This window comes from Brachypodium distachyon, chromosome 4, assembly GCF_000005505.3.
Source record: "Brachypodium distachyon strain Bd21 chromosome 4, Brachypodium_distachyon_v3.0, whole genome shotgun sequence".
Lineage (NCBI taxonomy): Eukaryota > Viridiplantae > Streptophyta > Magnoliopsida > Poales > Poaceae > Brachypodium > Brachypodium distachyon.
The window spans coordinates 34,873,045-34,987,281 of NC_016134.3; the positions used below are offsets into that span (position 1 = coordinate 34,873,045).

General features: G+C 46.6%; 11 protein-coding genes and 1 long non-coding RNA gene across 13 annotated transcripts; 6 read left to right on the forward strand and 6 right to left on the reverse strand.

Moving 5' to 3' along the window:
- Positions 1-124: 124 nt before the first annotated feature.
- Positions 125-4,266, forward strand: LOC100822485 (DEAD-box ATP-dependent RNA helicase 22). Its single transcript, XM_003578021.4, has 7 exons — positions 125-481; positions 1,186-1,473; positions 1,775-1,897; positions 2,280-2,707; positions 2,880-3,201; positions 3,531-3,683; positions 3,790-4,266. Exons 1-7 carry the CDS (start codon positions 173-175, stop codon positions 3,874-3,876), a joined length of 1,710 nt encoding a protein of 569 aa, XP_003578069.1. The 5' UTR covers positions 125-172; the 3' UTR covers positions 3,877-4,266.
- A 16,691-nt stretch (positions 4,267-20,957) lies between these two features.
- On the reverse strand, positions 20,958-22,082 carry LOC104585092. Its single transcript, XM_010241055.1, has one exon. It carries the CDS (start codon positions 22,080-22,082, stop codon positions 20,958-20,960), a length of 1,125 nt encoding a protein of 374 aa, XP_010239357.1.
- A 9,526-nt stretch (positions 22,083-31,608) lies between these two features.
- LOC100839128 (zinc finger AN1 domain-containing stress-associated protein 17) lies at positions 31,609-32,560 on the reverse strand. The gene has a single exon (XM_010239839.3). It carries the CDS (start codon positions 32,419-32,421, stop codon positions 31,858-31,860), a length of 564 nt encoding a protein of 187 aa, XP_010238141.1. The 5' UTR covers positions 32,422-32,560; the 3' UTR covers positions 31,609-31,857.
- A 5,756-nt stretch (positions 32,561-38,316) lies between these two features.
- On the reverse strand, positions 38,317-40,779 carry LOC100823108 (U-box domain-containing protein 39). The gene has a single exon (XM_003578023.4). The coding sequence runs from the start codon at positions 40,475-40,477 to the stop codon at positions 38,804-38,806; it is 1,674 nt and encodes a 557-aa protein (XP_003578071.1). The 5' UTR covers positions 40,478-40,779; the 3' UTR covers positions 38,317-38,803.
- A 10,745-nt stretch (positions 40,780-51,524) lies between these two features.
- LOC112268902 lies at positions 51,525-52,682 on the forward strand. Its single transcript, XR_002960407.1, has 2 exons — positions 51,525-51,729; positions 51,983-52,682. It is a non-coding gene; the product is annotated as an uncharacterized LOC112268902 (long non-coding RNA).
- LOC100823416 (enhanced ethylene response protein 5) lies at positions 52,495-59,553 on the reverse strand. Its single transcript, XM_003578024.4, has 12 exons — positions 59,120-59,553; positions 58,947-59,040; positions 58,779-58,868; positions 55,736-55,801; positions 55,461-55,550; positions 55,297-55,353; positions 55,131-55,192; positions 54,960-55,047; positions 53,271-53,347; positions 53,091-53,165; positions 52,906-53,011; positions 52,495-52,825 (listed from the first exon to the last, which is right to left on the reverse strand). The coding sequence occupies exons 1-12, from the start codon at positions 59,416-59,418 to the stop codon at positions 52,700-52,702; spliced, it is 1,230 nt and encodes a 409-aa protein (XP_003578072.1). The 5' UTR covers positions 59,419-59,553; the 3' UTR covers positions 52,495-52,699.
- Positions 59,554-66,510: 6,957 nt separating this feature from the next.
- LOC100823715 (chromatin remodeling protein EBS) lies at positions 66,511-70,324 on the forward strand. The gene is made up of 5 exons (XM_003578025.4): positions 66,511-66,672; positions 66,765-67,107; positions 67,230-67,298; positions 68,852-68,990; positions 69,767-70,324. Exons 1-5 carry the CDS (start codon positions 66,600-66,602, stop codon positions 69,791-69,793), a joined length of 651 nt encoding a protein of 216 aa, XP_003578073.1. The 5' UTR covers positions 66,511-66,599; the 3' UTR covers positions 69,794-70,324.
- A 2,068-nt stretch (positions 70,325-72,392) lies between these two features.
- On the reverse strand, positions 72,393-79,422 carry LOC100824025 (AUGMIN subunit 5). Its single transcript, XM_003578026.4, has 10 exons — positions 78,684-79,422; positions 77,232-77,780; positions 76,791-76,932; positions 76,047-76,223; positions 75,184-75,393; positions 74,641-74,826; positions 74,386-74,545; positions 73,962-74,166; positions 73,340-73,472; positions 72,393-72,888 (listed from the first exon to the last, which is right to left on the reverse strand). Exons 1-10 carry the CDS (start codon positions 79,130-79,132, stop codon positions 72,736-72,738), a joined length of 2,364 nt encoding a protein of 787 aa, XP_003578074.1. The 5' UTR covers positions 79,133-79,422; the 3' UTR covers positions 72,393-72,735.
- Positions 79,423-85,638: 6,216 nt separating this feature from the next.
- On the forward strand, positions 85,639-87,054 carry LOC100839739 (protein ELF4-LIKE 4). Its single transcript, XM_010239840.3, has 2 exons — positions 85,639-85,926; positions 86,037-87,054. Exon 2 carries the CDS (start codon positions 86,085-86,087, stop codon positions 86,544-86,546), a length of 462 nt encoding a protein of 153 aa, XP_010238142.1. The 5' UTR covers positions 85,639-85,926; positions 86,037-86,084; the 3' UTR covers positions 86,547-87,054.
- Positions 87,055-90,577: 3,523 nt separating this feature from the next.
- On the forward strand, positions 90,578-95,987 carry LOC100824338. The gene is made up of 7 exons (XM_003578027.4): positions 90,578-91,034; positions 92,235-92,375; positions 92,465-92,830; positions 93,386-93,628; positions 94,514-94,606; positions 94,991-95,191; positions 95,454-95,987. The coding sequence occupies exons 1-7, from the start codon at positions 90,681-90,683 to the stop codon at positions 95,664-95,666; spliced, it is 1,611 nt and encodes a 536-aa protein (XP_003578075.1). The 5' UTR covers positions 90,578-90,680; the 3' UTR covers positions 95,667-95,987.
- Positions 95,988-96,831: 844 nt separating this feature from the next.
- On the reverse strand, positions 96,832-101,228 carry LOC100824641 (protein EDS1L). Of its 2 annotated transcripts, none has more exons than XM_003578028.4 (3): positions 100,758-101,228; positions 98,927-99,694; positions 96,832-97,841 (listed from the first exon to the last, which is right to left on the reverse strand). In XM_003578028.4, the coding sequence occupies exons 1-3, from the start codon at positions 101,139-101,141 to the stop codon at positions 97,125-97,127; spliced, it is 1,869 nt and encodes a 622-aa protein (XP_003578076.1). In that variant the 5' UTR covers positions 101,142-101,228; the 3' UTR covers positions 96,832-97,124. The 2 variants fall into 2 exon arrangements, with proteins under 2 accessions (XP_003578076.1, XP_024310995.1); XM_024455227.1 differs by lacking the exon at positions 100,758-101,228 and adding an exon at positions 100,267-100,465.
- Positions 101,229-106,729: 5,501 nt separating this feature from the next.
- LOC104585094 lies at positions 106,730-107,970 on the forward strand. Its single transcript, XM_024454977.1, has one exon. It carries the CDS (start codon positions 106,767-106,769, stop codon positions 107,826-107,828), a length of 1,062 nt encoding a protein of 353 aa, XP_024310745.1. The 5' UTR covers positions 106,730-106,766; the 3' UTR covers positions 107,829-107,970.
- The last annotated feature ends 6,267 nt before the right edge of the window (positions 107,971-114,237 follow it).

Genomic DNA, 114,237 nt, shown 5'->3' on the forward strand with positions numbered 1-114,237 from the left:
TGTTGTTAGTTACTGACGTGTAGACGCAGCGTCTCGATCGCACCGCAGATTAGAAAGGAAGAAAAAAGGACGGTAAAAACGCAAAATCCAATATCCTGAAGACCTACCAATACATGTCCAAAGAGTGGAACCTCTTCAAAGTCTCAAGTTATCTCAAGTGGCCAACGACACGATGGCTCTGAGCCACCTCCGCCAGGCGCCGCTCGCGCTCCGCCTCGCGAGGCTCCCGCTCTTCGCCTCCCCCTACCTAGCCACCCGCCGCGTCCTCCCCTTCGCGCCGGTGCGGCCGTGGCGTCTCCTCTCGACTGCCGCGAAGCCGCGCTCGCTCGCCACTGTCGCCGCCGCCGATGCTGACGATGCCAACGCCAGCGCCGACGGGTTCTTCGCCGAGAACAGCACGTCGTGGAAGTCTCTCGGCATCTCCGACCGTATCATTTCCGCCTTGCACGGTGCCGACCTCGCGAGGCCCTCGCTCGTCCAGGTAACGCTTACTCCACTCTGCCCGCTGCAGTGTACGTGCTCGACAAAATGCCAGAGTGCGTTTTGTGAAGAAGCCTTCGTTGTGGACATTATATACTGGGTTTGATCTAAAATTATGCCTCTACATGGTTGTGATTAGCTGTGTCTCTATAGTCTATACTGGTTACGTTTGGTATACGGGTTATGATCTAGCAGTCTGAGCTTGTCATGCTGGACCATCCTTCGATTCTCAAAGTCGAATAATCTCTCGGTCTATTGACTCTCTGATGTCCTCTCTAGTGCAGGATTTTTTTCTGTTAGTTTCTGTTAAGATTGGAGCTCCTGCATCATATTCCTAAATATCTAAGCAGTAATTAGTTAAATAAGTAGCCGATCATGAGAAAATTCAGATGGCGTACTTGCTTTTAAATTTTGTAGGATTAAAGAGCCAAGATCAGATCAGTTGCCTTTATTTGCAAAATCGCTGACATAGTCCTTATTACAAAATTACTGGCAACAATTTAGCTACTCCGTAGATGAATTTGGATTCAATATTTTCTCGATGCCTCTTTTCCTGTCAATTTGTTTGTTTGGTGCTAATGCCATAGTGCTCCTGCTGGGATAGCTGTACTGTAGAATTCCATATGTTATTTTCCTTTGCTTTTGTTAGAGCTTGGTGTTGCAACAAACGGATACTTACAGAAAATGTCAACTACTGCATTGCAGGCAGCTTGTATACCACATGTTCTCACGACGAACGATGTAATTGTTGCGGCAGAGACTGGCAGTGGCAAAACTCATGGTTACCTGATTCCACTAATTGAAAAACTGTGCTCCAAATCTTCCTCCACAGAAGATGTTGATCCTCAGAACATTGCCATGGGGACACATGACATTGTGTTGGTTCTCTGTCCCAATGTCATGTTGTGTGAGCAAGTTGTTTCCATGGCTAATTCATTGCTTGATGTATCTGGTGAACCACTTAAGCGTGCTGCTGCAGTTTGTGGGCCAAAGGTACGCTCTGTCCGCTTGTCATATACTCCGTATTTCTTAACTCGACACATCTCTCTTGTGGATAAATACAGTGTTGGCCATGTCACAATCTACAACCAAATGAAGTCTTAATACTTTGTTATTTCTGTAATGGTACTATATGGTATATTCTCCAGTTTACACTTTGGGTCTCAGGTCTCAAAATTAAACATTGGTCTTTAACTAAGTTCCTATTTTCTACAGCAATCTTAAATTAGTGAAACATATTCTGGCACAACATCTGCTTATTTTATATTTCTTGTTTTACATTGTTTCATCACAGGGTTGGCCAGCTGTTCGCCCAGATATTCTTGTAGCCACTCCAGCAGCTCTTTTGAATTATCTATTTGATTATGACCCAGAGAGGAGACGAAGGGAGATATTTTTACGTAGTGTAAAATTCATCGTAAGTACATGAGTGGGCCTATTTTGTGTGCAGAGATCTTGATATGTTTTGTTTTGCTTAATCAGCTGATTAGCTTAAACTACTTGGCAAGGCTAGGCTAGAAATCTTTTTGTCGATCCTACCTTTTACTTTTACCATAAGTTTCTGGATATACTTGGCAAGGGCAGGTTAGAATTTTTGTGCCTCCCTGTAACTTGGACAAGAAAATATCCAGAAAGGTTTCAACTCTCTAGTTAAGCTTCAGATTTCTGTTTTTTTTTTCTCATCTCATTTCCTAGATCATTTCTGTCTGGCTTTTATTTTGTCTTAAAGCAAGTGTTTAAATCATAATCTCTGATCGTGAGACTAGGTATGAGTCCTAATACTAGCTGATTTGGAATAGGTATTTGATGAGGCAGACATGCTACTCTGCGGAAGTTTTGAAAATCAGGTCATTCGTCTCATCGACATGCTGCGGTTTGATGAGAAGCTACTTTCTAGGGCGCAAGATTCTGAAAAAGAAGTACCGCTTGAAGGTTCTGATGAATATCATGAGGATTCGGGCTCTGAGAGTGCTGAATTTAGTGATGTTGATGAGGAAAATGAAGGTGGTCATATTCAAGATAGTGCAGTTGAGGTGGAGAATGCTCATGTAGAACGACGGAAGGATTGGAGGAGAGTCAGAAAAATCTATAGACGCAGCAAGCAATATGTCTTTGTTGCTGCCACCCTTCCTCAGAGTGGAAAAAAGACTGCTGGTGGTGTGCTGAAACGTATGTTTCCTAGTGCCGTGTGGGTTAGTGGTTCTTATCTTCACCGTCACAACCCCAGGTATGCACTTTCTTTTACCATAAGCTTCTGAATGTCCTGTACACATGGGGAGAATTCTCACTAGCACTGCACTTGGCAGTCGCTGTGTTTTCGCTAGTATCCCATGTTTCTTTTGTTGTCACTTCTATTTGCACCTCCCAAACATTTCATACTCAGTGCACCATGTGTGCAGATTAGAGCGGAGATGGATAGAGGTTACTGGTGACACACAAGTTGATGCTCTTCTAGATGCAGTGAAGTATGGCCTCAAGAGTGAAGTTGACCAACTGGGTCCAAATCGAACTATGGTGTTTGCAAACACTGTTGATGCTGCTAATTCGGTCTCTGACATATTGCGGCGGGTTGGCATTCCATGCATTCTGTACCACCGTGAGAGCTCCCTTGAGGAGAGGACAAACAATTTAAAATCTTTCCGGGAAAATGGTGGTGTGCTCGTTTGTACTGATGCTGCTGCTCGTGGGCTTGATGTGCCAAATGTTTCTCATGTTATTCAGGTATGATCAGATTTTACCTTCTAAAACACGTCTTCATGTCTGGTCTGCACTGCTGCTGCGTATATGTCACAATTAACCTTGAGCTTTCTGAAATTTTTCTCATAGTCTACTTCTGGTGTCAGCAAAATACATTAGAATTCTCCATAGCATCGTGCACAATTCATGCAGTCATGCAGACCTGGTATATATGTAAAATTATTCATACAGAAATGTTTATTACTGCTATGTCCTATATTTGTAAAACCTTGTTTAGTTAACCCAACCACTGTTCATTTTGTTTTTCTGTCATCTCATTAGAAGTTCTCATATGTGGCTGTCCATACCTGCAGGCAGAGTTTGCTGCTTGCGCTGTGGACTTTTTGCACAGGGTGGGTCGCACAGCCAGAGCTGGCCAATCTGGAATAGTGACTAGCCTATACACAGATGCAAATCGCGATCTTGTGAGAGCAGTTCGTCAAGCAGAGCAGTTGGCCCAACCAGTGGTAAGACTCTGTTATGTTCTGTTCATCATCCGTAATCATCATTTGGCACAGTGATAATCTTGTCATAGAAACATCCTCACAGAATGAATCCTGTTTGTTCAATCAGGAGAGAGCGTTCAGCAGAAAAAGAAGCTTTCGCAACAAGTTGAAGAAGCAAGCTCGGTTGGGTGAACCTGCAACGTTGCTGTCATGATCTTGTGACTCGTGACGATCTTTGACGTGTAGTAACAGAGAGTTACTCGTCATCTTCTCGAGCGGGTCTAGTTTTGCCATGTTCTTCCCTGCTTTTGTTAGGATCCAGAGATGTACTCCATATTATATAGGACCAAATAATATATGAGTTTCTTCAATTCTGTTTGTTCACATGCAATTCCATTTTCTCTCCCTATACCACACAGGTCTAAAGATGATATGGCTTAGGTTTTGAACACATCGGGAAGGAGTCATCGGTATTTGTGGCCACATTTCTTATGTTGGTGAAACGTGTAAATCGGCACGGCGAAAAGAGATGCTGGATTGTCTCTTCGTCGCTGTAAAAACAACACTTGTTACTACTAGAGTAGTGTCAGAATTGTATGATGCATAAGCGAGCATACCACATGGTTACATGATTCTCCCTTGCTGATCAATTTCCTAGCTACGAGATGGTTCCAATAATCCTGTTGATCAAACCGGAGGCATAAAAAATTGAGGCACATGCGAATCTTCTAGGCTTGGTCCAGGATTGCACATACTAGTAGTTCCTCGCTCCATATGATACACGTACAGCGCCTTGTCCTCGCGTGTCAGAAAATATATGCAGTCCCCCTTTGTTAGACCAACCTGACGGGCATCCAACGACGCTCCGTAACTGCGGGTGTTATCGACGAGGAACACCGTGGTATCACCGAGCATGTCCACTTTGAGCCAAGCTCCAGCCGAGAAATCCAGCCTGTGCACGGTGGTCCGAATGACATGTCGTCCAGAGTTTACCGGGTGACAGAAGTGCACCATGAACAGCTCGCCGCGGCACTCCAAGATGCTGCAATCCCAGCAGTTATACCCGATTGGCGTGGGGTGTCCCAACAGTCGGCGGGTCCGGCGAGAACTGGAGCGTGGCGATCAGAAGGATTGCGGTTGTGGAGTCGTACGCGCAGAACTTGCCGCCGAGCGTCGTGAGATCAGGCGTCAGGCTAGCGTCCTCGTGCTTAAACCACTGCAGCAGCTGGTTTCCCCGTGCGGCAGCATGGGTAGTAGATTGCTTTACCTGTGAGCTCTAGCACAAGCACGACGCAGTCCGGATCCGTGGGCTTGCGCGAGCGGACGCATCTGCTCCGTGTGCCTTTGATCAAGAAGGTTGTCCTCGTCTGGATGTAAGCTAACCCTCTCGAGGGTCGACGGGTTCCACAGGAAGGTGTCACGCGACTCGAGATGCAGCATGAGCACCCACCCTTGCGGCGTTAACCAGTCAGTAACGGTGGCCTCTGAAACCGTCGGCTCTCCTTGCCTGCAGAAACTGTCCCTTGGATATACTGTACAGGGATACGGTGCCATCAGTATGCTACGGAAAGGTTTATCACTAACGGTCGAAAAACAACATCAGTAACGGTCGGAGCCGTCGTTGCTAACTTCGTGTTACTGATGATGGATATCATCAGTAACGGTTGCTACGACTGTTACTGATGTGCCGTCATCAGTACCGGTCACTATCAGTAACGGTCGCAGTGACCGGTACTGATGTATATATACATCTCATCAGTAACGGTCACGTTGTCACATTAGTGTCGGTCGAGCGACCGACACTGATACATTTTCGGTATTTAAAAAAATAATTAAAACCACATAAAATACACAGGAAATACACAGATATATACAGCACAGCACAGATTGTATATACAGCACAACACATAAAAATACATATAAAGCCACATCACCATCACTTCACATCACATCACATCATTTAAACCATAAAAATGTATATAAAGCCGCATCATTTAAAGCATATAAAGAATACAAAAGTATCTCACTCCGCGACATTGATTATAAAGTATCAAAATTTCATAGAAGCATAATTACAAAGTATCAAAATTTCATATAAGCATAATTACAAAGTGTCAAAATTTCATATAAGCATATAAAGAATACAAATGTATCTCATTTCAAGTTAGGTCCTAATGTTGTTGGTGAACCCTAGACACCACTTGTTCCACGCGTTCGTAGAAATCCCCACTAAGCTTGATGACCTCATTGTTGATGAGATGGGGAACTCTCTTTGAATGCTATACACGACCCATTTAGGTCGGTGTCCCATTGTCATTCGGGACCGTCAGTACTCTTCCATCGCCGCGACTGACCCCTTCCACTCAGGCTTGAACATGCTGGCATTCTCCATAAGGATGTGACAGCAGTATTAGCCACAGAACACACTACCGGGCGGCTAGTACTGGCAAGGGAACCTATGCTTGTGGTGAAGCTCGTCTTTATAGCCTTTACCAGCTAGTTTTCCCTTGGTTGCCACTTTCCAAGCAGTGTTAATGAGTGATTTGATGGGTTTACAGAATCTACCTCGAACACCCTTCTTCGGAAGTAGTGAATCGAAGTAGTACACCACGGACCAAGGCAAACAAATTAGTAGTGTGACCCAATGGTCTCTGTTTTCAAAACAAACAAACTTTAGTATCTAAGGGTGTATAAGAAAGACTGAATTAGAAAAAACAGACGGTTCCATATATAAAATTGAACTTACTCCAAATTAAGGAAGAAAAGGATAAAGTCGTGGTCCGCGTATTTCTCGAGACATGCCATCAAGTATTTAGATGCAAGGGTTCTTGAGGCATCCTTTTCTGGCACAAGACCGATGTCACCGTAGTTGAACATCAAGGGGTCTAGAATGGCTACTTTTTTGACCTCCAGTCGCCGCACAGTTCTCTTATTTGGTAGACAGACCACAGCCTTAAGAGGTTGATATCAAGCTTTTGGCGGTTGAAGAGGTGGAACAGTTCGTTGAACTCCACACCAAAGGTGATATGACGTTCCTGAATGTTCCCGGTTTCTTGGTCAAAGAAGTCATAGTCTTTTGGAATTCGAACATTGATCTGTTGGGCATGCTGTTGAGAACCAGCTGATGTTTGCATGTAGAACTGATGAAGCTCTTGCATCTCTCTGGACACGGCATGCAGGGAATCTTCGGTGACCATCGGCCTTCCAGGATAGTAAATAAGCATCCAGTCAAACTCCCTAGCCACGAAATAGGATCCGTCTTCGAATCTCTGGCCTTGACGGGAGTTCTTTATGAGAATGTCAGGCCTATTGTCCTCCCAGACTCTAGTTATGTCAAGCACATAGTGCATCTCATCTTGAGTGACATTAGAGGACTCCTTGATGGTCTTGCCGCCGCGCCCCCTCTTTTTATGCCTCCTCTTATTGTCCCATGCCTTCTGCTCCTCTGCCTTGTACTTGTCATCGATCTTGCGGCCACCCATGGACTCAGCAGCACCCAAGAGAGAGAAGGTAGGAGGGACGCTTCCAGCCTGTGTCGACCCTGTGGTCTGGCTATCTTTGAGCTATGCAGGCATCGACATTGCCCGCTCTTCATCTCCGCTGGCATCGATAGGAGGAAGTATCCTAGGGGAAAGGCCGAGCGGTGAATGAGAAGTACCATTGTGGGCGGAGGGAGATGGAGTCATAGAGGACCGGCGCTGGTTGTAGAGAGATACCAAGCTCCTAGGCCACATAATGCGGTAGTTTGGACAACCGCCTAAGATATCCACGCCTTTCTCCGGAGGTAGCGGGATAGCATAATCCCGATGCTCCTCGACGACGGATTCCACCATCACACTCCCTTGTGCGTCGTTCATAAGAATGCCGTGCACCAGTGGCGGTGATTGTCTGGGCATCAGGCGGACAATGGCGCCTACAGGCTTCCCAGGCTTGTCAACGTGGATCAGACACTTCACCGGTCCCTACGCGTTAGGGCGACCGTCACTGATGCGTGGTTCATCAGTAACAGTCATATCTTAACCGACCGCCACTGATGTCTCTCGCGAGGAATGATGGTACATCAGTGGCGGTCTCCTCACGCGACCGCCACTGATGTATGGCTTGGCGGGGACGGGCAGACCCCGCTCTGTTCATCAGTAACGGTCGCAGCCGCGACCAACACTGATGTTGTTCATCGGTAACGGTCGCGCGGACCCGTTACTGATGTGCCGTTGCATATAGACCGTTTTGTAGTAGTGTCGGTGGTCGTCAAACAGAAGCAGCGGAGCAAGGCTTGGATCCAGTGGAAACTGTGAATTGGCGCTGGTGCTTCCTTCCATGTCCCGGTACTCCGGGCGGGGTCCTTCCATGTCCCAGTACTCCGGCCCCTGCCGCTACCTCAGGTAGACATTTGTCCACACTTTGTTAGCCGCACTTTGCTCAAGTGTAGTTAATTTTGATTTTTAACCGCACTTTTACCGCTTTAACTGCAGATTTTGCCAATAAAAGTGCGTCAAATACTTTTGCCAACATGAGTATATTCAACTCTTTCAAAATGCCACAAATATAAATTTGACGCACTTTAAAACTAAATTGACACATTTTGAAATGCGTCCGGTTATCTACCATGACGTAGTGCGCCCTGCCATCTTCCTGTTTCGCTTGCGCCGATTTATGCGAGCACGTACGCAGTTTGTTGGGTTTGTCCTAAGATCAATCACATGAAGACCCACACGCAGACGCGACAATCACCGGATTATTGTCAAAAACACTTATCTCGCCTTTTCTTCTTATATTTCTTCTCAACTCAAAACTCCCCGACATGATTACAAGTTACAGGGTTCGTGTGTATAAATACACAACTGACAACCCCACGTACGAACCAGTTGATCACCTATCCTAATCCCACACGAACTGCTACTGCTGACGGAAATCACCCATGGCACTTGCCATCAGCTCGTCTTGATCGCAGTCTGATCAAGACGAGCTAATGGCCTTCCTCATCGGTCACTGCGGAACACCAGTCAATGTTGTCAGGCTCAATGAGCGGCTTATGGAGTGGGAGGAGGTGGAGAGCTTGCAGGGGAGCACATTGTTTATCGGCACCATCACCACGCTGATGAAGAACACTGGCGTCAAGTGGATGCGAAACAAGGTCTTCCTCCCAAGGCTCTTGATTGGCGTGACACCGTTCGTGTCGATTGTGTTTGACGGGAAAATGAATTAGCTTTCGTTCCAAAGAGGAGATGTTCATAGAGCAGGGGGTGAACCATAGCAATTTTGGCACCAACATTATGTGGTCTTACGAATTGGGAGAGCGTGGACAGTCAAGGGAGTTTTGGGGGACAGAGAGATTAGATTCCAGTATTTGGGTTGATTTTAGTATTAGCCGACTTCACTGTTTATGTGTATACTGATAGTATATGTATCTTCATATCTCGACTTTATCGAAAAAATATGGATTGCTTCCCTCAAAATAAATAAATATGGACCGTAGAAAAAACTACAGTATGGACAGAACCAATATGTGTTCAAGTAATATTTTGGCCTAAAAAATACTACAAAGAGCCTATGCATGTCCACCTGTTAAGCCGCAAAAAAAAAGAGATGCAGTTATAACAAGGGCCTGTCTATCCCCCATGCGCCTGTTTTTTGTTTTTAAAACAGGCGCCTGGTTTGTTTGTTAAAATTAGTTGCCTGGTTTTTAGACAAAAACCAGCACTTCTTTTGTAAGCCGTGCATCAAAGATCATACGGCCAAAAGACGTCCAATTCGTTTTCCCGATCGTTTGTCTCGTAACTTTGTTGTTCTCTTTGTTCTGGGCCTTTTCTGCTACAGACTGAGTTGTACCTAATATGAGCGTTGCTAATTTTGTACGATTGAAATGTTTTGGATGGGCTGTGCCTATTATATATTGGGCTCTACCTATTGTGTCATCTCATCGTAGTTACATAACACCTATTGGCACAAAAATATCAACATTGAACATATGTATGCTCTAGTCATACTTATAACTATAACTAAAGAATTTGACTAGATATGGAGAAGACAGAGAAGACACTAGAACATATTTCCATTAAAATGCAATTGCAACCATCAGAAATTGCAATTAAATGTATTTGCATTGCAATCACTGTTGCAAAATCTGAAGGATAGAACCCAACCAAAATGCAATTGCAACCGTCACAAATTGCAATTGCATGTATTTGCATTGCAATTACTGGTGCAAAAGTAAAAATCATGAGCAATGCAATTGCAAAAACAGAAAAGTCGATATTACGCAAAAAGTGTACTGATATCCCTGTAACATTCAATTGCATTTGCACATAACTGGGGTTGCAAATAGTAAAGTTCATGCAACACGCAAAAAGTGTAATAATATCCTTGTAACATTCAATTGCATTTGCACAAAACTGGGATTGCAAATAGTAAAGTTCATGCAACTGAATTTAAAACTACTGCAATTTGAATGGAAAATTTACATTCTCCTTGTGAGACATTTCATGTTATAGCTTTCAGTAGCTACAAAAATTATAGCCACAACAAAAGTTACAGTTTGCAGATGATTTATCGACAAGGATAAAAACTCAAAGTTACAAGTCACAACCCAAAAAAAAATTCAATCGTAAAATCACACTGCAATGGTGTCTATCATAATTACAACTAACAAAACAGTCGCTTGCTAATTCATCAAAAACCAGTCAGATTTAATTTGAGCCGTAAAACAACATGGATATGGTTTTTGGCAACAAAAAGAAAGAAAACCCTAAATATGGATATGGCCATGACAAAAAAGAACCAAAACATATTGCAATTCCTTGTATTTGCATAGCAGATACTGGTGCAAAATTGCAAAAACAGAAAAGTTCAATTGCATTTGCATAGAACTGGGATTGCAATAGTAAAGTTCATGCAAGTGAATTTAAAACTGCTGCAATTTTTGAATGAAATTAAATGGAAATTACTTGTTTGCGGGTAGAAATCAACCAGCAGTAAGATAAGATTTCAGCAAAGAATTAGCAAGAGACAAGAGAGCACAAGCTTCGGGAGAAGATAAGAGAGGACAAGGTTCAAGAGATAAGCTTCGGGAAAAAGTTTCCAAAACAAAAAGTTTGGAAACTTAAAAAGTTAGAAATCAAAATTTGAAAACAAAATTAAACCGGAAGTTTGGAAAACTAAAAGAAAAAGTGAAAATGATGAAAATAAAAATAGGACAAAAAAAAAATCTTCCGAGAGTCCCTGAATGGGGTGTCTGAACCGTCCGCCAAGTTTCTCACCGGCGGAGCTCCGCCATGATTTTAGAGAGAATGAAAATCCCAACTAAAAATATTAACACTCAAGCCTAATACAGTCTCCACTAGTCTCAAATTTCTGTTTGTATCCAAAATCTCAAAATCTAAAGGATTGACTCAACATCTCATGTTCCAACCTTCGGCTTTATGGTCGGATGCTTGACATGGTCCTTTAGGTTTCTACCTGCTATAACAAAGGAGTTATCAATAGAATATTTTTGGAGCAAAAAGACAATGTCATCACATAAAATAAATTTGAAGTAATTTAAAAGGCTGTTCCAAGTTTAAACTTGTATCAGTATGTCAAGTGTCGAGTTTATGGAAAATTTGGATGAAGCAATAAAGTTGTTTGAGCATGCTGTTGAAGCTCCTCACTTTTGATGAATATGTGGAATGTTCTACAATAAGTGTTTGGCAGGGGTAGATGCTGCATCTACTAGTCTTGTATTAATGGTACTCCCTCTGATCCTAAATTCTTGACTCAAATTTGTCCAAATATTAATGTATCTTTTCTTCAAAAGCGTCATGTAATATTTCGACAACAATTTAGAATCAGAGGGAGTACTAATTACACTGTTCACAGTATTCGGATGTGGTCCAGCCTTTACTAATAGGAATATTTGATAAAACGCAAATATTTACTTTGGCAATTGTCCCAAATGGCCTAATAATTTCGCCATGTCTAAAATAGCCGATGTTACATTTTCCATTTGCTGAAATACACTGATTGTACACTTTAGCTAATCTAATCCTCTTTCGCTTGTTCTCTTCTGATCGAAGTAAGGTTTTCCGTCGAAAAAAAATCTAACTAAGGTTTATTGACCTTTTCCCTACCAAATCGATAGGCAATCGTCTTCTCCAAGTTCGGCAGACTGGTGAAGACTCATGTTTGCCCTCCTTCCCCGTGAGTAAATTCCCTAGCTGCCACCACCCACACACACACCTTAGATTTCCCCTGAGCTTCTCATGGCCTCTAATGGCTGCCACCTCGTTTCTAGTGTTAGGTTATGTTGAGAATTAGCAATGCATACTTGAGAATATTCTAGAATACTATGGATAATTAGAGAGTATTGAGAATTAGCTATGCATATTTGAGAAGATTCTAGAATACTTTGGATCATTAGAGGAGAACATATTTACAAGGATCCTTCTAGTGAATATGAGAGGATCGGTATATTCTATAAGGCTTGAGAGGTTGCTTGAAAAGAAGATATTTACCATGCATAGAAAGTCCTAGGGCCACCTTCATGAATAAGTGAGAATTCTCTAGATACTTGTAGAGTATTCTAGAGAATTGTAATAAGATGTTTGTCATCGTCTTCTACCAGTATAAATAGGGGTGTTCCCCCCCACCCCATAGGTGTGCAACCACAATCCCCACAAGTAGTGTATCACCACACCAAGAAGAAAAGAGTGAGCTACCATGGTAGGGTTATATGTTTAATAGAAGGGTAGCCATTAAAAGAAGTGTTGTACCAATATTGTGAGAGAGAATAAAGTTTTGGGTTTTCTTCTAGTGAGAGTGGTATCCCAAGTAGTGTAGGTGTGAAAAGGTCCTCAAGAGTGGGTGTTAGTGTCACAGAGAAATCTCTATAGGTTGTCATCGGGAGAACCGGGAAAATCTGGGAGGGGCAGGCGGTGAGCTGCTGCCTGTCGTTGGTCTCATGGTTTAAGAAGAATGAACAGGGAGAGGGAGAGAGATGAATGGAGGGAGGGAGAGGGGTCGGGGTGCACAAAAAGATAATACCATCTGATATGACAGAGGACGGTGGAATAAAAGACAAAGTTTTACGTTTTCAATTAAACCAGGTCTAAATGAGGAAATCAAGGTATTTTCAGCAAATGGAAAAGTAATACTATCTCCGTTTCATAATTCTTGTCTCAAATTTGCCTAAAAATGGATGTATCTATTCCTAAAAAGCGTCTAATACATGTAATATTTCGACAAGAATTATGGAACGGAGGGGGTAAGAGGTATTCTGCAAAATCAAAATACTTCTTAGTCGTTGTTTCACACTATTGTCTAGCAGGAATTCTAAGTTTTATCCTCTAGTGGATTGGGTGAAAACAATTGGTTCACCCAAAACACTTGTTTAATTAAAACACTTTGTATTTGGCACACGATGATTCGATTGAGGCCTGTGTTCAAGTGGATTTTAACTAAATGAGTGTTTTCAACCAAAGCTAGTATGACTCAATTAAACCATTTCACAAAATTATGCACCGTTAGCTTAATCAGTAGCTGGTACCGGACTAGCGAATATTCTATATGCTGATTTTTTAATTCTAACAATTGATTTAGGTTAAAGTTGGCACGCCTATGGAATGTATCAAGCAAAATGTTGTTGGTTATGACCTTATTATGTCAGAAATGGTTTTTTATCTTTAGTGAAATTTTATATAAATTTTATTATTCAGATATGTTTTTTTATCAGACAAGTGAATCTTGAGGTGAAATTTTCTAAACTATTTTGTGCCAAGTGACTACGCATCCAAAGATCCAAAAACAACAACGCTCCACGGATCTTTGATTTGAGATGTATATGGTGCAAACTTCAGCTAAACTATATCCTGAGATTCAAAAACAAACTAACAGCGAACCACGGATCCAAAAGTAGTGAACCACGTATCCAAAAGCCGCATCCCTCCCCCTCCCACACACGCGCTAGTAGATCTTGGGATGCGGAGTTAATCAACTTGGGACTCAGCGGTCCATACCTCGACTAGATAAGTTGCCGCCGGGAGGACTTGGGTGCAGGCCACCGGCCTTCATGCGCTTGCCCGCGCACGCCACGATCTCGTCGTCATGGGCCTTCGTGCTGTCCTTCTCCCGCTTGTCGGTGGCCACTCGCTCCTTGACGCTGGACGGGCAGGCCTTCACGTGTCGAGTCAACTCGACCAGCGTGGCCTTGAAGGGCTTCTTGCACTCCACGCACTTGTATGTCATCGGATTTCCCGTCGGAGCGCCAAGGGTTGGCCGAGGTGCGGGCGGCTGCAGGCGGGGAAGTTCGCGTGCGGCTGTCGGCGGGGAAGGTCGGCTGGTTGGTAGAAGAGGATATGGTTTTTACTTTTTTTAAAAGCAAATATATCTCTTGCAGATTTCGTAAACTGTCTCGAAAAATAACCATCGGTCTACCGGTTCTTGCCAGAAAAAACGACTTGAACACATATTGAATATTTGTGAAATCCGTAAAAATAAATATCACAGAACCACTGGTTTCTTACGAACCATATCGCAAAACTACACATTTTTATTTTTTTTATCACATAACCCACGTTCTTGAACAAAACTGTAACGGTAAACCCATAATCCCGCAGGGAAAATGACACCGAGGCACACATGCCGGCTTCGGAAACGAAAATTGGGTCAGCTCAATCCGGTCAGGTTTGATTTTCAGCCGGTTAGGTCCATAAGAGGCACCGCCTGACATCCCTCTTGGTGCTGCTGTCTGCAGGTCCGCGTACGCGTACACCACGCACGAGCAGGTCCCTACGCACCTCGCCGCGCGCTCCTCCACTCTCATGTTCCCGCCGTCCAGCACGAACTTGTCAGACACCTTCATCCCCGCCATGGCCAAGAAACCAATCCCGCAAGGCGACAGCGCCTTCTTCTGCCGGAACCCTGCGGAGAATCCACCACTGGTGGCCCACGTAGCTAGGCTCGAAACAATCTAGGCACCTGTACGCCGCCGCGGCGACGTAGTACCCATACGGGCGCAATAGCCGTACCCGCTGCACCTGCTCGACGGTCAGGATCCCACCGTGGCCCACACCGAGGCGCTGCTGTCGTTCTAGTCGAGGAGCTCGAAGTGGCCGAAGCTGCTGAGGACGAATCGCGTGGGCGCCGCGCCGGGGGAGACGGTGAAGGTGTTCGAAATCTCGTCCTCGGTGTTGCGGCTGCCGCTGACGTAATTGGTCGTGACGGTGTTGCCGTTCCAGACGGCGCTGCGCTAGTAGAGGCGCGTCTCGTTCCTGACTAGCAGCTGGAGGGAGGTGTTCGAGTCCACGCCGTGTCCGTCGATGGATCGATAAATGCAAGGACAACGAGATTATGGGTTTACTGCTGCAGTTTTGTCCAACAACGTGGGTTATGTGATAAAAAACTGAAAAGGTGTAATTTTGTAATATAGTTCGTCAGAAACCAAGCCTTTTGTGATATTTACTCATAAAAGAAGTTTGGATCAACCGAACTCGACCCCCGCGCCTCTATATACTCGGATCCCGAGTCTCCCATTCTCGGTACCGATATCAAGGGAGAAACAGCTGGCGTCTGGATATTTCAGCCTACGCCTCTCTACGCAGTTCTTTCCCTGCCGCTTCCCACTTGTGGATTTCGTCGCCGCCACCGCATTGTCGATGCTTGTGAGGTATTTCACTCTGCCCCGTCGTCCGCCCGCATCGCAGTCTACCTGTGTATGCTCGTTCCACTTCCGCCGTGAGTTTCCTCGAGCCAGCATGTCTATTTCCCGCCTCCCGTCATTGATACTTGCGGTCACCGTCGCCAAGCTTCGCATGGACCCGTAACTGTCGGTGAGGTATCCAGCAAAGCCTGCGTTCTTTGGATTCAAAGCTGGCGTGTCCCGTCACGCCCGACGAGGTTAAAATATGGTTGGTTTCATTATTTTCAGATTTGGAGATCTCGCGAATTAGGTTATTTTTTTCATCTTCAGAATTGGGGATCTTGGCGATTTCAGATCCAGAGTTCTTTCTTGAGCTTCTCCGTGCAACAATTTTTGGTGGACTCGTCGTTGTCGACGAGATTATTTCGCGGAGGTATGCACCTACCCGGCATATCTATTCCGTAGGTGTTTTTGAATGCGTAGGCATCGTTTCTGAATGCGTAGCCCTCTGTTTGTGAAAAATGTAGAAGCTTGCGAAGCAACCTCTCACTTGTTCACTCGCTGGAGGAACGTTGCCTGGCTTCTGGGCTTTAGTGTGTATCAAAAGATTTCTGCTTCCATGAGGTATTGCGTATGGCATTCTGGCAGATTAAACGGTCAAGTATGTTCGCATTGGAGAAGATACGAAGCTCAAGTATGTCCGACTCTTTGCCAAGGGATTGATCTGGTTATTCGGACCACGGCACTTCCGAGCATCTAATGAGGAGGACACGAAGATGCTGATGGAGAGAATGAACCAAGGGGATGGCCGGGCATCTTAGGAGCATAGATTGCATACACTAGAGGTGGAAGAATTATATTGTGGCATGGCACGAGCAGTACACCGGGCATCACCGCGATCCTACAATTGTGCTCGAGGCAGTTGCTTCCAAGGATTTCTGGAATTCGCAATGCTTCTTTGGATCGCTGGGTTCTCTAAATGACATCAATGTGTTGCAAAGATCTCATCTCTTAGCTTGGCTTGCTAAGGGAGATGCTCCGGCTTGCAATTACACCGTCAATGGTCATGACTATAACATGGGCTAACTATCTAGCCGACGACATCTATCCTTGGTCTACATTTGTGAAGACCATCCAAATTAAAACCCCGTGGGCAGAAAACAATATGTTTTCCAGGGCGCAAGTTTGCCAGAAGCACATTGAAAGAGCTCCTCGGTGTATTGCAAACTCGTTTTGCAATTGTTCGAGGTCGTTCTCGGTTTTGGGACAAGAAGTCTCTCTCAAACATCATGACAACTTGTATGATTCTGCACAACATGATCATCGACTAGCGAACTTAGGGACAAGCTAGTCAAGAATAGGATGCATAGGAATAGATGATGTTGGCTAGCTCGAGACCAAGCAGAGAGTGCCTTCAGTAGAAAATCAAATCTAGACTCATAGGTAAGTTTTCTGCACAAATAGGGCTAGCTATCTCAGACTTAATCTGATATGTACTCTGTTGTCGAGTTATATAGACAAAGCTCAGAGTACTATATGTAATGTAGGTAAAGAAAATGAAAATATCTAACATGAAGGAAGTATCAACAAAAATGCCATGTAAACCTTGTAATATCGGGCAACAAATTCTGTCCATCTAAAATGGTGAAAATAGGTATTTCAAGAAAATTAAGGAACTAAGGAAAAATCAATAAAATATGTCTCTCACTCGTAAACTTGGGGGTGGGGGGGGGGGGACAACCGGAAGAAATAACCCTAACTGCATAGGTGTAGCAAGGGCATGACTTTTCCCAAGCAAATCGTCGGCTTTGGCGGCGTGGCTTCCTCTTGGCCTTGTGGCTTATTTTGGTGGTCTCCTAGTAACGACAACATAGTCCAGTCAGCCTTCTTAAGTGTCACTCGAGCCATGTCATCATTCGTTTCTGCATTATGGCATGCTTCCTGTAGAATAGGAAGATTGGATTGCAAGCACTCAGATTGTGCTGCCGTTTGTATTCATCTCTTATATAGTACAACATGGGCCACATCATGGGACAGATCGTGTACAAGAGGGAGAGCTACGAGAGGGAAGACTCGGTCTAGACGGTTGCTATACAGGTGCTATCGCATGAAGGGAAAATACTCTAACACCCCACCGCAGTTTGTATGTCCGGAGGCTGGACACACAAGCTGGACCAAAACTCCTGGAAAGAAGCCGACGGCAAGCCCTTGGTCATGACGTCGGCGTACTGCTGTGTGGTGGGAACATGAAGGACCCGGAACTGACCCAGCGCCACCTTCTCTCGCACAAAATGGATGTCCAGCTCAATGTGCTTCGTGCACCGGTGATGCACAGGATTGGCCGCCATGTACACTGCAGAAATGTTGTCACAAAAGACCACTGTCGCCTTTGGAACAGGGACGTGAAGCTCGCCAAGAAGCTGTTGCAGCCAACAACACTCGGCCACCACATTGTCCACACCATGATACTCGGCCTCCACACTGGACCGTGACACTGTTGGCTGCCGCTTGGAAGACCAAGACACCAGAGAATCACCGAGGAAGACAGTGTAGCCTGATGTCGACCGTCGAGTGTCGGGGCAGCCTGCCCAGTCGGCGTCGGAGTAGGCGACGAGGTCCAATTTGCTAGAGCGGTGCAGCCGAAGCCCGTAGCCGGCGGTGCCGCAGATGTACTGAAGAATCCTCTTGACGACGGCGAGGTGGCAGTCCATGGGCGCATGCATGTGCAAGCAAGCCTGCTGCACGGCATAGGTAATGTCGGGTCACGTCATGGTGAGGTACTGGAGTGCACCTACAATGCTCCTGTACTCCAATGCGTCAGCGACGGGGTGCCCAGAGGAAGAAGGCAGCTTGGCACTCGTGTCGATGGGCGTGGACACCGGCTTGCAGCTGGCCATGTTCGCGCGCTCCAAAAAATTAATAGCATACTGCTGCTGTGAGAGGAGGAAGCCGCAGGCATCGCGCGTGACGTGGATGCCGAGGAAGTGGTGCAGCGTGCCGAGGTCCTTGATGGAGAATTCTCGCTGTAGTCGACCGATGAGTTGTCGAAGCAGGCCGGTAGACGATGTCGTCAGGACGATGTCGTCGACGTACAAGAGCAGGTATGCAATGCCGGCAGCGTGACGAAGAACGAACAGGGACATGTCTGACTTGGTGGACACGAACCCGATCGATCGAACGAAGCAGGCGAACCGGTTGTACCACGCCCTGGACGCCTGTTTGAGGCTGTACAATGACTTGGAGAGGAGGCAAACGTCATTGGCGCGTGCCGGATCGACGAACCCTGCAGGTTGTTGGCAATAGACACGCTCCTGTAGAAAGCCATGAAGAAAGGCATTGTTGACATCAAGTTGATGCACAGGCCAGTCCCGCGAGCAGGCAACTGTAAGCACGGTGCAAATTGTTGCAGACTTGACGACCAGCGAGAAGGTCTCGTCGAAGTCCACTCCTGGGCGCTGAGAAAAGCCACGAACAACCCAGCGCGCCTTGTACCGCTCACGCTTGCCGTCCGGCCGAAACTTGTGCCTGAACACCCATTTGCCGCTGATGATGTTGGCGCCCGGTGGCCGCGGCACCAGCGTCCATGTCTGATTGGCCATCAACGCTCGAAATTCCTCCTGCATCCCTGCTAGCCAATTGGGATCACGTAAAGCCGACCGCACAGTTTTGGGCAGAGCCGAGGGAGTGTCGGTGTTGGCTGTGAGATTGGTGTAGCGTTTGTTTGGGAGGAAGATCCCCGATTTAGCATGAGTTTGCATCGGGTGGGAGAGAGGCTGGTGGACGGGAGCTGCAGGTGGACTCGACGGGGAAGAGGCGACTGCATGAGGAGAAGAAGCTGCCGCGGTAGGATTTGGGGGTGCCGCGGCAGGAGTTGGGGGTGCCGCGGCAGGATTTGGGGGTGCCACGGCAGGAGATGGGGGTGCCACGGGAGGAGATTTGGTAGGCGCGGGATCTAAGGAAATAGAATCGGCAGGGGAATAGATGGCAGGAGCGTGATCCGAGGAAGTGGGCCCCGCCGGAGATGTAGCTGGGTTTATAAGGATAGTAGATATCGGGTAGTTCATGTCGGCGAGAAAATCAAGGGATTCTAGTTGTTGGATGACATGGCGTGATATGAGGACTCGGTTAGTGGAACGGTTGAGACACCGGTAGCCTTTGTGCTCAGGAGAATATCCAACGAACACGCAGGGAACAGAGCGGGGCGCAAGTTTGTGATCAGCGGTGGAGCTGGTATTGGGATAACAGAGGCAGCCAAAAACTCGAAGACCAGAATAGTCGGGCACGGCGCCGTATAGGAGCTGAAAGGGGGTGAGAAGCTGACGTGGTCTGCAGGGGCGTCTGTTGATTAGGAAGGTGGTGGTGGCTAAGGCCTCGGCCCAGTAGGGAGGAGGCATATGGGCTTGGAAAATAAGGGTAGGGATGGTCTCGTTGATGGTTCGAATCATCCGCTCGGCACGTCCGTTTTGGGGCAAAGTATAGGGGCAGGAAAGACGGAGGGAGATGCCGTGAGTGGAGAGAAATTCATGGACAGCGAGATTATCGAATTCCTTTCCGTTGTCGGTTTGAAGTGCCATGAGAGGAAGGCTAAATTGGGTGTTGGCAAAGGCATGGAAACACTGAATCATGGCAAGTGTGTCAGATTTGCGACGAAGTGGGAAAGTCCAGACAAAATGGCTATAATCATCGAGCATAACTAAATAATATTTGTAGCCAGATAAACTTGGTAAAGGAGAGGACCAAAGGTCACAATGTACAAGCTAAAAAGGAAACAAAGATGCTGTTTGGGAATGCTGAAAAGGTAATCGAACATTTTTGCCTAAATGACATGCATGACACGAATGAGTAGACACACTAGAACTAGACCGTATGGAGCGAAGCACGCGCGATAGGTTTGCGTGACTAGGGTGCCCAAGACGCTGGTGCAACACGTTGACGTGAACTCCGGCTTGAAGGCTGGTGGCAAGGCGTGACGGTGGTGTAAGCGGGTAGAGATCGCCGGAGGAGTCACATCGGAGGAGTTCCTGGCGGGTGCGGCGATCCTTGATAGAAAAACCAAGATCGTCAAATTCAACATTAACGGGGTTATCATGGGTAAGAGCACGTACAGAAATTAGGTTTTTGACAAGAGAAGAGCAGACAAGAACATTGTTTACATGGAGAGGCTTGGAGGTCGTAGGGAAAGTGGTCTGCCCAACCTGTTCGATCGGTAACGTAGCCCCATTGCCAACAACAATACGAGAGAAAGAACGAGACAGAGAGAGGGCTGAGACATTACCAGACGTAGATGACATATGGGACGATGCGCCGGTGTCGAAGTACCATTCTGCGCCGGCCGGATGCTGCTGCTGAACGGCCATGTTCTGGAGCGCAGTGATGAGGGCGCATTGGTCCCAGGCTTGTGGCGGTGCAGGAGCCGACGGAGACGCGTAGGACACGAGAGGCACTGGTGCAGGCCCCGACGGAGGAGCGTAGGGCATGGTGGCCGCCGACGGTGGAGCAACAAAAGCAGCACCGGCGTAGAGCGGAGGAGTAGCTAGTCGAGGGTCGACCACGCCGGCACCTGGGTAGTGCGGGCGCCACTGGAACGGCCACGCCTGGCCCATGCGCTGCCACGCCGGAGCGTGGGCGGGCGGAGGTGGAGCTGGGTTGCTGGGGGCGCTGCCATTGCTTGTCGTCTTGCCCCTCTACCGCCCCTTGTTCTTCGACTTGGACGGCGTGCTGGTGGAGGCAGTGGAGGCTACAGGAGCAGCAGGTGCTGGTGCGACGGGAGCAGTGGAGACGTGCAGCGCCGTGTGCATCGGAGCGTCGTTGTCGTCTTTGGCTGCCCGCGTCTCCTCCAGCTGAAGGAAGGAGCGGAGGCTTTGGAAAGACGGCAGTGGCACCTCACGTGTGATGATGGGGATGACATGGCGCAGCTCCTTGCGCAGGCCGCGAAGAGTGCTGTGGACGAGGTCCTTGTCGGGCACCGCCTTGCCCAGCTCACGAAGATTGCCGGCGATCGTCTTCAGACAGGAGCAGTACGCCGTGACAGACATCGCGCCCTGCCGAATGCTATGAAACTCGGAGTCAAGATACACAGCACGAGTCACCTTGTTGTCGAGGAAGAGCTCCTCGATCTTGGTCCAGACGCCGATCGTCGTGTCGCGCGGCGCCAAGATGATCGTCAGGATCTCCTCGCTGACTGTAGTGTAGAGCCAGGACACGATGGTGCAGTCGTTCTGAAGCCATGTCGCAGAGGGATGCAGTGGGGCGAGCGCGGCGTCGACGTGGTCCTCAACAGCAAACTTGCCGAAGATGTTGCGGAAGACGGTGCTCCACAATGTGTAGTTGGCGGGCTGCATGGACAGGGTGGTGGAGATATGGTGCCGGATGGTCACGTGCTGTAGGTTCTGAGGCGGAGCCGGAGAGGGTGCCGGAGAGGACGCCGGAGTGGGCACGGGAGAGGGCGCCGGCGCGACGGGCGGAGCGAAGCCAACCGGCAGAGCTACCGGCGATGCAGTGGCGTAGTCGCGGAGGAAGGCCGCGAAGAGGTCGACGAGCGCCGGTGAGTAGGCCAGAGCAAGGGGCGCCGCAGGGGCTGCCGCAGTAGTCACCACAGCGGCCGCGGCAGAGGCTGCAGCAGGGGCCGCGGGAGAGTGGCCGTCGCGGGATCGACGGTGGGCGGCGAGCATCTCAGCTAGGGCAGCGGAGGTATCCGTTGGGAACGCCGAGGCAGACGCCATGCGGGGGGACGAGAAGAGGACACCCGCGGATTGAGTGGCGAACAGGCCGCGGAGATCAGCGGCAGGTGCGCCTGGTGGTTGACCCATGGGCGAGAGCAGCGAAAGATGAAGATCGATCAGAGAGGGATCGTAGGGGTAACTGATACCATGTAGAATAGGAAGATTGGATTGCAAGCACTCAGATTGTGCTGCCGTTTGTATTCATCTCTTATATAGTACAACATGGGCCACATCGTGGGACAAATCGTGTACAAGAGGGAGAGCTATGAGAGGGGAGACTCGGTCTAGATGGTTGCTATACAGGTGCTGCCGCATGAAGGGAAAATACTCTAACACTTCCGCTTCCAAATCTATATGCAGTGGCTCAAAAAGGTCTACTATGAGCTTCTTCTTTGCCTTTGGTTTCCTACTATTCTTATAATTTGGTGACACAGAAAAGTAGAAGGATAAGGTTTTGGCAACTGGAGGTTCACCTAACTTCCCCTTCATTTACTGTCAATGTGACCTTCTTCTTTGATTTATACCGACACATCATGTTCCGCACCTTAGAATAGTTATCTGTTGGGAATATGCCCTAGAGGCAATCATGTATGATGTAATTCCCAATGTATTCATAAATATTATTGAGTTGTCCTTGTTTGAACATCTGATATGTATCATTGAATATGTGATTTGATTGTGGAACTATGTATTCATGTTGTTCATACTAAATTGTCCTTAGTCATTGAGGTTGTGCTGGACACATAACCTAGACTAATGTGAAAGTTGGCTGATGACTCGGTTCCACTTGTCATGGGCATGGTGATGTCATTCCAGCTTACACGGACTCGGCTAAAGAGTTTAGCGAGTCGGACTGACCCATATTGAGATGCAACGAGTAGGTCGTCATTTGCATGTCTCAATCAATGTAATCCTTAGACCTGAGGTTATCGCACATTCCGAGTTGTGGATCACCAACTTAGGTTCTGTCAAACGTTGTTCCGTAACAGGGCAGTTATAAAGGCAGAGTTCGGGTTGACTGAGAATCAAGCTGTGTGATGTGGATAACCAAGATGGGATTTTGCCCCTCCGACTGGAGAGATATTCTCTGGGCCCTCTCGAGTGATATGATTCGGGAAGCATGGCCATGCGCGACTTGGTTAATTGTTAACCGGGTCGATCGACTAAGAGTTAGTCGGATGAATCGTATATCACAGATCGAGAAGAGAGTTGAACTATTAAAGGGATGACGATTAATCGCCTATAGTTCGACAAGGTATATCGTGAGGCAAAAAGGGACTAAGACGTATGTCACATTGGAAGGTACGTCGTCATGACTCGATGGTACTTGGGAGTCGGCACGTTCTGCTAGGAGCCGCTACCGATTGATCGATTGTGAGTCGGACTCCAATCGTGTCCAAGTCGCCATGAGCCTGTGGGGTCACACACTTAAGAGCGGGAGCAAGTATTTGGTCGGGTTGGACCCGAACTGGAATTGGGCTGACAATGCGAGTTGGACTCGCAGGGTGGATGGGCCACAAGGCTTGGAGCCCACTTCCACTCGATATATAAGCAGGGGCGTGGGATGCCTAAAGGGCACGGTTTTTTCCACTCTCATGCGTTGAGAACCCTAGCCCGATTCAGTTCAACCGTCGCACCGGATCTAGCAGTCCGCCGCCAGAGCTCCTCCTCGCACGTGTGGATACCGGCAGAGGTGCTGTACGTTCAGCACTTCGACGATCGCGGGATTGGATCGGCTGGATCGGATCGAGGGACTGCACTGCATCAAGGCGCCGCATCAATAATCCGCAACTGCGCGTCTAGTGGTAATCCTCGTGGCCTTCTACCTCGGCTAGATCTTGGGAGTTCGCGTAGGAAAAGTTTTTTGTTTATCTCTACGCGCCCCTTCAGTGGTATCAGAGCGGTAGCTTCTGGTATTAGGCCCTTGATCGCGCATATGTGATATGCAGTAGGCATTAGATTGGATCTAGTTGCTGTTTTGGTGGTCGGTCTATGAGATAGATCGGTTTTGTACAAGGTTGATTGGATCAATCATACTCGGGGATATGGATGATCTGTTGTCCGTGATCATACTGCTAAGGTCGTGGAACGACATACCCCTACCGGTCGGTTTCCGCCATCGGGGTATACTGTGACACGTAAATCCAGTTGCGGTGATCGAAGATCAAAGAGTTTGGTCGAATCGGAACACAGATCGGATCTGGGTAAAATTGTTTTATCCGATGAAGAAATCCATGACCGGAAGCGGGACCGCCGGCTTCGCCCTGTCGTAGCGCCTTAGATGTCGTTGCGAGATTCACAACGCCGATAGATATCGTTTCTATGCATAACTTGTTTTGCAGGATGTTGTGAATGGTATGGCTTATGTGCATGTGATGTGTGTAATCCATACGTGATCTGCGTGTCACGTTTTTTGTCAGCCGGCTGGAGCCTAGGTGCTGTCATTTATTGTATAACGACCTGCGTGTCGAATTTTCCATGTAATTCCCGTTCACTAGCTAGTGTAGCTACTTGGAGAACCTGGAGGACATGCAATCCGATGTACAAGTCGGCGACATGGAGTAAGGCGGCACGTGACAAGAATTGGCACGAGTCTACTTACAAGCTTTGTGGAGATGGAGATCACCATGAAGAGAGCCATACCATTTCACATTATAATTGCTTTATTTGTGTTATTGTTATGTCTCAGTTTTACCTCTATTAGATAGTTGGTAGTTTAAATCTCTCAAAGAAGGTCTAGTCGGTCGCCCCGCCAAGTGCTGCACCATCACAAGTTGGACATTCTTGGTAGTGGGCTCATGAAATTGAGGTGCTACCAATTCTTTCCAACTAGGTGGGTTTGAGTCGGACTCTTGCAGCGGAAGCACTTGGTAAGCTAGACGAGTCCATCACAACGGTTGTGGGGCTCGGGGCGAGGAAGGTCGGGAGCCGAGGCATGTGATGCCACCCGACTAACAGGAGTCGTATGAGATGCGATTGGCAAGGTGTTGCCTACCCAGATCACTTGGCGGCTAGCGGTGATGCTAAAGCTCACTAGTCGTTTTGCTTATTTAGGATCCTGAATCACTTAGTAACCATCGGAGAGATGTTGGTTCTAGTGGGAGCATAAGTATTAAAGCGTTTAATATTCCTGCTCTTTTATGAATACATGTCTTAAGTGTTTTGCATATTTTCTGTTGTAGATCAATGGCACCTAGCAACCTTCCTCATTTGTCCACTTTTGCGTTGAGGTCGATCCTAGAGAAAGATAAACTTAATGGAACTAATTTCACCAACTGGTATCGTAATCTGAGGATAGTCCTCAAGCAAGAAAAGAAGGACCATGTTCTAGACACTCCACTCCCAGATGAGCCTGATGAAGATGCGACAGTCGCTGTCATGAATGCCCACCGTAAGGCTAGAGATGAGTCTACGGAAATTAGCTGTCTTATGCTTGCACACATGGAACCGGACTTGCAGCAGCAGTTCGAGAATGTTGAGGCCTACGATATGATCGAAAGCCTCAAAAGTATGTTCCAGGCTCAGGCAAAGACCGAGAGGTATCAAGTCTCTCAAGCTTTGCTTGGCTGTAAGCTCAAAGACGGCGATCCACTGAGTCCGCACGTGATCAAGATGACTGGTTACGTGCAGTCTTTGGATAGGCTGGGTTTTCCCATAAGCGATGAGTTCGCTACAGATATAGTTCTGAACTCTCTTCCTAGTGCATATGCTCCGTTCATCTCGAACTATCACATGCATGGTATGGATAAGAAGCTCACTGAACTACATGGGATGCTCAAGACATCAGAGGCTGACCTCAAGAAAGGCACCAGTCAAGTGTTGATGGTGCAGAATAAGGCTAAGTTCAAGAAGGGTTCTTGGACTAAGAAGAAGAAGGCTAAGTCAGGAGGCAAAACTCAGGACTCTGTCCCGAGCGCTGCCTCAGGGACTAAGCCATCTCCTGCAGCTGGATCCACTTGCTTCTATTGCAAGACGGATGGGCACTGGAAGAGGAACTGCAGCAAGTTTTTGGCTGACAAAGCCAAGAGTGGAAGTGGGACTTCTAACTCAGGTACGCTTGTTTGTAATGTTATAGACATTTATCTTGCTGATGCACCTAACAGTTCATGGGTATATGATACCGGATCAGTAATACACATCTGCAACTCGTTGTAGGGGCTGGTAAGAACTAGGAGCGTGGCAAGAGGCGAGGTTGATATTCGAGTCGGCAACAAAGCGAGAGTCGCTGCGTTGGAAGTCGGCACGATGCAACTTCATTTACCTTCAGGATTCTTAATGGAGCTGAATAATTGTTATTATGTTCCAGTGCTTAGTCGAAACATTATTTCTGCCTCATGTTTAATGAGACAAGGTTATGAGTCGAATATTAAGAATAATGGTTGTTCTTTATATTTGAAAGATATGTTTCACGGCTTTGCACCCGTCCTGGACGGGTTATTTATTTTGAATCTTGATAGTGAATCAGTCTATAACATAAATGTGAAAAGGTTAAAACCAAATGATCTGAATATGACTTACTTTTGGCACTGTCGGCTTGGTCATATAAGTTGGAAGCGCATGAAGAAGCTCCATGATGATGGACTTTTAACTTCGTTCGACTTGGAGTCGTTCGAGACATGCGAGTCATGCCTACTCGGCAAAATGACCAAGACGCCTTTTGCAAGGAGTTGTGAAAGGGCGTCTGACTTGTTGGATCTAATACATAGTGATGTATGTGGCCCAATGAGCACGACAGCCAGAGGTGGTTATGAGTACTTCATTACCTTCACTGATGATTTGAGTAGATATGGATATGTCTATTTAATGAAACACAAGTCGGAAGCCTTTGAGAAATTCAAGGAATTCCAGAGTGAGGTACAAAATCAACTCGGCAAGAAAATAAAGTTTCTACGGTCGGACCGTGGAGGCGAGTACATGAGCCATGAGTTTGATGACCATCTAAAGAGTTGTGGAATAGTTCCTCAGCTTACTCCACCGGGTACGCCGCAGAGGAACGGTGTATCAGAACGGCGGAATCGGACCTTGTTGGACATGGTACGATCAATGATGAGTCGAACAGATCTACCTTTGTCATTTTGGGGATATTGTCTAGAAACTGCAGCGTTCACACTAAACAGAGTACCATCGAAATCGGTAGAGAAGACACCGCATGAGATGTGGACTGGCAAAAGGCCGAGTTTGTCTTTTCTTAAGATTTGGGGCTGTGAAGCATTCGTCAAGCGACTTCAGTCGGACAAGCTCACGGCCAAGTCGGATAAGTGTATTTTCGTGGGGTATCCAAGGGAAACCTTAGGGTACTACTTCTACAACCGAGAAGAGGGCAAAGTGTTTGTCGCTCGGAACGGTGTCTTCCTTGAGAAAGAGTTTCTCAGTCGGGGAGTCAGTGGGAGCACAGTGCAACTCGAAGAAATTCGGGAGGAACCTGCTAGAGGCGAGTCAGCTACAGTCTTAGAGGCTGAGCCGGTCGTGGTATCTATGCCGGTAAAAGCACCAGAACCACGGAGATCTGCTAGATTGCAAAGTGCTCGTGAAGTATTACTGTTAGACAGTGATGAGCCGACAACTTATTCGGAAGCGATGGTGGGATCTGATTCTGAGTCATGGCTTGGAGCCATGAGATCTGAGTTAAAGTCCATGGATGAAAATCAAGTTTGGACCTTGGTTGATCTGCCAGACGGTGCAAGACCCGTCGAGAGCAAATGGGTCTTTAAGAAGAAAACTGACATGGATGGAAATGTTTCTGTCTATAAAGCACGGCTTGTCGCGAAGGGGTTCCGACAGGTTCAAGGAGTTGACTACGACGAGACCTTCTCGCCCGTAGCGATGCTTAAGTCGGTTCGGATCATGTTAGCTATAGCAGCCTATTTCGACTATGAGATATGGCAGATGGATGTCAAGACGGCTTTCCTCAATGGAAATTTAACTGAGGACGTGTATATGATACAGCCCGAAGGTTTTGTCGATCCGGCTAACGCTGACAAGGTATGCAAACTTCAGAAATCCATTTATGGACTGAAGCAAGCATCTCGGAGTTGGAACATTCGCTTTGATGAGGTAGTCAAATCTTTTGGCTTCATCAAGAGCGATCATGATTCTTGTTTGTACAAGAAGTTTAGTGGGAGCAAAGTAAATTTTCTAATCTTATATGTGGACGACATATTATTGATGGGAAATGATGTCTTGATGTTGCAAGAAACCAAAGAATCATTGGAAAGGAGTTTCGCAATGAAAGATTTGGGTGAGGCAACTTACATGCTGGGAATCAGGATCTATAGAGATAGATCTAGGCGGCTCATTGGATTGAGTCAAAGTACATATTTGGACAAAGTGTTGAAGAAATTCAACATGGAATCGTCTAAGAAGGGATTCTTACCGATGTCCCATGGTGTAAAGCTTAGCAAGACTCAGTGTCCTTCGACAACTGATGAGCGAAATCGGATGAGTGCGATCCCGTATGCTTCGGCAGTCGGATCCATCATGTATGCCATGATTTGTACTAGGCCTGATGTTTCCTATGCTCTAAGTGCAACAAGCAGATACCAGGCTGACCCTGGCGAAAGCCACTGGGTAGCAGTTAAAAACATCCTTAAGTACTTGAGAAGGACTAATGACATGTTCCTAGTTTATGGAGGTGAGGATGAACTCAGTGTAAAGGGTTACACGGATGCGAGTTATCTCACCGACTCAGATGATTCTCGTTCGCAATCTGGATATGTGTTCGTGATGAACGGAGGGGCTGTGAGCTGGAAGAGTTCCAAGCAAGATACTGTGTCTGCGTCTACAACAGAGGCTGAGTATATTGCTGCCTCGGAGGCAGCAAAGGAAGCCGTTTGGATCAGGAATCTCCTGATTGATCTTGGTGTGGTTCAGGGCGCGTCCAATTCATTGGACGTATATTGTGACAACAATGGTGCTATCGCACAAGCCAAGGAACCTAGACAACACCAGAAGAACAAACATATACTCATGCGTTACCACCTCATTCGCCAGTTCGTCGAACAAGGTGATATCAAGTTATGCAAGGTACACACGGATGCAAACATTGCAGATCCGTTGACAAAGGCGCTACCACAGCCTAAGCATGAGGCGCACATGAGAGGTATGGGCATTAGATGTCTAGACATATGATGTCAAGATGATTGACTCTAGTGCCAGTGGGAGACTGTTGGGAATATGCCCTAGAGGCAATCATGTATGATGTAATTCCCAATGTATTCATAAATATTATTGAGTTGTCCTTGTTTGAACATCTGATATGTATCATTGAATATGTGATTTGATTGTGGAACTATGTATTCATGTTGTTCATACTAAATTGTCCTTAGTCATTGAGGTTGTGCTGGACACATAACCTAGACTAATGTGAAAGTTGGCTGATGATTCGGTTCCACTTGTCATGGGCATGGTGATGTCATTCCAGCTTACACGGACTCGGCTAAAGAGTTTAGCGAGTCGGACTGACCCATATTGAGATGCAACGAGTAGGTCGTCATTTGCATGTCTCAATCAATGTAATCCTTAGACCTGAGGTTATCGCACATTCCGAGTTGTGGATCACCAACTTAGGTTCTGTCAAACGTTGTTCCGTAACAGGGCAGTTATAAAGGCAGAGTTCGGGTTGACTGAGAATCAAGCTGTGTGATGTGGATAACCAAGATGGGATTTTGCCCCTCCGACTGGAGAGATATTCTCTGGGCCCTCTCGAGTGATATGATTCGGGAAGCATGGCCATGCGCGACTTGGTTAATTGTTAACCGGGTCGATCGACTAAGAGTTAGTCGGATGAATCGTATATCACAGATCGAGAAGAGAGTTGAACTATTAAAGGGATGACGATTAATCGCCTATAGTTCGACAAGGTATATCGTGAGGCAAAAAGGGACTAAGACGTATGTCACATTGGAAGGTACGTCGTCATGACTCGATGGTACTTGGGAGTCGGCACGTTCTGCTAGGAGCCGCTACCGATTGATCGATTGTGAGTCGGACTCCAATCGTGTCCAAGTCGCCATGAGCCTGTGGGGTCACACACTTAAGAGCGGGAGCAAGTATTTGGTCGGGTTGGACCCGAACTGGAATTGGGCTGACAATGCGAGTTGGACTCGCAGGGTGGATGGGCCACAAGGCTTGGAGCCCACTTCCACTCGATATATAAGCAGGGGCGTGGGATGCCTAAAGGGCACGGTTTTTTCCACTCTCATGCGTTGAGAACCCTAGCCCGATTCAGTTCAACCGTCGCACCGGATCTAGCAGTCCGCCGCCGGAGCTCCTCCTCGCACGTGTGGATACCGGCAGAGGTGCTGTACGTTCAGCACTTCGACGATCGCGGGATTGGATCGGCTGGATCGGATCGAGGGACTGCACTGCATCAAGGCGCCGCATCAATAATCCGCAACTGCGCGTCTAGTGGTAATCCTCGTGGCCTTCTACCTCGGCTAGATCTTAGGAGTTCGCGTAGGAAAAGTTTTTTGTTTATCTCTACGCGCCCCTTCATTATCAACCAACAATATACCTGCCAGTCCCTTCCTTTCCTTCACATATAATACATGCAGTCATTTCAACCATATATCCACAGCTCCCCATAAGTACTACTAGATTCATATAAGTGACATCTAAATGCCCAAATCACTTTGCAAATTCTGCCTGCAAGTAAAATGCATACTCACGGTCCAAACTTCATAATCAATTATACATAATTAAACAGACCAATATTTCAGCCTAAAATACCCCAAATGTTGCAAACCCTAACCGGGATTGCTACCGCCAGATTTCATATACGGACCCTAATTTCTAAAGGGGGGAGTAGTCTTACCCGGAGCCGAAGATGGTGTTCGTCCAATGCATTGCTTGCGTCAGTGACATTTGCAGGGATTCGGCGTTCTCCGCGCCTATCGCCAATGACGGGCCTCCTTCTGATAGCCCATGAGTGCGCTTGCCTATGCCGACACCGCCATTCTATGCGACGGGACCGGATAAGGGCTGGTTGTTGTCGGGGACGACCTGGTGCCTGCCGCCGTCCTACCCATCCGCCTCCGCCGTCGCTACGGGAAAGAAGAGAGGGGAGAGAAATGGCGAGCCGTTTGGTTAGCGCAAACTGACCGACCCATATGGCTCGGTCGGAGTTGGGACAAGGGCCACGCTGGACCGCCGCGTTGGAAGACACGCTAACAGTGGGCCATACTGATCAGAAACAGGTTTAGACGCCAGCGAGCAAGGGGTTAAGCGAATCCGGTGATTTTTTGCAACTATGATACCTATGTGAAACCTTAGCCCCTAATGTGATGGTTTTCCGTAAGTTACTCTATTTTTTATATAGGTATAGATGAGCGTGTATGTTTTTTGGTGCATTCACATGGATAACAAATATCTTGTTATCCATTTCTCAATAATTTCTTGCAACTATTGTGGATTTGTTGCATTCAAAAAAAGTGTTGCATAGATGGAGCGACGTTTTTTTGCACGTTTTGACAAGTCATGGCCGGAAAAAGTATTGCGATGAAGTTGCATACGTGGAATTTTTGCTGCAGGATCGATCAGTTCGAGAAATCGAGATTTCGGGAGGGGGGCATATTTTTCAGACAATTCCTTTTTTTTTAGGGAGCCTTGGAAAACAGGGATGTTGAGTCTTCGTTTGAGTAACCAATTGCACGAAAAAAAACATTGACCACTGATCGACAACAAATCATTTGGAATGAAAAATATGATCGTTAAATTACATATCCCGGCGACCCGAGAGAGCGACCGGCCACATGCTCTGTTTTGTTCCATTTTCTGCTCGTCCATCGAAGTCGAAGAATCCCCGCAGTCCGGCAGCGGGCGCAAGGCAATCCATGGACGGCACCGGAGCCGCACAACCGAGAAGTTAGAACATCTTGAGATTCCGGATCAACGGCGGCAGCGTCCACCCGCCGTCCTTCTTCTGCGCGTCGCGGGCGCAGGCGCCGGCGCCCTTCCTCCTCGCGGCGGCGGCGGCCCCCGCGGGCGAGACGCGCGCGCAGGCGTGGTCCGCGGGGAACCGGTGCCTGAGGCACAGCTTCTGTCCGCACCCCTTGCACTCGCTGGTGTTGGAGAAGGTCAGCGTCTCCTTGCACCGCGGCGCCGGGCACCGCGGCTTGCGCTTCCTGGCCGGGTCGCAGCCGCGGCGGGACCGCGCGTGCGCCTCCAGGATCTCCGCGTCCGTCTTCTCCCTCCCGCCGCCTGCCGCGGCAGGGCGCTCGATGGCGTCGCCGCAGGCCTCGCAGACGACGACGGTGCGGCCCTGGTCGGCCGCCCGCGCGCAGCCGTGGCCCCTGTACGTGCGGTGCTCCGCGCAGAACACCTTGCCGCAGCCGTCGCAGTCGAAGGGCAGGAAGTCCAGCTGGTTGCAGTCCTCCCTGTCGCAGTGCGCGCCCAGCTCCGGGAACGCCTCCGTGCCCCGCCGCGCCATTGCCCTTCCTTGCTTGTGTTTTTCCTTTCTTCTTCTTTTGCTTGCGATTCGAAGCAAACCGATGATGCGATGCCCCAAGGCTTGTGTGTGATCGCGGTGAGGCGACGCGGCTGTAATTTTATAGCTTTGCGTGGGCCGTGGCCGTGGCCGTTGCGGACGCGGTTTGATTAGTATTCCTTTCTTACGGTGCAAGAAGAACGTGATGGCGATGGCCCGCCGCGTCGGTTTGGCCTTCTGGATTAGTCCGGTCTGATCTGGAGGCGCCTTTTCTTAGGCTTGGTCGAGACGGATTCCGGTTCGAGTTGTTTTGGGTTTGAGAAAAGTTCATTTTGAATTCTGAACTTGTAGAGGTAGTCTGAATCGAACTCTGAACTTGTAATCCCGGGTTTTCGAATCCTGAACTAATTAATCCCGCTCGATTGACCCCTTAACCCGAGATAAGACGTTTGGTTGAGTCAGGATTGCTGACATGTCACGGGATTCGCTGACTAAGCAGTGCATATATGCGACGTGTTCCTCTTCCTCTCCTTCGCTGACTAAGCGGTGCATATATGCGACGTGTTCCTCTTCCTCTCCTTCACGCCTCCGCACGCCGCCCCGAGCCGCGGCACCACTCGTGTTGCCGGCAAGGCTCACGAAGCTGTATCCGCACCTCATCGCCGGGCAGGGCGAGCTGATAGAGGGCGCCTGCTTCAGGAGCCTACTCAAGTTCCGCTGCCCCCACATTGCCCGCCAAGCTCTGCACTTGGCTCCTCCGGCGGTTCGACGCCGACTCCGGCGAGCTGGTCATCCGCTGCGGCGGCGGCGGGGCCGGCTCCCTGTCACCGCCAACATCGTGCATCGAATGCTCAGCATCCCGAAAGGCGGCCGCGAAGTCGTGTTACGGGATGGACGAGGACATCATTAGCTTTGTCTTGGACAAGTACAACGTCTCTAGTATGCCCTCCATCACGAGCCTGGAGAAGTCCATCAAACTGACGAAGCACCCGTCAGCTCCTGCTGAATAGCGAGGAAAGGGATCGATTTTAACATGCTAGCTGTTGTTGCATGGCGTTGATCGAGTACGACAGTATGTGAGCAAAATCCCGACATAATAAGCCACGTCAGAAATCCCGACTCAACCAAACACCTTATCTCGGGTTAAGGGGGTCAATCGACCGGGATTAATTAGTTCAGGGTTCGAAAACCCGGGATTAGAAGTTCAGGGTTCGATTCAGACTATCTCTACAAGTTCGGGGTTTTGTTTCGGGGAGGAAGGGTCCACGTCGGCCGTGACGTCCTGGGTGCGGTCGTTTGCGATAGAGTACTCTTTGCAATACGTGGGCAGAATTGGACCAGGTCGGGCGCGTTACCGACTAGTGGGTCCTCATGTCAGCGTGGGTATTTATTTATTTATTTTTGAAACTATGTCAGCGGGAGTTAGCCTTTTATGTACGAGAATGTACAGCACGAGAAAAATATGAAAGGTGACTCCCAAGAAGGTTTTTTGAAACATATAAGGACCATTTTGTGTTTAGAATGAAGGATAATGACCGTGTTGGCGATGGTAACCCATACAGAATCAGAATCAGAAAATACCCAACTCGTTCTTTGCTCCTTGCCTCTCTCCTTATAGAAACGTGACTATCTATCGGACATCCTAGCTGGCCACCTCTTTCTTGGAGGGCCAAATCCTGGCCGTCACTCTTTTCTTGTAGGAGGGGCAAACCTTGGTCACCACCCTCCTATATAAAGAGAGGAGGGATGCACGTGGAGAGGCACCCCAAGCCTACTGGCCGACCTATCCCCTGCGGCCCTCTCCCACCACCTCTTCTCACGCGCACCGTGTAGCCCTGCCCATGGAGATATTCACCATAGACACCATGCCGTCGCTTGCTAGATAAAGCAGGAGGAGACGACATCAAAGTGTACGTGTGGATACCGAGGAGGTGCCATCCATTCGACATTGAGATTGATCTCAAAGAAAATACGACTACACCAACCATGATCCTAAGATCATATTGTAACGCTTTGTGTTCTTCAAGGATATGAAGTCCAATATCCCCTCGTTACTAGCCTCTAGTAACCTTGTTTTCTTCCGTGCTTCTCGTATGAAATTTCTTGTTTTCCATGCTACAATGATTCGTTGAATGGAAAACAAAAAAATCCTACGAGAATTGCGGAAGAAACCAACATCATATCTACTAGATAGATGCTATTAACGAGCAGGGTTGTGGACTTCATGCACTTGAAAAACACAAAGCTTTACGATTTCACGATCGTGGTTGGAGTAGTCGTATTTTCGTGGAGATCAATCTCAATGCCGAACGGACGGCACCTCCTCGGTGTCCACATGTACAAGTTGATGTTGTCTCCTCCTTGATACATCAAGCGAGAGGGAGAGGTTGACGAGATACCAACAGCACGACGGCGTGAAAGCTACGGTGAATATCTCCACAGACAGGGCAACGCCGGCCGCGTACGTGAGAAGAGGAGCTGGGAGATGGTTGCAGCCTGCAGGGGAGAGGTTAAGTGCCGCGATTGCTGCACAATTTCATCGCAACAAATAAAACGCGGCGCAAAATCTTTTTACTTTTATTTTCTCAAGAAGTCGCAGACCTTTTCTTTACATTGCCCCCAAGTGTTACACCGGCCAGTCTTTGTCTTTCAGTTCTCCGCTCCTCGGTGAACGTTGACGTCTGAGATGAGATCTTGCATCGGAAGCAGAATCCGGTCTTCATGCACATGCTCTGGATCCGGTCCGCGGGACGTGGTATCGTATCGTGATATCGTCAACAGTGAATTCCTGGCAGGAGAACGTACCTCGGGTGACGACTGGTTGGCGTGAAACGCACGTAACATCCCCTTGCTTTTGGTCGGGATCCCTCCCGGCCCAAGGCGGCCGGCGTGCGGACGCCGGACGGGCGGCTCAACGACGGTAGCTCGGAGTGGGTAGCAAAAGTTCGCGCCGGCTCGCGACGACCTCGCTTTGCCCCGTCCGGCCGGGCTCCTACCACGCGACCCAAGCGCTCCCAAGCGGCCAAGCCAGCGACTTTCGCGTTCGCTAGCCTGCTGACCTGATACCGAACGGCTGCAACCGATTGGATGTCCAGCCAGTCCACAGAGTAAACTATCCGCAGGGCCCACGGAACCGAGCACTGTTTCCTGAGCTATTTGACCAAGTCGAAGTGTAATTAGTTAGTCTCGCTCACTATCTGTGCAGCACGTATGACCTGCACTACAACGTTAAAATTTCCACAGCAAATTAACAACATCATCGGTCGCTGAATGCGGTAGCAGTACACGTCTTGGCATCACATCACCCTCCTACGAAAAAGAATGTGTCTGTTTACCAACAACTCTTTCACGGGCTGATGGCCCTATCGCAGGCGCTTGCTTGTTAACACATTCAAGGCTTATCCAATGGAAATATATACTCACACCATTACTTGCATTCCAAACAAAGCAGTGCAATGAACGGGTCCAGCCAGCCAAACTATTCCCCGAGGAGGCCAAGCTAAGTATTACTACTCCCTCGGTCCCAATACATTAGGCACGCATACATCCCAAGATTACAGATTTAACTAGCAAAATATAAATTATCTTTCATAAAAATATATCATTAGATTCGTAATCAAATAAACTTTCTAATAATATGGTTTTACATCATATAATTTATATTTTGGTAGTTAAATTGATGATCTTGGGATACGTGCGTGTCTCATATATGTCAGATTCTAGAGTACCCAATACTCCACACGGATTAAATGGAGTATTAGGGAAGGACATACTTGACTTCTCACATTAGTAGAAAATTAAATCAAAAGAAGTTTTTTTTTCGTGAGGAATAAATCAAAAAAAGTTGTTCCTGATCCGGTGGTCCAGCCGCCTGCTCCCAGCAGGGGCCGATGGCCGCCCTGCTCCCAGCCCAGCCGCTCGCCGCCCTGCTCTCAGCACGCGACGCCTTCATCTGCTGCCTCGCCCTCGTCTCTGATTGAGCACCTGCTATTCTCCAACAGAGGATTGGAAGTCGAACAGTTTCCTTGTTTCTTGTTTGTGTCATACTCCTAGATCTCCTCCCCTAGTCCTAAATTTCAGAATCGCAAGAATATTGCAACAATCAAAGCCAAACGCGACAAAAATCAAACCATCTCGACGTGCACCGGACTACCAAGCCACCACAACAACAGTTCATTGGATCCCCACATTAGAGTGCTTCAGTGCCTGCGGTACTACCCAGTGAATTCAAGTTTAGCACCAAGTTTCAGCTCCCATTGCCTCCTCTCAACCTTCCATGTAGCATGCATCGCACAGCTGATGCAGGAGCAAGGGAAAGAAAGAGGAGACGGGGAGAGGAAAGAGAGGATAATTAATGGAGCAGTTGCAGGACCTGTGGAACCACGCGGCGAAGATGGGCACCCACGCCTCCGACGGCTGCTGCGAGTACGCCCCGGCCGATGTCCATGCCGCCTGACCGCACCAGACGCCAATGCTGCCCCCCCGTTACCTCTGTTCCCTGTGCGCCACGAGGCTACAACATGCACATGGCGATGTCTGCAGGCACGGGGGTCGTCAACGGGATTGCCCGAGGTTAGAGGGGCTGCCGCTGGCGGACAGAAGGGAATCGACGGGGAGAGAACGGCGGGAGGTGGTCTGCGGCGGCGGAGGGCGCTCGGGAGTCGGTCTGACGCGGTGTAGACGAAGGCAGTGGAGGTGGTGTGTGGCGGCGGAGAAAAGAGGATCCACGTCGGCGAAATGAATTTATGTTTGTACCTTGTTCGAGAATACTCCGGCGTAATACTCCGTGGACCCAAACAAGAGTACCAGGAAGTAGCAACTTCTCTGAACCGGTAGATCAAATGAAACTGACGGTTCTAAATAATTTCAAGATACGGTAGAAAAGCTCTCATGTAATGGGATGGAAGGAGCAGTACATTAATCCAATAATCCATCAAAGTTTGGTCAGCGTCTTATCACACAGCCTGCGTACTCTGACCTCCTCACATGGTACCAACCAGATCGACCTGAGCGTTGACAATGGAAGGACTGGCAATGGTCCGGCAGGCATAGTCTTAAATAATGTCTGCCTTTTCCTTCCCTTTTTCTATGTAAAGTTTTCTTGTTGTTGAACTTGTCGTTTGGTGGTGAACTCTAGCTACCTCCTGTTCTAGCATCAGGTTTTAGTTTTTCTTTTTCTTTTTTGAGAAAATAGCATCAGATTTTAATGAACTGTTGCGGCCGCGGGAATATATATACTTCGTATGTACTCCGTAAAAAAACTGAGGAGGAATGTCGACCGAAATTTCGATCATGACACAGATATTCAATGGATAATTAAGATCGAGCTGCGAATGGTGCTTCGATTAAAAAAAATGGCCCGTGATATCACAAGCAACGTTAAGGAATCACGCAAGTGTCTGGGTCATGAAGACCATGCAAAAGGTCAATCTCCCACGCGAGGGGTCCTACAAGGAATTGAAACGAGGAAAGGTAGACCACAGTACCACAGCCCAGGCATATGAGCGGCATGGCCTCAGGGTCGATCTCACCATTAAAAAAAGGGAGAAATTTCCATGCCCAGATCCGTCCCATTAACAAAGGGGGGTCAAATTCCATGCCAAGATGAATTGAACAGATCGCAATCACTATTGGCAGTATCGATCAAGCCGATTGATCTTGCATTCTTGCAGTGGGCAAGCTTAATTACGAGCCAGCCAAGATTCAAAACGACCCGCAAAAAAAAGATTCAAAACGAGTGATGAAACAAATAGAGATAGATGATCGCACTGCTGCTCATCGTCTTCCCTATCTTACAGAGGGGGAGCGTGCGATACATGCAACAGCTGCAGAGTATAACAATTTCGCCCATGCCACACATGGTGGCCTAGCTGAACCGCCAAGAGAAATGGATCGATCGAGAGCAGAAAGATGTTTTATTTACAGATCCGAACAAAGCACACGAGTCGTTCTTCGTAAATAACAATACATGTCATGCCTCTGCCAGTGTGCAAGTACGGAGCGAACAAAGCATGCTCTGGCCTGCAAGCAACACCCAACCAACCGCCACCACCAGCTTTGTTTTGTTGTCCGGCACACGAGCAAGCGAGCCGGCAACTACACGCGCACGTTCCGCGCAACAGCTTAGAAGCTCCAGCACGAGGATGGGTTCTCGCTCGCAGGCACAACATTTTTTGACGCCCAGATGAACTTGTCCCGAATCGCGAGCCAGCAGCTCGCTCAACTTCTTAAGTATACTTCCATCATCAATCACCGTTCCAACACGAAGGACATTAATTCTTGCGTGACACGAACGAAATCTTTGTGAACTGAACCTAAAGGAAGCGATTTTACATACAAATGGTGGGGGTCGGGGGAGAATGAGATCAGGAACGGAACAACAGATTCAGAATTCGGTGGTGTTGCCGCAGGACGAGGCCCCGAGGTCGCGCTGCCGGCGCCGGAACGACATCAGCCCGTCGGACACGATGCTGCCGCCGCAGTCGTCGCCGTCGCCGCACTCGAGGCTGCTGCCGGTCAGGTCCGCGTCCGCATCGTTGTCCAGGTCGGTCCGCATGGCGCGGAGCGTCTTCCTCGCCATTTCACGCCGGACGCCGCCGGGAGCGCCCTCGTCGGCCACACGCCGGAGCGCCTTGTCCGCGCCTGCGGCGTGCGCCAGTCCGCGGAACCGGAGGCTGCCGCGGCTCAGCGCGTAGATTGCTGCCACGCACCACTCCTCCAGCTCTGCGACGCGGGTGGTGTCGTCGGAGAGGATTCCGGCCACGGCCGCCACGGCGCCGGCGTCCATCAGCGTCGCGCGGCCCTCCGCGCAGGCGCCCACGTTGCAGATGACCATGAGAGCTAGCCTGCGGATAGGCGTAGGCTCGGCAGCGTCGGAAGCCGCGGCGAGCAGCGCTTTGGGCGCGCCAGGGAAGCGAGCGACCTTGGACTGGTTGACAGCGGCAAGGGAAAGGTAGTACAACGCCATTCCGGCGTCCCGGCGCGCGCGGGGGTGCTGGGTAGTGGAAGTAAGGAGGTCGAGGAGCGGAGGCACCGCGCCGAGCACGCCGATGGCGGCGCGGTTCTCCTCGTGCAGCGCGAGGCCGAAGAGTGCGCCGGCCGCGTTCTCGCGCGCCTCGGCAGGCACGGAGGAGCCGCCGGTGCGGAGGACTTCGACGAGCGCCGGCACAGCCCCCGCGCGGACGATGCGCACCTTGTTCGCCGGCTCGAGGGAGAGGTTCACCAGCACCGCCGTCGCGTCGACCCGCGCGGAGGCGTGCCGCGGGATGAGGAGGACGCGGCGGAGTGCTGCGAGCAGCCGCGGCGTGCAGAGCGCGCGCCGGCGCTCCGCGCTCTCCCGCGTGGCTTCCCGGAGCGCGGCCATCGCCGCGGCCACCACCCCGTCCTCGTCCGCGTCCATGACCTTGGCGACCACCTCGTTCTCCAACGGGTCGACCGCCTGGATAACAACCTTGGCAGTCTTCACGGCCACATCTTCCTCCGCGGGGGTAATCTCCGAGGACGACGTGGACGGGGATGTCGACGCAGCGGAGGCCGGCGACGAGTAGGACGAATTAGACGGGCTCGCCGCCACCGGCGGTCTCCTAGTCCGCACAGACTTCGCCTCTGCAGCAGCGGCAGCGGCAGGCGGAGGCATCGCCCGGAGCACGGCTTCCCGGGCAGCTTCTTCCGACGGAAGCGCCGGGACCGCGCGGCCGGAGCGGGCGCACCAGGTGCCGATGGCCGCCTTCAGCGCCGAGTTCGGTATCATCGCGTCAGAACCGGACCCCGTGCCGGGGGGAAAGAAGGAGAGCTCCTTGCAGGCCTGGAGGCAGGCGCGCTCGTACGTCTGCCCGGACGGCAAGATCACGGGGTCGGCCATGAGCGCGCCCAAGATCGGGCACAAGAACTCCGGCGGCGCAGCCTCCTCCTGCTGTTCCCCTTTGGGCTCCGCCTCTGATGCCGCCGCAGCTGCGGACAAGGCAGGCGAGTAGGGGGCGGGGAACGACTTGGACGACGGGGATGAAGGGGCGCTGCGTTGGAAGGGCAGCCTCCAGCGCCGGGGACGCGTCGCGCCCATGAGAAGAAGGAAGGGGGGCGGCACTATTTACTGGCGGCGGCGGGGGCGGCAGTGGTGGAGCTGGAGCGAAGCTGCTTTTGTGTCTGGGGCGGGCATTGTTTTTCCTCCTCTGTTTCTTTTCGGTTCTTTTCGGGGGTTTTGGGTGCTTTGTTTGTGGCTTGGCTGGAAGTGAGTTGTGGACTTGGTTTTATGCGCCGGGAGAGAGTGGGGAAGGGAAGGAAACCTTAGCCTGGAAGGGACCGATCGAGCGCGCTCACCCGACCCGAGCGGTTTCCGTGCGCTTCAGCTTGTTTTGCTGGGTCTTTTCTGCCCTTTATTTTGCTGGGTTTTGGCTGCGTTTCGTTGGATAGCTTGGATCTGCTCGTGTGATGTAATGGAATGGTTCGGTAGATTAGCATGCGTAGGGAACAAGGTGGCGGCTCGATAAACGCTTTACGGCCGGACGGCTGGCGTGTTCGTACGTCGTGAGTGAGCTCAGAAATCTGACGAGCCCTGAGGATTCCATCTCTCGCGAACGGTGGGTGCATGTGATTTGCGCGCTGTTTGACCCTCGTACACGTCCTTTCGGCGAATGGCTCGAACAAAGTCAAACCCCTGAATAAAACGTAGTCTTGGTGAGTAGGAGTGCATACTGGTAGAGATGTCGTCCTTGGTTTAGAAACATCTAGCTTGTCTGGAGAAGTATACGTAGTATTTGCTATTTCTGATTACAAATTTATCTTATTGCTACTTTTGTGTTGTCACCCTAGAAAGTTATGTTCAAGTCACGGATGGAGATTATGTGTCACTGTGTTGTTGACTCGACAGTGGTTTATCCTTCGACGACGTTGGAGACACTCCTCTCGTGCATGGCGGAAACCGTTCCTTTGTGGTAGTCCACTGTCCTCTTCAGTCCGACTAGCTAGGCGGTACAGTTTTTCGTGTTTTCCTTAGCGTTTAGCTTCCCGGCTTTTGAGATCGGATTAAATGGGGTACATGTCAGTCCGTGAAATGACTACCTTTCTCCACTCTTGTAAACTCTCTATTTGGATTAATATATTCAGGAAAGCAAACTCTATCCCGGTGATTACTCAAAAGAAAACATGATTCTGGATCATCCAAATTATATTGAATAAAAAATGACTTAGGAGTTTGCTTTAAAATAGACTGTGCAAACTTATATAGGCTTTGCTGTGACCCTCTGTTGTGGTTCAGTTACTCCTTTCTGGATTATAGCATATGCTTTGTAGTGCAAGAGTGTTTTGCACAAAATAGTGACATCTCGAATCATAGAATGATGAACTAGAGACCTATAGTAAACCAGTACAACGAATGGTCTCGTCAACTGGCCTCAACTTGTTTGCAAAACTATGTTCATTAGTGGAGTATAATTCTAATTCACCAAATGAAAACTATGTTCAGCATAACTCACCAAGCGCTTAGGATGCATGATAACGTAAAGTTGACGAACAACCGTGTGCACCACCCCAAAGCCTAAACATGGCCAACGTCACTGGCTCACTCGCTCGCGTGCGATCGTTTTCAGTGTACTCACCTTCACCTGCCTTCAAAACGAGAAATGAAAGGCTGGAGCATGAGCATCTCGTTGGGCGTCCTCCATCTCCATGTCGCGGAGAAGCTGACAAACTCCTCAACTCTCTCAACGGCCATCTGCCTGATCCGACACGGCGCGCGATTCCCCCGTTGCTGCCTACGTAAAAAAAGGACAAACTTTTAAGCAGAGAATTCATCACAGGACAGGAACAGCAAGAGAATTGACCTGACGTGTGAAATGGAGGGCCGAGTCAAACGGACTTGGCGCCAGCGATCAGCGTGCGTCAGGGAATCTGACGGATGCAGCGGGTGGCAGCAGTAAATAGGCGGTCAGGGTGCTGTCACCCAACCTGTTTTTTCTGTTGTCTGCTGCTATTTGATGTGTAGTACGGAGTAGTAGGAATTTGTTTGCATCTGTAGTTGGACAGGATGGAGCAGGGTAAGTTTTGTTTCGTGCCATTGGAGTGTTCCTTTGGTCAATACTCTGTTTCAGTGCGATCGGCTGCAGTCTGCAACGGGGAGATTAGTTCCTCCTTTTTTCCAGCGTGAAAGAAATTCAGTATTGCCTTTGACCTCAAGTACTTGTGCTTTTGCGACGCGAAGCATGACTCACTGAGTTTAGCATTCAGACAGTTATGATATATCCAAGCTTAAAACAGCTTCCAGCTTTGCTTTTCTGCACACAAGTTAAGAAATGAAATTCATCCCTACATGTGGCAGCATGCAACTACTGCAAGTACTGCGTCAAAGGCAAGCTCTAGGCTACCTTGTTTACCAGCCCAGTACGGAGCATTGCTAGCTCTGTCTATTAGTACCAGTTTGGTCTTATTAGTACTAGTATAGTACCTATTTAAGCGCTTAATGCCAATGTAGGTAAGGTGATCGTGAGGATTCCTTTCCCGAGTAGCCCTTGTCTCTTCTAGTCTTGTGTGTTGTGGACAGCATTGTATATCATCTTGGTGGCGCCGTTCCATATAATAGCACTTTCATTTTTGGGCTAGACAATAAAAAACACAGTGCTGCAGCTCCTAGCAACGGATGTGCTTGGTCGATCTGCCGCAACTTTAGGCCGGTATGGGAGGGCGAGCGACATGGTCTTATTCTTCCTTGCCCGGGGAGCACATGTTCCTGTTGGAGTCCATGAATTTCATGAGTTCCCTTTTAGTACAAACAAAGGCTCCGGGCTCCGCTTGTTCCTCCTTTCTGTTGAATACCCAACATCAACATGCTCTGCTTGATCCTCTGCCCAGAGAAAGAACTCATTACAGTATGAGATTTGTTGTTCAATGCATGGTGCCTTTTGCTCTAAAAAAAATGCATGGTGCCCTCAAGTTCATGCTGTGCTCTTTTTCTAAATGGAATATGTGTGCGTGCACCACGGGAACATTAGTTGCAGCAAAAAATAATACTACTACTGTAGATATCTGCACAAGTGTAGAGCTGATACAGAAGCCACATTTGGGCCATATTTGTATCAGCATCTTGAGATCGAACAGTGGACAACATCTTGCATTCCTCCCACCGTAGGATGTGCACCCGTTACCCGACGTTCTTGGCGCAAACGCAAAGGGACCCCAGGCCGATGCATGCGACTGGCGAGAATATTCCCCGTGAGCGCCACGCTCCCATGATCACAATGACTTTTAGCCTCTCTTCTTCTCGGACGCAGCGCGTGCATATTCTTAGGTGAAGGGGATCCTTCAGATTCCATTCCATCGAGCTCAAGCCACATATGATGTGTACGGTTTGTTGCTTCGATCCAGGCTACTGACCAGCAACAGCAACAGCAGGACGCATGAATCATTCCTCCGGAAGTGGTATGATTATTGCATGTGTTGAACTCGACTCCCCGATGAGGCAAAAAAAACACCCGTAATGAAAAGGCAGATGCAAAAGCAGGCCGAAAAGCAGGCGAGCCAGGTGCACGCTGACTGATATGGCTCGAAAGTGTCGGATACATATCGTTTTCCGTTTCGTATGTCCGTCACAATGTTCCGCTGTTCCACGCAACCAAGGGTTAGGCTGCTAACCGAGGAGAGAAATTTCATGACCATGTCGAGAAATTGCACACTAATGTTTCCATATCTATAAATTCTATAAAATTGAAACCCACTAAATACAATAAATTTAGCAACCTGCGCATGCAGCCTATTCACGTCATCATCTTCAACCCCACTGTCAGCGACCCAGAGGACGCTGGCCACGACACTTCGACTCATGGGCCGACTCCACGGCCCACTCGTACCCATCGTCTACCAGACCGGCTTGCAGGCCGAGAATGGTTGAGCCTGTAACTCGTAGTACTTAAGGTTGCTTGTAGTTGCGTCTCAGGTTAGGCAAGGATTGGCTGGCTAGTTCTATCTCTGTAATCGAATCTGCTGTGAGGGAGGAAGGGTGGAACAGCAGACTTCTACACCAAATTCCCCAAATTTCTTGAGTTCTAGTTGATTTCCACTTCAATTCTGTGAGTAATTCATCGAGTGCTCACAATCTGGTATCAGAGCCATCGATCTGGAGCTTCCGCGCCATCCCTACTTCACCCGTCACAAGGAGCGGAGGCGAGCGACCGCCATGGACAGTCTCTCGGCTGAAGCGCGTCACATCTTCGATTTGTTGAAGGACGGGCTCACAGAGGAGATGGATCTGAAGTTTCTTGATCAGCAGGATAACACGCTTCAGGCTGTGCGCCAGATGTTTGAGGAGAACAATGGCAAGCTCGACCGGCTTACAGCTAAGATCGATGGAGTTCGTGATGATCTTGGCATGGATCTCACGCAGATGCGGGCGGAATTGGACAAGACCCTAAAGGGCGAGTTCAGCTTCAAGCCCGCGGGATCCGGCACTCCGCGTGGGGGCGTCTCATCCTCGATTCCCTGCCTCGGCGAAGGATCGGCCGCAGGCGACAAGGGTCTAGGAACCTATGTTCCTCCCCATTCATGAGGTACGCGCGAGATCGGTTCTCCCTGTAATTTTTCCTCGCAATTCGATCCCCCTCGCGTGGATCATACTGACACTGCCATGGGATCGGTCCCGCGAGTGGAGTTGCCTCGGTTCGACGGCACCAATCCCCGGCTCTGGCAGACGCGTTGTGAAGATTACTTCCAGTTATGGGGCACTCCTTTGCACCTCTGGATTCCTTATGCCTCAGCACAATTCACCGGACCAGCTGCTCGTTGGCTCGAAGCAATTCAGAAGCGTTTTCCTCATGCTTCTTGGACAGAGTTCTGTTAGTTACTGCAGACCAGGTTTGGCCGTAACCATCACCAAGCTCTCGTCCGTCAACTTTTTCGTATTGCTCAGTTAACTTCAGTTGAAGATTACGTGGAGCGGTTCTCTGAGCGCTATGATCAGTTGTCTGTTTATGAGGATGTGCCTGATTCCTTACACTATCTCACTCGATTCATTGATGGTCTTAACCCTGCGGTTCGTGTCTCAGTTGCATTGCAGAAGTCTAAAGACTTGGAAGCAGCTTATGAATTAGCCCTGTTACGTGAAGAACTTGGCGATGGTGTGTGTTCGGTGAATACTGATGCTGTTCTCCGTCGGCCCATGCTGCTTCCATTACCACCACCACCACCGACTCCTCGTCAGAAGACGTTGGAAGAGCGCCGCCCCACCGAAGATAAGTGGTCAGCGCTGCGTGCCTACCGCAAGGCCAAGGGCCTTTGCTTTGTCTGTGGTGAGCGTTGGTCCAAGGATCACCAATGCAAACAAGCTGTCCAACTTCATTTTGTCCAGGAACTTATTGACCACATTCAGTCCACCTCTGTTGTTGCGTCTGATGATATTCAATTAGTCCATTCAGAGCAAGTTTTTGCTCTGTCAGCTGCTGCTATGGGGCATGACTCCTCTGCTCCCACATTCCAATTGACTGTTCAGTTACAACAACACACACTGGTGTCCTTGGTGGACTCTGGTAGTACTCATACCTTTCTGGATGTGTCCTATATGCCTGAACTTACTGGAATTCAATCTATTCAGCCCATTTCTGTTAAGGTTGCCGGTGGTACAGTTGTTACTTGTTCTCATCTATTACCCCATTGTTCCTGGTCTTGCAATGGTTTTGAATTTTCTAGTGATATTCGTCTGTTACCATTGGGAGCATATGATGGTATCCTAGGATTGGATTGGCTTGCTCTGCATAGTCCTATGCAAGTTAATTGGGCTCAGCGTTGGTTATCTTTCCATCGTAAGGGACAGTTGGTCACCTTGTCTGGTTGTCCACCCATTGATTTTGCTGTGACCATGGTGAACATAGCATCAATTTTACCTGTTGAAACTGATCCTGTTCCACCAGCCATGCAAGCAATTCTGAATAAACATTCTGAAGTATTTTCTACACCTGTTGGCTTGCCACCTCGACGTCAGTATGATCATACCATTCCCCTTCTACCCGGTGCTCGTCCCGTCAATATTCAACCTTACAGGGTGGCTCCTCATTTGAAGATAGAGATTGAGACTCAAGTGCAAGAATTGCTGACCAGTGGTATGATCACTCCTAGTAACAGTGCTCTAGTTATCTTGGTTAAGAAGAAGGACCACACATGGGGCATGGTGGTCGATTATAGGCATTTGAATGCTCTTACTGTTAAAGGGAAATATCCTTTGCCTCTGATTGATGAGCTTTTAGATGAACTAGCTGGTGCTTGTTGGTTTTCTAAGCTGGATTTAAGAGCGGGTTATCACCAGATCAGATTGGCACCTGATGAGGAGTATAAAACGGCGTTTCAAACACATAATGGCCATTATGAGTTCACTGTCATGGCGTTTGGCTTAACTATTGCTGCTGGTACTTTTCAAGGAGCTATGAACACTTCCTTAGCTCCAGTTCTTAGGAAATTTGCTCTTGTTTTCTTTGATGATATTCTCATCTATAGCAAGACTTTTGAGGATCACTTGTCTCATGTGGATCAAGTTTTGTCTATTCTGGCTGATCATCAGTGAAAAGTGAAGATGTCCAAGTGTGCCTTTGCATAGCAAAAAGTATCTTATCTAGGGCATGAAATTAGTGGACACGGTGTTGCTACTGACAGTTCCAAAATTGTCACTATTAAAAATTGGCCTGGGCCACAGAATATTAAGGAGGTCAGAGGGTTTTTGGGCATCACTGGATATTACAGAAAATTCATTCGCCACTATGGTCTTATCAGCAAACCACTCACTAATTTGCTCAAGAAAGGTACTATTTTCGTTTGGACAAGGGGCTCTCTTATAAGATTATGTATAATAAGTGATCTACCAACACTGTAGCTGATTCTCTTTCTAGAAGGCCACATGATTCCCATCATCTGCTTGCTTTATCCACATTGCAGCCTTCTTGGTTATCTGAAGTTAGTGCCAGTTATGATCATGATACCAAGGCCAAGACACTTTTGCAGCAGGTAGCTCTTGCTCCTGAGTCTCATCCCAAATTCCAGTTGCTTAATGGTATTCTGTTATATAAGGGAAGAATCTGGTTAGGCCATCTTCCTGAATTACATCTCAAATTATTTCATGCCTTTCATGCTAGCCCAATAGGGGGAAACTAAGCTTTATTTTATTGGACTGGTTTGAAATCCTTTGTGAAAGATTGTGTGCAGTCTTGTGCTATTTGCCAGCAAGCTAAACCTGAGAGGGTGCAGTATCCTGATCTTTTGTCCCCCTTGCCAGTGCCTTCTTCAGCTTGGGAAATTGTTTCTATGGATTTTATCAATGGCCTTCCTAATTCTGGTTCTGCTAATTGTATTTTGGTTGTCATTGACAAGTTTACAAAATATGGGCACTTTATTCCTTTGCATCATCCCTTTACTGTTCAGAAAGTTGCTGAGGCCTTTGTTGACAATGTGTACAAGTTACATGGTATGCCTCATAACATTATTTCAGATAGAGATGCCATCTTTACAAGTTCCTTTTGGCAGTCCTTGATCAAGCTGACCGGTTCTGAATTAAAAATGAGCACTGCTTATCATCCTGAAACAGACGGTCAAACGGAACGTGTTAATCAGCAGGTTGAATGTTATCTCCGATGTTTTATCAGTGCCCATCCTACTAAGTGGTCTCGTTGGCTCTCACTTTGTGAATTTTGGTACAACACCAACTGAAACTCTTCTCTCAACAAAACTCCCTTTGAAGTTTTATATGGTCAGTCCCCCTGCTATTTTGGTATTTCTCCTGCTAGCACAGTTGCTTCTGATGATGTGCAGCAATGGCTCGATAGCCGTCAGGTAGTACTTGCCTCTGTCCGCCAGCACCTTCTCCGTGCTCAGCAACGTATGAAAGTTCAAGCTGACAAGAAACGTACAGAGCGACACTTTGCTGTTGGTGATCAGGTTTTCTTGAAGTTGCAGCCTTATGTCCAAGCGTCTGTTGTTCGTCATGCTCATCATAAGCTAGCTTTCAGATATTATGGGCCTTATCGAGTTGAGCAGAAGATTGGTGAGGTCGCTTACAGGCTCGCACTTCCTGCTTCTAGTCGTATCCATCCAGTGTTTCATGTTTCCCAATTGAAGCGGTTCCTCTCACCCAAGCACCAGGTACAAGCTCAATTACCACCTCCTGACATTGCTCTCCAGGTTCCTTTTCATGTGTTGCAGCGCCGCGTTCGTCAGGTTGGCGATCGATCTGTGGCTCAAGGCCTTGTCCATTGGACTGGCGCTCCTTGTGCTGATGCTACTTGGGAGGACCTGGACTCTCTTCGTCAAGCATTCCCTCGTGCGCCGGCTTGGGGTCAAGCCGCTTCTAAAGGAAGGGGGGTGTTACCGACCCAGAGGACGCTGTCCACGACACTTCGACTCATGGGCCGACTCCACGGCCTACTCGTACCCATCGTCTACCAGGCCAGCTTGCAGGCCGAGAATGGTTGAGCCTGTAACTCGTAGTACTTAAGGTTGCTTGTAGTTGCGTCTCAGGTTAGACAAGGATTGGCTGGCTAGTTCTATCTCTGTAATCGAATCTGCTGTGAGGGAGGAAGGATGGAACAACAGACTTCTACACCAAATTCCCCAAATTTCTTGAGTTCTAGTCGATTTCCACTTCAATTCTGTGAGTAATTCATCGAGTGCTCACACCCACTACCGATTTTACTGCTTCCTCATGCCTCAAAGTCACCTTTTTTCCCTGACCGATCAACGCTCTCGATCCCTCGCTTCCGGTGCACATAGGCTAAGCCCACGTTCAATTTATTGGTGTAGGCTTGCATGGGATGGGCTGGCTGGGGAGGAGACGTGCAGGTCGGGGTGGGCTGGTTGGGGAGGAGACGTACGCACAGGTCCCATTAACATAATTGTGTCATTAGAGATAATGACACAATTATGTTATACCAGGAGTGGAGCCGTCTCTTTTTATATCACGATTCCAGAACGTCTGTTTTGCTTCCCCTCCTCTGTGTTTTCATTTCCACCCGTTCATTTGCTTAAAAAAATTTGCTTCTTATCCTCCTATTTATACATTGCAAGCATATCATTTGGATAGTGCTTCAAACGTCCAAGCATTCTCTCGGCGGCCATCGACGTGAATGAGGGAAAGATTCAAATGGTTCGTGCCTAGTTGAACGGTTGCTTGCGGTATACAGTGTCAGCGTCATGGCCTGGATGGCTAGGTCCATGAGATCATGGCGAGGTACTCCGTATGTCTCTATCCAATTTTCATGTCCATGTGTAAATGAGGTTTCTCTCCCCCAATTTTTCTTTAACAAAGTGAATCTAATCTGCATTGCAACGTCATGCATGAGCCATGGGCCTCGGTCACCTAAGGACCTATTGATTAGCTTAATGGGAGTACCTGTACCTCTCCGAGATTGTGTCATCGGTCTTCATCCATGTAAGTTACTCTAGCCTATTGTAGATGATCATAACATTTATTCAATTTTCGTGAACTAAAGTGCACCGATTTCTCATGATATTCGAATCTGGTTTTAGCCTTTTTGTAGGTATGAACATCCAAATTGTTGTAATGTGCACATTTTTATTTCAGATCATCTTTCAACCAAGGCATACTTGGCAAATTATCATAAAATTACATAAGATGCTAAGTACCCTAATATAATCATTTAGCTGTGTAATAACATTTCACTATATCTAAGTGTCTCCAGGTGTTTCGGTGTTTCCGCAGCAACGCGCGGGGAGTCATCTAGAATATGTAACAGTATTGTTCAAAAACGACACCCCAAAGAGCGCTTTTGTAGAACTCAGCATTCAATCTGAGCGCGCGCGCGTGTGACTGATTCGCTTAGCATTTGGAATGTCAAAAGAGAAAGAATAACCGTTACTAGGCATCCAAATCGCTAGCTTGACAAGCAAAACAACATGACAGGATCAAGCAAAAGCACGGAAAATAACAAGATCTTACGGACAGTAGCAGTAGCAGGCTAGCAGCAGCACCATCTATCTGTATTTCTCCTAAAGCAAACACTCTGTGCATTTATCGGAACACAATCTTTGCCGGATTAGTATTTATAAAATGCCACTACTATACTAGTGTGATTTCAACAGAATCGACAGCGGTGCATTATCTATGACTTCGTCTGCAAAGTGAAGATCGTGACATCTGCTTTGGATACAAGAGGTAGGCTTGTTGGTATGGACACAAATGCTTTTTCCTAACACCATAATCCCAAGTCATATATAGTCACATAAAAGAAATATCTTTTCTTGGCTGGCTTATACTTCCGGGCATGAAAAAGGGCAGCATACTTTATCATGCATGCACCTTAGTGGGTTCACATTGGTTCATCTTTACTGGCTGCGAAAAAGTGATGTTACATAGACACGAAGGGAATACACTAGTTGGCTCATCGAGATGTGCTCATGTGCCTGCCAATTTGGGCAAGAAACATCTCGCCTCTACCTTGTGCAAACTTCTGAAATGGTGGACGCACATTTGGTATTCTGTCACATTGTTATCAGCCTCCGATTTTTTTTCCTAAGTCAAGCTTTTACAATAATTTATAGGGTTAGATCCGCCTATATCTATTGCGATTAATTTAATGTTTTTTTTCTTTTGCAAGAATAACTAATGTGTTGTTAACCATCTGAATTCCCCAAAGAGTTGGATTTATAGTGTGCATGTAAATATAACCTTTTCTTTGACGTAATATTGTCTTCCAACTGGTCCAAAACACATCTACTCCTTTCTTAAATTTTATTATTGCATGGTCGTGTGAATCAATCGATGTAAAGACCGGAGATCATCCTACTTTTTGAGAGAGGAAAAAAAAATCCGATTGCTACATTTCTGATCCAAAGATTTGTTTTGTTCTTCCTAAATTGGTACATTTCGCATTTTAATCTCTGACTTTGTATAACACATTTTTTTTCTCGAAAAGGAGGAAATAGCCACGGTCTCTGCATTGATCGATGCACACAGCCATATAACACATTTTAGCCTTTAATTAGTTCCTCGAGCAAACGTGTCCCTCATCGATAAAGGACACACGACAGAAAGCATATCACGGAGCCGTGTGAAAGCAAGCACTCGAGGAGTTCCATCGGGGATAAGTAGTCTAAGCTGTCAGGATCGGAGCAAGTTGCAAAGCCTCCCCTGCTTTTCTGCTGCGGATGCTTTGCCTTTGGACCTTGGAGGCCATTGGATTACAACTACAGGTGATACTGGACAAGGAAGGAAGTGCAATGCTTGGCAGCCACTGCATGTACTCCTGAGCAAGAGCTATTGAGCAAGCGACACAGACCCTGGAGACAGGGGCGGAGCAGGTGTCCATTCTTTGACACAAATCTTAGTTCTTGGTAAGCAATATTCTTCAAAACATTATACGGAGTATGTCCGTTGGTTGTAGCACGTACAGAAAGTTAGATGTCGCCAGAGTTACAGAAGATTGCACGGCTCATTCAACAATCTCGAAGAGCTGTACGTATGTAGCAGATCGTACGAGTACTCCTCTCAACTGCTGCTTCTATGCCTCATCACGCAATCTTAAATACGCCCTTTCCTTACATGCGTATTCATAAGCCGTACTTTTGTATCTTTTCCATGGTCCAGGACTCCGTGCATGGTAACATAAGCCGTACTCCATGGTCCAGTCCTCCGTGAATGGCATCACAGGAAGGGAAGCACTCCAGCCATGGCAGGTGGTGTTGGTACATCTGTGAACTGCCATTCGCTTGGGCCGTCATACAGGCGTGCGTGATACACCATCCGACATCAGTATCCGTGGTAAATTGATAATCGGTGGTACACCGTACACCTGTACAGTACAGGCTGCTTCTGGATCAGTGGCTGATGTACCCACAACGGTAGATGATGATGCTGCACGCCTGCACCCTAGCCCTTGTGCTTGGATAGGCGTGCGTACGTTACACATCAGATGAGACGTCAGTAAAATGCTACTTCATCTGTCCCAAAATATCACGAGTACATATTTTATTGGCTTTCAAATTACTAAACATTGATCAGGTTTATAGAAAAAAAAAACTAGCGGCATCTAGAATGCGTTATGTTTGAAATTTAAATGTTAATATATTTTGCTATGAGTTTGGTTAAACTCTAGAAAGTTTGACAATCAACATATGTTTTGGAACAGAGTGCGTACTTCTTTATGTCCTGTAACAATTTGCAAGTTACGATGATTACAAACCTGACAACTACAATACAGATGTTTCTCAATCAGGAATAGTTCTACATAGAGTATTGCTTACATGAGAAAATTGCGTTAGGTTTACAAGCTTATCAGATGAGACCACGCCACCGTATAGACTACTAAATAGGCTTCCCATTCAACTTTGGGAAAGGGTCTTGTTTGCTCAGGACAAGAACTTTGCTTTTGTGAGCAAAGTATCCTTTTATGAGATTCTTGTATATTAGGCATGCCATGATGCATTCCACCTGGTAGCAACCGGATAAATTAGGCTACATATATTATTAGCAAACGAATATACTAGTAGCGAGAAGAAAAATATAAGCACCTCATCCACATCCATCTGAATTCCAAGCCATCTCAGAGTCTTCACCAAGACATCTAGCTTGATTTGATGCGCCTTAGCTGGTTCTTTCTGCCTCTGAATGATATGACTGCAAAAGAAAGCAAAGCCATAAGAATCTGGTTATTCTGTAAAGCAAGACCAAGGGGCACATTCAAGTTTACACTCACATTTTCTTGACTAATCTCCGGTAGACCTGGAGTTCAAGTTTCTCCAACACAAGGTACACACCAGATTTTAATAACCTTGCAAGACAAATAAGCAATGAGTGTCACACCACAATAAACAAAGAAGCAATAAGTGACAGCAAAGGGTTGAAACTTTTTCGGCAAACAAATATGTGAACTTACTGATCTTCATGTGTATCAAGGGCTTGCTTGAGAAGCCTCAGGTCTCCTCTCGTAAGTGAGGTCACAATATCTGCATACTGAAAGGTTAAATTACCACTTGTATACAAATTTAAATGAAGAGTTGGAGGAAATCTCCAAAGTAGTAAAATCAGTGCATGGATAAGCAATATGACATCAGAATAAAACACTCCCTCTGATCCATAATAAGTGTCGGGAATTTAGTACAAAGTTATACTAACTTTGTACTAAATCCTAACTTTGTACTAAATCCCCGACTATGGATCGGAGGGAGTAACATCTTTATGAAACAATAAACAATCGAAGGGAACAGTATTTATATAGCAAAAGTAATAGAGCAAGATAAATCCAGCACTTGCCCAAAATAGTGATGCAAATAGAAATGTAAATTACGTGTGTCATGGAGAACAGGGGTATTCAAAGAAAAGCACTCACTATGCAAAATCAGCATGTGGTAGTGTGGTGCTACAACGAAGACAAACTTGGCCTCTTTATACTTTGGCTAGTTTTAAAAAACTCAACTCGTAATCATGACAGCGTTTAACAACCAAAGCCTTATGAGTGATGAATGATGGCTAGGCAAAGTTGTCACCAATCATCGTTCTTGGGGCAGGGAGGGATAAAGACCTTAGGAATGTCAATTAGTATTTTTAATGTAAATGTTAACAAGGTTCCGGTAAAGGGTTGCAAAGGGTTCACAAATCTTCAATGTACTGTAGATGTACCAAACTTTTGTCATGACCAAGGTTCATGAAAGTGCTAGGCAGTGAGTGGACATTTTGCTGCCAGCCAGCGCCTACCTCACCTAGGCATTCTGTACCACCAGTGACGGCATACTGATGACATCCAACCGGCAAATGGGAACACTGCAACCATCTAGATGGATCTCTCCTCCACCCCCTGCCAGCTGTCCTCACTCTTTCCCGGCTGCCACCGCCTCTCCTCCCTTACAACCGCTGAAGAAGGCCATTTCCTCTCCGGCGGAGGCCGACTCCTCACCAGAGTCGTTGATTCCTCATCAAAGGAGGTCGTTTTCTCGCCAGAGGACCTCATTGTCCGCCTAAACCTCTGGCTAGGACCAAAGTTGCCGCGTTCTGCTGGAATCCTGCTTGTAAGCGTACGCCTAGAAACACCTTCTCAAACCTTGGTCATAGCTAATCCCATGTAGACCTTGGTTAAATGGTAAAAGAAGTCGATAAATCTAGATTAATTTATTAACTACCTCGAAAAATTGCTAAAATAAAACTAAACACAGGAAGCTCACATAGCTCGCAAGGTCGTTAATGAAGAAGTATTTATATGCCAGTAAAGTATCCAAATGTGCTCAATATGCAGCTAAAAGAATCCTCTTTGTCATCTATCAGTTAAAATTTTGCCCAATCTCATCCAACGTCACTAGATCTTGCTTCTCCCAGAATACAGGTCAACACATCAAAATAGCATCAGAACCTAACGCCTGGTGCCCAAGCTTAAATGCCTAACTGTTCACATGTTGAGTAGCAAGTGTCAATTAAAATGTAACAGAAGCCACAACATATGTTCGTGGGAATAATATGTGAACTATCAAGATGCATGTTCTTTGTAACTGGAAAATGTCTTATCCAATACAACTAACGTATTCCGTTCCACAATCTCCTTCACATCAGACCAGAGCATGAGGAGGATATATACCTCGATCAGATTGTACTTCTCCAGGAGGGCCCTACTTGGCAAAACACCTATTGACAGTTTTACTGGGATGAGGAACTTCAAAATTTTCCTACAAAGCTGACCATTGTTTAGAGTTCGAACACATGGTACCCCATAAATCACAAGCTAATATACTCTACGTAATACAAATACCTCAAATTTGATTCGCTTTGAGGATTACAATGCACCAAAGCATAAGTTAACTTCTGATCAGCCTGATTCAATTAAATGGAACCAAAAAAAAATTAGTGGCAAACTCATTGTTTCATATATCAAAGCATCTCGGGATAGCAGAATATAAATAGGACGGAGAGCTTACAACAAGAAAATTCTCATTAAACACCTCCAAGCGACCAGTATAGTACATGTAAGTGACCTGTGCCATCATGCATAATCAAGATTTTTATGGGATCAAAATACATGTCAATGTAAATAGTTATGCGTTAAATTAATAGAGGCCATACCCAAAATTTGTTATCTTACCTTGTCTTTCACTGGAAAATCTTCAAAATCAAAATTCCTAGCAGTTTCAATGCTCCTTATGACACTCCGACAAAGGTTAACTGTACCAAGCTGCATTATTGAGCATCAAATATCAGCCTGTTTTTATCTCAAACCATGTACAACTAGGATTCCAGTGCATCATGGTTCCTCTTAGCTACATTTAGGTGCTCTCCAAATATTGTCTGAACTACATTGTGCATTTGTGCTATATTGATTAAACATACTATAGATATAAGTGACAGTGAAAAACCTACCCTGAAGTAAATTTTAAACAGTTGGCAGGTAACATACAGTGCTCCAACACGCTTAGGTCCTTTAACCTGTAAGGTTAGAGATTCACAAATAACCAAGAGTCAGAATCTTCAAAATACATCTGTTTAAGACAAAGCGGATCATTTCCACGGCCATGAATGCAAACTAAAAGAGAAAGCATGCATCGAAAGTATCAATTGCGCATTTTCGGTATCAACAGTCACAACGCCTGTCCAAAAAAATATTGCATATACACGGAAAAAAATAGCTAACAGAACACAACTTGTAGTATGCATACACATGATGGATGGTCAGTGGCAGAAGCATGAGTTACAGGTAGGGATGCAAGCAGGATCCCGTGAAAGGCCCGCTTCTAGTTCAATTCTCAAATCTCCCATTCAAATTTTGAGCAAAATTTTGAATAGAAGATTTGGAAAACAAACTAGAAGCGGGCTCTTCGCGGAATCCCGTTGGCATCCCTAGTTACATGTCACAGGGGCCAATAAGCAATAATGCACCAATATTGGCAAGAGGGGCCAAAGTGTGCCAACACTAACATTTTCTCTTGAATCTAAAGGGCTAATAGTAACTATATGTGAAACCCCAGGTTTCAGGAACCAAAAGTATCTAGTCCAATCACTAAAATTCACAAATTATACAAAGTCCTTTCTTCCAATTAATTATTTCTAAAATTACAACCAAGTTCTTTTTATTTAAATTGGAGAAAATTACTTAAAACCACCACAATTGGGGCAACCTTCTAGGAAAACTACCTTTTTTTTAATTTTTGTCAAATCACCACCATTTTTGGGGATAGCAGTTACCTAGAACACTAATTAGTATATTGAGCACGGATTGACAGGAAAACTGACAATGGGACCCACATCTCAGAGCCAACGTGGTGCCACATGGCATTCATGGTCGTCGTCTTCCCCAGCTCCAGCCGAACGCCGCCCGCCAGATCGGTGCGGCGCTGCAGAGCCTCCCCCGCGTCGCTGCGAGGCTAGTGCACCGAGACGGCCCCGCGCGTCCCCTGCCCGTCCTCATCCTCGCCCCCGTCTGCCCGACCAGCTCCCTCATTGGAGCTTCCCCGCCGCCGCGCGAGCTCCCTGTCAGCAGCCTGCTCCGGACATGCTCTGTCGGCCGCGCCGTTTCCCCATGTCTCACCATCGCTACGCGGAGCCGCTCCGCCTGGGTCCTGCCGAGTGCCCCGCCCTTTCTTCTTCTCCGGCGGAGCGCGCCACCTGTCATCATGGGTTGACTTGATGGAATCATGGCGCGGTGCCCACGAAGCTCGCCCGCTCCGGCCGCTCTCCCTCGCCCGCGCCATTTTCCCATCCGCATGGCAGCACCCTACTGCGGCACCAACGATGGCAGATGGCTGACCGCGCACCCGTCCAAGTACTGGCTGCACCCGAGCCCTTCAAGCAGCCCCGTGATGCCACCGGCCAGCCTTCCTCCACCACCTCTAAGGTTACTTTACTTAACCACTCCACGAGAGTGACTCTTGCTAGCTTGCTCAAGCTCAAGTTCGTGAGATTTAATTTGTGCGAGCAGAACATGGGAGCATCAGACAATGGCAAGTGGAGGAGAAATTCCCGAGGGATGTGACCTTGGAGGCGGTGTTCCGGTGCATGCGGCGCCCCGCCGTGGACGAGGACGCGGACGCCAAGGTGTTTCACTGTTGCTGCACTCGTCTTCTCCGAGTCCGGCGGGATAGCGCAGCCGCGCCGATCTCCACCACCGGCGAGTCCCAGTTTTCCACGTCGAGCTCTGGAGTTTTGCGTCACCGAGAGGAACACACCGGTGCCCTCCTAAAGTGGACGCTAGCTCCGAGCCGTTGCTGCGTCGACGCTCTGCTTTGGCCGCCGCCGGCCGCCGTGGAGGTCAACCGTGCCGAGCGTACCTGCCTTCCCCTGCCTCCCATGTGCACTCACGGTGAGCCTCCGGCTTTTGTACCCCTTGTGCCGAGCCTCCCTGTGCCCCGTAATCCCTTGGGGCCTTGCGCCGCTTGAGCACGCCGTCGGCAAGATTCCGGCGACGAGCCAGCTGCTCTGCCTCCCCAGCTGCAGCTGCGTGTCACTATATTTCCTCCTCTCCCCAGCAGCGCTTGAGCCGCACCAAGACGCGACTCCGGCGAATTTCTGTTTCTTTGCTGCATGTTGTGTGCTGATGTGGCGCCACGTTGGCTCCGACAGGTGGACCCCGTTGTCAGATTTGCCATCAATTCGTGCTCAACCGAGAGATTAGTGTTCTAGGTAACTGCTATCCCCAAAAAGGTGGTGATTTGAAAAAAAAAATTAAAAAGGTAGTTTTCCTAGAAGGTTGCCCCAATTGTGGTGGTTTTAAGTAATTTTCTCTTTAAATTGTAACAGTGGACTTTGTATAATTTGTGAATTTTAGTGATTGGACTAGATAATTTTGTTTTCCTGAAACCGGGGGTTTCACATTATATAATGCATTTCTTGGATTATTGGGGAGCCTGGTTCCCGCCAGTGCCTCCTCCCTATGACACTGCATGATAAATCAGATGAATCCTATTTTCCACTAAAACTTTGAGTGTTTCTTTGCAAGAACACTAAAGCCCGTTTGGCTCACACCATTTGGGCCTGGAATCTTGGAATTCATTTCGGATTCCAGGAACCAACTTGTTTGGCTGGCATAGAATTGGGTACATGAATTCAATCCAAAATTCTATGGAATCGCTCCTATATCTGACCTTAGTTCGGCTCTAAAAGGCATCATGCCCCTGGATTTGTCTCACAATACAAATCCACGTCACAGACAAACATGATTTTGAATTTGGAATTCAAATGCAACCAAGTGAAATTCTATTAAGAAATGAAATGAGGCCGGCCAGATGAGTTGTAAGTTCATGTAAATGCATCTGTCAAGGCTTAACACCTCCTCTCCTGGTAACATCAACTGTTTTGAACTAGCCTATTAGGGATGTACAGTACAATTTTACATGGGTGCTTTCAGCTTTCGGGAGAGATAACATAACCACATCATCAAGCACCAAGAAAAGCTTTCAGAATTACATACCGCAAGTGCACCAAAAACCTTCATCAGGAAGGATCCAGCCGCCTGCAGCTTGTCAGGATTCTTCCCGCTCATGGCAAGCTCCCTATCTGCCTACACCAAGACAACAAACAAGCAGCCATGAGCCCCAAAACCTCAACTTTACAAACCCATATCACCCACACAGCTCACCTTCTCAGCTAGCAACCTGATCTCGAGCGCCACCGTGTGCATCGCCTCCATCGCCCACGGTGTTTCCCAGTTCCGGAACTCCTGCAGGAACGCGCTGCAACCAAAACCACATCAAATCATTCAAAAAAATAAAAATTGTTCCTAGGGAGTGCAGAGAGGGAGGCGGAACGCACCTGGCAGCCTTCTCAAAAGAGGAGTAGGCGTCCGAGAAGCGGCGGGTGGAGTGGGAGTGGATGGCGCGGAGGAGTTGGGGGAGGAAGTCGGAGAGGTGAGGGAAGCGGTCGGAGGCGAGGCGGGCGAAGTCTGGGAAAGCGGCGAGCGCGTCGGAAAGCGGTGTGGAGGCGGGTGCGGAGGAGACGGCGAGGAGGGAGGCGAGGGCGGCGCCGTCGGAGTCGGAGATGGCATCGGACAAGCGGGAGAGGTAGTCGTTGATGCGGCGGTGCGCCTCGCCCATGCTCAGGTATGCAGCCATCTCCGGCGCGGCGACGCCGCTGCTGGAAGCACGAGGGCGTTGTAATTTGGGAGTTGGAGTTCAGGCGGCGGCGGCGAGTGGCGGCGGGGGAAGAAATTGGTATGGGTTCGATCCGATCCGATCCGATGGAGTTGTTCTGGTTGTCTGTATGGCGATGACGTGCGCCGATCCAAGCCGTCGAGCTAGAGATGTGCATGCTCCAAATTTTTCTTTTTTTTTTCCTTTTTAGAATAATCCGTAACTTTATTCAAACACGATACGGTTACATTTACAATGCTTGGATCATAGACTCTAAAAACTACAAAGTAACTCTTATAATTAAGAATTAAATAAAATCTCTTAGAGACATCTTGTTCGTGATTTCATAGTTTGCAACATGAAATTCTGCTGAGGTTTCAACATAGAGACTGCAATCAGACTGTAACGGCAACATCGTTACTGGTATCACTGCACAAACTTGACTACCTTCAAAGATTTCGAAAAGCCCCTTGAGTCGCTCATCCAAAAAGATGAGAAGCCATGAGCGTTGAACGTACTTGGGCTGGGGATGATCCCCTAAACGTGCAGGTCGTCGAACCGCAAGATCTTCAATGCCAGAGAAGTATTCCAAAATTACAAAAGTTAAAACCAACAAAAGCACCATGACACACTAACAAAACCTCAACATATACGTATAAACGGATCTACGAGTACACAAACCCAAGATCCACAAGATCGGGTACACTAAATCCACGGGGATTAAAAATCTCTGACTCCGCAGGAACGCCCGTTGAGGCGCCACCACAGCAGAGGAAGAACCAGAGTGCCTTTATTCGCGACGGCATCGCAACCTCCGCCATTGCGTTGCCGATCGGAACCAAACAATTGAAATAGGCAAACACTTCTGTATACTCTTAGGCGGAACCGAAGTTCCCCCACTTCGCAGCGCCAAGACGGCGGCCAGAGTCCCGGTGACGGCATCTCGTGGAAAACCTAAAAAACTCAATATGCCTCCATCTACTATCCCTCCCGCTGCGCTGTGCATGCTCCAGATTAACTCTCCTTTTTTAGGGAATGCTCCAGATTAACTGATTAAGGCCCGTGGGTATGATGGCCCGGCCTGTCAGCCAAATTTGGGCGACTACTTTTTTTCACTTCTGAAATGGCCGAATTTGAACTGGCTTTTTTTCTTCTTCTGAAATTGCCAAACGGACAAATCTGGCCAATTAAGATCTGAATTCATTTGGTCAGTTTGAAATATTGAATGCATTTATTTATAATCTGTCATGAATAAATAAACAACAAAGAAAGGAAAAAATGATTAACAAAACAATTACCGCAAAAACAATCTTAGTTTTGTATTGCTGAAAACTCCATCTCTATTTGGCAGAAAAAAGGAAAAGGATGCCAAATTATGTAGTGCAAGAACACATTCCTAGTCAAGCTAAACTAAATCGCAAACAACCTAAGAGGCGTATTTAGTGAGTTCATTGAGCATTTCCTTTGTGTCATTATACATAAGAGGCGTAAATAAGATGTTATTGATGATGCATTGTCTCAACGTTACTACTTCCGTTTTCAGTTTTTAGTGTTGTTCTTCAATTTCACATCAACCAAGAGATACCCACCTGGGTCACGTAATAATTATCTTTCGTAGAAATCACCCAATGGCATCGATCTCTTTTCGCGGGATTAATAACGTTGTGTGGGATGCTAGCCAGCTCAAAACCGTTCGACCTCTTGATATGCCTCGCATGGGCTTGATAATTAGTGAGACCGTGAAACTATTGGACCAGTTTTCATGTGGGGTGAGTAATCAATGGAATCGGCAATCAAGACGGGGTCAGGGAATCGGGAAAGAAACACATTCACTTGACTGGACAGAACGGCAAAACATCGGAGAACAACCCTAAAAACTGAAACAGATGGAGTATAACATAGTTGCACAACTTGAGTTCAATATTTTTAGGTCTGGTGGCCATGGGAGATCAATATGTGCATGATGCTGAATTTTAAAAATGTGCTGCAACATAGTAAAAAAGGAGAGAACTTGGAGCGGGTTTTGCATTTACGATGGATTTGTGTTATGCGCTAGCAAGCTACATTTGAAATAGATATGTTCGTCTTCTGTTATTACATGAGGCACATAGAAGAGGATTAATGAAACCTTTTAGGGTCAATAAAACGAAGGGCATGCCAATGGCACATCTCTTTTGGTAAAAGATGAGATGTTTGGTGAGCGTTTGTTACTCGCTATGCTACATGTCAACAATCTAGGTCACAACTAAAACCTCATGGTTTATATATGTGCTTAGAGCAACTCCAGCCGCCCCCCTAAAGGCCCCCTAAACGGGCTTTGGGGCGGGGGGGGGGGGGGGGCGTAAAATCTGACCCATCTGGCCTTCCCAATTTGTTTTTTTAACCGGCGCGACCCAGAAAGTTAGTCGACGCTCTCAGACCGAACCCAGCCCACGGGGAGGTGAGCGGGGGCATTGGCGCCTCACATTATTGTGGCAGGCCTGCCATGTCAGCGGCAATTAATCGCCCTCACCGGTATCCCACCGGATTCCCCGAGACGATTAATGTCGGTCGCCGGGTCAAGGCCCGCCGGTTGCCCCGCGGCCGCCCCCGCGCATTCCCGACGCCCATTATCGTCGCGTTCACACCCCCACCGGTTCGCGTTCCGCTGGTATAAAAGCGGTCTCCCCCGGCGGTGCTCGGCATTCCCCTTGCCGGGCCCTCCTCCCTCGCCCTCTCCTCTCCCTTGTCCACTAGATGGCCAGCAACAACTAGGACGAGTGGCGGTGGCTTCGCCTCGACGAGGCCGAGGCGATTCGGCGTTCCGGCTACCTCTCGCCGCCGAACTACCACGTCCCCCACGACTGGCAACTCAGCTGCGGCGGTAGGCCCGTCGCCCCGGTGCCGACTGGGGCGCGTCGACGGGAGCGCATCTGGGCGCACTTCGTCCAATTCATCCGGAGCAGCAGGCTTCGCCGGAGTGGGACCGCGAGACCGGCACGGCGATGTGCCGCACCCGACGGTGCGGAACAACATCAACAGGCGGCGCGCGCCTTCTGGCGGGGGCGCTCCGTCGACGACGTGCTCGCCCCCATCGCCGTCAGCAATCAGCCCCGGCTCGACGGCGGCACCGCCCTCCCTCCTCCTCCACCGGCCGGACGCCGCCGCTACCTGGGCGGTGGCTCCGGCTCCTCGTCGTCCACCTCGGCGGCACGCACACCTTTGATGAGCCGAGTTCTTCGTCGGCCCGAGCATGGCGGGCCACGTCGGTGCTCGTCCGGCCGAAGCCGGAGCCGAAGGACTGGATGCCTCCTCCAGAATACGAGACCGCTGCCATCGAGCACCGCAACGACGACTGAAAGGGCATTTCGATCCCTAATGAGTTTTAGTGTTAATGACAACTTAATATGTGGACTAACCGTATGCTAAGTGTTTTTAGAAATTATATAGAATTAAGCAAAGCGGTTCGTTGCCATCAAAGGAAAGAAGCGTAGAAGGCTTTACGGCTTTTTATTTATATTGAGTCGTAGGAAAATCCGTACTATAAAGAGGAAGTCCATCTGGGAAGGCTTGGGTGAATCAATTTCACATACACACAACCACCAAATTGCACCCACCAGATAGCCTCAATCCCACCGGTGAAGATTAGCTAAAACCTATTCTTGAACCAAAGGATTCTGCCTATTTTTCCGATCCAGGGCGGCAGTGCCGGTCATCCCAGGCCGATAGTACCGCCTCGGTACCGCACCAGTGCTATGAGGTAGCAAAACGCTACTGACATATAGCGGCACTGGTACGGTACCGGGGCTGCACTACCGCTCGCGGTAGTACCGCTTGAGCTAGCGGTAGTACCGCCCTGTGCAGAAATTGCACATAATGGGCAGAAATCGGGGATCCTATAAAAGAGGGTCTTCGTCCCCAACGGTTCGTGACTCCATTCCTGCAAGCGTTCTTCACCTCCAAAGCTTCAAATCTCGAGATCTCTCTCCCTAATGCTTCCCCCCAGCTAATACTTTGAGGAAAGGTTGAGAAGAGCTCGATCTAGGGTTTCACCAAATCAAAAGTTGATTTCCCTCGTTTTCCTTGGTGGATTTTGTTACTCTTGGGATTTTGGGATCCCTAGCCGAAAGGTGTCTCTTCAAGCACTCCAATCTTATGAGGAGGTGTTTGAGGATTTGGGAAGGAGCCTCCAATTTAGTTGTGGATTCGTGCCCTTCTCCTTGTTTGTAAAGGTTCGGCATTCGCCTTCAAGAAAGTCATTAGTGGAACTCACTTCGCCTTTGTGGTGTTGTGAGAGCTTATCCCACCTTTGTGGTGTGGTGAGTTGGAGAATAGAGTGAGCCTTCGTGGCGTCTCTCCCTTTGTGGCAGAGCACTCCTCCAAACGGAGACGTACACCGATCCCAATAGGTGGAACTCCGGTAAAATCTTCGTCTTCCCGTGTGGTATCATACTTGCCCCTTTACTTACTTGCTTTACTTCATTGCCTATACTTTGCTTCGGCTAGTGCTTCGGCTATTGCACTTCATAGTAAGGTTGCATTCACTTTAGAGAATCTAGAAAGCCCTAGGATTAAGTGTTTGTATCTTTCAAGAAAAAGAAAAGTTAAAATTTGTTAGTCTCCAATTCAACCCCCCCCCTCTAGTCGACCATACCGATCTTTCAACGACAACCCGAAGGAGTACCCGGGTCAGCGCGCCGCCGAGCACGCCAGCCAGGAGGAGGCGGAGCGGCAGGCGGCGGAGCGGCCCGGGTCCTTTGCTACGCCTCCGAGGCATGGCTGGCGGACGAGGCGGCCAAGGAGGCGGCGAAGAAGACGGCGACGCCGGCACTCGTGCCGGTGAAGCAGGAGCCGGGAGTCACTGTCATCGACTCCGACAATGACTCCGGCTTCAACTTCGACAACTCCGACGACGACGACGGCGACGATGACAGCGTGGGTGACTCATGGATGGACCACCTAGATGACTAGTTTTTTTTTTATTATGTAAATTATCGCAAGTTTAATGAAATGTCACCGAACTTTATGAAATGTCGCCTAATTTGATGAAATTTCACAAATTTAGTTTTTTATTATCGGGGCCCCGACTGGGACACGGCAGGCCCCCAAATTTCCCTTTGCGCCGGCGCCCCCCATATGGCCCAAAAATGTGGCCGGCCGGACGCCATATGGGGGGACGGCTGGAGATGCTCTTACCTATTCTTAGTTCTTGAGAAGATATTTCTATGGACTTTGTTTTAGTATTACCTACAAAAAAGAACCTGAGGGGTAGCATTTTTATAACCGACATATTTTCTAAGATGGCATATTACACAATGTCATAAAAGGGATGGTTCTGCTCATATTATTATTTGTGTACCCATGAAATTAATCGCCTGCATGGTGTGACAAATACTATTGTTTTGAACTAAGATACTATATTTCTTAGCCGCTTTTGGAGGATGTTTATGGGCTAATTTTGGAACAAAATTGCCTTCCATACTACATGTCATCCTAAAACTGGTGAGCAAATCGGAATAGTGAATCGAAGTTTAGCTACTACGCTTAGGGTGTTTTAGAGAAGAATTTGAGAGTGTGGGAAAATTGTTTACTCCACATTGAAATTACTTACAATCGTTTGATGCACTCTACCACACTACAATTTTTTGCCTTCTAGGATTGTTTATGGTTCTCTACCTCATGCACCTATTGTTTTTTTTTGCATCTTCCATCCTCGGAGAAGGTCAAATTTGATGTTGAATAACGCGTTGACCGAACTAATTTAAAAAATGCAGGAGGTGACTAGAGGAAACATAGAATACATCAGTGATAACTATAAGATTGATGGTGATAAGGGTAGAACGCATGTTGTGTCCAAACCAGAGATCTTGTTTGGTTGCATTTGCGTAAATATGGTTCCTGATTTGCAGAAGTATATGCCACGAGTTTGATGGTTCTTTTAAGGTTTAGAGAAAAATGATAATGCACGTAAACTTGAGATTTCTTTAGATTTTGCGGTTAGTTCCACATTTAATAATGCATGTTTAAAGTCTTTTTTGGAAGAAGAAGATGAACTTCCATTAAGGATGATGCCCAATAAGAGGATGATGATGAGGACAACCCTACACCCACTCTCACTGCACATGCTCATGTCCTAGAAATATAAGGAACAATTGCAAGATCTCACGCTCATCAACCCAATCACAAGGTGCTTTTCTTCGATTCGCACTAGCCAAGTTACAACTCTCATGAGGTGCAGTTGCAGCCATCGGTTTGATTGCCATCTGAGGAAGGCCCGAAACGTCAAAGTCTGTATATCGGCCATCAAGCTAGACCAAATACTAATAGCATACAAGAACCAAGTACATAACACATATAAACAGACATACACATACATACCTATGGGCTCCATGGTTTCATGGACCAAGGGTAGCCGCCCCCCTACATAGAGGCTGGACATTTATATAAGATTAGAAGTAAAGACGATATATAAACGTATAGATGTAGAACCGAGACTGGATATAAATGCATGAAAAATGAATGCGCGCAATCATCAAACTAATTCTTAGAACATAATTATCATCGAACTTTTATGTTTAGATTTCTTTTTCATAGTTTGTTCTTGTTTAGATTTGATCGTGAGAGAGAACGGCCCAAACTAGAAACGTACCAGCCGCGTGGTGATAGGCCAATAACAGATGCAAATGAAGTATAGAACTCCGTGCAAGTCAACAAAGACTGTCGCCAGAAGAAAACGCATGCATAGCCTGACATATTCCACAAAAGTCAACAAATACGTGCACCAACCATTTTAGCATGGAATAATTTTCATTAATTGATAATTTCTATATGTCCCATGGAAGAAATTTTCTCCAAGTTCACACGGCGCACAAAAAACACAGTATGGCAATCCAGCCCATATGAATTTAACGAAATACGCTAAAAATTTCCAAGTTCACACCGCGACCGCGTACAGAAATCACAATAAAACCAACCGTCTGAATGATGCAGAAGACGCCAAGCTTGTTCATCAGGACGGCAGCACGCCACTTGGATTCAAATCTTCATTTCACTGCGGCGCCGCGAAAACCCCAAACTGCCCCTCGCCTCCCCTGTCTTCTACTCCCTGGGAACGGAACCGAGGCCACCCCACCCTCCCCCCTTCCCCTTCCCTAGGGTTTCCTCCCGATCCACCGCCCACCTCCATGGCCAAGACCAAGCAGGGCAAGAGGGACGTCGACTCCTACACCATCAAGGGCACCACTAAGGTCGTCCGAGGTACGTACGCTTGTTTCCGGCGAATAGATGCTGCTGCGTCGCCATTTGCGCTAAGATTTGATCTTTGATTACATTGTTTTCTTGACTCGAAGTCGGGGACTGCGTGCTGATGCGCTCGTCGGACAAGGACAATCCCCCCTACGTCGCCCGGGTTGAGAGCCTGGAGTCTGACGGGCGGGGGAGCTTGCGTGTGCGGGTGCGGTGGTACTACCGGCCGGAGGAGTCCAAGGGCGGCCGGCGGCAGTTCCACGGGGCCAAGGAGCTCTTCCTCTCCGACCACTTCGACACGCAGAGCGCGCACACCATCGAGGGGCAGTGCATCGTCCACCCCTTCAAGACATACACCAAGCTAGATAACGTCGGCCCGGAGGACTTCTTCTGCCGATTCGAGTACAAGGCCGCCACTGGCGCCTTCACCCCTGACCGTGTCGCAGTGTATGTGCTATGTCCTTTCTTGTTTTAGTCATTGATCGATCTGTTTTGTGTTTGCTTGTGATGCACTGTGGGGCTGACAGGCTGATTTGTTGTATGGTTGTTTGATTTGGGTTTATGTGAAGGTACTGCAAGTGCGAGATGCCCTACAACCCTGATGATCTCATGGTGCAGTGTGAGGGATGCAAAGACTGGTAAATCCCTAAGAAAATAACATTTTTTCCTCTTCAAGAGTTCATGTGGCTTGATGTTGTCAGTTTGGTTGTTATATGGGAGGATGAAGCATCAGAATGGGCTGCCTTGCATTTACAGTTTCACATGCTGCATTGAGCTCATCCAGGCTCTATATCTTATTTGCCACTGCACATCGTGATTTAGTTTATCTTGTCTTTGTGGTTTTCATTGGGAGGTCAAGTTAAATTTGTTGGCAACATATTTTTCTTTGTTAGGTGTGAATATAGTTGGGTAGGATTGATGAACATTGGTGGTTCCTTACAGCCTGATGCTCTAGATTTCTGTGTTTACCCTATTCTAAGATATATGTAGTTTATAAGTACTCAAATCACTCTATACTTACAGTATATATGTAGTTTATAAGTATAGAGCAATTTCACATGTATGGTTTTTTGGAAGATATAACTCAAAGCACAATTTTAAGTTCATATCATCAAAAGGACTGGTTTTCTCATAGAAAATTCAGCAATCATTTTTATTGTTGTGTCATGTGTGACCCGTGCTTTGTTTCAGCATGGTATTGTGCTTCTGCTTGGTTTGTTTCAGAAGTAGCTGTCCTGACTATATAGAGCTGGCTCTGATGCTATTTCCATTTGGGATACTTGGGAAGTGTATATTGTATTGAACTCAGAACTGAAGAAATTTGGTGTTTATAGAAGTTGCATGCATGTTTTATCCTTTTTTCCCAACTCCAAAGATTTTTTATCTACATAAGACGACATATCCGGTGAAAACCCTCATCAGATGCAAACCTGCAAGCTATCGTCGTGGGCCTTTGGATTAAAACACAAGGCTCGGATCAAAGGTGGAAATCCCACCAACCACTTAAATCGACTTTTGCACATAACTCCCAACGATTGAATTTAAGTGATTGGTCGGACTTCCACCTTTGATCCGAGCCGTGCATTTTTTATCCAATGGCTTACGATGATAGTTTGCACTGAATGAGAGAGTTTTGATTGGAGCCCTACAGAAATATCGATGTCAGATATGGAAATTACTATTGCACACAAGCGCTACATTAATTTTCGAGAGCATATCCTTCTTTTAAATCCTAGTTGGTTAAGCTGTGACTAAAGCATAGCATCCCACCCATTTGAGTTGTTACTTAAGGAGCACCTAACATACAGAGTTTGATTTCAAGGAACACAGTGTTGCATTTATTACTGCATGAAGATGCAAAAAAAAGAGATCTTTGTCATTTGTTTGTCTTCTTCTACTTCTTTCTGAAAGTTCACTTTTCTCCTTTGAGAGTGTTTTCTGTGACTAGTTTCTCATTATGGTTCTCTCTTATTTCACCATCCATCAGGTTCAGTGTCTTGTCACTTGAGTTCCTACTTTCTGTTGCTGACAATAGGATATAGACATATGGCATGCGTCCTTTCTATTATGCATACAAAATATTTAAACATATTGTCATTTAGGTTTGTGATGCTTCATTTCTGCTCTGTAAGCTAATTTGCTCTTCCTTTTCTTGCATATTTATTCAGTATGTAACTTCTAACCTGTGCAGGTTCCACCCATCCTGTATGGGAATGACCATTGAACAGACCAAAAAGTTAGATTATTTCATGTGCTCGGATTGTGCTAAAGAAAATGGAACAAAGAGACCTTCATATTCAGACCCCGCTTCGCCAAGTTCTGATTCTAAGGTCAGTAATTTTTTCTGTTCGCCTCTTTTTTTGAGCGGGATTCTTTATTTCTTGACTGTACTATTAATGTTCCACTTGCAGGTGGCTTTTCTTTTCTAATTTCAATGCTTTTAGGTATCTGATTTGGCAAGAAACACAATTACAAAATTGGTGTTTCCTTCCTTTGTTTCTTGACTATTTCTTGGAAATATTTGGTGTTAAATAAACAAATACTCATCTGTAGTTAAATTTTCTGTTGCAGATTTGTTAGTTTATGCATCCATAAGTGTGCTACATCTGTGTTTTACTCTGGTTGAAATGAGCTCACGGTTCTCTGATTAAGCATCTAGTTCGCCTTACTATGATATGATCTCTTTTGATTTTTGCATATTTCAAAGTTGCATTTTGTTGCTGTGTTCCCTTTTCGGGTTTTCTCTTGAATCCTTATATCACTTATGCTGGCAATCTTGCATACGTGGTTTTCTTTGTTCTTTGGTTGGCAAAAGCAAGTCTGGACTTTAAGTGATCTTCTGAGACTATCTCGGGATAGAATAATTAAATCCCTGGCAAGAGTAACTTCTGGAAAGGAGGGAAAACTTGCAACTTGCTAGATGCCCTAAGCTATTAGCAGCGATTGGATCTTTCTGTTGTAGATTATTAGGATGATTATCACAGGATATTGTCATCCATTAACATCTTGCAAACTACATATGTTTCTCACACCCGCAGTCAAGATAAGCGTATTTTGAGCAGAGTATTTTCTTACATCATCTCTAATTTTGGCCCACCAACTGCAGGTTCAGCCAAAAAGGCGGAAGAGGTAATTGCGGCAAGATGTACCATTCCCGGTGAGGAGATGCACTGTTTATGGCGCCAGCTCCTCATTGCTGGTGCAAACTAAAACGCGACGATGTACAGTGCGAGAGAAGAGCTAGCAGGCTATTTAACTTTAGGACTGGAACCATGTTGCTGCTGTATCCTTGGAGCGTTTCGTGCAGTCTAGTTATCAGTGAGGCTCGGTTAACTCCCCGCCACCGCTGGAGCAGCCATGACCTACTGGAGGTGTTGGGGAAGGAAGTCGGGAACGGTGGCGTGTTTTAGACTCTTGTCAAAGTAGCCCCGGTGTGTTGTACTGCCATGTCAGCTTGTGTTAACCTTGCTTGAAAGCGTTCCCTGTGTCCGTGCGAGTGATGATGATAGCTTGGCTGTTAGCCTGTTACAGTCTCGTAGTTTAGATGTATCAAGAGTTGTACGAACAGGTTATCTGCAATAATGATGAATGATGATGATATCCACTGGTTGATTTCTCCACTGGAGCACCAGTAGGCTGCAGAGTACATAAGATTTTCTACTAACTTTGTTCCAAAATATAAGATGTTTATGTTTTGCCTCAAATCTAATTTTTTCTCAAGTTCATAGAACAATATATTAATATCTAGAATATCACGTTTGTGCGTTCTCCCCATGGGCGCATCTCTCCTGAATCCCTTCCATGGGAGTACATCTTTTTCCCTAGGTAGAGTCAGCACTCCTCCGACGATGAGCCCGCACGTCCTCGGCAAGTTGCCGCCGCTTCCCCGTGATTCGCCGCCGTCGCTGACACCAAGATTCGCAGACGCGGCCGTTTCTACAGGACGCCGCCATGGGATCGATCGGGAGACCCATAAATCCGATTCATGAAGCTGTTGTTCTTGTTTGATTCACCAAGCCTAGACGCTGCCGGCCGGCTGCATCTCCAGGACCCCGCCATGGAATCGATCGGGAGCACAAAAATCTTGATTTATGAAGATGATGTACATGTTTGATTCATCAAGCTGCTGGAGGCCGCTTCTCCATGACGCCGTCATCGCATCGATTATCTGATGCTGATTCATTTGCTAGAATCGATAGGAGCACAAAAATCTGATTCATCAAGCTGATAAGCTGATGTACATGTTTGATGCATGTACGAAACAACAACACGTGAAACAAAAAAAAAAGAGATACATGCAAACAATCGATATATCACGAGTTGTATTAATCGGCCAAGTCCAATGATCAACACTTGCGTGATATACAACGTACCAGATCGATCCATTGGAAAGAAACAAAAAATAAATCAGCAAAACGAAAAAGGATAGTGATTTGTGTCCCAAACATATTTATCAGCTGGAGTAGAGTTAAGGTGGAGTGAAGTTTAGAGGTGAAGTGAAGTTTAGGTGGAGCGAAACCCTCCCAAACAGGCCCTATGTAGGACGTGCATGCAGATGGCCTTAGATCACGTGTTTTTTGTTCAAACATCAGGAAAATGCACATACAAATAGAGCCAAGCCATACATTACAGCCTGGTTCTAAAAAACATACGGAGTATACGTATATTACTTACAGTCTCATTCTAACATATATAGACATCACTAACTCCGTCGTTAACACAGCATATAACACTTGCACGTACGGCCGCGAAGAAGTGAACTGAACTGCACGACACGTACGTCCAAAATAATTTAGCTCGTGACATGCAGAAGCCTGCTGTTGTATACACGTACGCACGTCGTCGTAGTAACATGCAGGCAAGTCTGATGGCCGGCCGGCGCGCGGCAAGTCCGTGAAGATGGTCGTATGTTACGTAGCACGGGGCCATGCATGCATGCAATGTTGTCGTTGGAGGAGACCTTCTCGCGCATGCACCGTGCATGCGGGCAAGCAAGTATGTGCGCACGTGTGTGTGTTATATATGGCGGCAGGCGTTCATGCACGTGCGGTCACGTGATACTGCTAGCCGGGCTGGGAATGTAATCAAGCTATAGCATGCACGGCGCAGCACAGCACACGGCGTCGTGGATGCGATGGGAATTCAGAGTTGAGACGCTTGTGCGCACGGTACCGGTACGGGTGCGTTGCAACGCCTAGCTAGCTCGGTTGCATGGGCGAGGATGCGTGTGGATCGATGGTGGATGCGTCTGTACTTTGTCCAGATGAGTTTGGGTATGTATAAATTCTGGCCGGCCGCGCGGTTCGATATATCTTGCCGTCGCAGCGGTGCGTAGTCAGCAAGCTCAGCACGACCAACGATTAATGCCGGCAGCGTGCTGCACTGCCACTGGACATCAGGCTGGCCGCCTGCTTGCTTGGTTTGGCGGGGAGCATTGCTCGATCGGTGCACATTCATTCATTCTGCTGCTACTCCTACGCGTTGTTGCCAGAATTTCACTTCTGCGTGCACGTCTGATTTCATCCGGATGGCTTGCACCCTTCCGCTAGGCACTGGGCGGGTGTCAAGGCTGCAACCACCGCATCCTTGTCCCAGGTTTGGTTCAACCAGAGGGAGTACTATGAATTTCACATGCTTGATCGATCAGCTTAGCAAAGGTTACAGTCGAATTAAAAAATTCTTCTTCGCAGTCCAACATCTTTGTTTAATCTTCATGGGCCCACTACCCACTGTTAAAACGGACGTAAAAGCAACTTCCTTTCGTAAATCAAATTATCTACACACAACTTTCTTGTTTACACTTTCCGAAGCTGCCCACACAAGAGCACAAATGAGATGCGACTACAAAACTATTGTCACCTGCAGGTGAAATAAGCAGTGCAGCATGTAACAAATTGGCATTAACACAAGATATAACATACAAAGCACACATACAGACTAATTACAAGCCAAGCCAAGGAAGAAGCGCAAAGCAATTACAATATGGCACAAAGCTATCCGGCAGACCCTCCCAAAACCCAACCAATCATAATAAAGGCCCCCAAAGAATAAAAGGCTGCGGTAGCAGCTGCTGACCTAGTCGTCACCCGCCGAAGACATGGCAAGCGTTCGCCTGGAGATCTCCATGTGGAGTTGCTTCACGAGGTTGATCCAGGCACCAACGCTTTGCCCGTCAATAGTAACCCAGTCCACTATTGTTGCTGCAGGTTGCTCGTACCATTCGTCAACCTGAACGTTAGAAAGGCATGAGTAAGAAAAGAAGAAAAAGGTTGATGGTCAAGAGCAAAACATTCCACAAATGCAACCGTGCTGCTGGAGATATTGGTATTGAACAAAGAAATCAGACTACTGATGTTCTATCTCCTGGGGAACTATTTTAGGTCACGAGTCAAATGCTCATGTTGGTGGTAACTGGCAAGTTCCAAAACCAGTACTCAACAACACAACAGAAAGTTTGGCAATGAGAATGAGAATTGAGAAGGTTCCATCAAGAAAAAGCAGCATAGTGGCAAAAGTACTCCCTAACACAGGCAGTTGAGGTGCACTTGTCTCATTTCATCACAATGAGACTGCACTGTTATGTCGCCTTGAAGTTCAGCTCTTAATCAAATGGTGGTGCAGTAACAACTTAGCAAAATCCGAAGGTTGTGGATGCAAATCCAAGTCAGTATTTACTTACCAAGCCCCTAACACGTCTGCAATCCTCGAAACACCGTTGGGCCTCCTGGACTGCATTTTTCAGTTCTGGCAACCACCGTTCTGCCACAACCTTTTCTTGCTCACCAGCTAATTTAAGACAATAGTTGGCCACTCTACATAAAGAAAAGGGCACATCAGCAGGCATTCTTGAGACATGCAACAAGCTGAAATGTACATTATTTGGATTGCATGTAATTAAATGTTTTAGACCAATGGAAGTACAGAACTATTTCTGGTCAGAAAAGGATCCAAAATTATAGGATTGGCATCAGCTGCAAGAGGGTTGTATTGCCTGAGTATCGTCATAATTTACTCTACTATAAATCATCATCTATACATCTAATATTACTCCGTAGCAACAAACTGGCACCTTACTAGTTATGCTAAGTAAGCTCTTCAATTCAAGGTTTGTGTATGTATTTTGTTTCATCGCTCAATTACCAAATGCTACAGTTGCTATCTTATGTACCATGTTTGTGTAAAATGTGGTCGAGTACAACACACCTATAAACTGTATCCTGACAAGATTGGGTTATACAAAGTATTCCCTCTGTTTTAGTATGATTTCAGAAATTATATACCGCTCAAGGAAAAAGACACACCTTTCATATTCTTGTTGGGCACGATGTGCACGGTTTAGCAAAACACGGTCGTTCTCAGCAAGATTTCTTCGTGTGTGCACCAAATTAATAGCTTTTGACAGATCCTCTAATATGCTAGCTTCAGAACCACACGGTTTTAGGCAAAACTCCAAGGAATTCAAAACTGATGCCAAGCCAGAATCTGTGCCTTCTGTGCCTGGTGAAACTGTTAAGAAGAAACCAGAAACACATAAGTATACTCTCTACAACCTAAGAGAAGAATGCCAAAACAGTCCCTCATTAACTTGCAATGACTTTGTTCAGTAATCAGGACAGTAACATTAGTTGTATACGCCAGCAGAGTATACTTGACCATAAGACCTTCAGTGATAAACAATCATCATAAGCAAAAAGAAAAATGAATAGAACTCCAAAAACACTGTACCGGAATTATACTGAAGAGCGGTAGAGATGCGGCATATAGATGGTATGGCAGATGGATCTCTAGCACCAGCTCTTGCAGTTAACAGAGTAGCATGTTTTTCTGCAGCTGAAAGGGCTTCTGATCCTGTAGCTCCATTAGAACCTAAAGCCTCCAGAAGGGCCTATGAAAGAAAAACATCAGCAAATGCAATGAAAGGATCAACAAGGCGAATCAAAACATACTCGTTTTACAGGAAATGCTCAATAAGTTACCAACCTGAGGAGTCGCTGGTAACCTGCATAAGCTATTCTCCAAACTTTGACCAAACGCGGCTAGTTCTCGTTCGATTAGATCTCTCGAGTTAGTCGACATATCTACCACAGCACTGCATGCAGGGATGATTGTCCTTGATGCATATCCTCTAGCAGATAATGGTTGTTGCTCCCAGAATGCTGATGCTTCCTATATATAGCACAACGCTGTCAACATTCAAGGAGTAAACATATTTATCACATTTAATTGCGAATACATATATAGAGTAAGACCCAGCACCAAGAGTCCTATAGTCCCCACCGCAGGTAAACTAATCTGTAAGCTCCTACTATCACCAAAAGCTACCAGCCACCAAGGCCCATAAATCAGATAGACAATTTCTTAGTTCAAGTGAGTAAAATATACTTGAGCTCATTACACTGCTGATTTTGATGCTAACCTGATAACCATGCTGGCAAAATCAAACACTGGGAATTGCCTTTCAATCTAGTTTACATGAAACAAAATGTAGAGTTGATAGAGAAAACCAAAAGGTTGCAGACTAACCATGTTAGCCCGTAGAAGAGCACTGTATATGCATTCAAGTTCTGATCGACGAGCATCAAATTCTTCGATTTTCTTCCACTTCTTCTTTAAAGAATCTTCTGCTTCTTTCCATTCGGCGCATAACTTATACAAACGTTGTACCTCAGATGTTAATGTACTCAAGCTTGCCTTTAATCCTGCAACTTCTCTTTCTTTGGCCCAAACATCCAGCTAAAATGATGTAGCCAACACTATCAGGAAAGATTATGGTTTATATAATATATTTTCGGTTTTCTGTAATGCTTTAGTTGGAAAAGAATAATGCACAAATAATTAGGTTACAAGAAACAAGCACACACATCTATCAAATCATATAAGTGCTAACACTTTGCAGAAAGAATACAAACCGGCATGTCTTAAACAGTATAAGAATGTGCCAATAAATTATAAGCACCTACATGAAAATTCATGGGCTCGAGCTATAAGCGCATCCTACTGTTAAAAACAGTGACTCGTAGAATGTGCCAATAAATTATAAGCACCTACATGAAAATTCATGGGCTCGAGCTATAAGCACATCCTACTGTTAAAAACAGTGACTCGTAGAATGTGCAAATAAATTATAAGCACCCACATGAAAATTCATGGGCTCGAGCTATAAGCACATCCTACTGTTAAAAACAGTGACTCGTGACAGTGGTGCATAGTAATATGTTTATCTGAACTTCGCAATAATATGAAACTGGAATCCCACAGTACTTATCTCAGACATGGCTACATGTCCATTTAGTTTATAAAAATGTTTTGCTATGTCACTGTAAGCATAGAAATTTAAAATGCTATAACAGCTTCCATCATATCATGATGAAACTTTGAACACGTACCTCTAAGTGCCTGTTGTTGGTCACGTTCTGTGAGGTGTTCCCTATGGGCAGCTTCTTAGTTCCTGCCGTATCAACAGTTCCATGGAGGCGCTGCAAGAGCTTCTGACTTAGAGCTTTAGCTTCTGCAGCTTTATTTAAAGCATCTTCTGTGGCTAAGAACTGCTGAACATGTTCTTTCTGCAAGGCCAAATGTGGTACAGAAGTTAACTTTAGTGTCATGTGCCTTGTTTGGGATGAGGTTCCAGGCATCAGGACAACAAAATTTCAAGTGAGCCAGCGAGGTAAGAAGAGTTAGACACGGCACCAAGAAACCTTTTTAGTAACAGAACAAGATAACAAGAAGTGGAACTGTGAAATTCTCTAGAGAATATAACAAAGCCACCCTAAAATGACAAAGCCCTAAATGTAACTTATCAACAACTTCATTAAAAACAGATGAAGTAATGGAATACAGCAAATGCAGAAGATGTCAATATGAGTTCAGGAAAAGAAGTGTGGGAATGCAATAGAAGTACATATCCAACAGAAATAATACCAGATTGCTCTTTGCTGCAAATGTAGTACTCCCTCCGTCCAACAAAGGATGTCTCAACTTTGACTAAATTTGAATGCATCTATACACTAAGTCAAGTCTAGATACATCCAAATTTTGACAAACTTGAGACATCCTTTGTTGGACGGAGGGAGTACATAAACAATATTGTTTGTGTTAATAGGACCGCCAAACTACCTCGTAAGGAGTACCTGTCTTTCTAGTAGCTGGTCATATGTTCCTCGAGTCGACAGCTCTGACCCAATCTTTCCATTGCCATATACCTGATATGGTAAGGGTGAGCTTGCATCAGTTGAAGCAGCATCGATGACCTGCTCATTTTCATATTTATACCTAGGAACAAGAATTTGTATATCTGGTTAACATCTACTGCAGAGAAATATAAGCAACTGACTTAGTAAGATAATATATTTAGCAAAGCATGTTCAGAGTCATGAAAGAATATGTTTTGAGTGAAGCACCATAGGGGAGGCCCCTACTGTGTTGTTTTATATAATAAAAGACAGTAATAGTTACATGCCCACGAAAGAATATTGCTCACAGAATCATCACTATGTGGCAGGAACATCTAACTCTTACATGCTTGTTCTTGAAATGTAGAAGGACAAATGAAAACAAAACCAGGACAGTACCTCAAGAGCTCTGCATCAGCACGTATATCAATCTTATCCGTTTCTTTACGTACAAGTGTTTTCATGCGTGATGTATATGTAATGATTGATTGCACTAACAAGGAAGGATTTTTCAGGGAATCCAGTGCCACAGCTTTAACATCCGGTGGTATTTCACCATCCAAATCAGTGCCCAGTTTTGCCACATCTAACTGGCAACTTGAATTAATGCCGTTCCCTTCAAATGCTGGAAATGAACTCCGAATCATTTCAACCATGTCTGCCGCAAGAGTTTCACAAGCTTTCCGTATACTCCTTTCACGCGAGGTCTCTACAAGGACAAGATCCTCTGACAACCTGTTACTTTTGACAGTCGAGTAAAGGTCATCTCTCTCGCTCTGCAATTGCATATCCTCAACAGCATCTGCAGTTCCAGCCACACCTATACTTGACCTTCGCACATCTCTTGCTTGGTTAACAAACTGATGCAGACGACGCTGGTACTCGGCAAATATTTTGCATGCTTCGTCACATTGCTGATCATATGCTTCGAGCATAACTTGTTTGTGCCTAACATTGAAAAAAGATATGGAGTCTTCATCATTTTATTGTTGGTCAGTAAGACTAAAATTGTACAACATCAAATTAATGGAGCAAGAAGCAATTCCACATGAGAAAAAATATTAGCTCTAATCATATGTTTATGTAGAGTGGTGGACACACTGCAACAATTAGATTAGCACAACAAAATGAAAATATGAAATTCTACACATTTTTCAAGTTTTTACAAGAACTAAAGATTAATGCCAAAGTTATGCAATATATGTTATATAAAATAAATCTCTGATGTATCCTTCTACAATGACTATGTGAATGCAATGAGTGAGTACCTCTCCCTGTTAGTGCATAATTGCCGCAAGGTGCTAAATGGAGATTGTGACATTCTGCTATGTGCAAGTTTTTTGGGTGGCATCAATTTGAAAATCCCTTTGAATGCATCAAACCTTGTTCTCATTTAACTAATGAAACAGAATTTAGAGTGGTCAAAACTGAGCCAATACTTGTTTCCATGAACTGCACCATTTTACAAATGAAACAGCACTTAGAGTGGCCATAACTGCACCAATAATTGCAATGGTTCTACTATTTGTCAGTCTTTTAGGTGGCATCAATCTGAAAATCCCTTTGAATACATCAAACCTTGTCCCCATTAAGCTCCAGTCAGGAGTGGCAATTCTATCGGTAGATTTTTCAATTTTCATGCATTTCCATTTAGCTTCAGAAAAGTTGTGACAGTTGGTAAATACCAAGTCCTAGATTCTCATGCATTTCTCTGTAGATTTAGCAAGCTGAAAAACTGAAGACCATAATGTAGCATAAATTCAATCCCCATTTCTCCGATAGAATCGTCTAATCCATACATGGACAGTAGGTGCTCGCTAGCAGCACCTAATTCTGTCGGAAATTGGGTACCTGGCATTGGAGCGCTCACCCAAGACGCGCTTGCGTTCGGCCTCCTCGCGGGCGACCTCCGCGATGCGGGCGCGCAGCTCCTTGCGCTGCCTTCGCACGACCCCGCGCAGCCGCTCAGCCTCCTCGGCGGCGAGGTCGCGTTCCCTGGCCTCGGCCTGCCTGGCAGCCGCGTCGCCCCCGCCGGCGCCGGCGCTCCCCTCCCGCGCCCGCCTGGCCGCGACGCCGTGGACGAGGATGTTCCGGCGCGCCGTGGCGACCGTGCGCTCGGAGCGGACGCGGCGGAGCAGGAAGGACCAGACGGGGAGCATGTTGCCCCGGCAGATCTTGCGCAGCTGCTCCGGGGCTGGCGGCGCGGAGGGGTAGCCCATCTCGTCCTGCAGCCACTCGATGATGGCGTCGGGCGACACGGCGCCGGGGCCGCTGCTCCCGGAGACGGAGGAGGCGGGCATCGCCGGCCGGTTGGTGGTGGAAACCCTAGGCGCTCGATTTGGATTGGCGGTGCGGTGGGTAGTGGAGGGAGAGAGTGGGAGTGGTTTTTGAAACTTTCTCCTGGAGTTCTTTTTTTCTTTCTTTTCCGTTTGGATCTCGTGGGACGGAGCGGGTCACGGCGCCGGCGCAGGACGGCTGCTCTGCTTGGTCGTCGTCGCAGACACTCAACAGAACGGCCGTCTGAACTCCCGGGTTCCAACGTGGAGCCGTGGAGGAGAAAGGGCCCGAGGTTGGTCCCGTGTTTCCATGAGTATGCGGTGCGATCAAATTGCCATGGATGGAGAAGATAAAAATAGGTACGTGAAGAAATTTTGCGACGAAATGGAGAGGAACGATAAGATACAAACAAAATGAACGATAAGTGTGTGTGCTCTTGTCTCGGTTCGAGACAACTAAAAGTTTCAAAAAAAACATAATTATATAGATATAACGTATGCTGTACCATAACATACAAACCTGCCAAATTTCATAAAAGAAACTATGACAGTGGATGGCCTAAGCAAGAAAAAAATAATCAAAGTTTCATTTTCACTGCAAACTTTGTTCATTTTATTTGACTCCCAAACAGTTTGTATTGTAATATGAATGCATGGCTCAAAGACGACCACTGTTTATCGTAGCCTTGCCTGTGAATGGATTGTCATTGCATATGTTTGAGCCCCACTACATCGGAAAAAAAAACACTCTAAACAAAACAGCTCAAACAGTTTTTTAACATACTATCATCAATAAGCAGAACAGCATCACATATATTTTCGCGCAAACAATTGCCACCAATAAATCCAAGACATTTTTACAAAACTGGTTGTGGTTGCACTAGTTGAATTAGTTGTCACTGCCCAAAATCCCAAATGGGTTGCATACAATCCATATTTTGTTCTAACCTTGATATGTTGTCATTCTTTATATCCATTGTGTCCGCACTTCATTCATCTCGGCCACTCTCACTATCACCCAACTCGCCCTATAAAACCGGAACACCAAGCGCCGACTCACTCTCACTATCCTTCATTCTAGGTGTCGCGGTGCCAAATCGAGAGCGGTGAGGTTATAACATTCACCACGAACAATATCGCCGATTGGCCATGTAGATCAATCGAGCAGCTAGGTTGGCTCTTATGTCCCTGCTCTCCTCCTCTTGATTTTTTGGCTTGCTTTGGGGATTTGGGAAACACATAAGCGGGGTTACACTACTACAGAACTAGTTATCTTTGACACGTGGGAAACCCTCTATGCTGACGCATTCCGGACGTGTCAGCAATCAAGTCTCAGCGATGACATTGGAAATTTTGACACGTCTAGACGCGTCAGAGAAACCGAAAACCTTCTGACGCACCTTATGTTGCACTCGTCAGAGAGGAGTTTCTCGGGTACAGACGTTAGCGCCTGTCGTTCCCTCCTCTGACACGTCTGCACCCACCACGCGTCAGATATGCTTTTTAGGCTGACTTTTTTTTATGTGACACACGTCGGTACTAATGCTCTTAGGATTAAGAAAATAGACCGCTGATGTTTGTTTAGTCTGCGATAATTCTAATTTGCGATTTATATCGCACATAAAGAAATTACAGTAATGGAAATTCATATTGAACGACGGTTCGAACACTTTTCATTGCTTTGCATACAAGATCGGCTAATACATTCCATAGCGGTACTGCATATACAAGATCGATAGAATACACATGATGCATAATATTTAATTCCAAATCCATACATGCATATCGAACACACTATTCATTGCTTTGCATACAAGATCAAATAAATTTCATTGCATTGCATACAATATCGAATACATTTCATTGCATTGCATGCAAGATCGTGCACACATAGAAATGTCGATCGTCAGCGCCGCGGAGTAGCTGAGGTGATGGAGAAGAGGAGATCATCTGAAAAAAAGAAGGTGGAAAAGGAAGAACAACAAGTAGATCCGTGGAAGAAGAGAAACAAGCTATGGAAGACGAAAGGAGAAAGAAGAGATTCGCGTGGAAGAAGAAGAAAGGAAAGCTGTGGAAGAACAAAGGAAGGCAGAGGAAAAGAAAAGATCAAGGAGGAAATGAAAGGAATGGTGGAAAAGGTAGTTGAGGAAATGAAGAAGAAATGTCATCGTCTTTTTACTTGGAATACCTCTGTAATATTACGAAAAAAAGACGAGCAGATGGGAATTCTTACGAAAAAGACGACGAGCTGATGTTGTTGGTGCTCGATCAGATCTCGGCATGGTCGTTGAGCTTCCGGACCGAGTGGTCGACGACGACGACGAGGAAGAAGCCGATGAGGCAACATTCATGTTGCGACTGCGTCGGCGTCGACGAGGCAACAACCGGACGCGTCGGAGAGGTGGTCAGCCGCTACTGCATTTACGAGCGCTCCTCTCCATAGGTGATGAAGTGTGCGTGTGCGTGCGTGCGTGTGCGTGTGTGTTGCTAGCTACCCAGTGTGCTTTTCGATCGGTGTCTTTATAGGCGAGGTGGAAACCCTATGATATAGCTGACATTTCGGTACAAGGAACGTTAGAGAGATAGAAACATCGTTGACACTTCCAAAGCGAGGAAACATCATAGGTGCATCACCTCTGACGCTTCACGCGGGAGCAAACGTTAGAGTTATAGAAACTCTTCGCATTCCATTAACTGATCAACGACTTTTACGCACGTTTACTATGTGACATTCTGTTGGACGAACGTGTCACTATTGCAGGCTCTTGGTTTCCCGCTCGAATTAACACGGAGCACTTACACCTTTGACGCTGTTTGTGGTTCCAAACGTTAGAGGTGTGTCGATAGACTCTTGGTTTCGCGCACAATGTACGCTCGCGTTCTCACGAACTGATGCTTCCTCTTCCCACTACTATCTCCGTACGTGGCTATATATTCCCGCAAATAAACATTACTCTGATCACATCATCTCTCATATAGCTAGCTCTCTCCTCTTCATTCCCCCACTCTCTCTAGCTCCTCTCGATCGTTTCGTTTTCCATGGCCAAGGACAAGGGCAAGGACCGCGTCGCTCCGACCGAGAGCTCGGCGAGTCGCCCTGGGCGCGTCCCGTCCTCAACTCCGCCATCCCCCACCAGCCCTGGGCGTGTGCCGCCGTCCTCCTCGCCTCCGCCGCCGGCCGACGCTGCAATGAGCTCGGCCGGACTCCTTCGCTCGCCGCCACCAAAGCGGCCCCGGCACGAGGACGACATCCCGTCCTCCTCCCGTCATGGGCGCGTGCGGCCGTCTTCCTCGCCTAGCCGGCACCTCTGCAGCGATGATGATGAGAACGACGCCGAGCTCCAGCACGTCCTCCGAGTGTCAGAGCTCCTTGCACTTGCGAGCAACGTGCTCGAGCAGCCGACCGACGGCAGATGGCCGCCGTGAGGCGGGCTTCCCAGATGGAAGCTTACGCCATCAAGTGCGGCCTGGAGGCGGCGGAGACGCGGTACGAATGAGAGTATCAGACCGCGCTCCTCAACTCGGAGCGTACGTGCACTGTCGAGCAGCGGGGAAGGGCGGTCGTGAGGGAGTACTGGGCCGCCGTAGACGCCATGCACGCGGACTCCGATGACTCCGACTCCACCACCGCCGTTGAGAACACCGGCGACGACGACGACGATAATGCAGCCACACACCGGCATTGTTTTATTGTATCTAATTAATAGCTAGCTATACATAACCAGTTCTACTATTAGTTTCTCTTTTATTGTATGGACGACGTTTTGTAATCGATATATATTTATATAGAGTAGTTATAATCTGCAAACAGTTGCATAATAGTTATTCTGCAACGGGCTCCCCTATAGGCCGCGCGCACCATTAGGAGGTCGTGCGGCGGCCGATCGTGACGCACCGCCGGCGAGCGAGGGGCGGCAGCGGGGGTCCCTCGGCGGCCGACAACGGCGAGGAGCAGCGCGGCGGCGGTGCGATTCGTCGTTGATTTCAAAGTGCACTGCCTTGCGAAGCGCCGGTGCGCCAGCGGCGCTTCGGCGGAATGCACTGCTGATGACTCGCCGGTGCACGGTGCACCGACGGTAGGGCACCGGTGCACGGGCGGCGCTCCGCCGACTGCACTACTTACCCCGGCGGCGGTGCACCGGCAGCGGTGCGCGGTGCACTGCCAGCGCGGGTACAAATGCACCGTCGGCGGGCAGGGCACTGCCGGTGTGGATGCAAATGCATCGCCGACATGGTGCGAAATGCACCGCCGCGCGCGCGGGGGGAAATGCACTGCCTGGAGGGAGGACATGGATTTGGTTAGTTTGAGGCGGGATTGCTTGGGCGGGAACTTAGGTTGCAGAATGGCTATTCTATATTTCTTATAAATTTGTCAATACATTATAGAGTGTTTTGCATATATATACTCGTCCAGTGCATTTGACCTCTGACGAATGCAAGTCACACAATAAAATGTATTCAGTGCAGCAGCATAAGGATCCTGGCGGTTTGCTTTCAACAAGTGTTAGTCTCCCAAAGCAAACCACTGACACTTCTAAGATAGCAAGCGTCAGAGCTGTTTAGCATTCTCCTCTCCTGGCGCATCTTAAATAAACAAGCGCCAATAGTTTGAACGGTTCTTGCGAGGGAGTGTCAGATTTGTTTGTTGCCGCGCCCTCCCAGTTGCTACCTTTGACACTCTTTACAAGACGTGTCTAAATTGTGCATCTGCCCTGACGCTTTTTATTACTGCGTCAGGGGTGAGCTTAGTAGTGTTAACAATACTTGATGTGGCCAAATTCATATGGATGTGGGAGAGGGTTAGACAACAAGAACTGGTCAAGATCATCGTGATCCTCCGCTATCCGTCACATGGGCGGTCGTCTTGCACTAGGACCACCATCAAAAGGGATAAAGCCATTTTCAAACAATTTCTAATTGAAATCAAATAGTTCTACCACTTGAACCATGTGAGATACTAATTTTCCTAGTCATCTCCAAAACCTTATGAAATGAGGATTTTTAATCGGCGGCCTTACTTTGTCCGCAACCGGTTCAACAAACCATTGACGGGTCTTATTTTTATGTGTATGGACATAACCACTTTTATGTTCTTGAGTACATGGATAACTCATTTTCCGTTTGGTAGTTCCTAGAGCACGAAAGGTTAAAATTAATCACATAAATATCTAATTCACTCGTAGTGGCATGTCATAATCAAGTACTCACTCCGTCCAACAAAAGATGTTTTGAGTTTGTCAAAATTTGGATGTATCTAGACATGACTTAGTGTATAGATGCATCCAAATTTAGTCAAAGTTGAGACATCCTTTGTTGGACGGAGAGAGTAACAAACATTGGAAAATTGAAAAAAAAATTTAGAAAATCACTGAAAGACATTGTGTAAGCTCGCTTAAATGTCGACGTTAAGTCCATTGTTTATAGGCATGTTGATATGGTTTAGCAAATCCTTTTTGTGCATAATATAAGGAACACCGCACCACTACAAGAAGTAAATATTAACGCCAAAAGTCAACAATGCAGGATGGATATATACAATGAGCTGTAGACAACTGGCAATAAAAATAATAGCGGCACCTAGAAACCGTGTGGGATGTATCTCTATAAATAGCGATGGGAATGTGGTCACTCGTTCAAAGAAGTTATTTCGGCTTCAAGAGTTTCCTCACAATACTCGTCTTCTCTCTACCTCTTTCTTTCATGGCGCACCCTTCTCTCTCTCTCATGCGTGTGTGGCTCCTCCTTTGAAGCATCATCGCCCGTCTCTTTTGTTGCCCCACCACAAATACGCCTTCTCTCGTTGGTGTGGTTGAAACATCGAGGACGCCTTCCGGTTTTCCCCATAACTAGATCTAGAGTCAATGGTAATCAAAGATGCCTTTCATGTCCTCTCCTCGTCGAGATTTGGTCCGATCGGCAACAGAAGATGCTTTCCTCGTTCTTTTCACGGTAAGATCCAACCTAGCCAACAATTAAGAATCTCTTACATACCATCTCATGTCTAGATCCAGTCCCTTTTCATTCTTGTTGTCCATGTGATTAGATCTGGTCTCTCGTGCTTCGGCCCTCTAGCGGCCAGATCTAGTTGGTTGTTCTTCCTCGGTGGCGGCGACGTCAACAACAACAACAGGTGCAGTAAATCTTTCGTCGTTTTTGTTGTCCTTATGGTTAGATCTGGTCTCTCGTCCTTTTGCCCTCTCGTGGCAAATCTGGTCGGTTGTCTTTCCTCTGTGGCGGCGTCTTCATCGACGACAACTATGGCACAAGGTTTACAGCTTGTTTTTTAATTTTATTTCCTGATATTGGTTGGAAAACTTCAGGTGACCCTTTTTTCCCCCTTGGAGAACCATGACAATCCAGCCTTCCTCGCACCATCCCCGTTGTTGTTCCTTTCTAGAGCACGCTTGTTTTGGATGCAGGTAAAGAATTGTACCGGCGGAAGGAGATGTCCGCAAGCAAATGGAATTCCCGAGCCGGAGCTTTGCTCGGCTGGGCACATCACAGGAAAGGAAAATATCCGGAAACCCAAACCAATTGCCAAGATAAGCCGGGCCACTGGAAGGAAAAGCGAAAGCAATCTCGGCGCTTTTGCCCCTAAAATCCAGCGCTTTTCAGGCGGAAACGCCCCGAAAATCCCACGTCAGAGCGATCTCCACATGTCGTAGCACATCTATCTCTCTCGGCCCGCACCCCGATACATCTTTCCCCAAATCTTTCTGTCCACCTCTCTCTCAAACCAAGATATATACCCGTCTCTCTGCGTGGAAATCCGCCCGTACGCACTATCCAGTTCCAAGTAGATCTTCGACGGGTCGGAGGTACATTTCCCTTTCTCCCTGCTCCCAAATCTTTTCCTTTCTGAAACAAAGCAGAGAGAATCAATCCTTTCCGAATCTTTCCTTGAATTCCTTGGACGCCGTGTGAGCAGGACGACCTCGGAAATCCGACGGGCGCAGAATCGTAGATCGGGAAGGGGATGGAGGACGACAGCGGCATCAGCAACGGCGGGGAGGAGCTCGTGAACCGGGGAGGAGCGGGGGAGAAGAACAACGGCGCGGCGGCAGCGACCGGCGGGAAGGCGGTGCAGGCGCTCCAGCGGAGGTTCACCGAGGTGCAGGAGATCCTGGAGCGCAACCGGGTGCTGATCCAGGAGATCGGCCAGAACCACGCCACCCGCGAGCCCGGCGGCCTCTCCCGCAACGTCGCCCTCATCCGCGAGCTCAACAACAACATCGCCCGCGTCGTCAACCTCTACTCCGACCTCTCCTACTCCTTCTCCAGCTCCCTCGCCGTCCCCAAGAACAACCCTGCCTCCTTCGCCGCCAACACCCCCAACGCCGACGTCTCCCCCGCCGCCGACGTCGCGAACACCTCCTTCGCCGGCAACTACGCCGCCGCCGCTAAGGGAGCGTACAAGAGGCCGCGCTCTACCCAGTAGAAGAGACAGACCAGCACCCGCCGCCCATTGTTTTTTTTAATCCTCCTCCTCTTTTCTGCTCGGCAGATTTTAGATTTGTGCGCTGGCCATGGTCAGGGCTCAGCGGCAGGCATATTCGAGACTTTGCTTTTCGCTTTCTTGATTTGCTATTTTAGCGTCGATGGACATGGGGCACCTTGTTGTCAGAAATCAAACAAAGATGCAGGCAGGCGTGCATGACTGTGTGTCTCTGTGTGTGGGTGTCCTTCAGGCCAGATCGGATGGAATGACTGGTTTTGTCTGTGGGAGTGGCAGGAGAGAGAAGTGAGCAGCGTCCTGCTCCTGCTCATCATCAGGGATCAAGTACAAGGATGGATCTGGTGATGAATTGATGATCAGACTGGATCTCTTTTGCAGCCTTTTTCCCTCTGTTTTGCAGACTGTATTAATATCAAGCTTTTGAATGCTTCAACCAATGTGGAATGTTGAGGAAACAATTCAAATATACGGAGTAGTTTTATTTTCTTTATATAGAAACATGAAGATTTCCTGCTCCCCAAGCGGTTCAATTTGAGAGCTTCCCGCGCCCCGAGCGGTTCGATTTGGGAGCTTCCTCCGCTCCAAAAAGTCTAGTGTTCATAGAAACGTGGAAAATTCCCGCTCTCCAGACGGTTCAATTTCCGTAGAGAGTCCCCACGTTCTAAACGGTTCAATTTCCATAGGGAGTTTCCGCGCTCCAAATGGTTCAATTTTCATGGAATTCCGGTGCTCCGCTCAGCTCAATTTTCAAAGAAACGCAAAAGCTTCTTGCATTTCAAAGCTTCCGATTCCATAGGATGGGAGATTTTCCGTGTTTCAGTTGATCCATTTTTTTTTAAACACAGAAGTTTCCTTGGACAAGCAGTTCGATTTCCATAAGAAAAGAAAATCTCCCGTGCAAACCCTTTTCTAGAAAACATGCAATTTTTACATTATGAACACTCTTGCTAGGAAAAGGCAAAACGAGGCACAAAAGATCAAGCGGGCCAGGAAAAAGAAACGGTGCAGAGCTCCTAGTTTGCGGCCGTTTTCCTTCAACGAACTGGTCAACTCTCTCTATCAACGAACGGCAGGGGGCTTGGAGCGGGGCAGCGGAACCGAGAGATGACAGCAGGGCCCACTGCGAACCGAAAACGGCAGCCGCAATGGCGTCACTGACCGGAAAAGAAAAACTGACCCGGGACCTCGTAATCACGTTTGACCAAGTCTGTAGCTGAACGCGGTGCCGTGCCAGCGGTGCGGGTGGTGGTCCAGGCAGCCCCGGCCGGTGTGACGTGATAATAAGGCGAGCGTTGCGTTGCGTGCTGCTCCGCGGCCATGACTGCGGCGTGGAAGCTAGCGCGAACCCGAGTGCCTTGTACTCCTGCCGTTTTGTGGAGCGGAGTGGAGTGCCGAACTACAGGGCATTGGCTCACGCGGTTTGTGGAGTAGAGATTTTGAGACTTTGAGCCAGGCTCCAGCCTCTTCTCGGTCGAACTGTTCCTCCCTTGGCTGCGTCCTAGCTTGGGATGGATCCGTGTTCTACTTAGACACAAGGCAGAAAAAAAAAAGAGGGCCATTATAGTATCTCGAGAAAAGGAAATAGGGGATTCTTTTGGAGAGGTGTGAGCAAATTTTTTTTCGAGGGAGTGAGCAATTTTCTTTGAAATATAGTGCAAACGGAAAGAAAACTCAAAGGTGCATCCAAAAGCATGTGCTCCCGTGTGGTTTTCTTTTACTCCATCGCTTTCTCTTTATAAAAAATAAAAAATATTTATAGAAAAATATACGGATAACCACAATATCAAATAATATACTATATATAAACATATATCATGACGATTTAATAAAATTAATTTATAGTTGTGGATGTCGGTCTTCAATATACCAACTCAAATAAATACTCTATGAATATATATATATATATATCATGACAAATTAAATGAAACTAATTTATAGTTGTAAATGTTGATATATTTTTCTATAATCTTGATCAAATCTTAAAAGTTTGTCTTACGACAAAGCTAGAACATTTGATAAAAAGAAACGAAGTCAGGATAAAATCTCAATGTTAAAGAGTCTAAAAAGACAACATTTCCATGTTGGAGTCTTTTTCATGTAAAAAGGGTAAGTTCTCTGTGTCCCTCAGAAGAAACACGAATTTACTCCATCCGATTCATAAAAAGTGTTGCCCATTTTGTACTAAGTTAGTACAAATTTTGTACTAAGTGGGCGACACTTTTTATGTATCGGAGGGAATTGTATTGAGTACTATATTTTTTTCAAGCATAATACTTTTTTTCAGAACACAAGAATTACTCCTTTTTACAAGAAACTTTGCATGCATTTAAACTTAAAGTTTCGATCATGTATATGGTACAAAAAATTCAATTCCTTTGACACCAGATAATAATTTTGTTGGCTTTACTATTCATTCCGCAATACCATGCTCTCAGATGGTCCTTAGGGAATAAATTTCTATCAGATTCAATCCTGCAAATTAGACAACCAAAAGAGATTTTTTTTTTGGAGATTTCAATCCATCAAACTTCCTTGGAATATCCTTTGTATTTGGGTCCTGGTATAACCGGTTGAAATGAAGTTATAATTACATCATGACAAAAGTAAGGCGAGAGACATAGAGACGTGTTTGTGTACTGTGGTGTTTTTTCTTACCTTGATGTGGCGAGAGTGGTGATTAATAGTAATCTTTCTAGCCAACACCATTATCTTTACTCCCATTGTGATCTTAATTAGTGGCAGCCATACGTCACCCTGAAACCCTCAATCCCATATTAAGTGATGAAATATTACATGTATTTAGATGTCTTTTGGGTATAGATACATTCATATTTAGGCAAATTTGAGTCACTTAATATGGGTCGGAGGGAGTAGTATGACTTAATTGATTCGAGATCACCATAAATGATACCCCATCATACAACATTATCTGAACATGCGATGCATTTTTTTAGTCTATATCAACACATAGATAATTGTACTTCAACAGCATTACATCAGTGTAAAGAAGCACGAGTTAGGTGTGTGATACTTTTTATCTGAGAAGACCGGAATATTTGCTTGCAATTTTATGATTAGTATCCAATGATTGTGCACATATGTGATCCCTCCTCTAGTTACTCATGCGGTATCACAACCTTCTAATTTTACTTACTACCTCTTAGTTGCTATCCAAATTTTCTACACATGAGGGTTGCTTGTTTATTTTTTTAATAAAAACGTGGCATTGCTCTCACGATCGTGTTTTTTAATTTGAAAAGATCTAGGATGATGTACACAAGCTTATTTTTCTCCGGTACATTTCTAAATTCTTGTTGCACTAAAACCACGGCAAAAATTTAGAAACAGAGGAAGCACAAAGTACTAACATTTTAAAAGCACAGACACTTGTGGATATTTGCAGTCTTTTTCGCATCGAAGTGTCTGAAGTAAGGAAATATGAAAAATTAATACGGAGTAGTTTTTCTAGATCAAAAGGGCCCTGCTTCTGTTCCATTCATCATGGACAAATGAAAAAATATTCAGGTCTGTGACTGTTAAAGCCTGAACATTCCCCAAAAGTCATCCTAGTTTCACAGAAAGAGCAACCAGCTAAAGCTATATATTTATAACCAAGCTGAAGTTTGCAACCAAACGTATGGCTGAACTCTAAATTTCAACACCGAAGTGAAAACTGCGGAACTGGAGTCTGGAGTACAGATTTGGGATTTTGACGAAGCCACAGGACTACCGAACACCAACAGGTTCCTGCCTGGAACACCCGATCCGAGTCGTCCTTTTCGCCCAGAAACTCCAGCGGAAAACATTAACGAAAAGCAAGACGACGTGGGCCTTGCGGATATCTGAAACTGAAGCCTTGCGGATATCGTCCCCGAGTGGTACCCGAACTCGAGCTCAACTATATCCCCTGACCCTCAAAATCCTCCGAAATCCAAAAGCCACGCAAAGCCGGCTTGAAAATTCTGGCCGCGACCGCGACCAAACGGTCCGCTACACGGCATCTCCCCCCACCGCGTAAGCCTCCTCGACGAGGTCAGCAAAAAAAAAAAAAGGAAAAAAACTTCCTGAATCGTTGGGAAGGGGGGAACCAACCGCGCGCACGTCTCACCGGCGGCGATGGCGCAGCGGAGGCGCTCCGACGCCCTCCCATGCCTATGGCTCCTCCTCCTCCTCCTCTCCCTCGTGCTGACCACGGGGCTGCCGCGGGGCGGGGCGGTAGGGCTGATGAAGCTGCCCTTCAGCCCCGGGGACGTCCTGCCGATCCTGCCGCGGCAGGTGGCGTGGCCCGTGATGAACACGCTCCACAGTGCCGTCGACCTCCTGCCCTCCTTTGTCGCCGCCGTGGCCCCCGGCGATCTCTCCCCCGCCGCCTGGAACGGCTCCTGCTTCGCCGTGAACGAGGCCGCGCTCGAGCTCACCCCTGGCGATCGCAACGGGACCGACATCGGCGGCGCCGTGCTCCGCCTCAAGGTACGCCTTTCAGACCTGAAGTCAGGTTGCCTCCGCTTTTTCCGGATTATGTGAAATTAGGTGCGACTACTTGTAGCGTTGCTATTTTGTTCCGTATAGTAGTAGCTAGCTTTGGAAACGACTCAATTGCGTTAATACGTTGGTGTTTCCTAGTTGTCATCAGGACCTGGGAGTGTGCTGGTCTGAAGATTTTTTTTGTAAGGAACTAGGCAGTAGAATCTATTGCGTTATAGCCATGTTTGGGATAGTTCTCTTTGTGGTGACTGTTAAGAGACCTTTCAGGCAATGTATTGCTTGATTTGGTCACGACAAGTCCACAACTAGCATTTGGTGTTGTAAAATGCAAACCTTAGCTGTTCCACTTTATTTTGATAATTTGATTTTCCTCATTAGGACTAGATCTTTAGCTATCAATGAACTTTGCACTTTGCAGAGTAGTTTTTGTTGAAACTTACTTGGGCAACTACTGTTAAATCAGCCAACTAGAAATGGTAACATCATCGCAGATATTAGGAGCCGTGAACAAAATAGTTTCATCACATCATAGCAAATCCTTTTTTCTTTTTTATCTCTGCTAGTCTATAATTCTAACCTTTCTTGTAGGATTTCATTTCATATTTCTAACTCAAATGCATTCACAGAATTTGGTTCCTTATGGTAATGCTACAATTTCTTTTCTTTTTGTAGAAATTTATGGATTTTCCTTTCCACTGTATAGAAATTTGCCACTTGGTTTCATCCAACTGCCTCACGCTCACTGACTCGCCGTGGTAATATACAACTATACTAGTATTGTGCATGAGGTTTTGAATAGTATCATGTACGAAACTTCGGGCATGTTTGGCACTCTTGTTGCCAATTTCCTTGACACAACCACAAGTGTGGCAGAAGTTCGCTAAATAACGAGTTTATGACATGTGGCGTAAGGGGCTAAGAAAGTATGACATGCCACAACTATGGCTGCAACCAAACACCTGCCAAACTTGTCTGCCTAAGGTTTGGTAAAGTGTGGCTACAAACAAAACATGCCCAATATTTAGCTCAGCCTATCCTGCAGTGGACATTTTGTAAGCAGAGTCTTTGGGTTGACTTGATCTGTGCTAGATAAGATTTTAACCCTGAACATTGGCCGTTCAAGGTTATCTGACTGTTGGAATATCCATAAGTGTTGTGTTAACAAATGAGTTTCCTGTTATGCAGACTGCTTCAGCTCAGAGTTGGACATGCATGGATCTTTATGTGTTTGCAACACCATATAGGATAACATGGGATTACTATTTTGCGGCTCGGGAACACACTTTGGAGATTTCATCATGGGAAGAAGCAGCAGAACTGGAATATGTGTGTTCTCTTTCTGAAAGCTCTTTTAATTGATTCTGTATCTCATGAAATTAATCTCAACAGTATAAACTTTCCATGTTTGTGATCAGGTGAAGCAGCATGGTATCTCAGTTTTTCTCATGCCGTCTGGGATGCTTGGAACTTTGTTATCTTTGATTGATGTCCTACCTTTGTTTTCAAACACTGGCTGGGGTCAATATTCCAACCTGGCCTTTTTAGAGAAGCATATGGGAGCTACATTTGAGAAACGCTCTCAACCATGGGTTGCTAATATTAGAAAGGAGGATATACAATCTGGTGACTTTTTGGCTCTGTCAAAGATTCGAGGACGGTGGGGTGGGTTTGAGACATTAGAGAAATGGGTAACTGGTGCATTTGCTGGGCACACTGCTGTTTGCTTGAAAGATGAGAAGGGTGATCTCTGGGTTGCAGAATCAGGCTTTGAAAATGAAAAGGTAATTGATGGCTTGATATAGTATGAATGAATCTCGGTTCTTCATTTAATTTTCTTCAGATGGTGTATGCAAGCAATAGATAACATGTTGTGGCTGTTGTCATTTTCTTTCTTTTCTTTGCCCTAATCATGTTCAGTAACTGCATGATTAATACTGCTTTTAGTCCTTCACGCCTTCTCTATAAACTCAAAAGAGTAAAAAGCAATGCAAGTTCTGTACATCTTCAGTCGTTCTCATCAGCAAACTCCTTTTAGTTTAAATATTGTGTTGGTCCCACTTAATATTTGAAATTATGCTTTAGTAGTAAACCTTTACTCACTAGGTTGTCCTTGAAGTGGATATACTATGTTGTTATTCCAAGGATAGTTGTATGTCAATTTGGGCTTTCAGCCGCCTGATCAGTCTTGGCTATCTGACATAAGGCTTACTCCTGTAGTCTTGAAGTGCATTAAAACTAGCAGAACTTTTATTTTCCAAAACTAGTAGCCTTGCATACTAGTGTTTCATAAATAACTGCAGTTCTGATTTGTCTTGACTACGGAATTGCAACAACAGGGAGAAGAGGTTATTGCTATAGTTCCCTGGGATGAATGGTGGGAAATGGCACTCAAGGATGGATCAAATCCTCAGATAGCACTTTTGCCATTACATCCTGATATACGTTCTACATTCAATGAGAGTGCCGCATGGGAATTTGCCCGGAGCATGGTCGGAAAGCCATATGGCTATCATAACATGATCTTTAGCTGGATTGATACTATAGGAGACAATTATCCACCTCCTCTTGATGCTAATCTGGTAATTCTCTCCGACCAATGCAAAGCTTTGATTTCATTATTTATTTTGACCTCAACCATGTTTCTTATTTACTCCCTCTGATCCTAAATTCTTGACTCAAATTTGCCCAAATATGGATGTATCTATTCTTAAAAAGCGTCTAGTCCCAGTAAAAAAACCCCGTCTAGATATATGTAATATTTCGACAACAAATTAGGATCGGAGGGAGTAGCTTTTAGCATTAGCAGTGTCTGTACACATTTCTTGGTGATATTTATGGGTGCCTATGTAAATATCACGGTGCATATCACATGGATTTTGTGCTAATGCCAACCAAACTATTGCTTATGAATAGACTTACTTGATACACCCATTTTGAACTCTTCTCTTAATCCAAATAAAAATAGCATGCATTTTCATGATTGAATGTATGTTCTTAGTTATAATTGGAGAAGGTAGATATATTATCTTAGTTAAAATGTTAGGAAGCATACTAAGAAGCCTGCAGTATCAAGGTTAGGGATGTCAAACGGCGTCGTATCTTGCCTGCCAGGCCCGCATCTCATATTCCGCCAGCTGTTCACAATCCTAAACATTGCTCTCGTCAGCTCGCTTTCACAGTCCTAAACATAAACGGCGGTAAGTGGCCAGTAGGTGGCCGCCGTTTGCAACCTAATCAGGGTAGAAGAAAGCACATCATCTTGTGAAGTCGTGTAGAAGTGGTACTGGCAATGTTCTGAATGATGTATAACGGCTTCGAGCATTTGAACTAAAGATAGATTGAAGTACTGAATGTTGGTCGGCTCACAGAAGACCTGTTAGCTGTTTTTAGTTTAGCTCATGTATTGCACTGTATTGTCACTGATAGTGTCTGAAATGCTCAACTTTATCATTTACCCCTTTCAGGTAATGGCTGTTATGTCAATGTGGACTAGATTACAACCACTTTATGCTGCCAACATGTGGAATGAAGCCCTTAACAAACGACTTGGGACTGAGGTTTGTAAACTACTATGTATTTTGTGGCTCTAGTATATATTGTGTACGGTCCAGTAAGTCTGTAGTGATTCAATCTGACAGAAGGTTCAAAAATATTGTGACTTCTGTTGAACTTCTTCCTTGGCACCTGAGATCAGTTCTGGCTGTATGCATGATTGTAGCCTTCTAATGTACCTAACCTTTAAATGCAATAGTGGTGTGGCCTTATGTTGGTTCTCTTTGACAGAGGTTAACATTGATTAGTTGAGCTTGAAATAAACTGACTGTTTGCTTAAATAAGCTGTTATATTTCTTTAGTCAAAGATGAGTGAATAGTACTTGTGCTTCTATCTGCTAGACAGTTCTGCTCAATTAGGAAACTCATGGTATCTATTATTTATGTAGGGTTTGGACCTTCATGGTATCATTGTTGAGACTGAAAGGCGTGGCATGTCTTTTGATCAGCTGCTCACCATCCCTGAGCAAGATGAATGGGTATACAGTGATGGTAAATCAACCACTTGTGTTTCCTTCATTCTTGCAATGTACAAGGAGGCCGGAGTGTTTGCTCCTTTCACAGAGTCAATTCAGGTCACCGAGTTCACTGTAAGTGTTCCCAGTCCATTCATCAGTCATAGTTGCAATTGAAAAGGTGCTTTCTTCAGTTTTTGCTCTCTTCACTTTTCATTGTAGACAAGCTATTTTTCTTCAGTAAATTTTCTGCATTTTCTTCAAGCCCTTTTATCCTTTTCACAAAAACTATACTTATGTTCAATCTGGAAATTCTAAGCCAGTCTCAGATGTAGAAAAATGCATGAACTGTTCTTCTTCTGGCTGATTGATCCTGTGTTAATTATTTCTGCCTCAGATACGGGACGCGTATATGCTCAAGATTTTTCAAAACGACCAGGCCAGGCTTCCTAGCTGGTGCCAAACCGAGGCAGACAAGCCTACCTTCTGCCAGATCCTCGGGGAGTACAAGATGGAGCTCCCAGAGTACAACACGATAGAACCATATGCGAAAATGAACGAGAACTGTCCATCCTTGCCACCAACTTACAAGAGACCATCACGCTGCTGACACGAGAAGACTTACGTACCTAGGCCGCCCGCTGCCGTTTCCATAAGTAAATTGTTGTCTAAGTTATGTAAATAAACAACGCTGTATATAGGTGTTTGATAGTAGATGGCTGATTTCTCAGGCTAGCAAGGGCAGTGCCAGTTTCTTGCCTGTTTGCAGAGCAGTTCTGAACCTAGGCTCTCATTGTAAACCCTGGCTATAGGATTTGCTCAAATAGATGGAACTTTCGAACTACGTATTTGAAAACCTGTTGATGATGCTATTGGCTTCATCAAGTGTATGTCCTGGAAATAAAAACCTTTATGTTATGTTACTTACTTAGTATGTTGCACAGCGTGCATTATTTGTTACTCCGACCGAAAAATATACTGTGCATTCAGGAATTCATGTTTGAACCGCGTAATACCTGTCCAAAATGGGGACTTGGGGAGCGAGTCTGCTTCATTATCACTTGTTAGTTGTTGCATGGTTTTAATACCGTGGTTCTGAAACATTTTCTTTCTAAACACATTATTTCGAATGATAACATGAATACTAGTTTAACCAATCAAATACTATGCCCGAAACTTTGCATGACAGAATAATGATCCAAGAGCTGGCAATTCAACCGTGTTTTAGTTGGCAATTTAGGGTGTGTTCCAAATCTTCTTGGGAGTGCCTATAGAACAGACGACTCCCTTATTTCTCAGTCAACCTATCTCCACCGTCCAAAACAACCAAGCCTCCCCCGTCCGATCCAAACCCCCCGAAAGCTCCGTCCTGTGCTTTCCGTTTTTTCTTTTTTGAGAGAAAGCTCTGTTGGGTCTGTGTCCTTTTCTTGTGTCGTGTGTGGGCTTTTTTTGCTGGTGGGTTGATGGGCTTCTTGCATGTATTGGTTTGTTTGATTCGTTAAAGCCTAAACCTCTGCCGAGAGCCTACTCCTCCCCAAAGCCTAAACCACCGAAAGCTCTGTATTGATTTGTTTGTCTATTTTGAGCTTGCAGAAATCTTGGATAAGTATGGTGTTTTTTTGCTGAATAATATATGCGCAACTGGAGGGCATACAGGTGCCTCTCGTGATCTGGGTTCTGTGTGAGTATCTGTGTTTTACAGCCAAAAATTATTTATGGAGAGTGCAGATTCATGATAGTACAAGTCATCAAACACTAGGGAAAACAGAAAATTCCGTTCAAATAAAGCTGGGCTGAAAAGCCTCTATTCTAAAAATTTGGTTTCAAAGTGGCACAAGTTCAAGGTGCAATTTACTCCATTATTTTGACGATTGCTTACCATCTTAGATCATTTTTTTTAGGTAACGGATGGATTATTTATTCCTGGCATCTGCATCATGGATGAATTTACAGACGAAGTGGCATGTACAATACACAGTAGCAAACACGGTTAGATCAGAAACAGCCATGCCACCCGTTGACATCAGGCAAACTTGACCTCTCGGCATGCAATCGTGGAGAAATTATCTTACGGAGGCATAAGCCTCGCGATGCATGATGCAGACCTCTGTTGCTCTGGGAGTGTCTTCCACCATATCACAAATGATGAGCTGCTCAGGAACACGTCTTTGCCCAGATTTCCAGAGGTAAACCATCCAAGTGTGTCGCTCTCGAGTTTGCATACCCTGTCTTTCAGATCCTCAAATGATTTGCCATTGATCATCTCAGCCTGGAGCTCCTCAGACATTGCCCAGAAGCACGACTCAAGGCTAGAACCGAAGGGGATGCGCTTTGACTGCTCGTGCCACTTCTGGGTGTACTTGTATCGCCTCGGCCTCCCCTTGGAGAGGTAGGAGCCGGTGTCCTCATTCTTCGAATGCCTGTAATAGTTTGCAATGTCCAAGGGTTCAACCAGCCGGCGGTACATGGTACCTAAATTCACCCACTCTTCTCGCCCTTCGAACACATCTGGGAGCTCACGCCTTCGCAGCATCTCAATTATCTCATCCCAAAGGCCAGCTAGTTCCAACCTCCGTACATTTGAATTGAAGTCATGAACTTCCCGCTGAAGCTTGAACGAATCATAGTAGCTCACTCCATGGAGTTCACATGTTCTTTTGTATTCATTCAGGGATCTGATGGCTTCCTGGATTTTACTGCAGTTTGCATCTATCTTCGCTTGGTTTCTCTCTCTTTGCTTCTCCCATTGTCCAGCTGCAGCGAGGCCCAGCATAGCTTCCTTGCTCTGTAGTATGGAAGTGACAAAAAAACTGGAATATTATGTGATTAAACAGGTTTATTAGATTTACTTACTAGTGGTTGAAACTTTTGGATAAACGCCTTGTATGGAAATGGAACTTGCAACTGGAGGATTGTGTTATTGGACACAGTTACCGATAAAAAATTGATATTTGACTATTGCTACTTAGAGCCTTGCTTCCGTACACCCCCCTTAAAACTTTTAAAAGGGTGATTTGGTCCAAGCTAGTTAAAAATTACTTATTAATTCGGAATTAATTAAATTAAGATTACTTGGGTTAATTAAATGGATAATTAGTGTTAGATATTCCGACCAACCAAAACTCCCCTGCCTGATCGAATCAATCTACAGATCGGCACTCAATGAATTGATCAATTCTCAACCTAGCTTCCCCATATCTCGCATGGTTAGTCCCATTGCACAGCCAGCCCTCGGGCTCTCCCTACATCGCCCAAACCTATGTAGGCGCGCGGGATCCTCATTGTGCCGGCTTCAGTTACCGCAACACCCGTCAATCTCACCAGGCTGCCTGCCAGCGCTGGGGTATTGAAATTGCTCGGTCCTGATACTTGTTGCGAGCAGATGAGAGAAGTTGGGAAGAAAGATAAAGCCGGCCGGCGGCAGTGAACACTACTATCATGCCGGCAGCTGCACATAATTTCTTGGAGATGGCAGTGGCATGTTCATATAAGAGAATGCATGCGAAGAGATGAAAGATATACATACATATTGAATAGATGAAATACTTGAATCCAAATACATGTTGTCTGTATAATAGGGGTTTTCAGACGAGACGTCATCCAAAAGACTATAATGCCCTTGCTAATGAAGAGATATGTTCTAATCTCCACCATTGATTTTTAAAGGGGGTGTACCGAAGCAAGGCTCTGCTATTTACCCCAAGCTACAAACATGTGTTGCATTTGGATACACACCAAATCAATGATCAGATGCTGAAAGGCGACACTGATGGTTTCTAAACTAAGACTGCTTTTCACACATAATAGTCACACAAAAATGTTTACAAGAGCAAGCTGCAGTTTGTGTATTGAAGGGGAAGTATAGCTTACCAGTTCAAGTCCGCCAATTGTCGTTCCATTCATCTGCCTACCAGGAAGGGATGATGAAATTGCTCCCAGGTAATCCACACAAACTATCTCTTGCATCACACATTGCTTAATTGATTCATATTGCCAGTGGGCACTTAAACTTCTGGCGGCAGCATCAAGCAATTGCTGTTGGGGATCCAATTGAAGGCAGTAAAATAGCAACTGCAAGACAGCATCTGAGTTTGTGAGCACAATCAGCTGTTCAGTACTTGTCAACAGAAGATAAGTTCCACAGGGTCTGTAAGGGGAGAGCTCAATGAAAGAAGTCAGCGTTCCTAGGATCGAGCTAGTGCATCCCATTAAAGAACATGCCTCATAGCTGGCAATAGATAGCGTGCTTCTCAATAAAGTTTCATAGAACTCAGGAATGACAAGCGAGTTCCCAACAGGTGAGTAGTTTGGACTGTGAGGAGATAACCAATCCAGAACAGATTGAATTTGTTCTCTAGAGGATGCAAGGGGGGTCAGTGGTATGCGTGGGACAATGTCTAGAGGCATGACAAAGTGCAAAATACATTGCGACCAGCCCTCCCTTCTAACGGCATGGTTGAAAATATTATCTCCAACAAGAGGTGCACCAAAGGTCACACAAAACGGCTGTGCTTGATTGACACTTCCCCGTCTGGTGCAGTTCTCAAGAAACCATATAGCAGCAAGGGTGGCTATTGAACCACCGGATGAATGGCCTGTGAATACGATACGTTTCTCCTCTGCCACAGCTCTAGATACCTGTATAATACAAAGCAACAAAAAATCAGCAATTTTTCCTTCAGGTCAAAATGCAGAGATTAAAATTCACCATGTCAAGACTACCTCTGTGTTGATGTTAACATACAGCATATGAGGGTAAGACTATGAAAGGCCTATGACCACAACAAGAGAAACAAAGTGAAGAGGAACTCGGAACTGCTAAACTCACAATGGCCACTTCATTTTTCTCTCAACTTAATAAAGCGCCTGGATAATTTTACTTATTTTCACGGAATGTAAATAACACTAAGCCAAATTACTTTGCAGCCCTCTATTAGCAATAGCTATCTACTACTAGCAGTCTGAAATTGTATTAACCATGGACTCTCATCACCTGTCTCACTCTGCTTAGTAAGGTCAAACCAAACTAACCTAACCATGAAAGCACTATGAAAACGAAAACCGAGGAAAAATACTTCAAAAGCATTACAACAATATGGCAAATACAGATCACACGAGGAAAAGAGGTACCCTATATTACCCATACCAAAACTACTACACGCATGATCCTTTGGCGTCCGACAGTGGTACGATGGCGGATGGATGGATACCTGCACTCTACTCTGATGCATACACGGCTGGATCTGTTGTGTCGTACAAAGTTCGTATACAATATGTCGTCCGTATAGCATCGCAGTACCCATACTCCCCTCTAAAACACCAGAGCAGTCCACTGATCACCCAAGGATCCAATCTCGATATATAAAAGGCAACAGCAGAACCCATATCCCATATACCAATGACACTTTACCCATTTTGATACAAATTGCAGGAACAACAATTTATAACAAGTCCTTCGTGCACAAAAAAAAGTTAAAAATGTGGCCTGCAAAGAATTCAGAGCAAGAGAAGATTAATACAGAACGAGGGTTTGAAGATTTCCTGAATGATATGTTCTTAGTTCTGACTTCTGAGCGCGGAAGGCAAAGCTACTGAAGTAGCAAAGCGAAAAAAAGTTTCAGATATACTCTGTGTGTGCAGCAACTATGACATCACGCCGCAAGGGTTTACCGAAGTAGCGATGGAAGAAGCCCCTTCTCACCTCGGACTGGAGCGGCGAACCGTCGAGCAGGCCTCGGAAGGCGGCAAGGAACGCGGCGCTGGCGCGCGCGGGGACGCCAGTCCCGACGCTGCGGAGCGACGGGAAGAGCGCGGGGTCCACCTCCGCGTCCCCGAACGGCGCGCGGACGCTGGCGTCAGAGGAGGAGGAGGGCATCCAGCCGGCGGTGGACCAGGTCGGCGGGAAGGCGAAGGCGGCGCAGGGGTAAGGGTGGGACGCGTGGTGCACCTGGAAGGAGGCGGCGGAGGAGGAGGAAGGCGGGGAGCGGGGCACGGGAGGGAAGGTGAGCGCGGCGCAGTGGGCGACGAGCAGGCGGTCGTCGTCGGACAGCGCCGCCGTGCGCGGGGGCGGAGTGTCCATCGGCATCGCGCGGGTGAGTCACAGTGGAACTAGCACCTGCAAAAGCTGGGGGCCACCCTTCCTTCCTCTGCTAGAAGTCTGAAGCGGAGTCGCTCTCTGCGCTTGGCCCCGGTGCTTTGAGCGAGCTGCGGGTTGACTTGTCGCCGAGGTGTGGACAGGTCCGGACGGATGGTGGGTTGGTGACGACAGCTTCCAGCCTTCGCAACGGAGGATTCAGTGACGTCACCGGTTCACATGTGGATCCAACGGCAATTGGTCCACATGTCAGCCACCTAAAATAACATGAGTCAAAGCTCCTGATCCTACGACTACAGGAGTAAAAATTACTCCTCTAATCCTAAATTCTTGACTTAAATTTACCCAATTATGGATGTATCTATTTTTTAAAAACGTCTAAATACATGTAATATTTTGACAACAATTTAGAATCGGAGAGAGTAGCGTTGCACGGAGTATTTGTGGATTTAAAAGCAAATGATTGCGCAAAGAAAAACAAATTATATTTCCCGTGCTAGAATTTTAGTGAAAGTTTACTTTGAGTCGTGTTTTATTTTTCAAAACAAAACCGGGACTATCATCATTGCGCACCCAACCGGTTTGCCGATTTCGTTGCTTATGTTGGCACCACGTCTACCGAACTCTGTAGTTTTGAGCCTTTGATTTGTGTTGGAGACAAGTAATTCCGACCGGAGAGAGTGGTAGATTTTTTACATGCCTAGAAAGTCACAGTTGTCACAATTCTCGACGGAAAATGTATCTCACTAATAATGATTTTAATTAGAAGCAGAGCACATATACATACGTGGAGGAGGAACTGAAATATCGACTGAAGGACGATGGGGAAGAAGATGCACGTAGGGAAATATCGATTGGAGGACGATGAAGAAGATGCACGTAGGTCGAAGCCTGGATTCGACCATGCGGGCAAGAAGAAAATAATCACATTTGCTACGATGAAAATATGAAGACGATTGTTTTCCCCGGGCAGAATTAATGAGGACATCACAACCATCAATGCAATGCTGGCCATTTACATACAAATCACAAGATATCATGCCACACAAATAAGTGTTTAGGTGAACGCTAATTTAAGTTTATCTCACAACCTTAGTAATATGGCTATTCTTTCATCCCCATTGTTGTTGTTGAAGTTAGATACAATTGAGGAAGTCCAACAACCTATGAGCTCTTGAAGGAACCGAGTGAAGAAACAAGTTGGCGAAAACAAGTTAGAGGTGTTTCCAATGCACTCATCATTATTCCTCTGCCTTTCTGCTGTGCTACCACCCACCTGGAGAAGAGACGTGGCAAGTGGAGTATACCAACAGAAGCTAAATCAAATTTACTTTTCAACCCAACAAATCTCACATCATTTGGAGTTGTGTATCAAAAGTTATGGTCAGTTTGGTGAGAGGTGTCCAGGCGCTGTCAAATGCTACGGGAGATTTCGAGAATCTCCTCAATAATTTTCCAAGTTAACTTCGTTTCCGCCCCCCCCCCCCCCCCAAAAAAAAGCCAGCCATATTTTGAGTCATGTTCACACCTAAACAGGGGGGTTGTCTCTTAGTATAAAACTCCATCTTCCCCATCCTAGAGGGGCCTTTTGTCAAACCATTTAGCTACGAGTTTATGCAGCAAGATTACTAAGAAATCCTTACTACCTTTGTTGTTGTGAGTACATACGGATTCGCGAGAAGGAGCCTCCGGTTACCCCTAATTTGTGCTCTACGGTTCCGGCCGTTTTGTGTGGTTTAGTCCCGGTTTGTGGTTGTGCAATTGTTTGGACAACGGGTCGGAGTTCTTGCAGCTTCGGATCGTCATCCCCAACGTACGGATTGCATCCAACCTTGGAAGGTTAAAGCTAGTTACCTCAGCTGCTTGCAGCAAGTTATCCCCTTCCGATTTGATCCTATGACGTGAAGATCGGGCCACCCTCGGGCATCAACTCCTTCAAACGGGTTTGTGCCTATCAAGATTCAACTCTCTATGTCGGATGGCTTGAAGGTTCGTCACATGTCCGACCACTTGTGTAGTAGAAGTTATCCCCGTGACCCAAGTGCGCTTGATATTCTTCTTCTCTTCTTTTTCTCCATTTGCCGCTCTTCTTTTCTATGTCAACAAAGTAGCGAGTGAAAGTGCCTGCTATAGCCCTGTCCACCGTTGCTGATGGATGCTTTGTTGCCCTTCTCGATGTTTGGAGATCTTTGTTTTCCTACATCTTTCTTACCTCCTTTTTCCTTTTTGAGCTTCATGTATTCATCTTCTACAAAGCTTGTACCATGAATGAATCCTCAAAGCTTGTGCCAAAGCTTGAATTAACATCAACAGGCTTCAAAAAGCATCGAGATTGAGGGAAATTAGTTCCAGTCACTTGATCCGGCTCAAAGGAGACACTGGTGAGTCGAATCCGTCATCGGAAAGCTGCCCGTAGAAGGTTAGTGATTTTGAAAGAAAAAAAAGTTGTTGAAAACGGTGTTTTGATATGCTATAAGAGTAGACATTATTTGCTAAGTACAAAAGGCCATTATATTGCAAAGATTTCGGATTGGCTGTGAGAGACTGTTTTGATGTTGCAAATGTATTTTCCCATTGCCACATTGGGGTTGTCCTCTTTTCTAAAAAGAAAAACGATTTGCCGCATGTTTTTGCGCTACATATGTTGTGACATTTTTGTAGATGTTTTGCTACAATGAATGAGATATGTTACATACAAATAATTCTTTGCTGCATGGGTATGAGTAAATTTCGCAAAAATACACATTGCGGCTAGCTAGGGTTTCACAAAACCATGGTTGTTACTAATAGTCTCAAGGAACCACAACTATTCGGGTCGTCTTTCTCACAAAACCCAAATCAGGGGCGATTAAGACACTTGATGGTATTTTTCACATATTGGACCCGCCTGTCATATGCCACGTAGATTGTGTCGGGTTGGGATTTTGGGGGAGTGGCGAATCGGGACTAAGTTAACCCTTAACGGTTCGGGTCATCAGAAGCTGACGTGGCGACGAAAACGAGTCGGACAGGCCATGTGGCATATGGCAGGTGGGTTCGCCCTGTAAAAAAATACCATCAAACGTCTTAATCTTCCGATTTGGGTTTTGTGAGAAAGGTTACCCGAATAGTTGTGGTTCCTTGAGAATATTAGCAACAACCGTTGAAAGGGCATTTCAATCCCTAAGTGTTTTGGTGTTAATGACAACATTTCGATCTTTGAGAATATACGTGTGCTCGAGTTGTTTCAGATTTGAGATCAAATGGCACAATACGGTTCGTTGCTGTCAAAAAGGAAAGAAGCATAGAATGATTTACGGTTTTTTATTTATATTGAGTCGTAGGAAATCCGTACTATTAAGAGTATTCCACATGAATTTTTTTTGAGTGAATCAACTTCACGTACACAAATCTACCATATTTTCACCCACATAAAACATTTTCCTAAATGGGAGAGTCCACCTCATAATCTTTAACCTAAGCGTTTACTGCCTAAGTGTTGCCAGTGCGGTAGTGCTATCATTCCAGTGCAGCACTACCGGGGCCGATAGTACCGCCCCGTACCGGGCAAGTGTTGGAAGGGGTTGAAACGCTGCTGCCATAAGTGCGGACATGACGACATGTTGCAAAGAGAAGGTGTCCACACAAAGTATCACATTTCAAAAAGCATTTTAATCGCTGTCTCCGCGTATTTTTGTTAACCGTATGGGTCATTTGGCCGGACGCAAGCGAGCTATCCACGGTATTAGCTGTTTTCCCTCAAACGGAAACCGGATCTTGCAGTGACCCTTCCTTCAAAAGAAAAAGGATCTTGCAGTGACCCTGCCCCCACGACCGACACAGCGGTGCGGGTCAGGTGCTTGGCTTCCCCGTTCATTAAAGCCAAAAGAATCGTTAATTCAGCTGTTGGCTCCATGGGTTCCAACAGAGGCAAAAGTGATTTCTGAAACACGGCAAGTATGCATGTATATTCAATGCAGCAATTCGAATCTTCTTATTTTGGACTTCAAGCAAAGCGCGTTAAGGGCTAAACAGTGGAATTTCCAATACGCACGTCCACGTACTCGAGTATTTCTCACTAATCCTGGCGAGGAGCGAAAGAATTTTGGTTTGGAAATGTTTGCTCCGTAAAGACACAGACAGCTGATTCGCTAGTTCTACCACGAACAAGTAAAATACAGGCCACAAAAGGAATATAACACAAGAAAGGAAGCTAATCGCTCTGTAAGACTGGAGGCCGAACGTTTGGTCGATAGATTTCCTTGTCCTTTATTAACAACGGCTGTGGTGTACCTGCATTCCCATCGTGCGTAGAACACACATGCAACAGAAATACGTAACGACATTCACAGAGACCGCGGGAGTAATAAGTAGTCGATCAGGATCGAGGATGAGCTGCAACATCTACTTGAGCAACTCCACGACTTACCAGTTCTGCCACGGCGAGTCTTCCCGGCCATGGTACGTGTACGCGCTGGAGGCGCCCAACGGGAGCAAGGCAGAGGCTTCCATCTTCGTGGCGTCGGCCGCCATGTTCGTGCTGGGCTGCCTCCTCTTCGGACTCAGCCTCTTGGGTCGCCTCTCCGGCCGCGCCGCCCTCAAACCCACCGTCCGCATCTTCCTCTACGCCTCCTTCTCCCTCTTCCTCCCGCTCATGTCCTACATGTTCTCCCAAGCCAAAGACGAGGCCAAGCTGCAGCAGTGGAATAACAACGGCGGCGCAGCCGGCGACCAGCAGCTGCCGTTCCGCGCGCAGGTCATCCTCATCTGGATGCTCCTCGTCGAGCTCCTCCGCAAGAAGGTGGACGCGATACTCGCGGCCATGAGCTCGTCGCCGCTCCGGGCCGTGCACCACCAGACCCTGTGGGAGGCCATCGACCAGATCGTCCGCATCGCGTGGATTGGCTACCTCATCTACTCGTACGTGCACGGGTTCCGGAGACCGGGATTCACCATCCTCTGGGCTCTGGCTACTCACCCTCGTCAAGGCCGCACAGAGGGTCGCAGCCGTGGAGCTCGCCAAGCGCTCCTTCGCCGTCGGCAGGAACGCGCACCTCGTCGTCGGGTACACCGCCCAGATGATCGAAGAAGAGGAGATCAGAGATGATGATGATGATGGGCAACCGACCGGCGGCGCCGCGCTTCTGAGAAAGTGCTGGTACGCGGTCATGGGGGAGGAGAGGCTCAAGAGGGAAGCGGGCCCCGACGGATACCGGGTGGTGCTACCGGATCCGGACGAGAAGGACGACGACCTCGTCACCGTCGGCGACATATGGGAGCTCGCGGAAGGCGGCCAACGGAAGCCTGCTGACCCCTTGCTTGCTGACCACCCAAAACTGAAAGATCTCTGCGTCTCCTTCGCGCTGTTCAAGCTCCTCGCGCCAGGTTCGAGAACCGTCGGGTCGACGACGAACTGCTACGAAGAACCGCGACCTCATTTTCCGAGGCCCCGGCGCCGTAGACGGCGGCGACAACAGTGAAGAGGCCGCGGCCGAGAGGGTGTTCCGCGTGATTGAGCTTGAGCTCAATTTCGTGAGCGACTACTACCACTCAGTGGTTCCGCTGGTGTTGTCGAGCCCGTGGTTCTTCGTGGGGAACTACCTCTTCGTGATCCTCATCGTGGTGAACCAGTCCATCATGGTGCTCTTCATCACCGGCAACGGCCGCCTGCTCCCCGTCATCGGCTGCCTCGCCCGCTACTTGGCAATGATGTCGCACAGGGCGATCGACCTCTTCAAGTGCCTCGGCCACAAGCTTCTCAAGACCATCATCATCGCCTTCTCGTCCTTGAACATCCTCGCTTTCCTGCTCATGGAGGCATGGGAGTTCGTCGTATACGTGCTCTCCGACTGGTTCTTGGTGTCCTTGCTCTGCGAGTACGCGCGCAGGCCTAAATGGCAGGCATCGCGGTGCGTCCGGAGAGCGTTCGGCGCTCTCCTGTGGGTGAAGCGACTCGGCCGGCAGGCTCGCCCTCGCGCGGCGGGCAATGGCTTGCGGTTCAACCAGGTGTGCGTCCTCGACCTCCGGCGGCACACGCCATGGATGACGGTCTCCAAGCTGCTGCAGCACCGGTTCCTCGGCATGCCGTCCGTGCCCGTGCCGGGGGAGGTGAAGCACGCGGTCTTCGCGGCAGTCGCAGGCTTCTGCAAGGACGACGGCCATCGGCGGCGAAGGCGCCTCAGCAATGGTGTGGCCGTGCTGCATCGTCGTGGCTGGACGCAGCTCCTGTGGGCGTGCGAGAGCAGCAGCGTCACCGAGGTCATCCTCGTGTGGCACATCGCGACCAGCCTCTTCGAGATGAAGAAGAAGAAGAACCAAGACTCCAAGGCACCGCCAAGCGCGGAGGAGACGGTGGCGACGCCGCTGTCCAAGTACTGCGCCTACCTGGTGGCGTGCGCGCCGGAGCTCCTCCCGGAGGACCTGGACGGGTCGGAGCGCGCGTACAAGGCGGTCAAGCGCGACATCAGGGGCGCGCTGAGTAAGGAGCGGCAGAGGAGCAGGCTGGACCGCGTGGTGGAGATGAGGGGACCCGAGGCGGCGGCCAACATCGCGCGGGGGTGGGCGCTGCTGGCCGAGCTTGCCGCCTACGTCGCGCCGTCGGACAACATCGAAGGCCACGCGGAGGCGTTGGCGCAGGGCGGCGAGTTCATCACGCTGCTGTGGGCGCTGTCCACCCACGCCGGCATCACACGGTGGTAGGCGGTAGCTACCAGGCAAAAATTGTGGCCTCGCTGATATCTACTGGCGTGCATTACACAAAGAAGATTTGGAACGCACCCTAAATTGCCAACACAACACAGTTGAATTGCCAGCTCTTGGATCATTATTCTGTCTTGCAAAGTTTCGGGCATAGTATTTGATTGGTTACAACTAGTATTCATATTGTCATTCGAAATAATGTGTTTAGATAGAAAATGTTTCAGAACCACGGTATTAAAACCATGCCACAACTAACAAGTGATAATGAAGCAGACTCGCTCCCCAAGTCCCCATTTTGGACAGGTATTACGCGGTTCAAACATGAATTCCTGAATGTACAGTATAGTTTTCGGTGGGAAGAACAAACGATCACACGGTAGGCTATACCTGCCGGCCAGGCAAAAACTGTGGCCTTGCCGATATCTACTAGCGTGCATTACACAAAGAAGATTCGGAATTGCTATTGATCAGTCGCCTGAGAGGCTGAGAAATAGTACTCTCTCTGTTACATAATTCTCGTCAAAATATTACATGTATTATGAAACATCCACTTTTAGTCAAATTTGAGACAAGAATTATGAAACGGAGGGAGTATTTCTCAGGCGACGCACACGGACCGTCCATCTCGGTCTGTTTGCGCGGAGATTGGTGCACCCCCTGTGTTCCTTTTTTTTTTTGAGAGGAACCCCCTGTGTTCCTGTTTGTCTGTGTTACAGCGCGGGGGTTTGGGCTTTTTTTGTTGGGCCCCGAACGGCAGTAGGATTCAACTTGTTGAGAAGGGAACGAAGCTTTTCTGGGCTCTACTCTTCGTGCGAGTCGTCATCTTCTTGCGAGACTAGTTCGGGAAGGGGAGGGGGCGGGAAGCCGGGAGTGGAGCAGCTGGAGCTTCCATCGTCGGAGCTGCTGCGAGTCGCGTGCCGTCCCTGCGCTGCGTTGGTCCTGTTTTTTTGTGTATAGATATGTGTATCTAGGGTTTGTGTGTACGCTAGGTTTGTTGCAGAGATAGGCGGTGGGCTTTTGCTAGGTATTTTGTTTTTTGTTCAGGCGATGGGATGCTGTGGCTGTGGGAAGCTTTTTTGTTTGCGGATAGATGGATGCGGTTGATGGATTTTTCTAGGCCGGCTATGTCACTCCAGGAGGGCAGTGTTCTTAATTTTGGGTGGGCCAATGCCTTGCATCTTTGCTCTTGCTAATTTCTCACTGTCCAACTGAATTTTCATAGTGATGCTTATGTTTTATGGTGCAATTTTTTTTGTTAACGAAGGCGCAATCCCCCCTCACAACGATGTATATGTGCTCTTGTAAATGCTGCTTTCTAATTATGTTGTTTATTTGGCAAAAGGCTTAATCTGATATTTGGACCCAAGAACATGTTGAGGGTTAAACATGTACAATTTTATTTACTCTTATTAAAGAGCCAATCGGTGGCAGCAGTCTGTGAGTGTCTCAAAAATTTTAATCTGAATTTTTAGCCCAAAAACATGTCAAGAGTTAAACAGGTGAATTTTTATGTATAACGAAGGCGCGATTTTCAGAGAATCTTTTTCTTTTTTTTTATTCATGTAGTGTTTTGATCTTTAATGGGCACGATCTTTAATTTTTTTTCCAGGCTTTTGCAACTATTTGTCATGGAGGTACTCTATTTCTAAAAAATGCAGTCTCATTATCTCTCTAATGGGCACAATATTATTTCTGTAGAGGGGTATGCTTTGCTGAACTTAGTTCCATATATAACTACGTGAACACCACATGGTGTATCTTTTTGTGCGTTGCTCACCTTTTGATGGTTGGTTCATGAAAGAATTATGTTGTTCTGGTTGTAACAGATGTATATAGTGACTATCCTATAACATGTTTCATAACCTTTTTGGCTATGGAGTTCTGAGTTATGGTGTCTGAGCTGCAACAACAATCGAGTGATGTATATACAGCCTGACGTGTTTCAAGTCTTAACATATAAGGCAGCTGCTGGATGATTAGTCAATTAGGAAGGAGATTAGTTGGCTAAGGATATCTCTTTTAGTTATATACCATGAAATATTTTTGGTTTTTTTTAATGTTTTTGAATCCGAATAGTTGCCAAATTGGTATTCAATACCTTGAATGACTTTTCAGTAATCAGGATTTATCATATATGTGTTCTGTGATTTTTGTCCAGTGCATACAACTCTGAAGATGTAAGTGAAATAAACAGTTGTGTTGCATTCTTGGGAATCAGAGATAGGAGCAGGATCTGACAAACAACTTATTCTTTTGGGTTCATTGTATGCCCGATTTGTTTCAGTATTACTTATTAATTGGGTTGGTCGTTTCTTGTCTAGACTTATGGGCCAGGCCGCGGCGGGCCGGGATGGGCTTTTTTTTTTGGCTTGCACAACATATCTCAATATGTGCAACTTAGCAAACGGAGACTTTTTGGCTTCACAAGTTGACTCTTTTTTGTCTTCATGTTTGACTTGCACATCACGCGGTCACATGTTTTCATGACTTTGACTTGCACATCAACGTGCCCGCACGTGCAACTTAGCATGTTTATTGAGACATGTTTAATCTTAGCATTGGTCCAAGTGAGGGCCAACCGTATGACATGCACAACATGCATCAATATGTGCAACTTAGCAAGGACCCTACAGATGCGACTTGCATACCATGTATCAGTTTGTGCAATTCAACAAAGATGTTTTTTAAGGGGAGGGGGGGGGGGCTGTATTGATGGATTGACCTTTTTTCTTAGACTTCTTTTGCATGTAACAAGTTGCACATGGTTTGTCTTCATGTGCGACGTAGTATGGTCTTTAGAGAGACGAGTTACACACCATGCATAAATATGTGCAATTCAACACGGGTGGTGGGGCTTTTGATCAATTGACTTTTCTTAGCTTTGTTTATTAGTTGACTTGCACACCATGTACTCACATGTGCAACTAGGGGGTGTTTGATTTGTTCATTAGGTGAGTTGCACACCACGGCGCCGCATGTGCAAAGTTGGGGTGTTGACTTTGCACTACATGCTCGCGCACGTGCAACTAAAACTAATAATATGTGCGCAACATGTATAAATATGTGCAACTTAGCATGAACCCTGGAGAGGCGACCTGCATACCATGTATCAATTTGTGCAATTCAACAAATAGGTTTTCTAGGCCTGTTTGATGAGTTGACTTTTTTGTTAGACTTTTTGCATGTAACGAGTTGCACATGGCCCGTATTCATGTGCAACTTAGTATGGTCTTAGAGAAACGAGTTGCACAACATGTATAAATATGTGCAATTCAACAAGGGTGGTGGGGTCACTTTAGTTGATGTTTCTTAGCTTTGTATTATTTAGTTGACTTGCACACCATGTACCCACATGTGCAAGTAGGGGGTGTTTGACTTGTTCATTAGGTGAGTTGTACACCACGTGCCACATGTGCAAAGTTGGGGTGTTGACTTTGCACGACATGCCTATGCACGTGCAAGTAAAACTAATAAATATGTGCACAACATGTATCAATATGTGCAACTTAGCATGGACCCTAGAGAGGCTACTTGCATACCATGTATCAATTTGTGCAATTCGACAAAGAGGTTTTCTAGGCCTGTTTGATGAGTTGACTTTTTTGTTCGACTTTTTGCATGTAACGAGTTGCACATGGCCCATCTTCATGTGCAACTTAGCATGGTCTTAGAGAGACGAGTTGCACACCATGTATAAATATGTGCAATTCAACAAGGGTAGTGGGGGTCACTTTTTTGATCAGTTGAACTTTCTTAGCTTTTATTATTTAGTTGACTTGCACACCATCTAAAATGGTGTGCAAGTAGGGGGTGTTTAACTTGTTCATTAGGTGAGTTGCACACCACGCACCGCATGTGCAAAGTTGGGGTGTTGACTTTGCACTACTTGCCTGTGCACGTGCAACTAAAACTAATATAATATGTGCACAACATATATCAATATGTGCAACTTAGCATGGACCCTAGAGAGGGGACTTGTGGTGATCTACATTATTCAGATGAATCAAATGATGGTGGGAGCAGTTTAGATTTGTCTCGGTTTTTTAAAATTATGTGCCTACATTTACAGTCCCCCCCCCCCCCCCCCCCGAATATTTACTCTTTTGTTTCTTTTGAATATTTTTGACAGCCTCGTCTCAATTTAGGTACGGACAAATCAGACAAGGAGTTTTTCAATGAAACCAAAGAAAGGGTAAGACCTAAATGCGACAAGTTTATCCCTGTTGTTTTTTATAGCCTTCAAGTTTAATTCTTAATAGTGGGTGATGTATTTCTTTCCTTTTTGGAACAGGTTGTTAATAGTTTCAAAAGGAAGCACCTGCATAAAAGCTGCAAAGTTGATAAAAAGGTATATGTAGTTGCTTTCTGACCAAGCAGGCTGTGTATTTTTGTTTTTAAGCAGAGCCCTTTGTTTGTATATGTCCAGGTTATTTTTAGTGAATAACAGGTTTTCTACCTTTTGCACTTCACAGCGCGCTAAGATCCAACCAGATGCACCCAATGCTATTGTTCAAGTTAAACCACCAAGAGTCAGTACGAGGTGCAATATGGCTTACCTTCATGAGGTGCTGAAAAGCTTTTCCCAGTGTGAACATAAGAAAGGTTTGGTCACGGCTGTTGGTTTTGGGCCAGTATTATCATTTGATGGGTGTGTTGTGCCAAGGGCTTTTGCACAGCACATAGCTGATAACACAAGCATCCTAGACGAAGAAATCTGTCTTCACGGCAAACGCATTAAGCTGAGCCCATTGTCAGTGCATGATGTGTTAGGAATTCCAATGTGACATAACCAAATTGTCTTTGATGGAGATATTGGAAAGCAGCAGTTTCTTGCTCTCTTTGGGTTGACAGAAATGCCTCCAATCAAGTACATTGGGAATAAATTATGTCAAAGGATTTAGATGATGACTAGTTTATAAGGTGTGTTCTGGTTGTTGTGTTGTCAACATTTCTGTGCCCAACATCAAGTACCTATCTAAGCACCAAGTACCTTAGCTGTTTAATCAACATCGCGGGTATCAGAGCTGGATAAGTTGTTTTTGCGTCAGGTGTTAGTACGAAACCTAGCCCAGTTGCACATTTTCGATGAAAAATGTATAACAACTACCTTTTCAGCTTTTTCATTGTATGTTTATATATAAATATAGTGTACATGTACATCAGAAAATCTAACTTAGTAGGCGAGTTGCACACTTTGAGTTATTGTGTGCAACTCATTTTTTGTCACAAAATAGGTACAAAACAGTTTCTAAGTAGTAAACATTCTTTCTTTTCTAGGTAATTGTAACATTACTTTCTCTGTTTTCCCTAGTGTTTGATGACTTGTACTATCATGAATCTGCACTCTCCATAAATAATTTTTGGCTGCAAAACACAGATACTCACACAGAACCCAGATCACGAGAGGCACCTGTATGCCCTCCAGTTGCGCATATATTATTCAGCAAAAAAACACCATACTTATCCAAGATTTTTGCAAGTTCAAAAAGTCAAAATAGACAAACAAATCATACAGAGCTTTCAGTGGTTTAGGCTTTGGGGAGGAGTAGGCTCTCGGTAGAGGTTTAGGCTTTAATGAATCAAACAAATGACACAAGAAAAGGACACAGACCCAACAGAGCTTTCTCTCAAAAAAGAAAAAACGGAAAACACAGGACGGAGCTTTCGGGGGGTTTGGATCGAACGGGGGAGGCTTGGTTGTTTTGGACGGTGGAGATAGGTTGACCGAGAAATAAGGGATTCTCGTATTTCTCAGTTGCCTGTTCTATAGGCACTCCCTTATTTGAAAGCAGATGTTCTGCTGGGGTTACGGGCGTACAGCGCGAATCAAGCCCCCAAAACACACCCAACAAGAACCAGTCATACTGTCATTACAACAAACCAAACTGACTATTAGACACAACAATTCACCTGTACCCTGGAAAACAACTTCAGCAAAAGATGGGTTTCGCACAACAATGGATAAGTTGGATCATGACATGTGTTATCACTGTGCGGTATTTCGGTAAAGTTTAATGAAACCATCTTAGATTGGTTTGCACCATCTCGCGGACTTCGGCAAGGTATTCCTTTATCTCCGTTTCTATTCATCTTTGTGGCTGATGGTTTATCCGCGTGCAGTGCCTCATTTGAAGGGCGGATCTCACACCTGTTATTCGCCGATGATACTTTGATGTTTTTTTAAGGCGAATGTACAGGAGACAGAGAATACCTTGGCTATCCTTCACCGGTATGAGAGAGGCACCAAACCGCTCATAAATCCGGACAAAATGCTCGATTATGTTTGGGAAATCAGCACCCCACCATGTGCAAATATTAGAGCAAGTGCAATGTTGGTCAAAACTCATAGCTAAGAAGGGGCTAAGAACATCTAGACCCGACCCCTGTCCTTGGAGCATGCTGATGCTAA

Excerpts from the sequence above, each read along its gene's own strand:
- LOC100822485 (XM_003578021.4), top strand. The coding sequence starts at position 173 with ATGGCTCTGAGCCACCTCCGCCAGGCGCCGCTCGCGCTCCGCCTCGCG. Across the intron at positions 1,474-1,774 it reads CTGCAGTTTGTGGGCCAAAG|GGTTGGCCAGCTGTTCGCCC; the intron begins GTACGCTCTGTC and ends GTTTCATCACAG. Across the intron at positions 1,898-2,279 it reads TACGTAGTGTAAAATTCATC|GTATTTGATGAGGCAGACAT; the intron begins GTAAGTACATGA and ends GATTTGGAATAG.
- LOC104585092 (XM_010241055.1), bottom strand. The coding sequence starts at position 22,082 with ATGGGTCAACCACCAGGCGCACCTGCCGCTGATCTCCGCGGCCTGTTC.
- LOC100839128 (XM_010239839.3), bottom strand. The coding sequence starts at position 32,421 with ATGGCGCGGCGGGGCACGGAGGCGTTCCCGGAGCTGGGCGCGCACTGC.
- LOC100823108 (XM_003578023.4), bottom strand. The coding sequence starts at position 40,477 with ATGGGCGCGACGCGTCCCCGGCGCTGGAGGCTGCCCTTCCAACGCAGC.
- LOC100823416 (XM_003578024.4), bottom strand. The coding sequence starts at position 59,418 with ATGGCTGCATACCTGAGCATGGGCGAGGCGCACCGCCGCATCAACGAC. Across the intron at positions 58,869-58,946 it reads TCAGGTTGCTAGCTGAGAAG|GCAGATAGGGAGCTTGCCAT; the intron begins GTGAGCTGTGTG and ends GTCTTGGTGTAG. Across the intron at positions 53,166-53,270 it reads CTTGATACACATGAAGATCA|GTTATTAAAATCTGGTGTGT; the intron begins GTAAGTTCACAT and ends TTGTCTTGCAAG.
- LOC100823715 (XM_003578025.4), top strand. The coding sequence starts at position 66,600 with ATGGCCAAGACCAAGCAGGGCAAGAGGGACGTCGACTCCTACACCATC. Across the intron at positions 66,673-66,764 it reads CACCACTAAGGTCGTCCGAG|TCGGGGACTGCGTGCTGATG; the intron begins GTACGTACGCTT and ends CTTGACTCGAAG. Across the intron at positions 67,108-67,229 it reads ACCCCTGACCGTGTCGCAGT|GTACTGCAAGTGCGAGATGC; the intron begins GTATGTGCTATG and ends GTTTATGTGAAG.
- LOC100824025 (XM_003578026.4), bottom strand. The coding sequence starts at position 79,132 with ATGCCCGCCTCCTCCGTCTCCGGGAGCAGCGGCCCCGGCGCCGTGTCG. Across the intron at positions 77,781-78,683 it reads GGTGAGCGCTCCAATGCCAG|GCACAAACAAGTTATGCTCG; the intron begins GTACCCAATTTC and ends TTTCAATGTTAG. Across the intron at positions 76,933-77,231 it reads GCTGATGCAGAGCTCTTGAG|GTATAAATATGAAAATGAGC; the intron begins GTACTGTCCTGG and ends TCTTGTTCCTAG.
- LOC100839739 (XM_010239840.3), top strand. The coding sequence starts at position 86,085 with ATGGAGGACGACAGCGGCATCAGCAACGGCGGGGAGGAGCTCGTGAAC.
- LOC100824338 (XM_003578027.4), top strand. The coding sequence starts at position 90,681 with ATGGCGCAGCGGAGGCGCTCCGACGCCCTCCCATGCCTATGGCTCCTC. Across the intron at positions 93,629-94,513 it reads CTCCTCTTGATGCTAATCTG|GTAATGGCTGTTATGTCAAT; the intron begins GTAATTCTCTCC and ends TACCCCTTTCAG. Across the intron at positions 95,192-95,453 it reads TTCAGGTCACCGAGTTCACT|ATACGGGACGCGTATATGCT; the intron begins GTAAGTGTTCCC and ends TTTCTGCCTCAG.
- LOC100824641 (XM_003578028.4), bottom strand. The coding sequence starts at position 101,141 with ATGCCGATGGACACTCCGCCCCCGCGCACGGCGGCGCTGTCCGACGAC. Across the intron at positions 99,695-100,757 it reads GTTCGCCGCTCCAGTCCGAG|GTATCTAGAGCTGTGGCAGA; the intron begins GTGAGAAGGGGC and ends TGTATTATACAG. Across the intron at positions 97,842-98,926 it reads CAATTGGCGGACTTGAACTG|AGCAAGGAAGCTATGCTGGG; the intron begins GTAAGCTATACT and ends TCCATACTACAG.
- LOC104585094 (XM_024454977.1), top strand. The coding sequence starts at position 106,767 with ATGGTGCTCTTCATCACCGGCAACGGCCGCCTGCTCCCCGTCATCGGC.